This window comes from Meleagris gallopavo, chromosome 6 (assembly GCF_905368555.1).
Source record: "Meleagris gallopavo chromosome 6, MGAL_WU_HG_1.1, whole genome shotgun sequence".
NCBI classification, from domain to species: Eukaryota; Metazoa; Chordata; class Aves; order Galliformes; family Phasianidae; genus Meleagris; species Meleagris gallopavo.
In genome coordinates, this window is record NC_139409.1 from 3214066 (window position 1) to 3358244 (window position 144179).

At 42.2% G+C, this 144179-nt stretch overlaps 4 protein-coding genes across 15 annotated transcripts; 2 read left to right on the plus strand and 2 right to left on the minus strand.

The window, feature by feature from the left end:
- Window positions 1–719: 719 nt before the first annotated feature.
- Window positions 720–26851, minus strand: SNAP47 (synaptosome associated protein 47). 6 transcript variants are annotated; one of them, XM_085226896.1, is made up of 6 exons: window positions 23812–26673; window positions 23536–23700; window positions 20558–21092; window positions 15779–16263; window positions 11775–11905; window positions 720–3306 (listed from the first exon to the last, which is right to left on the minus strand). In XM_085226896.1, exons 2-6 carry the CDS (start codon window positions 23600–23602, stop codon window positions 3160–3162), a joined length of 1365 nt encoding a protein of 454 aa, XP_085083022.1. In that variant the 5' UTR covers window positions 23603–23700; window positions 23812–26673; the 3' UTR covers window positions 720–3159. The 6 variants fall into 6 exon arrangements, with proteins under 6 accessions (XP_085083022.1, XP_010710583.1, XP_010710586.1 ...); XM_010712281.4 differs by having other exon boundaries at window positions 20558–21113; XM_010712284.4 differs by lacking the exons at window positions 23536–23700; window positions 23812–26673 and adding an exon at window positions 26752–26851 and having other exon boundaries at window positions 20558–21113.
- JMJD4 (jumonji domain containing 4) lies at window positions 26791–36137 on the plus strand. 2 transcript variants are annotated; one of them, XM_085226898.1, is made up of 7 exons: window positions 26791–26940; window positions 27458–27977; window positions 29157–29322; window positions 30365–30490; window positions 31435–31702; window positions 32394–32540; window positions 33542–36137. In XM_085226898.1, the coding sequence occupies exons 2-7, from the start codon at window positions 27719–27721 to the stop codon at window positions 33851–33853; spliced, it is 1278 nt and encodes a 425-aa protein (XP_085083024.1). In that variant the 5' UTR covers window positions 26791–26940; window positions 27458–27718; the 3' UTR covers window positions 33854–36137. The 2 variants fall into 2 exon arrangements, with proteins under 2 accessions (XP_085083024.1, XP_085083025.1); XM_085226899.1 differs by lacking the exon at window positions 26791–26940 and adding an exon at window positions 27065–27204.
- ALS2CL (ALS2 C-terminal like) lies at window positions 35997–78887 on the minus strand. 6 transcript variants are annotated; one of them, XM_085226893.1, is made up of 26 exons: window positions 78869–78887; window positions 62043–62151; window positions 60426–60618; window positions 58578–58643; window positions 57966–58131; window positions 57403–57531; window positions 56971–57090; window positions 55146–55222; window positions 54718–54784; window positions 53947–54143; window positions 50875–50940; window positions 50139–50237; window positions 48950–49108; window positions 48540–48651; window positions 47005–47082; window positions 45387–45514; window positions 44451–44624; window positions 44203–44296; window positions 43482–43639; window positions 41877–41945; window positions 40746–40919; window positions 40336–40378; window positions 39846–39907; window positions 38939–39088; window positions 37588–37684; window positions 35997–37295 (listed from the first exon to the last, which is right to left on the minus strand). In XM_085226893.1, exons 1-26 carry the CDS (start codon window positions 78884–78886, stop codon window positions 37224–37226), a joined length of 2877 nt encoding a protein of 958 aa, XP_085083019.1. In that variant the 5' UTR covers window position 78887; the 3' UTR covers window positions 35997–37223. The 6 variants fall into 6 exon arrangements, with proteins under 6 accessions (XP_085083019.1, XP_010710589.2, XP_031409688.2 ...); XM_010712287.4 differs by lacking the exon at window positions 78869–78887 and adding an exon at window positions 72199–72470; XM_031553828.2 differs by lacking the exon at window positions 78869–78887 and adding an exon at window positions 71380–71611.
- TMIE (transmembrane inner ear) lies at window positions 74661–118864 on the plus strand. Its single transcript, XM_031554014.2, has 5 exons — window positions 74661–74784; window positions 84368–84502; window positions 94558–94675; window positions 109548–109697; window positions 114253–118864. Exons 1-5 carry the CDS (start codon window positions 74683–74685, stop codon window positions 114582–114584), a joined length of 837 nt encoding a protein of 278 aa, XP_031409874.2. The 5' UTR covers window positions 74661–74682; the 3' UTR covers window positions 114585–118864.
- Window positions 118865–144179: the final 25315 nt, after the last annotated feature.

Below are 144179 nucleotides of genomic sequence, written 5' to 3' on the forward strand. Positions count from 1 at the left end.
CCACACATGTGAAAGACCTGATTTACCTTAAAAGTACGCTTAACTGTAAATAACAGTTGTGTCAGTGAGGAATTAAGGACAACAACACTGTTTTGTTTGATACCTGCTGCGTCTTCCCCCACTGACATTGTTTGGAAAATATCACTTGGGTCTCAGGCAGGACACTCAGGAGTTTTCTAAGCACTTCTGGCTGTAACAGAGACCAAATTATCATACATTAAGATTTGACCAGGGTAAAGTCTCTATACTTGCTTACCATGAGGCTGTACAAGCATGAAGCATCCAAGCAGCCCTCAATTCATTGTCTAAAAGCTGGAGCAGCTGCTCCACACCAGCCTCTAGGACAGTACCAAGTATCACATACCTTGTTCATCCTGTTCATCCAACTCTCTGTCCAGCTCATGATGTGGGTGATCACTGTGATGGGAGTCACCATCCCTGGAGGTGTTCCAGAACCTGGAGATGTGGCACTTGAGGACACAGGTCAGTGGGCACAGCGGGGGTAGGTTGGGTTTGGACTTGGTGATCTTAGTAATCTTCCACCCTCAATCATCCTACAATTCTATAATCATGTTGATAACATTCCATCAGTTTATATTTTGTCTATCTTAAAACATAGCCCTATGAGAAGTTTTAGGTTCTGTTCCATAGTAGGAAAAGGGGGAGGATGGAGCATTTTCCATCATAACTTCTTAGTCGAATAAATACAAGACAGAAGATACCAGTTCAATATATTTAATAAATTACAGAGTGAAACTCCTCCAGGCATTTGAAACTCTTCTAGGAGGTAAATGTACATTTCTAGAATGGGTCACTACTTACAAATCGTATTACAATTTTGTTTTAGCATGGACACAGACTAACACAAATCACAGATATGGTGTCAGATGCAACAGCTCATGATAAAAATTACATCAGTAAAAATATGGCACAAAGAATGCTAAGCTAAATGTTGTGTAATTGGCATTTGCTTTTGGCAGTCTTGATCTAAACTAATTCAGTGTACAGATCCATTCCCAGTCAGCACCAGGGTCAGTTAACGTACATTTTGTGCAAAGTGTATTTTTAAATTCATGACATAGTTATGTAAACATACTTTCACAGTAAAACAACAGTGAGTTAGGTATCAGAAACAAACAAGAAAGAGAATCCCAGACAATGTTTTTTTTCACACTACATAGTGTATGTACATATAATCACCATATTCAGCAAATAGGTAAAGTGCATGCCAGTAACAACTTTGACTGTAAATGAAGGACTTGCAGTGCAGAAGCACGACTTCCTCCAATACTAATAAGCTAATATGAAGCAATACAAAACAAGGTAGAGTAAGATCTTGAAAACAACATACTCTACGTGATCTACTGTGCATTTCTTTATAAAGTAGGCTGAGTTACTCTGAAACAGGAAATTTTCACATCAGCTATCAGTAGAATAAACAGTTCAAAGCTTCACTACTTAAAAATATTGCAGGTTGTATTTGAGAGCAATACAAGAAGATATTTTTAATACAAAAACACTTGGGGGAGAAAAAGAAGAGATTACAACAGGCTATTTTGAATGAAAATAGCTTGCCAACAGCAGGATTCAATGAAATGGGCAAAAAAAGCAATCCTGCCTTTCAAATACTCTGTCATAGGCTGCATTACCTAGAATCCCTCCAACACAGTATCCAGTAAGTTAGGAAAGCATCTCCACTGTCCTGTAGATTCAGTGGAGCTGACTGTAAACAAAATCTCCTAGACAACAATTGGCAATATTCCCTTTTATTTTAGAAATGCAGAAGTAAAAGAAGTCTTGAAATGTTTCATCACCAGTCAGTGCAAATAAATAATAATCAGAAGGCAGACAGATGCATAACAGCAAAATGATATGCAGGTGCCTGTGGTTCCAGCCATTGGCCTCTCAACCTATGAATGTGGAGCAGATGCACAAAAACCAGACGATGCTCCCCAGGATACATGAAGTTTCCATTCAGAGTCAGAGAAAAGTGCATGGGAGATTCCTGGAAACTGAAGGCAGAGATGCAAAGGTACAAATGCCTTCCACTAGCCTCCATCAGATATGGCAGCCCAAGCCCAACAAAGTAAGCAGGCACCACACTAAGTGAATGCTATGTTCACAATGTTCTGAGGACATTGAATCCATCAGACCACTATCAAAAATACAAAACCACTATGTGCAAGAGAACAATACACACAGCGAACTACAAGAGATGCACTGAATAAATCCATCCATGAAAAAATACCTTCCTTCATTCCAGAATCAATTCCTTCATTAATTCGGAGGTACAAAGGTGAAAAATAAAGCAAAAGGTGTAGGTGTTCATCAAGATCAGCGATCCCTCTTTGGAAAGAAGCAGCATATATTTAACTTTGACACTTACTGCTTGTAAGTAAGTAAAATATTCATCCAATGGGAAAGAAATGCTTCAGTAAGTCAATGTCTGTACCAATGCATGCGTATTAACTAAAATTCTTCCCTTGATTTCCCTGGACATGGCACAACAGCTGTGGCCACTAATCCTTAATTATTCTTATAAAATTTCTGAGCACATTAAAAATACGTTTGAAATTTATTAAAACTACTCGTTCAGTGAACACAAGGTTTTATCACCATCGTTTGCTCACCTCAGCATTAACTCACACACACAAAAAAAAAGCCTCAATGACTTGCGGTTGGACATCTGGCCCTCAGTTCAGCTATTAACTATTTGCAAGAAATAGAGAATTAATAGGTTGTAATCATCTAAAGTAGTCTCACGTGCAGTTCATTTCTCCCTCCTTTGTTGCAGTAAAAAAAAAAAAAAAAACAAAACAAACCTTTCAAAAGCAACAACATAAAAAGCAGCATAAAAGTTCATTCAGATGAAATCAAATCCCTTTGTATTTACAGATCTTCTGTAGTCAAGAATCCACTATCACTGTTTCACCCGTGATTAAAAGATTTGGCCTTTTTCATCCTAAAACAGCCAACCATCACCATCCAAGTCTGGAGACACATTCAGAACTCTCAGAAACTTGACATCAACCGCACCGCACTCCAGACAACATCGCAAGCAGCTCCCACACAAAGTGTCTATGCAGAAACAGTCTTTAAAAATACTATTCCCTGATCCCCTCTTCCTCGTGATGCCACCCCCATTGGTTCCTCTGGGTGCTACGTCAGTTTCTTTATTCTGCGGTTCTGCTTGTCGATATTCAGCGTTGCACGGTCAACGGAGGTAGTGATGGAATCCAGAGCTTCATCCTGTCTCTCCAGTTCTGCTTCTGTCTCCAAGGCAAGGCTCTTCAACTTCTTCAGTATCTATTGGAAGAAAAGACTGAGAGCTTTGAGCAAAAAACCATATGGTTCTTTGACAGTGTAACAGTCGCAAGGCAGTTACTTACTTCTTTGCTCTGGATGACCAAATAATTTGTAGTCATGCCCTGAAGTGCTCTGGACAAATTTCCCTTCTCTATTGATGTAGCCCTACCAGACTGGTCATGCACAGTCTGCCCTTGGAGAAGCTATGCTGTCTCAAATCACCTCACTGTCTTATGTGTGCCTTGACATGACTTTCAGGAGGATCTGTTTCACAAGGCACAGAGGTAAGGCTGACTGGTCTGCAGTTAATAGGACTTTCCTTCCTTCCTTCCCATTTTAAAATGGGAGCAATGCTTCCCTTTATCCAGACACCAGGAACTTTGCCTGATCACCATGACTTTTCCAATATGACAGAGTGTGGCTTGGCAATCATATCACCTAGTTCCCTTTGGACCCTGGGATGTATATTCAGATGAGAAAATGAGGAACAACTGTTGCACCTCCAACAACTCTTTTCCAGGCTCTAAACATTATACAGCCAACCAGCCAATTTATAATACACTTAGCAATTTACCAATTGTATGTGGGAATGTGAACAAACACCCTGAGCTACTCCATAATGACCAAGAAACTCTGTTGTCTGAAAAAGCTGATACTAGTCCAAAAAGGGCTGAAGCCTCTGAAGTGAAAGCAGAAAGCCAACCTGATGCATTCCTAAGGGGAGAAGACATCTGTAACAATGCCCTACACTGAACCTATTAGACCTGTTAAACTTCAGCTGTCATTGGTTCACACAACTGATTCCAATAGCAGAGTTACGAAGAGCAGCAATGCATTGGAAGAGGCTGCTCAGGAAAGCAGCAAAGTCAGCATCTCTGGTGGTGATCAAGAAATGTGTAGATGTGGCACTGAGCAAGGTGGTTTAGTGGGCATGGTGGTGATGGGCTGAGGCTGGACTTGGTGATCTTAGAAGTCTTTTCCAACCTCAGTGATTTTATGATCTTCATTTCTTGCTCTGTAACACAGGCTCCTTTCAGCAGCACTCTTAAGGCATGAGTTACAGCATGACCTTTTATTCCCACTTCTGGCTACTCCCTTAATAAACCTGGTGGTATGAACTTAAAGCACTTGCCTGATGGGCAAGACCCAGCTGCCTTCCCTCGACTCTGTAAGGAAGATTTGAAAAGCAGACCTATGCCATGTTAGATCAATTGGAAATGCAACCTCTCAAATCCTTCAGATTATAAAGGAGCTGTCTCTGCTATCACTACTGGTCTACATGATCTGCCTCCTTAGGCATCCACAGCCAGCTCCACGTTGCCTCATTAATATGAGCAATTGAATAATAATCCCCAAGAAAAAAAACTCTCAGCTCTAACAGCCCACATCATCAACTGTAGTGGTACATAAGCAGCTACACAATGTCACTGAAGATACTAAAACTATAGGCTGTGTAGTTCACAATAGATCTGTGGCTTCTGGTAAAACAAGAAAAGGAATTAGACTCTATACACTAGTTTAACTATTATTTTACTGATTTCATAACTGGCAAACCCAGTTCTTGTTTTTCATAGAACCACAGAGCAGCTTTTCTTTTAGAGAAAGCATCAGCCCTCAGAAAACTGCTATGAAATGTCAGCAGCCCCTCTTTCCACAGATGGGGCTGAATTCCATAGCAATCCCCCTGTTTGAAGCTAGGTAAGTTACTGGTTTGAGAAAAGCAGCGAGGAATATTATATCTAACTGGAATGGCAGGGGAATTTTATGCAGTCAGAATTCTTTGACTAAGGCTGGATGTCAGCCACAATAGTGGGATTTATCTCATAAAATATCTCTCAGCTCTTTCCATAAATCACAAGCAGCTAGAAATACAGCTGCGTGAATAACTGGCTTTGCAATTTGGCTGCCAAAGCAAAAATACAAAGCAAATCATGGATCAAGCCTAATCTACCTTTTTCTGTTCTAACCAAAACTACAAGTGAAGAAAACTCTGCTTCGATCCCAAATGAAACGCTTCAGGTTCCTACCACTGTAAGAGTAAAGCAAGCCTGAATTCCCCAGACTGGAGATAGTAGATGTGTGTAGGATATGCACCAAAAAGAAAAACGACATGATCAATTCTATCCTGTGTGTGATCCAGGAAATGGGGCTGGGATGTGGTCTTGCCCCTCCTAAGGAATTAACTACCTGGATTTGTGAAGTTAGAATGTGTTTCCACCTCAGTCCCTGCTTTGAAATTCTAATACTTATGCATAAAGTGGACAGTGTCACAGAATAAATCCTACCAAGCAACACTGACTGCAGTCTTGCATTCATGTCACAGTATAATTACGAATGGATGAGACCTCTAAAGGCCCTCTGGTCCACTTCTCCTGGTTTAGAGCAGGGCCAGCCTCCACATTCATCTAACAAAGCGCCTACCAGATTTCAGACTCCACACCAACAAATTTTCCAATCCTGGTGGTAATTTAGGAATGAGGTCTCTCCTCTCTTTCAACATGTCCCTGCACACTGCAGCGTGGTAAGCTCAGCTTTCATGATTCATGTCCTCACCCAGCCCATCCTAGTTTGTGAGATCTGCTGAGGTGAGTGCAGAAGATCAGTGCTTCCTCCATGACACCTACTCAAAGGTGGGCACTGGCACAAAAGGATGCAGAAAAGGAATAGGGACACTCCCCTTCCCACCTCTCCAAGAAGCATACAATTTATAAGTCATATCTCTGCAAAAAAAAAAAAAAAAAAGGTCCAGGTTCGCCATGAAAAACATTTTTATTTTTAGTTCTAAACCCGATTGCTTTTGATAGGCTTCGCATTCATTAGAGCATACTTCACATTTAAAATACAGAAAAAGACACAATTGTTGAGAACAGGAAAGCTTTTAAAATACGAAAGCAGTAAAATGAAAATTCAGTCAGCTACAGTGCTCTGCTCAGTCCACCTGCCAATTATACTCTGCTTTGAAACACAGCAGGCCATGACTGTGCATTATACTTGCACGAAAAAAATAAAAGGCAAGCAGCTCACTTTCATCTGCTCGTTCTCTTTGCCTTAAACAGTCTGGCAATTAATCTCTTAACCCTTTTGTCCAGCACAGCTTCGACTGTTCAAGATGAGCATTGCTACTCCAAGCAAAGGGATCTGAAAGTATTAAGATGCATTTTCCACACAGCCCACAGAGCTTGATGGCAAAAGTTACTAGAATCTGATATCTGGCCAAAACTGGTCGCTAGTTTTGCAAAGTGAAATGATGGCAAGATGTCTAGCAACCACTGCTTCAGTTCTGTCAGCTGCTCACAGCAGCAGTGCCTTCTGTACCACTACATATCTTGGGCCATGAACCAACCACAAAGTGGATGGGCAGGTACGATCCCACCAAAGATGCATTTTAAAGGCATATTTCATCAGGCACTGGTAAATCTTGCAATGAGGCAGCCTCAAATTTGTGTCACCATATTACAATCTGGAAAGTCTGACTTGTTCTCTGGCTCTGCCACACGTTTTCTGTGCACTTCAGGTGAGTTACTGAGTATTCCCATGTGCAAAATTGCCACTGTGAAAACAGCAATGCAAATATATCCCAAAAACTCAATGCAGTATGCTAAGTCGTTGAAAGATCTGCCTATGCACTGCTTGTCTTAACAGACTGTTAATTAATAAAGTTATAAAACAGAAATACACCCTGTCAAGGTTCAGAAATACACCCTGTGTCAAGTGTTCAACCATAGCAGACTTATGCCTTGCTTTATGAACAGGTGCCCACCTGAGCTATGCAACCCTGAATTCTCATTAAACTTGTGGGAACCTGGGCAATGCAACTGAGATTGTGATTTAGCTTATCTGCTCAAGGAGTTCAACTACTGCCCATTTCTCCCTTTCTGCTGAACAAAGGGCTGAAATGATCAGCTAGGCTGCAAACAATTTCCATGCAGACAGAGCTGGAATGACAGCAGAGGACTCCAAGCCCTCAGGATCTTCCTCAGTACTTAATCCTATTACCACTTTGTCACATCACCTGATGCCTAAACCCAAAGCATCAACCACACAAAGACTGCATGCCAAAGGTGTTACCACGGAGACCTGACCTCAGTTTAGGTCTCCAGATGTCATCCTAACAGTTATCTAAGGCTCGTGAAATATGATTTAGCACTTCAATACGCTGAGCATCCAGTGGTAAAAATAAGATACAAAAAGTGTCAGAGTGCAGAAAGTATTTCCAATTGAGTCTGAACTCTCTGAAATCCTCAATTAACCCATTTCACTTTCCCTGTGCAAGTCAGATGAGGGCTGAATGTGAAAGCAGAGTACAGAAAACCAGACATGGCTCTTGGATGCAGGCTCCCAGGCCAAATTCACCTGTTAGGAAGCAATTGTCACACTATTCTGAAGTGTGGTGTAAAAAGAGGTTTTGATGATCATAACTTGTAATGTTTTGACACAATGCTTCACCTCTGTGCTGAATATAATGGAAGAAAGCTGAAAAGTGGGATTGCACTTAAGATAATCTAATCTGAAGTGTCATTATAAGCTCAGACCCACATTAGGAAGTGAGTGATGTACACTGAAATAAATAAGGGGCCTATGGATATCCTCTCCTACTGCACCTGGAAGGGAGCTGGGAGGCAGAAAGGAACAACAGCTTGCAATACCACTGCAGTATAATCCACTAAGAGATTTGTCAAAGCCTCATGTAACAAGAGTAACTTGCACAACAAAAAAAAAAAAAAAAAAAAAGGATTTACATTGCTGTCAGTGGCTATTAGAATAGCAAGAAAAGACCATTATTTTGTTTATGTTTATTACCTTATTCTTAGTGTCTGATTTCCCCATTCTTTCTTTCTGGACTGATATGGAAATCTGATTTTATCTGCTTTCTCTGTTACTTGGGAGTAGAGAATCACAGAATAGCCCGGATTGGAAAGGACCTCAAGGATCATGAATCTCCAACCCCCCCTGCCACAGGCAAGGCCACCAACCTCCCCATTTAATACTGGACCAGGTTGCCCAGGGCCCCCAGGTACAAAGCACTGAGGGTGGCACTGGTCTCATCTAGACAAAATATATATATATTCAAGCAGTTGTGACAAAGCCAGTTTCACTGGAATCACTATCACCTTTTATTTTGGTACCACAAAACATTTAAGTTACACACAAGCAAATGCATAGCAACTGTTACAACAACCTCAGCTCTTTCTCCAGATTGTGCTTTCATAAACAAAATCCAGGGCACGATCATGACACATGGCTGCTTAGATCAGCTGCCTGTTGCTTGCTCTTGGCCATGGAACGAGGCCATCTTATGAGCAAATTTGGAATTTAGCTCTTGGAGTGAACAGCTCCTCCACAAAACTCTTTTTCTCTGACCTAACGGTTGTGATTTCCTGAGATGATGGCATGATAGAAGGGTAACTAAACACACAAGAGTCTCTGAATGGAGCAAAAGATTGAAATAGAATAATCTAGGAAGTAAATGCTAAAGATATGCACTGGGATGTGATGTTTTTCCAGATGTTGTGGGATTAACTTCTTTAATAGTATCTGTCCTCATGGCATACACAATGTGCAGACACACTAAATATCAAGACAACAGTTCTTTGGCAGGAAGAGTTTAGGAAATTAGAAAACACTGGCTTGGCAAAACAAATCCAAAATCTACAGAACAGAACTACTCCCCCTCCTCTTAAGCTAATATTATTGCATCCCCTCCCACACCCATTGCCATTATGTCAGCCACAGCAAGGCGGTAGGCAGAGGCTCAGCCAGAGACCACAGGAACTGTGCAGGCTTCTTTCTTCATTCTCTATAGCACAGCTAAGGAACATAGCTCACATCACCACTCTGTATTATGTTAAAGACTGTGTTTTCAACACAAACGTCCTGGTGAGGTCTTTTTTTTACTCAGGCACCCAGTCACAACCGCAGACCATCCAGCGCTTCCAGCTCTAATGGGAGGAATTTAGCATCATTCAACAATTCCTTCTGCAAAATAACTGCTATTATCATGGCAACTACTTTTTCTTTTTTTTTTTTTTTGAAGGAGAGGAGAAAAGACTTATCAACAGTTAATCTGCTCATTGCAAATTTCTCTTCTCCAATTCAGCAAGTTCTACTTATTAATCACATAGTAAGTAATTAGGTGAACATAGCAGAGCTGTACTGGGCTTTGTGAGTTTGTTTTGGTTCTCGGGTGTTGGCCCTGTTTTGTGGGGGTTTTTTAATATTAAAAAAAATGCTTACATTACAGACAACCAAAGAATCTCCAATAAAGGAAACTGCTCAGAAAAAAACCCACTATGGTTAAACAAACGGACCTCCAACACACTTAATTCACCCATGAAGTGTGATGTGGCAAATGTCATAGACTTCAATGCTTGTTAATGCATTGCTTTCGTAACTGTTTCCACTATCTGCTCTCTAAATGTTTTGCTGCCGATAGACAAAGCAGGAGTTGAAGTGGTGCAAAGAGACTCCCTGAAAGCAGCTGCAACAATGTAAGACAAGTTCTTGCCGAGGGCTGAAATGACTTACGGACTTAAATGTCCTTCTGGGATGTAGTTACAATACCTTCCCCTCCCTAACAATGGGGGCTCAATAGGTAGAAGGCTCTGTGCAGCACTTACCATGATGCTGCCCTTGATCCTCAACCTCCACCACACCTCTGAAATCCACTTTTACTCATTTTTGATCACACTTTCCTTCTTTACGTTTACACCTCCTTCCTCTCTAAAGCTCACCACGGAGTTACTTGATTCTGTTTTAAGCTCCAGAGCACTGAGAAAAAAGCAGTGTATTGGAGAATTCCTGGCAACAGCTAGAAACACCAGTCTGTACTAGATAGGAGGCTTCATCCCCAGTTCACACAGCTTGCTGGAAGATGCTGAACTCCCCGTCATATATTTCCTCTGCTTCTCTATTCACAGCCAACTGCTTTGATAACATCAAGTACCGACCAAGGTTGTTTGCTGTTCAGCTGTCAAGAACTGGCTCTGGGGAAGCCATTCCTAGAGAGTCTTTTTTCTTGCAAGATACAGCAAAATGTGTGCCTTCAAAAGCATTACATGACCAATAATCCTTACTATAATAATATTCAGCTTTTTTGGGTCTGGCTGCAAATTAGAATTATAGTGCTGAAAAGCTGACATTTAAGAGAGGAACAACTAGCCCTTCTGAATACCTAATAGCTGCACAAAGTCCGTGTACAAATGATTAATGGATTGCTGATATTTGTACAACTCTGATTGAGTAATAGTCTCTCAAAACCCTCCAAAAGGTCAACGCAGCATCAGAAAATGCTTATTTTTTGATAAAGTGACAGATCACAGAAACGAGCTCTTGAAGAGCTGAGGAAAAGAGAGAGCAATTAGAACGTGACTAGTTCATTCTGATTCTGAAAAAGCCCAAATTAGATATTTCATTCAAAAGATCTTGATTATTTTGGTTAATTAAGCAAGTTTGGGTCTAAAAGGGTACATTTATGAGGCATTTTCTAGCAGGAAAAATGAACAGGAGTTTAATAGGCATTACTGAATGTATTTTAAAACTATTAATGAGTGGAATGATGATTAAAAAGGCCTGATTCTCAAGGAACAGGTGCTCAGCAATTACTGGGGAAAAAAAAAATCAGGCCAATTCATACGCTGTCAATTGGCATTCAGATCCCCTCCCCACCCACCCCTGCCCAAAGTTTACCCCAAATCATTAACTGGTTTAAAAATTCTCAGCTTGGTGCAGTATAAATAAATATCAGAATTCTCTCTCAGGCTTCAGTTAATCATCAAAGGGTTTTGTTTTAAATAACACTGGCCACTTAACAAGGCTTCTAGTCCACCACCCCACACACAAAATTTCTGCAAAGGTTAAACTCTCACCTACCCAATTATCTTTTGGTTACTCTTCATGATTATCTATGAATATATTGCAAGACGTTTTCATTTTTAGTTGCTTAATTCATTGCTGTGTGCTCACAACACTCATCTATTTCAGAAACATCCACAAAACTGAGCAGAGCACTTCTTGTCAGAACTACTACTCCTCACCAAAAGTAGTAAAATAGCAAAGGGAAAAACACACAAGCTAAAAAATGATCTGCTAATCTTCTCAATCTTCAGATAAAACAGGTTAAATTTAAAGATTTTCCTTGTGCTATTAACCCTCTCTTTGATATACTTCGCCAATAAGCTCCAGTTTGTCCAAAACAGCTAAGAACAAATAGAAAGTTGTCAGTGTATTTTAATCACAAACTTGATGGAGTTTTTATTTTTTTAAGTTTAGGGAGGTGAGTATTTTGTTAAGGACAATGACTACCACTTGACTCCACGGAATCTGCTTTAGCAGGAGTGTTGGACTAGATGAACTCCAGAGGTCCTTTTCCAATCCCTATGATTCTGTGACTATGTTTCTGATGAAGGGAGAAAATGCATGTTGCTAAGGATAAGGAGGGAGAAAACCAAGTCAGTTATCTTGACTTATACCTGTTTAAGCTCTTTTGCCTCCTCCTGAGAGATCTTCTCATGCTTCTGCAGTTGAACCTGGTCACTGTCGGTTCCCTCTCTGCCTCCCACTGGAGAGCTGGGCTGCACCACTCCTCCCAAGAGCCCTGTGGCTGAAAGAGAAATTCCCATGGTCAAAGACTGCCATCTCCTGTAATGACAGGGAACTCTAGTGCAGAATCAAACAGGCTGAACTCTGCTCTGTAGCAGTCTGCAAGAGGACAAGCTCATTCAGATACACCAGACCCATCCTTGTTTTTTGAGCCAAGTTCTCCAAGGAAAGATTCAAGCTGTATTTTGTACAATGCCTGAACAAGTAAGCATGCTGCTGAAAGACCATTCTTAAAGGCTGCACCTGAAGAATGAGTTCATTCTGAGCTGTGGGCATGCATATGAACAGACAGCAAGCAGCAGCAACGCAATTTCGATCAGATAAACTAAGAACCTCCACCCGTTGCTTCTTTTTAATCTTTTTAATTAAAGAATTTAAAAGTGATGGACTACAGACAGAGCCAAAGAGTGAAGCCAGTGAACCCCTGAAGCAGAAGGGCAACACTGACGCTAACAGCCACCCCCAGCTAGGCAGCATGAATGCAGTCCCTGGTGTAACATGCCACCTGTCCTTTATTTAAAGCATCAGCTCCTATTGCACTATCTGATACTGCCCAGTGGGGTAGCAGGGACGTGCTGCAAGGAAAGGTTGTTATTTTTGATGCAGATGGCTTCTAAACACCCAAGACACACATCTTGGCTCCTAGAGACGCTCCAAACATCTCCAAAGTTCTCCCACTTAAAGAGGGACTGAGAAGGAAGGAAGCTAATGCTACCACTGGCACCTGCAAGCAAACAGCCTGACCTGTGCAAGACAACGACAGCAAATCTTCAGGACATCAGGCCAGAAAGCATATCACAAGTCAGAGCTCCCTGCCAGGCCCAAGCTGGTGCCCAGCTGGCTGGCTGGCAGCATTCACTTAACTGCCCTGGGGTAGTGTTACTTCTCCATGAAAACAGAGACAAAAATCTAAATCAGAAGTACCAAACCTTAAATCCCTCTCAAGTAATTACTGCAAGCTCCTTCTTAATCCTTGGGCATACTCAGTTATCAGTCTGAGACTCACTGGACTCAGACACCGTCAAGGTTTAAGACAAGCAAATCATTCATTGTACTTATGTTACTCTGTGCAAATGCTCTTTGTACTTGGAAGGGCTAGGAACCAGGCACTGAAAAAACACTGCTTATGGTATATTATTGCCATGGGCTCCCTCAATAGGGAAAGTAGGGAGGGAATGACAGACCTTCCTATGGCAGCGAACAGCCAGACAAGATTCTGCATGGTTCTTATCAGCTGAGTGTCCCTGCATGCTAATTATTTCATTAAAAGCAAAAAATCTGTTCATTTCACTCCCATTAAGCTCTGAGGACAAGAATAGGAGGGGAACATGACAAAGGCAAACAGAAAGAACGGAACAGGGGAAGGAGATCTGACAATTCTCAGCAATTTCTAGTAACAAACAACAAAAAAAAAAAAAAAAAAGGGAAGGAGAGAATGAATAAAGAGCCAGAAATATTGAAATATTTAAAAAGCAGTAAAACAATTGTGTTTAGCTCTGTTACATCCAGTTGGCTTGCAGGACTTGCTGCCTCCACAGAGTAACTAGCAAAGTGCTGTAAACTACTAAGAACGAAAACACAGTCACTGTGGCTAAGCAGGGAAAAGGCAGCAGTTTTGAAAGAGATCTAAAGCTGTAAATGCCAGTCTCCAGCTATAGGATTAAGACAGCACTGCCCTAGACAAGCAAAGATTTCTTGTGTCTTTTAGTCTAGGGGGACTGTTATCAGCCATTAATGGTGAGGAAAGTACTGGAATTAATCTATCACAGAATTGCCTCTGTTACAAAACAATCCCTTCTGTGCTCCTTCCAGCATTTAAACACTCTTTGCAGCTTGGATCCAAAAACAAACATACACACAGTCAGGAAAGAAGTACAAAGCAGCTAGAAGTTGTTTCAGATAATCGAGTGGGTATAAGAATAGGAATTTGTGAAGTGCTTAATCAAGCCAAAACTTTTGGGGAAAAACAGTTTTGTTGCAGTTATTTATACAAATGTGCAACATGCACAGCTTTAAGGCAGGACTTGCATAAGCAGACAGGATCTAGAGAAGATGATGACAGTTGTGGAAATGTTCACATCCCTTAGCTGCACTGCCTGCAGCACAGAACACTACCAGCCACCTCTACTTCTCCTGTACACCTCTGAATCAACGTTTGCTGTACCTGAAATCACGCACACAGTTTATGCAGACTCAAAGACATAATACAGAATACTCCCCCCTGCTTTTAGCAGCAAATCAGATCAATAATAACCATCATCATCTGTACTTGCAGCATGTGAACAGCCATGGAAAATAAGCATTGGGTAAAGCACAGTCTGTGACTGCCATCTAGTGACATCTTGCAGGCAGCAGCCATGACCAGGGAAGGAACAAACAAGGGTTTTTGGTGGAGCTGCACAAGTCAGGATTTCCATAACCTCCCGTTTTCTTTGCTGGCATTTCCAAATTAAACAGCCAGAATGCAGGTGGGGGTAGGAGAGCAATATCCTTGACTCACTGACTCAGATGCAAACAGAGCAAAGCAGTGGGGAAATTAAGCACAGTAGGGCTGTATAACCAATTATTTTATGTAACCAGGCTTAAGACCATCAGGAACTGAACACCAATTTGCTGGAATAACTCAGTGCTTAAGAAACCAGCAGGTTGTTTTTCCTCTAAGTTGTTGTGCCGACACTTCAGTGCCAGATGCCCAGAGACTTCCCTAAAAATTAACAAGCTTTTCCAAGCTATGGCCCTTGATGACTCGTCAACAAGAGAACATGATCCTCCCTGCTGAAATCCAGTTGTAGCTTTGTACTTAGAATTAGTTTTGCCTATTGTTTTAGTCTAGCATTTTTCTACTTTAATTTACTGAGAATAAATCCATCCACTGATTTGCTCTTTGGTCACTAACAATTAGGAGAAAAAAAGGATTTGGAAATGTTGACAGAAATAAATTCTTAACAGACAAAAATTAATCAGCTTTGCAAATGAATTCAGGTTTGGATAACAAGAAATGAACAGAAACACAACTCTTCCAGAATTTTAGAAGTAGCAATAGCTTAAGGTTTCCATTCTTACTGTTGTGAAGGAGTTGAAGCCTCTCCTGCATTTTTATTTTTTTTAAACAGTGATTTAAATTATGCCTTCACCTGATCTGAAACCTAAAATCTTCTAAATCCAAACAATGGAACTTCTTAAATAAATACATTTATTTTCACTTATTATGAAATAAAAATGCTGGCTTTTAAGTTAGTTGAAAACTCACTGGACTGGAAGTCTGTTGTAAACCTTTTATATTAAATGTTGCTTCCAGTTGCAAACTGCCAAAAGGAAAAATAGTAACAGCAGAGGACTCAGAAGCACACACTCAAAAGAGGAGAATAGGTTTCTAACAACCCTTCCCCAGAGTAGCACAATACTGAATTGGTGACCACAGGAAAAAAGAATGACACCAAAGTTAAAACACAGCCCAGTAGTTGAAACTCAAATTAAGTTAATCCTTTCACAAACCGTTGTGGAGTTGGTGAAAACACCAGCTGAGACTACAGTGTTAAAGACAGCTTGGCATATTCTAGTTGTCAGGCCCTCAAGAGACACCTCAGCTTCAGAATCTGGAGTTTTTGCTAGTGCAGTTGGGAGAAAGTAAATCCAACCATATTCAAATGTCCCCAGCACTTCTGTTAGCTCTAGCCTCACCCTTGCTCTCTTGGCAGAAGGGCCTGAAGTCAACTGGTAGTTAGTTATGTTTTGTTACCTTACGTTTTGTGGCCTCACCACTGGGCTGGGGGTAAAGAGGACTTGAATATTCCATTCAGAGTTTGAAAGCTACTTAGAAACACTAGATACTGGCAATAGCAATTATGGATGGCTTGTTTTGTCTGTCACATACCTGCTTGCCAAATGGAGGTGCCAAAATCTACCTGAGGAGACTTCCTGGCACCAACAAATCCTAGAGCATCTTCTAAAAACTGTATCTTCTTGCTAAACTGCATCTCTAAGACAGAGATTGCTTCTGGCATCTTTGCTGACAAGAGTCGGTAAGAGGTGTCAGGCTTCCCAATAAACCTCTGACGGACACTGATTTCATACGGCGTGTGAACTTTGATATCATCCACATCCTTTGATTCAAACCGGTGAATGACCTGAGAATTGCAGTCACTGATTTCCAGGCCAGAAGCGAAGAGCGTGAGTTTTCCTGGCTTCACATTTGAGTCTGTTCTGTGGGTGATAATAACTGGAATTCTAATTATGATTCCTTCCTGGTTCTTCAAATCGGAAACTGTGGCAGTTTCCTTTGGCTTCGTTTCCAATGGTGCTTTCCAGAGCTTGCTGCTAAATGGCCACCAAGAAGGAGATTCGAGTTCTGTCAACAACCTAGCGAAGAGAAGAGACTGTTAGAAGGGAAAAGCCAGTAGGAAGGCTGTGCTACCCACCAGCTGAAAGCAAATTACTGCATCTACGAACAACTCTTCATATTGATTCCAGCCCTCCACTATTTTGCTTCTCAATCCTATTCACATCTTACCACAATCCATCTTTTTTCAACAACAGCCTTCCTTTATTTGCCAACACGTTGGAAAGCGATCCCAGAATCTCACCATTCAGAAGTGACAAATCCAACTTCCAACTGGGTTTATTCAGGCCAATTTACAACCATTTGTTCTTCAGCTAACACTGCCTTTCAGCTCAATATTTCCACACTTGGTCATCATTGCTGCTGCCTTTTACTACTCCCTTCTACCTCCCTCCCATAGGCTGATGCCACCTTTCGCTTTGCCCCCCAGTCCCAAATTCCCACTGCCAGCTCAAACACGAGTACAAAGTTCTGAGCACAGGCTCAACAAATGCAGACAAGAAAGGCATTATGTGCATTCTATTTACACCCAGAGGGAAGAATTTGTGAATACTGGATATGATCCCTCTGTTACATTTTCTGTCAGCTTGGCCCATTATCCTTTCACGTGATACTGTCCCAAAAAAGATCAGTATCACAGATCTCATCAGGTCTATGCCTCCTAGGCATCCTTTCCACAGGAGAGAAAGAAAAGGAGGTGGGGAGGAATGAATGAAAAGGGGGTTTTGATTTGATTTCGTTCCGTTCCACTGCTCTAACAACCCTGCCAATGACCAGGCAGGTGCTACAGTAGATACCCCTATGAAGCCAAACTAACTACAATTTAACAAAACATTGTCCTTACTAAAGAAGACTATTTACTGTCATAAATCCTAGAGACACAAGCCTTATTGGAATGAAATATAAAGTATTTGTGCTTCACTGCTGTTTTGGAAAGTCAGCTTTATTTAATTCACACAGAAGGTATGCCTGATGAAATACATATCACAATGATGCCCTCGAGATATTGTTTATAACGATTCAATTTCCATGAGAGAATCAGAATGCCTCTACAGAAGACTTTGCAATTTTAAGATCCTGTTTAATTTGACTTAAATACAGTTCAATCTGAAAGTGGAAACTAACTGAACCCCTTGTTTACTAGCCAAAGTTACGCACCAGCTCCTAAACAGACCTACTTAAAGAAATCCATCTGCAAGAAAAAGCAGAAAAGAAAGCACCCTGGGTGTAAACCACATAGACAGAGGCAGAATGAATTGCTTTAACAGTATACTCCCAGCTAAAGCATGGACATCATATTTATGTTGACAGCATGCAAGATGAGCAATGGGTCTGGGAGCTCTCTGCTGCCCTCTGAAAATGCTGTGACACTCCTTAAGGGGAAAAAAAGACACATTGAAAGAGACGTAACAAAGTTCTGCACTAACACAATTTGAAATGGCACAGTGTCACAGATTTAGGGCTGAATTCTGAAAGTATGAGGTTCAACTTAAGTTCAGCATGAAGAAAGAGTGAAAAAACCCTTTAAGCACTGCTAGCTCACAGCATCTTCCAAATTAAAAGCCATGCACTGACTTAGGTGTCGTAACTAAACAGAAACTGACCTGATCTCACTCCTACAGAGCACAGTGCATTTTCTGGCCTCTTGGTTAATGAAAGAGTTACAACAAGGTATTCCAGGTCAATGACAGCTTATGCCTGCGTCCAAACCTATGAGAAGTCATTAAATTCCTACTGCAGTATAAGCTTCCCTCATCACATTTACGGTGAGAAAAGAGCACGTGTGTTTACTTACTGAGAACAGCTGCAATGTGACAAATCTAAACCTCTATTTACACTGTGGTAACTTACTCTTGATAGGTTTTAGCTTTAATTTTTATCCCTTTATCCCCTCGTTCTCCCCTCCCTCCTTTCCCAAGGGACCAACTTCCTGGCTGTGCAATGTCTGATTTACAGTCAAGATTTCTCTTGTGCAGCCTTGACAAAGGTTCCAGCCAACTTCTCTGGCCTTCCATGGAGGAGTCACCCCCCTGTATCAACAAACCAGGACATCAGTCTTTATATACACATGAAAGTTTGCAACCAGAGTACCTTGTCCTCTCATAGCAATACATTTATAAGGAATCAGTTTATTTTTGGTCTGTGAACATCTGCTAGCACGTCAGACTCTGTTCTGCTTATCTGCACACAGTTCCACTGAAAGCAGCTGTATATACCCACACAAGAACAGAATTAATAACCCCAAAAAAGCCCACACATAAAGGCACAAAGTTAATCAAAGTTTTAAACATATGAAAACAGAAAAAGGAGCCTGGCTTGTTTTATCAAAGACAACCCCACCATATTGGTGTTGCTATTAAAAACTTTAACTAATACACGTTGAAATCTGCTCCCTCTTAATACCTGTCTGCACAAAATCTTTTACATGTGTACAATGGCCCTGAATTATCTCATCCTTATAGTTATTTCTCAGTAAGCCTCTAAAGTCTGCAAGAGTTAGAGAGATAAGATACATCTGCATATTTAATTATGTTAATAGTCTGAATTAGCCAACATGCAACAATCAAGTGAACTTTGAACATAGCCATTTTCTACATTGTTTAGGAAGATGAAGAAAGATGTCATCTGTTTACTAGAAGACCCTCGGTCAGGAGTGGGAGGGAGAATGGATTTATTGAATCAAGCTACACAATGTATTCTAAAACAAGTGTTAGAATTCCCTAAAAAGCATGTGAAAGGGAAAACAGACTGGCTTATGACTCCCAACTTTGTGTTAGTCTGTGAGGAAATTGGTTCAAACCCACACAGATCAGATAAAATAAAGCATCACCTAACGTTTGGTCAATGTCTTCCTTTATTTTTCCATTTTTAAAATCAAAGCATTTAGCTCTTCAGATTCAGCAGGACAAGCAATACCTCCCAGCACATCTTAACCCAAAACAAAACCTTCTTCCAAAAACAATGAGCAGCTGTTTATTTTCCTACTCTTTGTTTATTGCTACAAAACTTTAAAATCTATTGCTGAAGCTTTCCGTTGTCTTGGCTTTTCATTAAAGGACACGAGGAGTATCACCAAAATCAATGTGAAATCAACACTTTCCTTGAGACATATCTTTCTAAAAACAAATGCTTCTTCCAAGAACAACCAGTTTGAACTTTTAGTGGGTTTGTTTCTTTATGCAGGTGTCAGAGCTTCCACAAAGACACTCATAGCTACAGATCTTCAAACATGACAATACTACTAATCTTCTTGTCTATTTTAGACTGCTATTGAGTCCAGCTTACACACAAAATAGAGTAACTCGCTTTAAATGGCAATCATTAAATAAAGAAGCTGAAACACTCTGTGACACCAACCACTCACTGTTCATGAGTTCTGCTACAGCCAAAGACACACAACATCTCACCACAGCTCCGCTCTGTTGCCTAAGTTCAATGCTTAAGACTCTGTTTTCAAAAACAATTAGTCACCGAGTGCCTGAGATTACCACAAATATTCCATCATTGCATTCCATCTACAGCCATTTCCCTGACAGCATCTGCACCACACAGTCCTCACTGCTGCCCCTAACAGCAAATACAAAGCCCTCAACTACACACTTTGCATACAAGAGCAGCTTCAAGAGTTGACTTGAAGTTGAATTCACAGAAAAACGAATGCAGTCTAGCTAAACCAAAGATTATTTTGAGGCTGTCACCTGATAACTCTAGGAAACTATTTCCAAGAAGGAAGATCTGCCATATTCATCATTTCCTTTGGAGAAAAAACAAAACAAACCACCAGAAAAGCCAAACCTCGGTTGTGTTCGCTATGTAACAGCAACATAGGCTACTCCATGACTTAGGAAAGAAACTTCTAATATTTTACACTTATCTATATTCTAGGACACCTGATAAAATCATTAATTAGAGTGTGTCACTCAGCAGGGGTATTAATTTGTATCTTTCCTGTAACTAGTTTTCAATTTTCTCATAACAAGACTTGTTTGAGATCTCTCAAAGATGAACATTTCTGCCAATCACAAATAAAACTCAGAAGGGCTTGAAAAGTCATTTGAAAGACAGAGAACACATATGGAAATAATTTATCCAGGGAGAGAAGAAATGTTAGACAGGAGGAAAGACAGAAATACAGAAGCAACATCAAGATGTTGCTCAACATCTCAACAAGAACTAAATCGACGAGAGATCATCACAGGCTTAAACTTTTACTGCAAATCATCACTTTGGTTTCCTCCAGACTTCTGTAGCTCTCTTTTACGGCATACAATCCCACAACCACTACTTGGCTCAGAAGATGCTACAGTACCATACCTGTCTGCTACATCCATATCCCCTTCGATCTTGTTGAGTCCTCTCATGATGTTATCAAACTGCTCGCCCTGGTAATGCAGCACTTTCGCTGTATCCTCCAGCCTTTTCTGCGACCCAGTCAATAACCCAGTCAGTTCTTTTCCTTTTGTTGTCTGCAAGGCTGCTGCTTCTGCTCCTGTGCCTTCACTTGACAGCAACCGCTCCCTCCAAAAGTGCTCAAGGATGTTGAACACAGCATTTCTGCTGGGCTGCAAAGAACTGAACCAGTGCTTGGTGTTCTTCTCCAAAATGGTAAGAGAGCTGAAAATTAAATTTGATGATTCCTTCTTGATCTCACTGATACTAGAAAGATGGAAGTTGACCAAAACCTCCCCAGTCTTGTCAGCTGTAAATTTGATGGCAACAGGGGTCAATGAGAGTCTGCCAGAGACCCATTGCTTGTTGGTGTCCAAGTAGTAAGAACAAGGCCAGCTGTGGATACGGATGTCTTCGTTCATCAGCTCGCTGTTCAGATCCTCTTCCACAGCAGCAACACCTTCAAAGCCAGAAAAAGAAACTAGAATGAAAGTGAAAAAAAAAAAATTAGGCGAGAATCCTTAACAACATATAAAACCTAACATTACAAACACTCAAATAATGAATCCTATCCACAGCTGGTTTCCAGTACGTTCACTATATCCTTCTGAGTACTTACACAACACAGATTTGGAAACTGCTGCAGATGGTTTACAAAATTTGGAAACCATTCCTAACTATTTTCCTCTAAAAAACAAACAAACACACACCTCACCCTTTCTGAACAGGGCTGCCAGTAATATCATCTGCTCCATAACAGCACTGCCTCCCCTTCTAAGAATGTTCTCATAACGTTTCAGCATGTGATTTACAGCAGTATCAACTTCAAATGAGCACTGCATTAACTCACTGGATATTGCTCTAAGGGCAGGTGTTTTCTAATTAGATTACTCCACATTCATGCACCCATGTTCATAATTTTGCATGGTGGAGAACCTACCAATAACAGGAACCACGAAGTTTTCATCAACTTTGAGTCTTTCACATATCCCTTTTTCCTGGGAAGCTATCATGTAAGAAGTCTTCCATTCCCCACCTCATCACCATATAAAGAAAATCCAGAAAGCATCAACAAGGCCATCAACACAAACCCATGACAGTGACATGAAATAGCTGGTCCTTCTCCTCCTACTCTGAGCTATCAATGCTTAGCTGACATATTCCCAGAACAAATTATAAATACACTCAGATAGAAAAGATGCCATAGAGGTATGGGAAGAGGTGCTGCTGGCCTGGCACGTGGAGCAATTCAATAGGTATGATAGCAGAGCAAGCAGCAGAACAGGCAAAGGCTTAAAAGAGCCAAGGGAACTGATTACTCAGCTGAACTGACAACACCAGGGCAATGGCAATTTCATTACACCTCTGACAGCCCACGTTTTCCTGAGAGCCTGTGATGCTACCTGATGATGCAAAGTTAATCCCATAAGGCTTGCTCATTAGTATCTCAAATCCAAGCAAAGACAGAGCTGTCATGTGCTTTAAGGCCTGACCTGATCAAAGCAGAACAATCTCAAGTTTGGAATTGTAAATTAAATGAAATATATCTGGATGCGCACCTCTTCCCAAATTCCCAAAGATATTTCTTGTACCCAAAGAGTCAGATTGTTTCTTGCAACATCTCCTTCACAGTGCTAGCTTCCATTGTATTAAAGACCAGTTATGTTCCATGACTTAATTCCTTATGAACAACCATTATGTAATGGTGATTTAATCACTTGCTTATTCATTCTTACTCTTCTCAAAGTCTTGAATGTATTGTAGCATAATTTACAGATATACTACATTGTATAGCATTATCACAAGGTACTCAGTTACTTGGATGACACAATAAATGAAAAGTGAGAGCTCTACAAAACCCCCTGCCAGACTGATACTGTAATTTCTATAAGTATAATTGACAACTACACCAGTATGCGTGCAAGAGAATAAAAGTTACATTACTATTAAAATCACTGACACTTGAAACTAAATCACATTACAGCTTTGTTAAACAGGAACTACAAATTACAAACAGAGCTTTAACTGCCTGAATCTGTCTGGATTTGACACTGACTTTGGTTTCTGCAATTCAGTAAAACATTTTCAGAGGTATCTTCCCCCTCATTAATATCACATATTCAAAGATCTGAAATTGTCACCCACTCAGCACATTTGTAAGACAGCATACACACTTAAGCAGCATTCAGATTCTCTCAGAAGTACTGGTAACAGTAATATATAGCCAACAAAAAGTAAACCAAAATAAACATCTCGTATTTCATCCTCAAGCTTCTCACGCTCTAAACATATTGCAAAGTTAAATGAAATTCATTGAAACAAACAGCAGCCTCCCTATCCATCAAGCGTGTCACATTTAGGTCTTCACCACCACCTCTCCAATTTCAAGAGCATGAAGTTTGCTATTTATGCCTTTTTCTGAAAAATCCAACTACCAGCATGCTGCCTACAACAAGAAGCTCTTCCCCTCAGGTGCTGTTTTATAAAGAATAAATAAAAATAATAAAGAAATCAAGGCACTGAAAGATGATGTACATTGCAGAGGATCACAGGAGATAGCAGAAAGCAAAAAGGATGTTTCTTAGCCCTCCTTGCTGGGACAGGCACATCAGAAAAGTGGCAACTGGGAAACAACTCCTAGTCCCTGCTAACAGCAACAGCCGTCTTCACAAAGGCATACCTACAGCAAGGAGAAACATCTAACAAGCAAGCAGCTCTTTAAATTTGTGTAAAATCTCAGCATAGAGCCTGTTTTCACAGGCTGAGTCCTACATACAACCACCAACACTCAGTTAAAACATTCCTCTGAAGCCTGCTCATGATTAGTATAAATGTAAAAACAAACACAGTCTTGCAGCTGTGCCATTCAAGTACATTTCTAAACCATCTCTCAAGCTCCTTACCTTTATCTGTAGCTGCAGAAACCTCAGACAGTTTTTTGGGTACTGCTATGTTTACAAATCTGTCCATCTGTACATAAAATGTTTTCTTTTCCTCTTCAAAGCCCAAGAGAGCAGGTGAAATAAAGCTACGTGTATCCAACAAAGAAGGTGTGCTTACCCCTGGATCTAAGAGTAAAAAAAGTCCTCTCAGACCAGAGAAAGAAACAAAGCTGTCACTTGACTGGTGTATATATATATTGTGTGTATGTGCCTTGGGTCATATGACTTTTGACTCACCTGAGAGCTCAGAGGCTTTGCTGACAGTCAGCTTCTTTTTGTGCCCGAGGCCAGAATTTCCACACAAAAGTCTATTTGCTAATTAAATCTATTGTTTCAGTACATTTTTCCCCAACATAATCATGCTTTAACTAGCAGTGGCTCTGCACAACTTAATCCCCTCCCTCCCTTCAGAGAAGAAGAAATTTAATCATAGGATAAATGAAAACCCACATGAGGAAAACCAAGGATTATTTCATTCAACAAGCAAAACAGATATCATGGTACACAACACTGCTGCTGCTTAAAAGCATTCAACAGCGAGCTATTAATTTAACACAAGATTTCATGGAGTTTAATTAAAACACCTGACAAATTTAAACAGCATCAAACAAAAACCAAGATGTGCACAACCATCTGAAGTCAGCTGGAAAAAAAGCATTATATATTTGCTTTTCCTCTGACATTCGTATATTGTATCTTACACATCTCTGATGGTACTAACCTGCAATTATAGCTCCTGAGCTGCTAGATATACTGTCATCCTAGTATTTTCATAACTGTGACCTCCTTGAGCTAATATTAAGGATATTTCTATTTGGCCATCTCATAAACCAACTCTTGATTGTATTTACAAGAGTTACACTCCTTAGAAAGCTCCATTTCTATGCAGTGGAAGAGGAGGAGCCAACTAAAATGAATTCACAATGAATTCTTTCATGCCTTATGAACAAACAGAAGTTTGCCTACACTTTCGTCCACCCAGCAGATAACCCAGGCAGTTTCTCCCATCAGCACATTACTCACATTCTACTCCATCTCTGACACAGCAGCCCTTCACAGAGTGCACTACCACACACAACAAGAACTAGGATCAGCAGCAATGAGATGGGGATTATTTCCAACACTGTCACCACAACACTGCCCAAATTCTTTAGTTAATACACGAGTGGTTGCTGATTCTATAAAAGGAAGGTGACTCACCTTCTCTTGCCAAGTGCTGTGAGCTCACTTAATGAAATGTAAGCATTACTAATTGCCACAGGTGTGAGGAGATGCTGCATACGCCCTGAGAAGATGCTGTCAGCTCACAAGCAAATCATCCCTTCACAATGTGCCTACCTCAGAGCCTCCAGAACTCAGTCACAGGTTCCTCTCATCTTGCTAATTAACTGCAAAACCCTTCTCCACACATCTCTAATGTATTGATGTTTACTTTTGGTCCTCCTTCATAACGATCTTATGGAGCTCTTCTACCTTTCATCGTTTACTTCCAAACGGTACCATCTCACACAATGACAAATTTTAACAGTTCTGTCAGCCCAGCTACTTTTATTTTAAGAACATTTATAAGGACTGTCAAGTAGTGAGTCCTTTTTAACTAAATGTTTAACGTGCTGCCCCCACCAAGTTTGTAACTTTGCCATTCCCCTAACGATGCTACAAGACACAATGTACTCTGAGGTGACCCACCCAGAAATACAACAGGTAAAGATTCACAGTAACTCTGTACTGTGAGATTCATCTTCCCTAGCTCCAAAAGACCGACAGATCCTTACTAAAGGATGGCTGAAGGCTGAGAGGCTACTCCATAAAATAACCTGAGTTGGAAGGGACCCTTAAAGATCACCAAGTCAAACTCCTGGCTCCACACAGCACCATTCAAAATCAGATTGCATGCCTAATATAAAGCAGCCCTCTTCAAGATCAAAACTCCACCAAATCCTCCTACATCTAATTAAATACAAGCTGCCTCACTTCCCACAGCAGCATCTGCACTACCCATATTAACACTCGTCAGCTTCCCCTTTGACCCTGACCCCTCCATTTCAAAACACAGATAGAACTCTGCTTCTCAAGTCCTGCTTCTTTTTCCTCCCAGGGTCACAAAATCATTAAGGCTAGGAAAGAACACTAAGATATCCATTAAATCACATCCCTCAGTGCCACATCTCCATGGTTCTTGAATGTCTTCTGAGACAGTGATTTCTGGGAAGCCTGTGCCAATGCATTACCACAACGTCTGCGAAGAAATTTCTCTAAATATCCAGCCTGACCCTTTCCTGGCACAACTCAAAGCCATTAACTGTAGCCCCATTGCTGTTAGTTGGGAAAAGAGGCTAATCCCAATCTTGCTCCATCCTTTCAGGCAGTTGTATAGAGAAATAAGCTCTCCCCTGAGCCTTCTCTTCTCCAGACTGAACAACCCCAGTTCCCACAGCCACTCCTCTTAAGATCTGTACTCCAGACCCTTCACAGCTTTGCTGCCCTACTCTGAACGTGCTCCTAGGCCTCAGTGTCATTCTTGTAGCAAGGAGCCAAAACTGCACAGTCCCCCACCCCACCTCAGCAGCAAGTCCTTCTTTCTCCCCACCTTTCCTCCCACAGCTCGCTCCCTTCTCCTACCCAACTGCCACCTCCACGGCTCACTATTCTCTTCCTTACCCCAAGCTAGACCTCTCCACACCCATAAAAATATACTTCCCTCCCTTCCTCGTCCCTTTTCCCCACTATGAAAAACAGTCTTCCCTCTCCTTACCCCAAACATAACACAGACACCTGCTGACACAAAAACAACACAGCAGACAGGGGTAGGTACAGTACGATCTTAAAGGTCCCCTCATACCCAAGGCCTCCTTTGACTCAGCGAGCAGATGACACCCCTTTCTTTTTCTTTCTTTTTACATAGACCCAGGAGAAGATAAAAATCGCTTTTTGCCCAACAACTTCACACCAGGCTCCACTACAGCTCTCATCTCTCCGCAAGCTACAGCTCTATGGCAAACCCCCTCACTTCCCCTCGGACAGAAACACCTCCTCCATAATTTCTACACCTACGTAAGCAGGTCAGACCCCCCCACACACACTCCTCCATCTTTACCCACTCCAAACCCTAGCTAAACACCCCTCACCTCCCCACCTCCTGCATCCGTCCGCAGCCCCAGCCCGGCCCGCACTCACCTCAGAGCAGCGCAGCCCGCAGCGACGTTCTACGCATGCGCCCGCCGCCCGCTTCTATTGGCTGAGCCGAGCGCCGCTGCGCACCCCTTCTCCCGCTCCCCCCCGACCCCTCCCCCCCTGCGCGGAGGTTCCGGGAGCGGCTGAGAAAAACCGTTCCTCCCTTCGCCTCTCGTCCCGTGTGGGCCGGGGGTGAGTATCAGCCTCTCGATATCCACTTCGCTCTCTCCTCTCCCATCTGTCGCGTGGACGAGCCGTGAGCCCAACGGGGGACGAATTGTGCGTCGTCCTATGGCGTCCGGGTGCTGCTTGGGGGGGGGGGAACGCAAAATGGCGGCGCCTTCTGACCAACGGCGCCGTGCTGCCTTCAGAGCCCGCTGTCTTCTCAAGCCTTTTTCCGCGTTGTGGGCTCACTCCTCTGTGCTCATCCACTTTCTTCTTTTTTATTAAACCTCTGTAGGTCGTTTGTGTGTATGTGTGTTTGTTTTAATCGATGTTTTGTCGTATTTTATCTCTAGGATCTCCCCCCCCCCACACACACACACCCCAACCCCCATGAAAGCTCTGAGGAGGGTAAGCGCTCCCAGAGCTGTTTCCTCTCCTCACGAAGCAGCCCCAGCACAGTTATTTCCTCTGTATATGTGTGTGTGTTTCCAGCGCTTCATCAGGAAGAGATTTCCCACTGACATTGGTATTTCTGCTGTTTTAGGTGACAGGGAAACAGCAGCATCTCCACAGCGTGATACGTGGCTTTGTTACATTAAAAGTTAAAAAGCATGGAAGAGCCTGTTTATTCCAGCATGGTGGAACCTATTTGTCCCAGCATAGTGCACAAATTCCTTCTTTGCCTCTGAACGTTTCTATTGTCACATTACCTGACATAGGCTGAGAGAATCAAGGCATGTTTTAAAGCAAAGTTTTTCTATGCTGGCATCTGATCCGAGCTGCCTTGGAGGACCATCCTGCCTGCATGGACAGGGCAACATTTGCCTGTTCCACCGCCTTTTTTCGTGACTACAGCAGTTCGGCTCAGGGCACGTTCTCCACAGGACACGTTGACTTCATTGATAAAATCGAATCATTCACTTATTCGGACTTCTTTCGGGATTATTTGATTCCCAACCAGCCCTGTGTTTTCTCAGAAAAGTTCACTGATGGCTGGAGCAGCAGGAGGAATTGGGTAACTTGGGGTGGGAAACCTGATTTTGATCATCTGCTGCAGGAGTTTGGTAAGTCATGGCATTTTTAACACCTCATTGAAATGAAGGTAAATGGAATGAAGTTAAATAGAAACAAAATTTGTTTTGTTCATTTAAAAATTGAACCATTGGTGCATGGGAACTGCTGAATCACGGCCTGAACCTCTGATTGATCACCTGAGGCGAGCAATGAGTCAGCCCTGGAAGCACAGGTGAAGGCAATTCACCAGTGCTGCTGGAAGGGGTAGAGCCTGGCTCCACCTCTCCTAGAGCCATTTAAGAGCTGACTACCAGTGGGAAAGGATTGCCAGAAAGAGGTCCTTTCTTTGGAGTTTTGTAGTGAGTCTAGGATAAGGGTAAGCGCTCTATCTATTCTCTTTTTGGTATGATAACTTGCTTAGTTAGACTGTCTTGTTTATTTCATAGTTATAACATTTGTATATTCATTGATTGTACAATGGGGCAAAACAAAATGATTCTATGAACTTTGTTTCAAAGTTAATGCGTCCCATTTCTATACTTCCTGTTTCACTCAGATTCTAACCTTGAATTTACATCCTTAATGAGATAAAAAGTTTTATTAATTTATAGAGTCCTAGAGTCATTTAAGTTGGAAGGTATCTTTAAGGGCCATCTGGTCCAACTGCCCTGCAATAAACAAGGATGCATACAGGTTGATCTGGGTGCTTATAGCCGTGTCAGTAACTACACCAATACGTATACCCACCTGACTTAACTGCAGGAACAGTCCAACATGTACTGAATAGACAAAAGAAGCATTATCCATTTACAGTGAAAAACCTCAGAACAAGTCATTAGTCTGTAAGTTACTGATATATTTAACATGTATCAATTCTAAATAATGCAGTTGATTAAAAAGAAACTGAAGATTACATGAAGGCAGTAAATGTCTTGTGATCTGAATCATGTTTGCCTAGAGTCATGGTGTCAGGAGTGACTCCAGTGCAAGCAATTGTTGCTTTATGTATTTGGGCTGTACTTAGCATGATAGTGTCCAGGCCATAGAGGTGAAGAAGGTTTAAGGAGTTCAGTCTCAGCACCACAAAATCATTAAGAAAGACCTGTAAGATCATCTAATTCAAACTGTTCATCAACCACCAGTATTGCCCATTAAACCATGTCCCAAATCAGTTATTCTGTTCATCGGTATTTCTGTTCCTGCTTGAGTTCAAAGAGTTTGTATTTCAGGAGAGGCTATAGTACCTGTGGCCAACTGTGATGTCAAGGAGTACAATTCTAATCCAAAAGAGCAGCTCCCCTTCAAGGAGTACATAAGTTACTGGAAAGAGTACATTAAAAATGGCTACCGTTCATCTCGAGGGTGCCTTTATCTAAAGGACTGGCACCTGAGCAGGTAAGAGAGCACTGTGAAAACCCCTGCATGCCATGCACAACAGTGAGCTGCTGTGGAGCCTTAACACTTGTCTTTTCACTGCTCAAGTGTTCAAATGCTGACAGTGCTGTTTGTTAGCACCTGGCCACTGAAATGTCAGTCCTGTATTGCACTGTTCTCGGGTACTGTATACAGTGAGAGTCTTAAAGAGATCACTGTTTCCTGGAGAAGCTAACATTCTTGAGCACTTGCCTTTCTATTTGTCTTTTAAATGAGCGTAAGCCCTGCAGGAACCATGTGCCTGTACGTTTTTCTTTTGTTTACTACTTCTTAAAAAGAAGGATATAATCCTTTAGTATCCATTTTCTTTTCTGCTAACCTTCCCAGTCATTAAATCTCTTCAGCTTGTGCAGGCTTTCCTTTTACCCCAGCCTGCTGCTTGTGAGATGCTTGCATTGTCCATGCCTGGCTAGGACTTTTATAACTTTTCACCTAAAACTTCCTCCTTAAATGTGTCCTGCTTCTAATCCAACTTCTTTGTTTTCAATTCTCGTTTTCACTTTTGAATGTCCTGTGACTTCTAATAGAAGAAATTGTGTCCACCTCCCCTTTTCTGTTCACTTAACACAGGCTCTAGAGCTGTGGCTTGCTTCAGAAAATCTGCACATGTGGCGTTGGTGGGAAAAGGGCAGCATGTACTGTGAGGCCAGGCACTTGTTAAAATCCTACAGCCTGCCTAGCTCTCATATCCTCCATCTGTCATCTGGTTTGACAACCAATCTTGCAGCCATCTCATCTAAAGAGAATGTGTTTGTTAGGGTCTGTTTATGCCATAATTAGGATTCTCTTAAGTAGCTAACCTTCACAGCTTTCCTCGGAGGCAGAAAACTACACATTTTTAAATGGAGCTTGGAGTTGTAAATGAAATAAGGGAGAAGGAAACAAAGTATTAATGGCCTGTGAGAAACCTAATAGGTCTCTGCTTCTAGATTTTGGGAATTTAGGTAGAAAGAACAGTGCTGCAGTTCTTTAAGCCCTATGTCCAATATGTTATCTTTTTAAGAGCTTTCCCAGAGCAAGATGTTTATACAACTCCTGTGTATTTCTCATCCGACTGGCTGAATGAATATTGGGATGCTATAGCTGTGGATGATTACCGATTTGTTTACATGGGACCTAAAGGTTCATGGTAAGACAGCTTGGTTTCTGTCATCTTTACTTTTTTTTTTTAAAGATTAATATTACAGAGTATTATCACACTGTATTTAAGGATATAATTTTGCTGCAGAAAAATCATAGAATGGACTGGGTTGAAAAGGACCACAATGCTCATCCATTTCCAACCCCCTGCTATGTGCAGGGTCACCAACCATCAGACCAGGCTGCCCAGAGCCACATCCAGCCTGGCCTTGAATGCCTCCAGGGATGGGGCATCCACAACCTCCTTGGGCAACCTGTTCCAGTGCCTCACCACCCTCTGTGTGAAAAACTTTCTCTTCATATCTAACCTAAATATCTCCTGTCTCAGTTTAAAACCATTCCCCCTTGAGGAAAATGCAGCCATACTGCACAGTGCTGTACCTGAACCCAGCAGTCTTGTTTCTCAAGCAGATGATTAGTTTCTGGATGTGATCTGTCTTTATTTGGTCAGCTCCGGTGCTTTTTGTACTGCAGAAAGCCTGAATACAATTTCCACAGAATCTGTAAAATTATCAGTTGCCTTAAGAAATGTTCTAGAGGAGAAAAGCCCTGGGGAATCATCAGGCTCTTGTGATTTGCAGAGCCAGCAGAAGCCTTGGAGGGACGCTAATGAGTTGGTCAGGTATTTTGCAGGTTAAAGATTAAGTTGAGCTTTGGTGGTACTTCCAATATTCCCAGCAGTTCACATCACAGGATCTGCTGTTGTTGGAAAAACTTATATGACAGATTAAAAATTAACTGATGGAGAACTACAGAGGATATAAAACACTGCAGTACTGTACTATGTCAATACAGTGGTCTCTTAAAACAGTTAAGATTAAATAAAGAAGACAGTTTGAGATCAGTTTTCTGCAGTAAAGGTTGACTTTTGTGTGTTCTTGCAGACATGCATTTAGGCACTGTCTTTACTTAAACTTCTAATTTGTCCCACAGGACTCCATTCCATGCTGATGTCTTCCGTTCCTATAGCTGGTCAGCTAATATATGTGGGAGAAAGAAATGGCTGCTCTACCCCCCAGGGCAAGAGGATTACCTGAAAGACTGTCATGGCAACTTGCCCTTCGATGTGACTGCACCTGGTCTTCAGGACAGGAATGTTTACCCTCGCTACAACCAAAGCCAACCCCCTGTGGAAATTGTGCAGGAAGCAGGGGAGATAGTTTTCATCCCCAGTGGATGGCATCATCAAGTTTACAACCTGGTAAAAATAACCAGTACTAGCATTTTCATAACACAGACAAATAATCAGGCTTGAATCAGAACAAACTTTAATTATCACAGCATTTTGTGGATGCTAGAAGTCTGGGCTACCAAAATTTTTTGGAGAGATTCATAGAAGAAAAGTCTCTCAGTGACTAATCAAGATAATGGCTAATAGCAGCCTTGAACTCAGAATCTCTGTCATTGACTGCTGGAAAATAGGGAAGTATAGAAATGGAAGATGCTGTCTGCACTCTGTTTTCTTATGCACTTCCTATTAGGTGCTATTAGTCATTGAGAAATAGGATACTATTAATATAAATCTTGGTTTCTAATTGTAAACTGCAGATGACTGTTGGAAAATACTAACACATTTGTCTTCATGATTATAAACCGAAAATAACAACCTTGTTCCCTACCTCCCCCACACCACCAACCCCTACATCTTTGCCTCTATGAAAGGCTTGCTCAGACAGAAGAGCTAGAGACATTTTCCAATTCAAAGATTGAAACAGTTTTTTTTCAGGGACACTTGAAAGCAACAGCCTTTCAGCACAGTGGTGGTATTGGTGCCAAAGAAACCTTTCCCTTGTTGAGGGACATGATTTTATGTTTTGCAGCAGTGATGTTACAGCTGTTCTCTCACATTTTCTCTATGTAGAGATTAATAATTCTTTAAACTGTTCCCACAGGAGGATACCATTTCTATTAACCACAACTGGGTGAATGGCTGCAACGTAGCTATAATGTGGTGCTTCCTGCAGGATGAATTAGCAGCTGTCCAGAGAGAAATCAATGAATGGAAGGACCCTATGGATGACTGGCACCTACAATGTCAGGTATAACGATATATTGCTGACTGCCTGACTCTTCATTAGATGGTCAGGTATTTTAGGGGTACATTGTGACACCTTATTAGAGCTCTGAGACACACAATCTTTAACCTCACACCTGGAATGAGGATATGATTCCTAAGCAAACAGGAACTGGTGATAACTTCACTTCTTGGGAAACAAAGTCTTACTTCAGTATGATAGGGAAAGGCTTATGTCAGTGCATATTTGTTATGTCAAGGACATTAGGATGTTGTCTGAAAACTAATGCTTCAGCAGCTCTTCTTCAACTATTATAGAATCATAGAATGGCCTGGGTTGGAAAGGACCATAATGATCGTTTAGTTTCAACCCCCCTAATATGTGCAGGATCACCAACCAGCAGACCAGGCTGCCCAGAACCACAGTCAGCCTGGCAAGGTTAACCTGTCAAGGTTAGCATTGATGTGATCAATCAGTGTAGTAGTTACTGTCCCCTTTTAAAAATATAGGTGCGTCTCCATTTAAAGAACAGAAAGTAGGAGACTCTCACACAGGAGAACTGGTTTCAATATCATTCACGATGGAGCGGCAAATCCAAAACCAGAAAAATTAAGGTGAAAGTGTCAGCCAGCTTCTGTGTCTCCAAAAATGATGCTTTCAGGAAGCATAATTAATGAGCAGTGTCATGTCTGGTATGTTCCCAACTTCTTAAGTGTGAAACAGATATAAAGTTTATTTCTAGAGGCTGTTACTGCTGCTAGATTGATACCTTCCAAAAATAGTTTGTAGAAACACAGCCATTTAGTAGCTCATAGAAACAGTGTGTTGTCTTGGGGTCTAGTGAAGTTTCAAGTCAGGTAAGGAATCTGAGTGCCATCAAGGAACTGCAACAGTTCCTATTAAACATGGTTACTTGTAATTAGTAGTTAGTAGCTTGATTAAAATCAATCCCTGTAATTCTTACTGTGCGTGGAAAAAGTTGGTTCCATTACAGTACTGTTTTTTTTTTTTTTTTTTTCCCCTAGTTGATCATGAAGTCTTGCACTGGTATAGACTACAAGGAATTCTACAATTTCCTCAAAGTTATTGCAGAGAACAGGATTTCCATCTTGGAAAATGGCCTTGATGATGAAGCTTCAGCGAAGAACACTCCAAAAGCTGCCATTTCCACCTTGGGTATGCTTCATGCAGTGTTTGATTTAAAGAGGACTGTGAAGGTGTTAACATCTTTGAGTGCTAATGAAGATTTCAAGCAACTAGACCTGACATCACTTTCTCCACCTCCAGAGGCATTGCTCCACCACTTGAAAGCAGCAATAGACACAGCACTCCTCTAACTTCCTACCTATTCTCTTGTTTGTGAAATGAACCTTTTGTAAATTGGGTGTTTGTAGAAGAATGACTCCTTCCTGTTTTAATAGCTGTTGCAATTCAAGTACAAAGAGCCTTCCTATAGAGTGGGGAGAGAGTATATTCCTAAGATGACTGAATAGTTTTTAAATTTATAGCATTTGAATATCTGGAATAATTAGGAAAAAAAACTCTTAGGTAACGGGGGGGGAAAAAAAAAAAAACATTGTAGTCTGATAAATGAAGGCCTGCTGATGAGTATGAATTCAGGGAAAGAGGAACGGATATTCTCTGTGGAATGAGCTTACAGCTGGCAGAGCTAAACACTGGGATTGCAGTGGTCTGCAGCATACTGCTTCTGCTCAAAGCGCTGTATGCAGATAGCTAGCCTGCACTGCAGGCTCCAGCTGAATTACTGCAGATCACAGCTAAATCACTTTAAGACCTGTCCTGTTTGCAGGTGTAGCTTAGATGTTTTATTGCTTCCCCTGAAGCCTAGGCTGTCTCAACTCAACTGTAGCTTGGATATGGAAAAGCTGACCACTGGTTTCTTACACAGTGGTATCTCTAAAGCTAAAAGTCTCAGGTATGCTTGGCTTTCACATTGCTTCAGGGCCTGCAGGACTAAATTTAACATACAAGGAAGATGAAGTCCTGCTAGCAACTCTAACATTAATAATTTAACAATGTGAACCACACAAGCTTGAAAGAGGCTTGAATGTACTCCCTCATTTCTACACACTATTTCAAGGCACAATATTTTTATCAAGCAGAGAGACTTGATGAATCAGGGAAGCTAGCAAGTAACCTTGTACTATCTCTTTAAAAAGCCATGCTTTTAACAACAAATAACACTACTGCATGGTTACAGAGCACAATTTGCTAGCTGAATGCTACCCTTGCGCTAAAGAGCATTTCTAGTGAAGTATTCCTCTTGCTTTTACTGGTTGGCAAGAAAGCCTAGAAGCACAAATGGCTGCATACTGTTACCTTTCGTTGCTCCTTTAGGGCTCACTTGAATTATTGATCAAGAACTTCCTGAATTTTTAAAGAGAGTTGGTTGTAAGAGCAACAAATAAATTTAGTAGGAGTCTTCAATAGGCTGAAAAATCTCCTTATTTTCTAGATAATCCTGTGGAGTTTGTACATGCATGCATTTTGCATGTCCTATTTTGTAGTAAGAAGCTGTTCAGCATTTTGAGTAGGAAATGGTACTTGAAAATAAAATCAATATCCAAAGCATGGAAAAATGCAGTATAGAGAAAAAAGACTTTGTTTTAATACAGTTGTGACTACATGTCTGTGATTCAGCCTTCTGGCACAGTGTTTATTTGGACTGAGAAATAGCCAGTTTTAGGCAACTGAAATGAAAAAGTTCACAGCTGTCACTTCTGTGTGTTTACATTCTCAAAGACAGGGAGCTGGAGCTTCTCCTCCATATAAGAATGAGATCTCAAAGATAAGAAGCAGTATTTTAAAGCTGATGATCAGTGTACTGGTAGGAAAGCATGGTTTTGGTCTCGTGTTCCCCAGTCTCACTGCATGCTGTGTAACTGGTACTGGCACCAACCACTTTAAATTCACTGCAACTTTATAAAGGTTTTGTTTAGCTGAAAGTTACTTTTCACTTTGTGTCAATGCAAGTCAAGCTTTTACACTGAAACCACCATCTCAACATATCAGAAGCTAGGACAACATGATAGGGTAGCTAAGAGGTGTTCAAATAAAGGAAGGTGAGTCACTGCCACTCACTCTCCCTTTCTTTTCCCTTGCACTGTCTCTGCACCATAGCATCTTGAGACCTGAAGACGTGGTGACAGCTCTCCTTTCTAATGCCTGCTAAGGCTTAGCGAGCTCAGTGTGAGACAGTGAGGAAAAAGAGTTTAATTGTAGCCAATTAGCCTAAAGTTTAAGCTACGTTCTCCATACTGATTCTGCAGGGAAAAGGTGCACAAGGGTTTATTGGTTCAGTCTCTCTTACTAATTTGCAGTTCAAATTCTTCCATCCCTATGAGTAATGAAGGCAGTAAGAGAGCCATAGATCTCCTAATGTTAAAGAAGTAAATAAAGGACATTCTCATAAGAATCTGAAGACAGCAATGAGGCTGAAATAAGAAGTATGCAAGCCTGGAATCTCTCAAAAATGAAACAGTTTTATTTAAATACAGTTACTGTAAAACATACATTATGATACTCTTACACCAATATATTAACTGTTGTAACCAGTGTACTATTTATTAAAGCATAATACTTATGACAAACAGGAATAAACAGTCTGTAGAGTTTTGATTTGTTTTCCTGAAGTCACAGACCTGGACAATTTAAAAGTCAAACGGTAAAAAAAGCACGTTAAAATCTAGTTCAAAAGAGCTTTAGCTCTAACATACAATTCACACATTAGTACTTTCATCTGAGAGTAACAGCATATCAGAAATCCCTTTACCTTTTTTAAAGGCAGAATAAAAACTAGCCCCATTCTAATCTGATTGTGCCCCAATGGTGTCAGTGGCTGTTCTGTCAGCACAAAGCTGTGCATCTAGGAAAACCAATGCTTTTGCAGCTCTGTCAGTGCAGGAGGCCAAATGTTTTTGTGTGTTCTCTCACCGATATTTGAGATCTCTTACCTCTTAGGCACACACAAGCCCCTGCAGAATTAGAAAGCAGCACCAGCATTTTCAAGGTGCAAGTGTGATATCCCTGAGATTTAATAAGAGTCTGCAAAGTATAAATTTAAATTTAGGATTATCTTCAAACAGAGAAGTTAGTCAGTAGCAGCATTATGGTGCAATGGAGAGGTACAGAATTTGGCAAAGGGAAGAAGAGGAAAGATCTTCCTCTTAGGGATGCAAGAGCCACTTCACTCCAGGAACACGTTGTTTAGGAGTACAGAGATAGGTAGTCTCTCTTATCCATCCCACATTTCTACCATCCAGGAGTCTCATAATGATGACTATGCAGGCTTTATTTAGTAGAAAGTGGTCAAATGATCTCCTTTTATGTCTGTTTACCAGTACAAAACAAGCACAGCAACTGAGAAAACAGCTAAAAGGAATTTCAAGGGAAAGAGGTGTATTGCTGTTTTCAGGAAAGTGAAATCAACAAGGGCAAAAGAAACCTCCTCCACTTTCCAACACAAGCTGAGGTTGCATAGAAGGCTTTCAGCTCACAGCACTTGCATGTCTGTGCTTGATAATTGTACACAGTCTAATAGAAAACCTAGCAAGAACCCCTCATCTGAAAAATAACCGTCCTTTCTTTTTTAAAGGCAGCTGGAGCAGCAGTGATTTGATTGCTTCTTCATCCAACAGTGTTTGGTCAAAACGTGGCAGGGAGGAGCATCCCTGCTGGTTCTGGGGCTCAGGAGGTGTGAACCATATGGCAGTTCTCTCTTTGGTGGAGTCTCATCTTCTGTATGTGTTCATAGCATGACTGGGCAAGGAAGAGAGCAACCCATTAAAGAAAAGTTTTGGAGCTCTGGAGCCAAGTTTTTGTCTCTTGCACAGAGTGAAGCTACAGTGCCCCCCAAGGCAAGATAAAAGATTAAGTCTGCATATTATAAATTAATGATAAAAGTACTCTCTTGACTAGAAGGAAAAATAACCTATGCTAGGCATTTAAGCAGCCCTCTAAAATGAGAGTAGAGAGCATCAGCGTTTCTACTATTCAAGAAGGGCTTCCTATAGCAACTTGTAACTATTGCTGTTAAAACTCATTTTCTTACCTCCAATGCTGTTAATAGAAAGTCGTACAATCCTCCTTGATTGGTGGGGTCCATCAAGTCTCTGATCAGATGGATTTCAGCTCCCAGGTGCTGTATTCTGAAAAGAAAAGAAACACCACAACTAGAGCAAATCTCTGGGCACCAGAAGTGTCTGAAATCTGATTATGGAGAGGGAGAGACAGATCTGGAAGTCCATTGCTCATTCCCTGTGCAGCACCTTGATCTTCCAAAAGCTAAGTCCCTGAAATATCCTGGCATAACAGGATCTAAGCAAAGATGCCCAGTCATTAGAAAAATGTCAAGTCCTCCATTTTGTGCACTCAGTCTCTTACTCTCCTCCGTCATCTACAATCAAGAAAGCTGCCTAGCATACAAACCTGGATCATCCTATGGAACTGTAGCAAGAGAGAAAAAAAGCTTCTGGGTTTCAAGATTCAGCTCCAAGTTTAAACATTTCACCCTTTTTTTGGACAACAAGAACATCCAAGTCAGTCAAGGGCTTGGACTCAGACTTGCCAGAATAAAAAAAGTGCAGTTTCATTCTACTGGATGTAAGCAGGTTCCTGCTGTTCCAGTAAAAGCAGCACAGACGCAGCCTCTTTGGCAGAAATGTTATATTTACAGTCATTCCTACATGAGAAAAACCTAATTACTAGATGGTCAGTATTCAAAACCTTCCTAGTCTCCAAACTGAACCACAGTGCCACACTGAGAACAGAAAAGTGAAAATATTTCTCATTGGTTTATGAGGACAGGGAGTAGTAAAACCTTATCTGTTCACCCTCAAAATATAACACCAGCTAACCCATCAGCTTTTCTACAGCTCTTTCAAACCCCTTGAAAAAGAAATTAATAGGACTAACATCTGCAGGAAGGGCAGCAAGGTAAGCAGAGCACATTTCTTGCACATTTGCACTGCAATGGAGGTGATCAGACTTTCTCCTTCTGAAGATCTGTTCTTCCCTCACATCTCTCTCTCAACCCAGTGTGCAGATAATTCCTGTGACGGCCTCAACAGTTGGCCTTCAAAGACTTCATACTCCTATTTTTTGTATAATAACCTTGGATGCCAGTCAAGACTGCATTTCTTATGACAGCCCTGAACCATTCTCTTGGATAAGATATGGACACCCAGGAAATCCCTAACCATCTTATATCATGACCAACACACTACTAGACCACAGCCGTCAGACTGTAGGAAAAAAGAACCCAAATGCATCTCAGCAGAATGCACATTAAAAGACAACCCCCAGTTTTTCATTAATGTTATTTTGCTTGGATGTAGAGAAGCCCTTTCTTGGATTGAGTTAATACACAGCCATGGGACTGAGAAGTGAAAAGCACCACTTACTTAGCTCGTGATACAACATACATCAGTAGGGGCAAGAGGTCATCCATAGGGAGCTTGTAGTCTTTCTCAACCACTCGGGACACAGTGCTCTCTATCTCCTCATATGTCTTCTGGAGGATCAGCAGCTTTTCCCGGGGATCCACTGTGGTGCTATCAGTGCAAAAACAGCTGTGTCAGAGATGTTTTCATACACAGGTCAAGAGATAAAGCAGTAGCACTTAACAACATAAAAAAAAAAAAGACACCAAGCAGTCCTTCACACTGCAACAAAGAATGCAACATCTCAAATGGCTGCACCAAGAAAAGAAATAGGCAAGGTGATACCAGGAGGCATCAACAGGGTCCAGGTGGACCTCGAGTCTTCCCAAGTCATGAGCACCCTAATGCCACCTTTCATTTTACCTGAGGAGTCACTCAAGTAAAACTTTAGGGTGTGGACTGAATCTCTTTGGGCAGGTCTATCAAGAAAACTGCTCTTGCAAGGGAATTATACAGGTAACACATTTATAAGGTTGCCCACATCATCCTGAAAGGTATATGCTGACCTTGCTGCTTTTCCCAGGGAAAGCCAAGTCATCATGGCTTTCATGGCCAGGCTCTACCACAGCTAGAATACACAAGGACATGAGACTTTCCATCTGATGTCACTCTCCACACTTTCCAGAACCATTTTATCTTCATTCCTATGTGTTGCTGCAGCACTATTCCCTACACTGGCCCTCAAGCCACTAAATCAAGCAGAGCTCCTTAAATCAATCTCTGCTTTTCTAACTATAACATCTTGGAACACCATACTGGCAAGATATCCCTCACATAGCACCATCCATGTGCCCAGAGCAAGAGGTTCTATCATGACCTGGAAAATTTCTATGGAAGAAAGAAAGAGAGTGAGAAGTTAGTGACTTACATCAACTTCTGCAAACACTCTGTGGCAGATAGGAAACACTTGTCTTTGATCAGGGACCGCCTCTGCAAAAGAGACAAAGAGTTGTGCCTCTGTCAGAGCATCTCTACAGAAGCCACTCCATGCCTCCTCAGTGCTGGACATATTTAGTGCCCAAAGAGGGCAAAATAAAGCTGTTTTATACAGTGTCACTGCTGAGAATTGGAACTGTAGACATTTAAGTGTGTTCCAACTCAGATGTGTTTGAAAAAGCCACTGAGCAGAACGCTACAAAGCAATCCTATGCAGAATGCATATTCCCACCCAGGACTATTGATTTGCAGTAGTTGTTAATCATAACTAAATCATCACACATCAGCTTGTTATGATTTCTGAGTGCAGGACAGGGCCTTTGTGCTTACTTAAGTGAAGCTCCATCATTGGCTGCCACCAACACGTAGCTCCACATCATCTCCCTAACATGCTGAATTTTGCTTTTAGGGCTACTTCTTACCTGGTTGGTTGTCAAGGTGAGGTCTTTAAGAGGCCAAAGGTGTCTGAAATAAGATTACAGAAATAAAAGGTTTAGAAGGAAGATGCCTATGTCTCAACTCCATTCTCAGTCAGTCTTCATTGTTAATATCTCCCCATTGAAAGCCTTACAGATGCAGTATGTTGAGTTCTCTATTCTCAACCAGATGGCTACAGAAAAAAATAATATCTCAGACTCATTGACCTGAACGGAGGGTTGATTTTACTTACAGATGGAAACCTAGGAAAGACTTCAGTGCCAAAGCTAACAATGGATCAAGAAACTAACACTCTATACATTCGTTCCTTTAGTGCCATCAGAGCTTACCCTGGCTGTTAGCTTCACAGCTGATATCTGTAGGATGCATCCTGAAGTAAAAAAAGGTCACTTACTTCTGTACATCCAGAAACTCTAGCAGCTTGATGTCAGGAAATAGACTTAGGTCCACAATCCCTTGACAGTAGAGGTCATCTTCCCTTTCATGATAGAGCATGTAGAGCATGAAAAGCTCAGGGTAGAAGCAGGGCAAGATCAATGGAAGGACCACACTGTATGCTTTCTGGTCGCTACAGCAGAGAAAAGAAAAGGTGAGTCCTATAGTGAAGTCTATAATCTTGATATGACTAAAAGCTTTGCAGCTACACAGGAGCCAACATACGAAACAACTCCTAAGACTGCAAAATCCACAAAGAGCACTTGTTATTTCTTAAGGAAGAAAGAATAAGTTTCATAGATAAAGCCTTTTTCCAGCTGCTTACCATTCCATCAACCCTTTGAATTCACCCATCCCACACAGGGATGTCTGCAGATTACAGTGAAAAGAAATCCAGACTAAGTTTGGATAGTTACAAAATACACACACACACACACACACACACACACACACCTCTACCCACCCCCAAAAACCCAACACTTCAGTGCCTCCCACATTACTCCTAGCTTCCTATTCCAAGAATGTTGTGTCTTCTGCCTTTTCTGCCACATTTCCTGCACCATGTAATTTCCAAACCTGACTTTTTCCCCATCTGATGTAAGTTATCTTGCAAAGCTGTGTTCCATACACCTCCAAATCCCCACACCTTTATTCTTCTTTGGATGTCAGGAGAAATTTTGGATGTCGGGGAAATTCTTTACAGAGAGAGTGGTGAGGTGCCGGAACAGCTGCCCAGAGAGGTTGTGGATGCCCCATCCCTGGAGGTGTTAAAGCCAGATTGGATGGGGCCCTGGGCAGCCTGATCTAGTATTAAACATGGAGGTTGGTGGCCCTGCATGTGGCAGGGGGGTTGGAGCTTCATGATCCTTGAGGTCCCTTCCAGCCCTGGCCATTCTGTGATTCTACAGAACACAATTAGGATAAGTTGCTCTCCTGCAAATCACTGAAAGCTCTGAGCACATAGAAAAAAGTGTGAGAAGTAGACCTGAGTCAAATGCACAGATGCAATCATATTAGCACTTACTGCATTTTAGAAGATACCTCATAGGTTCAAGCAGCCTAAGGTTAAACAATCCATGGTGACACATACCTTACTTCTCCATCCACACATTTCACAGGCAGTTGACCTTTCTGTTCCAGAGCCAGATGGAGCAAACCCCTATAACGTAAGCAGAACAAAGTTATATTTGTCTGAAGACGTAGTTTGTGCCTGTAGTCACTCTGTTTTCTTCTACATTGGAACCTCTGTTTAATAGAGCTTTACAGAATGATTTCTGGGAGCCATTCTCTATTAGCAGACTAAGTATCACAATTCAAAAGCATTCTCCATCACCAGCAGAAGTTGCCAGAAATGAACAAGTGCTTTAAAATATAACTTCTGTTCAAGGAACGTTTGGATTTTGTGTTGAGGGACATGGGTTAGTGAGTACTATTGGTGATAGGTGGATGGTTGGATTGGATGATCTTGAAGGTCTTTTCCAACCTTGGTGATTCTGTGATTCTGTGAAGACTAGGACAATCACTCCAGAAATCCTAAATAATCTTCATTGAGAACCATCTGTTTGTATTCCCAATTAAGAGAACGAGGTTTTGTGATCAGTCACATTATAAAGTTCTCTAATCCATCTATGAACATTAGAGTATAATCATATTCTACTCTGAAAAAGCAGTTTGGGCTTATCATAATACTTCAAAGCCAAAACTGCCTAATAAAAAAGGACTGGGGAGATATTGCCTGGTTTTGGCCCAGATGCATCACTGCAGAAACCTTAGCCAGATGCACAGCAGAGGAAGCTGGTTCTCTCTCCCATACTACACCTGAAATGTCTTGAGTTGTGAATGAAGCTTTCCAAGGTATGCATTGAGCTCAGAAACTCGTGGAGATTCACATCAACCACTGCTAAGGTCATCAGCCCTGCTGTACTGTTCACAAATGCAGTTTCCCTCTACTACTCCATTTCACAGCACTGACATATAGCAGATGAACTGAGTCAAATCTGACTAGTTCCCATCAGACTGCCCTAGGATAAGTAACTCTTGCTGGCAGCCTTCAAGTACTCAAGGCTACACTGATAACAAAAGAACTTTTATCCATTTTTTTAACGCAATATCTTATCCAAGTGTAGTTAGAAGCAGAGCTAAAAAAATATTCAAGCAACAAACCAGCCCCAGTCATACCTTTGATCCTGTCCTTATATACCCATGGGCACAAGCACATGACTGAACAACCTCCATTTGGAGTTAATACCCACACCAGCCAAACCTCAGTGACATGCTTACATTGCATGTTCTTAACTCCTGTTGAGTTGAGGTGTGTAAAGCTGAAATCATTTTTCACTCAAATATAGAGTATCACTGCTTGCATGCTTCTATACACTTTGCTACCCTTGTTACTTATCTTGTTCATATTTGTGCTTATCTAAATAATTATAATATAAGTGCTCATTAAGCAGCCATATCTCAGTGATATTTAGTCACATTAAAGCCATATCCCTTGGGTTTGTGTTCTGAGCAATGGATGTAATACACTTCCAAGGCCCATAAGAGCTTAGTTGATGCAAGGATCTCTTTATCCAATACTGTTTTGAAGCAAGTCTCCCAAAAAACGTGATGTGAAATAAAACCATCCTGACATAAAGGAATTATCCCTATGACGTACTTCATACACCCCCTGAAAATGTCTCAGACCACTTACTGGTAAAACTCCCATATTTTCTTTGCATAGTACTTGACTTCCTCTTGTGCCATAGTCAGCAAGTGTCTGTTGGCCCCAATCCCAGAGTAAGTTGCCTGAAAAGCTATTGTCAAGGCCTTCAGCAGCTTTCCCAGTGGATGTAGAGAAGATTTCAATGCCTGATGATAGAGAAAAATTAAGTTTTACAAGCCACCAGTAGAGGAGAAATACTGAAAAGCAACCCAGCTTTTCTTTGTCAGCAAAGGAGAACAAGCCTGGAAAGACAGATTATAATTTTGGTCTATTTTAACTGCTAAAAGCCCACTCTCCTTCCATTATCAGAAATAAATATGCTTAGCAGAACTCGCTGCTGTGATGACCTTTGCTGTGATACGCAAAAAAAGGCAAAGGCTTCAAGGTAAGCTTGGCTGAGTGAAAAACAACTAAAAGAATTCACAGAAGTATATCAATCATTTCCAGCAACTGGTTATTTCCTGACACTGTTTGAGAACCAAAAATAAAGCTTTGTCACCACTTCCCTGACCTGTACACCTGCATACAAAACTAATGTCCACGAAGCATGGAAGAAAACCCTCTTCTTCACAAACTTAGATATTCACACACATTTAAGACAAGACTCTTGATGTTGCTGACTGTATTGCTGCTGCTTTCTGTGAGCACATACAAGTTGCTAGGACTTCTGTCCGTATTTAGTGGACAGACAAATCTTTTTAAGCCTTACCTTCTCTAAATAGCTCTGTAGTGATCCTAGTTCATGGTGCTGGACAAGCTCTTCAAGAATATCTTCTGTCTTCCAGGAAACATCCTCAGACCCCCTGAAAATATGGGCAGGTGAGGAAGGAAAACCACGTAAGCCAAATCCCAATTGGTATTGCAGGTAGGACACCAAGGGGATTAATAGAACAAAAGGAATTGTTTTGTCTACACAAATGGATCCTCCGTTGCAATGATGGCATGCAGTACTCGTACCTTTGGCAGAAGAGGTACTCCTGAGATTTCCGGAGCTCCTTGCTTGTTTGTATGTGGAATCCTGTAAAAGACTCCTCCATTTCTTCTTTGCAACCCGAATGGATGAACTCCAGGAACTGGTCATAGATTCCCTTCCACCTCTTCTCTACCGGGAACTCCTTGAGGCCCAGCTGACTGCACAACATGACATGGCAGTAAGCTTTTTTGAGGAAGGGTGCAATCATTTCAGACTTCACTTTTTAAATACGGAAAGTCCTCCAGAATGAGATATCAATGCAAGAACTATGGGAGCAGAGAAGGCCACTAGCGCCTAATTGCTTATTCAGACAAAACAACTTCAGTCTGTTATCCTGGCAATAATTCAGGCTAAGAGAAAATAATTCATGGTGCATGGAACATTGGTAATTTGAAACGTTGTTGATTAATTCATCACAGGATTTCTGCTCCACTCAGGAGTATTCCTAAGGATAGAGAGACTTTGCCACCTCTTCCTTTTGCTACTTTCTTTGCTTTTCTTTCTCTAAAGTATCAAGTAGAAATATTCAGATAGGAGCCCAGAGAGTCAGAAAAGGAGCAGGAGATATATTTTAGCAACTTAGCTTTGTCTGTTGGTGCATGCATGTGCCAATGCATATGCAGAGAAATGTGTGCACGCATGAACAAATCACTTCCCAAACTCTCTCCAGACTGAGGATGGGAGTATCGATGGCCAATGGGAAGACAGGGGCCGAGCATCTGTTTTCTGCTTCCCATGTGACATTGAGATTAATGATAAGTTGTGCTCTCCTCTCCTCCTCCCTTCCCTGTATAAACACAAGATTTCACCCGCTTTTTCAGGCAAGGACTGCCTTCATCCCTGTAGGGAGTGATCGAGGGCTCTTTCAGGTGTTGTCAAAATACAAGCCACAACCCAAGAAATCAGCTGGTTTTGCTCACGCTTTGGTTATTCTCTCATCCAGCTGCTCGTTTGATGTATTCAGGATACCTTGCGTCTGAAGGCCTTGGCCCGATTTATTAGTAAAGGTTCCCTCCAGAATAAAGCCATTGGCAAATGACAGCTTTCCCTGCAAGAGAGAAATATGGGATTACTGTGCCAAGATCTCATTAGCAAGAGGAAACAAGCTGGACTAAGCCCTCATATTCTCTTTTCCACAGAGCCAGCTTCTGAAATGGTGACTAAGAGCAACTTCCAACACTGATGTGTACATTTTTAGCATTCAAAGCAGTAGTATCATTAAGGTAACAATCACTGGAGAAAACACATCCCCGATATTGAGTGACACATGAAGGACTATGGAGGGAGAAGACCACCACAATCACAGAGTCAGATTTTTCTATTATAGATTTTTCTATTATATTTGACAAGAAGAAGCCAGTATCTTTGAGTTATAAAATTTTCTGGCTTGAAAGACATGAACTGAAATTTCTCCTCTATTTTTCCACTGCTTGTTAAAACCACAAGCAAGTTTGGCCTCATAGATAGAGGGAAACATAAGATAGTCACCATAAAAGCTTTCAGAACGTTTGCTGCTACCAAGAAAAACCTTAAATTCTCTGGGGCCAAAATAGGAGAAGGCAGGCAGTAGCTTGATTGAAACTTAAAAGGATTTAATTAAACCAAATTCAAAGTCAAACAATATTGAAACAAATCTATCTTCCAAGGCAAACCTGAAATCCTTACTGCTAATAACAAGAGGTTTTCTATCTTCACGTAATGAGCAGATTTTTCTAAGCCAACCACTCAAACCAAACATTAATTTTGGAGGAAGCTGCATTTAAACACTACAATCAGTCTCTGCAAAATTCACCCCAACGCCTCTAGCTGAAGAAGATTACGACAAATGCTTCCTCCCTTGACAAGTCAGTAAATGATGGGGCTGATTTGCAGTTGTTACCATCACTCATCAGTTGTTAACGTCAGCTCAGTCTGATCTGACCACACACTTCCCGTCAGACTTGCCATACATTCCTGTAACAAGCTGGAGGACTCGTTTTCCCTGCAATAGGGCACTTAGTGAACACTTTGACTAGATATTTCGGTTAAAGATCGACTGAAAAAAAAAATGTTGAACGTGTGAACGCAGCGGCCAAATTGTAAAATCAAACTTCCAAGATCATTCAGCTGTGTTAACACCCTGGTTATGCTAGCAGAACACTGGTACTGTAATTCCATTTTGTTCTCCACACCATTTCCTGTGCTCCTGAACCACTATAAAGGTTAAAACATTTATTCTGAGAGTACAGCATTCTAACAGCAATTGTAAAATGCAGCTAGAAGTCTCCAAAAAACAGCAGTAACAACTGAAGAAAGCAAACACTCAAGTTAAAAACAATACAATGCCCAAATCCCCTGCCCCATGCTGCTTGAAATCTCCCTGCTGCAGCTTCCATTCTGAGAATGAGGGATAACAGAAGAAACAAAGCAAGATATAAGAAAAAACGACACAATAAACTGTTATTTCATCTCAGCCTTCCTATATAGTTGCTTGCTTTCTATGAAACTAATGGATTCCTCAGAGTTCATGCCCCCTCCCTCCAGAAAATATGTGCTCACCTTTCCAACAAATGTTAGGTCTTGTGTGAAGTTTCCTTCATAGACTGAGTCATCTTCCAAGAGCAGAATCCCAGAACCCTTCATTTAAAAGCAAAAGTAGTGAATTCATGGTGCTAATTTCACACTTGCTACAGTTAATCTAGAAATGGCCACTGGCTCAAACTCATTTATGGGCTGCAGATTCTGAGAACCTTTCTGAAAGCCCAAAAAGTCATATGCAACTTTAAAGAGAAAAGCAAGGAGGTGGTCTACAACAGCCCAGTAGGCATCACAGCGTGGAGGAGACATACTGATTAGCCAGATGGTTTTAAATGACTGTACTACTACAATTATTTTCCTAGAGCAAGGAACAAAAGGCAGTTTACTGATCCAGAGTGGTCACCAAGAATTGTGATATGGGTGAACTCATGGTCTTCCCAGTCCCATGACCTTCCAGTGACTCTAACCAGCTGTGTCATTCTTTGTAAGCACGTTAAGAGAAAAGAGGAAGGCGGCTGCCATGTAGGATTAGCTTTGTCCTATGCTGTGCAGTCAGCAGGGCATTAATAAGCTTCTCCTAAGCACTCATAAAATGACTCGGTCCATTGCCTCCCAGCTCCCACGGCTGCTTACAGTAGCATGCATTTCAGGGAAAGAACACAAAGATGCAGAACAGACACAGGATAACTTATGCCAAAGGGGTGAATACTTCTCGCTAGGGCTTGGCCCAAGGTTTGAGCACGGAGGTTTGTGTGTACCCAAACCAGTCAGAAAATGTGGTCGCTTTTAAAGCTGTAATACCTTTTCCACCGGAATGGTTTTCTTGATGGAAAGTGCCCTTTTTGGCAAAAACAAAAGGTTTCCAGGGGAAGCTTCTTGGCCCTACCAATTTTCCACTAGGAAAACTGAAGCGATTGCTCCCCACTCGAAAGCCTTGTGAAGTTAAAGCTGCCTTTGGCAGCTGGTAGTCCAAAAGACAGCTTTAGTTTGGTTCCCCACAGATGGAACTTGAACGGAAAGCCTTTCCAACGGTTTCCATGCTGGGAGGGAAGTTGTTTGCTTTTTTAAGCATGCTTTTTTCATGAGAAGAGATACTTTTATTTCCAAGCTCTCCCATGACAGTTCCTCACACCAACATCTAACTTTCAACAAACTGGAAAGACAACTTAACATAGGTATGCTCACGTTAGCAAGGTAAAGACTTAATAATCTCCAAGTATCATATTTACCAGCATGGCATTTGAAATGTGAGTTCAGTTCTATAATTGTGACCTGATGAACAGCTGAAAGGCTAAACTACAAGTGTTTTAGCATGAACAAAAGGTGACAGCCTCACTTTTTGTTCCTACCTGTACTTCATGAAGGTGATAAGAAACAGAAGGCTTTATCTAGGCTTTGTTCTTCAAAAACAGTATTGTAGTAAAATATCAACACTTAATTTTCCTGCCTTCTGTTTTCCCTCAGAAATTAACTACAAAGTGAAAGCTTAATCTAGTCTTTGATGGAGGGATTCCATGTCACATTACCTAGATAGTCCACTGAAGATGGATACTCACCACCATTTTGTCAGCATGAAATGTCCTCTGATAGCAGACACCTGACTGGGTGACTACAATGCCTTGTCCATGCCTGTGATCATCAAGCCATGTCCCTATGTATCTCTCCCCTCTGAAAAGCAAGAGAAACAAGATGAACTTTTCCCTTGATTCACCACATTTTAGTCAATTTGATGCACCACATACAGAGGCTAGGTTTACCCAATACAGTGCTCCATGAAGAACAAAAGCCAGACTTATTGCACAGTTCCAACTCAGATTCCCCAGCAGTTCAAGCTGTATAGCAGAGGCTGAACACATTCCCCCTTCATCCTCAATTCCCCCTGTCAGAACATGAGGCTTTCCTCATGCCAACAGTTGGGGAATACTGTCAGGCACTTAAAGCCAACTCTGAACCACGCTGCCTTTACCTGTCCTTGTCTTCCCAAACTCCATATCCATTCTTCTTGTCATTTTCCCACTGTCCCGTGTATTTAAATGGATGCTCAGCTGAGAAGTTCTCCAGTATACCAAACCCTTGACGCACATCATCTTTGAAGTAGCCTTTGTAGACCATATCATTCCCATACCTGCAGGGAGCAGAACAGACTAAGACAGTGCATATTTGATAGCCACTATAGGAGTAGGAAGACAAGAAAATGAGTAGATTAGGCTACTCTTCCAGCTAAACACTGCACATATTTGACCAGCAGCTCTGGAGCTTGCAGTGGTTCACCACTAGGAATGCGCATCACCCAATTCAATCACTCCACAGATAGCTTTCAGCATTATCTGAGGACATGCCACTTAGGCCTGCAATTGTCTTGGGAGAGGCTGCTCAGTCCTTGACCTCCTGCCAGCCAGGTTCCAGTGATTACTAATAAATCCAGGGTGGGAGTAGGTCAGACCAAGCAGGAAGCCAGAATTGCCTTCCCCTTCCTACTCCCACCAACCACCCCTTCTCCTGGGATCATCTTCAGAGAAAAAGAGCTTCTCAGAGCTCTAGCCATGCTGGACAATAGATTTTGTTCACTGCTACAGAAAACACTTAAGCTAAGCAGAGCTGTCATATTTAATGATCAATATGCTGTCATGTTTTACACTACACAGTAGCACTGCACCATTCAGTTGGTTTCAAGTTCCTTAGTGGCTTCTACATGTGCTATAAGCTGTGTTTTATTTGTAAATAAGGAATTTTATGTCCTCGTTTATGTCCTCTCTGTAAAGTTTGGTTGAGACAGCACAGTCAGATGAGAGAGAGCGAATGCTGTGCAGGGCTGATTGCACACCATGCACTCTACTCTGCAACAACAGGAGCAAACACCAATGACAATCTCACTTGTAGGACACAGAGGATGTTTTGTTGGGTAGTTACAATGGTATTGGCTTGTGAGGAAGATCTTACTATTCTAATATTCAGGAATCATAGGGCTGATGAAGAAGCCATGCTACCCATCTCCAAAGCAAAAGCAAACCAAGCCAAAACCAAAAGCTGCTGAGCTTTTGGTTTTATCCTGGGTTTTACACTGCAACTAGGCCTTCCATAGAGATGTGAAAACACTTCAGCCATTGTAAGTGGAGTCCCCTTTTCCCCAGAGTCCATCTTTGGCTTTTACTTACTCACAGATTCCATAGCCTCTCATCTTGCCCTCATACCAGTGGCACTTATAGCAATCGTACCGGTCTTCAGATCGGCGAGGGACGAGGCATATTCCAAACCTTCAGGGGAGATATGGCAGAGGTCAGCATGGCAACAAGTGACTCAGTTGTACAGGATCAAGTTTAAAAACTAAGAATCTGCTAACGAGATTTTACATGGCTGGAGCTAGTTTTACCTCTGACACTAAACTAATGAACTGTTTTCTTAACCTCAACTCAATAAATGTGAAGTTTTTATTTTCCTTTTTAAAATATCATCTATTCTGGCACTCTTTTGGAAATAAGATACCTTAAAAGTCCTACTTTCAGAAAATTTTAGGAGAATAATATTTGAATTTTGTAGTATGGTTACTTTCCTTTGAAAAAAAGGAATTTTAGAGAAGTTCTAAAAGATACTTAAAAATTACTTTCCAAGGTATTTTATATGAACTATTTCACTTAGATTTAGAGCTCAAAGCTGACATTCATCCAATCAGATGAAGATATCTCCATCATAACAGGTCCTCTGCACTCTCTCCTTTTCTTTTTGTAGTCACTGGCAATTCACTCACTAAGTTTTAACTCATTAAGTCTATTGCAGGTGTCCAAGAACAGACAAATAAACTGGGCTGTTAGAGTATGTTCCTGTATGTTCCTCGGCCAAGTAAGCAATCAAAGTAGTTGAGTTTTGTTTCTTTTTTTTTTTATTAAGGCTTACCCATGCTCCAAGCCCTCTTTGAAATCTCCAACATGGTTGCGACCATCACGCCATTTCAATGTCCCCCTGCATTATGAAGCAAGTGTTACAGAAGGTTTATCACCAGCATCATTCACAGTTGAACATAAATCATCAAGGCATAACCTAGAGATTGATAAATCAAAACATTTCCTCTGGGGACAGAAGGAGGGAAGTTCTTCATGCACCTTGGACTGTACTGAAAGGTTTTAATACTATAAGGTTTTCATGCCCTAGAATGAGCTGGAAGAATCTTCTTCCAAAATCCCTTATCTCAAAAGCATATTTTAGAGTTGCTGGGTCATTCATTTAGGACAATGTACGTGATCCTTTTGTAATTACAGTGTAGTATGTGATTAGGCCAGCTGAAGTTCCAGCATGGCACATCCCTGTAGGCAAGTCAATGACAGCATGGCCCAGAAATTCACTCTAACAGATGCTATGAAAACAAAAGAGACAAGCACTGGCCTAAAGGGATCATATCTTTTCATCTGTTTTGTGCTGGGGTTGTAGAAATAATTACATGAGATAACAATGCAACAATGAGACTAGAACAGTCAGTGCAATGCGTGCTCAAATTATTGTACAGATAATGAACGTCTGTGAATGAGTTTCCTCCAGCTCCCCGTCTCCCCCTCCACCCACACCCACTCACTGTTTTAAATCTTGCATCAGCCCAGACACAGCTGTCTGCCTACAACCAAAGACAATACAAAATGGTGCAGTACCAAAGCCATGACGCATTGTCTTGACTTTCATCAAGGATGTTGTTCTAAACACCTACACAAGACAGACTTTTTCGGGTATTAGCACACAGCAAAGTGGGCAGATCAATTTACATACATTTAAAATACATCTCCTTTTGCTTTGCTAGGAGCTCAAACCGAACAGAATGCTAACTCCAGCCACGGGGATGGCTCAAGCTATTCTCAGTGGGACTGTCTCCTTCCTCCACTTCAAGGCATCAGAAGTACTGGGACAGAATGGCAAAGAATGCATAAATTATTGCTGGAGAGCCCTGATTTGTACAACCACAGCCTTCTGCTTATGTGTTTTGCCATGCCAGTCTCTCCTTCAGAGGAAGATAAGCCATCAAGGCCAGCTTCGATCTCCTGTAACCCTGTATTAGCAGCAAGTCCCTCGGAGCAGCAATTTCAGCAGTGGGCAGAAAAGCCTAGCAACCAAGCAATTAGTCACTTCTGCCACAGGTTTCTTGGGATACTTTAGTTAAGTCACTCAATCTGAACAGAGATAATCCTTCTTCACAACGCTTCTCCAACCGTAAGACATTAAGAGACAAAGTGCAGGGAAAGTGCATCTCTGTACCTGCACACAGTGGTTTTCTAATCTCCATGGGTAATGCATGTGTTGGGTAAGGTGGAGGTTATGTAAAGGATTGCCTCAGGCTTAGCTCTACTCCAAACACCTATTTAGTGCTGATTTGAAGCAAGGCAGTAGCTGTTCCAGAAAAGCTTTGAGATCAAACTTTTGATTCCAGAAATTCTGATTATTTTCCAGCTCTTTTAAAACAAGTCATTACACTCTTATGGCTTCAACAGAAACAAACTGTGTAAATAAATAAATAAATCTGTGTTTAATTTGGGAAGTATACAACTTCCATAACAATCTGTTTTGGTATCTTCAGCTCTATCCTTCCTCAAAGGGATTTTAGTTGGGACCATTTAACCTTTCTTTCACAAACAGTTCCTTTTTGGCCAAGCTATTTCTTAAACTTGGGCTGGTGTAGTGAGCAGTTCACATGTTCTAATAGATTTTCATACCACAGGGAAAAATTTTTTTGCTTCCTTGCAAGCAACATTTTTATAATTGCCTTTTTTTTTTTTTTTTTTTTTTTTTTTCCTTTCTCTCTCCCCTTTGTCATGACGATAGGATTTTATGCCTTGGGCCTGAAATTATAGTAATAAACATTAGCTCAAGTCTAACTCCTAATTATAAGCACAATCCAGTGCAGTGCCTTCAATGTGATCATTACCACATTAGGGGCAGCCTCTACAATTTACTACATAAATCAGGGTAATTAGCAAGACATCTACTATACAGTAGATCAGATGGTAGGCCTCAAGCTTTAACCAAGCCCTGAAAGCAATTAGGCATGTCTCAACTGTCCTCTGAATTTGTCCTCGACACCAGATTTCTCTGTGGAAGCAAGTGATGCAGGAACCAGAGAAGCCAGCACACCCTGGGAGACCACCAGCCCATATTTTGTGTTCCTGGCAATCAGAATGGGATGGAATATTCCACCCATTCTGTGAAGTCCTCAGCAGAGGAGAGACACGGACCTGCTGAAGTATGTCCAGAGGAAGGCCACAAAAATGATGCAAGGGATGAAACATCTCCCTTATGGGAACAAGAATCATAGAATCATAAAGTCACGATGTTGGAAAGGACCTACAAGATCATCTAGTCCAACCGTCCCCCCATTACCATTGCTACCACAAAAGCTGAGAGAGCTGGGGCTATTCAGTCTGGAGAAGGCTCTGGCAGACCTGTTAGCAGCTTTTCAGTATCTAAAGGAGGGATATAAGAAAGAAGGGGACAGACTATTTCTCATTCTTGGAGACATTTAAGGTCAGGCTGGAACAGGCTCTAAGCAACCTGATGGAGCTGTAGATGGCCCTGCTGATAGCAGGGGAGTATGACTAGATGTTCTGTAATGATGATTGTCCCTTCCAATTCAAACAATTCTATGATTCCACGATCTATACATCCATCTGTGCATCCACTGGATCAGAGCATCAGTGTTGCATCATGACATCAGCCCAGAAGCTGACTGCATCCTGGGCCATATCAAAAGAAGAGTGACCAGCAGAGTGAGGGAGGTGACTGTCTTCCCCTACTTTGCCCTCGTGAGGCCCCATCTGGAGCACTCAAGGCCAGGTTGGATGGGGCCGTGGGCAGCTGGAGCTAGTGAGTCATTGGAACTAGATGATCCTTAAGGTCCCTTCTAACCTAAGCCATTCTATGATTAGGCCATCTTTGCATAGCCATACTTGCATGTTCTTGCCCAGGAAGGGGGCAAAAAGAGATTCTTACTTGCCATGAGGCTTTCCCCAGTGCCATTCACCCTCATAGGATGCGCTTTTGAACTTGCTCTCCAGCCTGAAGACGTAGGTGAAGAAGCGGTAGGATGAGGGCTCGGTGCCTTCTCCAGTTTTACCCCACAGGGGGAAATCTCGCTTCCCATTCAAAGCCTGTCGGATGGCTTGGTTCAGCTTCCACTGCCAAACAGCCTAGGAACAGAGGAAGAGGAGTGCTGAAGTGAAGAAAACAAAATGGCTCCCAACAGCAAGACATAGAGAAAATTCTGGTTTGGAAGAACCTCACAAACATCACCAAGTCCAGCTCCTGGCTACATGTGGTACCACCCAAAACCAAATCCTATGTCTGAGAGTGGTGTCCCAATGCTCCGTGAGCTCCAGCAGCTCGGGGTCGTGCCCACTGCCCTGGGGAATTGTGCCATGCAGAGGGAGCAGTCCCTTCCCTCACCCAGCAGTGCTTTAATTAATGAAGAAAAAAGAAAAAAAGGCCACAAAAATCACAGATAAAAGGTTTCAGCTACATTTAAGCAGCTGTAAGGTCCAATAATCTGTCTTCTGATTAAGAATTATGCTGCTTAATGGTATGGAATCACAGAGTGGTTTGGCTTGGAAGGGACCTCAAAGATCATCGGTATGTCAGCTTCCACTTGGTAGGCAATGTTCTGATCCCACTGCAGAGGAGACATCCTCTCTATGCAGTTTCCCTATTTCAGAACTTGGTACATTGTATCTTAGGTGGAACAAAAAGGCCCTGACCACTGCTAACCTTCATCTGTGGGTCTTTGGCAGTGAGAACAAACGTTTCTTCTGGGGTTATAATGCGGAGTCCATACCTGTGAAGCAAAAGACATTTTGAGGACTATGAAAAACTTCAGTCAAACAGAAGCTCATTTCTCTTCAGAAGCTAATGCTGTTTTTGCAGCCAATTCTTTTTTCTGAAGAGGTAATCAACTAGTAATGAGTAAACTCATCTTTGTTCTCTATAATTTTATTACTAATTTATTTCAATATATCAGCAAATACCAGCAGTCGAAGTCCAAGCTACTGCAATCCCATTTAAGAAGCACTGCAGTTGCCTGTAGCCCCAGAGGAACCCCACGAGGTGGAAAGAACCATCCTCTCAGTCCCCCAATCAAGTAATTAAGTTGAAAACTTTCCCCACACACATCTCCCAGAGGAGAATTTCCCACTTACGGTCCCAGAGCTGATTTCTCCCTGCAGGCTTCATCTACCCATACAAGCTTCAGATCAAAGCTCTGAAAGCTGTTTCCCTGGAACAAAAGGGAGAAGACATTATGTTGATATAAACATTACACTTCACCCTTGCCATGTCAATCCACTGAACAGCAGGGCAAGATTGGCAGCACAGTAAATACCCTCTTTTATAGTCCATGTATCTATCTGACATTACAGTGACAAACTTCAGAGACTGAAAAAAAAAATTATAGGAGAAGGAAGAAAGTTATTAGCGTATCACTTACAAGTGGTGGTCCACAAGGCCATGGCTACCATTAGCAGTAACAGACCCTCTGTTCCAAGGCACCTTCTTCGATGGTACTTATTTGTACAAGAGTTTCTTCCCTATTATATGACAGCATTCCCATCTCTGCCACACAGCCCTCTCTAGTTTCACTTATGATCTATGTAGTATGTAGATACCAGATGATACAGCCACAAACAGTCTATGATGACATTTGTGGAGTCGCTGTTTTAACTGGGAAAACACCAAGCTGAAGAAACAGCTGAAATATTAGGTGAAGACCATGTTTAATATTACATCTCCCTTCAATGTCTAAAGTCCAGGTGCTTACATTATTCAGCTGCATTCTGCAAGGATGTAGTTGAACAGGGTTGGGTATCGGCATCATAGAGTTGTCATGAATTAAATACTAATGTATCTACCAGATTGGGATATAAAAGAAGGTTCAGACTCCCAGCACCAGAGACATCATCTGCAGTCCCCAGCTAGCAGACCAAGACAACCAGTTCAATCCCAGTTCAGTTATGTCTCCACATGCCTCAGTAACAGTCATAGCAGCAGATGAGACATAGAGGGAGGGAACCGTTGACTGAAGAGAGATGTCTACAATGCAGATATCTCTGTGTTGGATGGTTACCCTCAGCTCTCATCCTGGTTAATGGCATTGAGGGCATGATTCAACTCATCCTAATTTTGGCATCTAAAACAGGTCAGATGAACCACACCCAGAGAACATGTGTTTCTCTCCCTTGACTACAAAGGGAGCCTGGGGAAGAATTTGCTCAGTCCCAAGAAATCTACAACATAAAGATGAATAAGGTATTTGCCATCTCATTTCCTCAGGTCTAGACCCTGACAACCAAGTTGTGTGGGTCTGCTCAGCATTATCACAGGGATTCATGAGTGAAGGAGCCCAAAAGACATACCAGATCACATGGAAGTTGTGTTTTGACACCTGAGGCATTGGCACATTACTAAAGAGTGAGCAGAGAGAGGTGCATATGGAGAGCCAAGCTAGATTACAGATACCATCAGTCAGAGCAAGCAAAGCTGGACTTAACAGCTTTGAACAAATACTATGTGTTCATCCAAGACACTCCCTGTCTGCTTCACACCCTGAGATAGCCCCAAGAACAACTACAGCTCCTACTCCCATGCCACTAGCAGAGTGGACCATGAAATATTGTATTTAGTCCTATGTGCAAGTGTTAACAGCGCAAGATTTTTGATTCATCAAGACCTCTCTGAATGAGCAAGAACAAAAATGAACAGATTCATACATAGGCGTGGGCTTGGGTTACCACCTGTGTTAGCTGGGTAGTACACATTAACTAGGGAAAAAGATACGCAAATCCTCTTCTATTCCTATTCTGCTAGGCTTTCTTTTTTTACTATCTAGCGCAAACCACAGGTGCATGGATCTGAGACTGTTTTGAGAACAGCAAGTTCTGCTGCAATTTCAGTATTTCAGGAATGTAAATTTCAGTATCATTCATCCGTGCTGTTCTTCCAATCTTCCTTCAAGGTTGGAAAATTCACCTGAATTAGTACAAGGACATCATCAAAAAGCAGGATGCGGTCTGATCGATTTGTACTGGCAGAGATGGGAAGATTTTTGCTATCTTCCAACAGCCTTCTTTCAGGAACACACAGCATGTCCTGCAAAACATCCACAAAAATCAAGGTTGTAGACCAAAAGCATCAGGAAACGATTTGCAAGAGGACATGCAAATCAAGCCAACAGCTTTTGCAGACGCCAGCTGATAGTAGGTAGAACAAGACACAGGGCTCAACTGCCACAGAGCTAGTGACCATACGGTTTCTTCAAGGCTTCCATGCTGTCCTGCTCCGCTGGCTTCCAAACAAAGCCTCAAACACATGATTTATATCAAATTTTCTCCATGGAAAAACACAAGTGTAAGAATGCTGAGGGAGAACCCCATCAAGTCACACTAGGCATCTGCAACTCACCGTGAATTTGTAGCCCAAGGATTTCCATAAGGTCTTGGTAAAACAAGCTTCATCCAGGACTTGGCTAATGAAGGACTTCAGCTTCACATATTCCTTGATAGCGCTATTAACAATGTCCTTTTCAGAGCTCTGATAAAGAAAGACAGGCTTGACTGATGCTTCAGGTGTGGGCAAAAAGGATATCTACTCTCTAGGCTATAGCTACAGAAAAAACCTCTGCAGCTCTGAATTCAAAGGATTAATGAAAGTTAATCCTCCAAACCCACTTGCAAGGAAAGCCTCCCAAATCCAACATTATCCCTGCCACTAGCAAACGTGTGAGATCTAAGGCCACTTAGCAGCTCTTCCCTATGATAAGCAGCTTGAACTACGCTGGAGGGCTCACTGCTCATCGCTTTGAGACCTTCAGGTGGACTCTGCCCCACCAGTGCTTGTTAACACCACTGGAAATCATCTTCCTCTCAGCCTCCTTTGGTTTCTCTTCCACCACCACAAAAGCCCCATGACCTCTACATGAATTTTTAACATAAGCCAGCAAAGTAACATCACATAAAGCTTCCCACCTCTTTGAGAACCTCATTCAGCTTGTTAAGGAGCAGTATGTACTGCTCGACGTGGTCGCGGATAGGTTTGTGAAGGACGGTGTACAAGGCCAATGACATGGAGGTCTCAGAGGTGAAGTCTGTGAGGAACTGTTTCAGCACTGTCTTATGGTGCTTCCAGGCTTCGCTGCATGGTGACATATTAAGAGAAAAGTTCATTAACTAACTGTTCTGCAAATTGTTGCTACCTCGTTTTCCAAACCTTATTTGCTCTGCCTCCGGCTCTGCTGTTCTTTGCAAATAGGAACTGCATGCACAGATGTACAGAACATGGCATAACTTTCATGATGGTTTGCACTCTCAGTGACTCAAATGAAGCAATTGTAAATCCTCTCATGCCCATCACTCATCCTTTCAGTTCCTATTTTCCATGAGACTCTGACAATGTCTGGAGCAAGCAGTGGAAATTCCCTGCCAGATTCCCACAGAATCCTTCCTCGGGTCCCTCTCCTTACGTGTATTCCCAAATTTACTGAATTCCACTGCCCAAAATCTTTGAGCTATGCATAGCTGCAGAGAGACACAGGGATATCTGCAGACTGTTCCTAAATAAGAGTTTTTGAGCCCACTGACCTTTTGCTCTTTGTGGCATGTTCGAAGCCATGGACTACGACATAGTTGGCAAAAGTGACAAAATACCTGTTAGCAAAGGAAAACACAGAGTTAGAGGTAAACATTAGCAATGAGGTTTAAGTGACAGAAAGAAGCTTGCCTGGAAATCCAATATCAGATCCACCTTTCCGAGGCAGATAGAGAGACACTGCTTTGTACCTCTCACACTGACTCACCCCCCTTTGTCCCCCTTGTCAGCTCCTTGGTGTAACTCCTTCACTGACTCTGCACTAGCATTGTTTTAGGAAGTTTAAGTCTTGGCTTTTAGCATCAGCAGAAGTGAAGTTGTGCAACAGCCCTAGAGAAGAAATCTACAAAGGCTAAGCTTGGGATATCAGCTTCAGATGTATGAGCTTTTTCTCCTTGAATTAAAAACACGTGATTTACTGATGGTAAATTTAAGTAGAAGTGTCCACGTCCATGTATTTCATCTCTCACTAGAGGGAGATCAAGCTGTACTTTTAATTAGCAAACACCAACTTTTCTTCCAGTAGTGATTTCAAACAAGTCAAGTATTCCGTCCAGATTTAATTATCATTTGTTAAATTTTCAGAATTGTTTATTTACTGCTGATTTTCAGGCCCTTAGGTAGAGCTTTCGCTTACTCCTATACCACTCCAAAAAGGAGAGACATCATAGGATTAAGGCTGTGCAGAGTGAGTCAGCAGAGCTGGGCAGGAATCAGCACCAAAAAACAGGTTTAATTGCAAAATGAGAGGAAAAGAAATCTTCAGATGAGTTCCTCCTTGGTGTCAGCTGAAATCTCAGCACAAGTTTTCATCTCCTACGTGCCTTTTTAAGACAGACCAATTTTAATTCACTGAATCCGTTTCCAAGTGAACTTACACTGCTTCAAATCCCATTCATATAAAGGCAAAGTTTATTGCACATAGCTTTCCAAAATGATGCTGTCCAAGTAAAAACAAATCAAAAAGTAGCCCTTCCTCCTCCCTCCATCCAAGTACAAAATATCCAAAACAAAACCAAGACTTGAAGAACCACTATCTTCTCTCACTATCTTAAGGAGGGAAGATTTAGGTTAGGTATCAGGAGGAAGTGGTGAGGTGCTGCAGCAGACTGCCCAGAGAGGCTGTGAATGCTCTGTCCCTGGAGGTGTTCAAGGCCAGGTTGGATGGGGCCCAGTGCAGCCTGGTCTATTATTAATTGTGGAGGTTGGCAGCCCTGTCTGTGGCAGGGGGATTGGATCTTGATGATTCTTGGGGTCCCTTCCAACCCAAGCCATTCTGTGATTTGATTCTGTCTCCTGTGCAGGTGCCAATCTGCCTAGATGGCACAGCCCATCAAGCAAGAGCTTGGCCATATCTGTGATGAATGAAAGACTGAAGATGTTCTGATCTTTACGTCACCTCTAGTGCCCATAACTCATTTTTCATGGTATGACATCAACATACAGGTTACACACATTCTAGTGATACTGGCAAACTTTTTGCATTGCAGATAAACAGAGAGCATTGATGATAATTGATGTAATTGATTATAGAAGCAACTATGAGACAGTACATTACTCATTGTGCTCTCACTGCTACATCCACCATTTTCTATCATACCCCTTGCTGATAGGAAATAAACATGGCAAAAAATGGCAATATGAACTCTGTCTGATGACATCTTCCCCTCCTCATCCCCATGAGATGGTATACACAGATACTGAATGCAATCCCTACTGTACCCTTATAACAGAACTCAAACAAATAGGACTGAAGATACTAAGTGCACCCCTTTTGTACCAGCCTACCATGGTTGGCAGAGTTGGTTGATGAATTTGGTACCTTATTCTTCTGTACTTACCGGATGTACAAGCTTAGGAACAGGTCTCCTTTCCAGACAATGTAAATATCCTGAATGCAGAACGACTCAGAAGTGCTGCATTTTTCCTTCACTATCCGGTAGTTCTCTTCTGTGAGGTTCCAGAGAGCTTGAAATTGATCGTTCAGGAGCAGAAAGAGCTTAAAGTTCTCCTTTCCTTTCTGGTCACTAGGCTCTTTGGGAGAGAAACAGGGAAGAAAAGACTATCAGAAAGCCTTGAATCCAGGAAATCTTGTGGAAGACACTGCCTTTATCTTGTACTCAGGTCAATTTATCAATGTAAAGCACATACAGTATTACAGGAAAGTAATTACAGGGAGGAAGGAGGTGATAATTATTTAGGGTTTGGTTTCTACGAGTAATTGCACGAAGTATCCATCCGAAGGCCTTCTCCATTCCATGCTCACGGGGAGTGTGGTCACAGCAGCCTGCAAGGCTCAGACTCAGCTCAGACTCAAGCACTAGAGGAAAATTTGGGGAGGTTTTGCTCCTGGACCAAAGGATTAATCCCAGTCTCCTTGGAGGTTAAACCCAGAAGGAAATACAGCATAAGATGGAAACAGGTTTCTGGCCTAATCCAGTCTCACCACTTTTGGCCAGGTGAGCTTGTGAATATTTATGAGGTTGTTACTTAAGTGCAGCTGCTCTGATTTACTGCCAGCTTAGAACGTGCACCCATCCACAAGTTCACCTTCAAAGCCAGGTGTGAAGATGGACCAAGAAAGGAGAGGCAGAACAAGCACAATTTAGGGGTCATACCTATGTGACAAGCAGTACTATGCTGGAAAGCAGTTTTGGAGATTGCATTACATCTGGATTACAATCGTAGGGATTGGAAGGGACTTCTGTTGAGCACCTAATCCAATCCTGCTAAAGCAGGTTCCCTAGAGTGCATGTTCAAGAAAGGGTCTAAGTGGGTTTTGAGTATCTTCAGAGAAGGAGATTTCATCACTCTCTGGGCAGCTAGTTACAGTGCTCTGTCACTCTCACAGTAAAGAAGTTATTTCTTGTGTTCATACGGAACTTCCTATATTCTAGTTTCTGCCCACTACTCCCTGTTCTGTCACTGATTATCACTGAAAAGAGCCTGATTCCATCCTCTTAACACCTACCCTTTAGATACTGATGAGCTTTTCTCCTTTTAGCCTTCTTTTCTCCAGACTAAACAGCCCCAGGACTCTCAGCCTTTCTTTATAAGAAATATATTCCAGATCCTCAGTCATCTTTGTGGTCCTCCATTGGGCTCCCTCCAGCAGTTCTGTCTGTCTTGAACTGTGGAGCCCAGAACTGAACACAGTACTGCAGACGTGGCCTCACTGGAGCGGAGTAGAAGGGGAGGAGAACCTCCTTTGACCTGTTGTCCACACTTTTAATCCACCCCACCTAAAAAACTTCTAAAACCGACATGAATCACTTGCATGAAAAGTTGTAGGCATCCTTAAGAACAGTCTTAAATAGAATAACTCTATTTGTCACTTACTCTATCAGATCAGCCCCCAGTGAGTTCTCAGTTGCTATGTTTTCAGGGCAGTTCCCTTCATGTACGTACCAGTTAATCAAAGCAAGAGCTAGAGACAAAGAATATCTTCTCTGACCTACCTGACTGCAGCAGAGGCTTGAAGATGAGAGCATCCATCCGTGCCAGGCATGCTGAAAAGTTTTCTTCCACTTGGAGCAAAGATGAGGTAGCTTCAGCTGCACACATGTCCTGGGTATGACACAGAAGGCACACATCAGCTCCCTGCATGACTATCCATCTACCCATGGCTGCAGTGCTCATCTCAAACATTCAGCCTTTCCCACTCCTGACAGCTGGCAGAGGTATTAACTGTCCTCAAAAGGCATTTCAAAGCAGTAGAACAGAAACCCAGTAGCTCAAGACGAGGTGATGTCATAGACCACTGAGGTTGCAGCCCACTCTCCTGCTGCCCCAGCTGGACATCATCTCACATAGATCATGATCTTCTCTATGTGCAGGGATGACCTCAAGCTTCTTGAAGCACGTTCATCCCACTTGGTGCCAGATCCTGTCTCTCAGAGAGAAATCCCCGTAGGACAAGGCACAAAAGATAAAGCAGAGCATCTCTCCCCATCTCTCACCAGTTTTCTACCCTTGTGCCACACTCTGCGCCTTTTGGCATTGTAAGCAATCGTATCGAGCTGCAGAGCCTTGCCAGCCATTGCAAAGTGTCCAGGCCTCTGAGGGAGCAGAGCTCTGGCGTTGCTCCTTCCTCAATAAGACCTGTTGTTAAATGTCACAACTCCTGTGTCACGCAAAGGACGGCTTCCCTAAAGTGGAAGTGGGCAGAACTTACAGAGACAAAATATGAAATTTAAAAAATAAATAAATAAAAACAACTACGTGAGCACACTCTGGTAGCTTCCTCCTTCCCAGCCTTGTGACCCAAAAGAAATCTATCAGAGGAAGTGAGTGTGAGTCGACTAATAGCATGTCATGAGGGACTAATGGGGGGAAAGCCGTGGTGATGAAAATAATATGGATGGAGACAGATGAAACACACTAGCTTTGAAGCTATTTACACTTAATGGGAAGAATTATCTTGAACACCTAACCACGGAATATAAAAAGATCCCCTCAGTCACTAGGTTAGGTGGGACTGTCTCATTTTTGAGACTCATTTGGAGGCTGGACTCATTGCTAACTAAGAGTTCGAGTACCCCAGACTTTCCAAAGCCTGCTTAGGAGCTCCATTTCTATGTCAATCTGGGACTTGGATTGAAATGGCATCACAGAATAAGGGACACTTTGCAGTTTGGATGGTTAACAGGTCTGGTTTCAAGTGGTTGCTCAGGTCCAAACACAACTAACTGCAAAGATGAATGACTATTTTCTCCTTAGTAACCACTACCTCTTAAATTACATTTTCTGAAAAAAATTGGAAACGTTAAAAAGATTCCATAATCTTATTAGATTGCAAGTGTTCATACATCAAGCTCTGCATGACCACAAGGCTATTTTTTGCAGTAACACTGCTGACTTGTCCCAGAGGAAAGCTCTATGCATGCAAACAGGTCAAAAGCCGGAATCCAGCCTCCTCCTGGCCACTCCCATAGAGAGCAACAGAGCCAGGAACAAAGCAAAACAACAGCCAGCCCTCACCCAAGAGCACCATGAGGACAAGGCAGACATATTTTCTTTCCCCACCCCTGTCTTGTAGGGACAAAGATAAAGTTGCTTCACATAAGTACTGGAGAGTATTTAAGCTTGAACACATTTTCAAGCTTGATTAATCAGAGGATAAAATCAGGCTAATTATGTGAAAGCATTTCATTTCCAAATGCTTCAACAGAACAGCAGCAAGCAGTCAGTGGGGTAGCATTAGAATCCTTGAACAAGTCTGCTAGGACCGGGGCATTTTCCCCATCTGGTCTTTCTTCTGGCCTTAAGTTGCACTAGGGAAGATTCAAGTTGGACATAAGGAAAACTTTCCAAAATAGTGGTGATGCAGTGGCACAGGCTGCCCAGGGAGGTGGTGGGGTCACCATCCCTGGAGGTGTTCAGAACCGTGGAGATGTGGTACTGGGGGATGTGGTCAGTGGGCATGGTGGGATAGGTTGAGGTTGGACTCGCAGATCTTAGAGGTCTTTTCCAACTGTAATGATTCTGGGATTCTTTAGAATGGGTTTTATTCTGGGAGAACAAAAAGATAAGTGATAGATGCCAGGCTCAGAAAGTCTTTCCCAAACCGTCTTCATATCAAAATAACCAGAGAAACCACCCAACCACACACAGTGGAAAACAAAAGACTTGACAAAAGGGTGTGGATACACACAGCTTCACTCAATGGGAACGTGATGAACCATAAGCAGTTGACAGGAGGCTAAGGGGCACACATGCAACATCACAGCTCCACTCTAAGGCTAATTTAGTTATTTTTTCCAATGGAAGAACTGGAGGGATCCTCCCAGATGTCCAAAGGGGGACTTACTGGTCTGCAGCATTGCCTCTTTCAACCATGAGCTGGTCTCACACTCTTGCCCATCTGCAATCCCATTTCATTAAGGATCTATCACCTGCCACATCTTGAGCTGGGATAATTCCAGCCCAAACATAGTAGTTTGGGATCGCTTGCTGAATGAATAAGCAGCACCAATCAGCTTTCAAAACAGCTTTTCTGCAACCACAGAAAGACCTAAATTGCCACATCACATCACCCACTAAGGTAAACATGAGTTCCAGCCATCATTTCCATATTTTCCCTATCAGATCTGTACATTTATTCTAACCCAGTCAGGCAAAAGGGACTGGAAATTCCTCACCTGATGACAAAACCTATGTTGACTCAAGCACAGGGCACAAAAGAACCATGACTGTCCGGTCACATAGCGCATGTGCTTACATGGAAAGTGAACAACTGCAATGCTGCTGGGTGATGAGAGCACTCAGCAGAAATCTGGGACTGTCACATCCTCCTCCATTCGTGGGCTCAGCTCTCACACGACTCTGTGGTTTTGTAATTCTGTGTTACAGGAAAGGCCAGGCAAGCGTGAGCAGAACTACTATGAAGCCCATTCAGAAGGCTTCTGTCTGCTCTTCTTGCATGGCTCTGCTGCTGCTGGGGGAAAAAGACCTTCAAGGATGGTGCATTCCTTGGGCAGAACTGCAAGATGTACACATCCAAGGAAGGGTCCAAGCACAACAGTTGCTGATAGAAAGAAGGAAAGAAAAAAAAAAAAAACCAACAACATCTATAGGAATTGCTAGATCTCTATAACCCATGGTGTTCTTGGACTGTCTGCTGAGCAATGCAGCAGGGGAAGAACAAAGGGTGATGGAACAGATAATACCAACATAAGCAGTTTCCTGACCATCTAACGGATGGAGCAGCCACTGGGTCACTGGGAGGAGCATTCGTCCTAGACAGGATTTGTCCAAAAACTACTAAATGCATATTACAACAGGAACACACATCTCTCAAGAAACCACAATGGGTAGTTACACCCAGCTGGAGGAAATTGCAAGAAGAGTGGGTGGAACAAAAATAAAAAGTTATTTTGGTGAACTGTTGAGCTCCATGTTCGGTTTTCTGAAGAATCTCTTTCTGTTTTGAAGTCTGTAGCTCCAAGGCAACTGTTCCACCATGAAATGCCTGGAAAGCCCCATACATGTCAGATGGGGCATAAAATTTCTCCTGGAAACACATTCAGTCAGAAAACTCAAACACTTTTCAAAATTAAGAAAATTTGAATCTTCACACAGGAACTATTCATTTTCCACCTTCCTTTTGTGAATCCCCTTTTTGTATTGAAGATTATCAGTCAATAAAAATAAAGATTTCTCAAGAAGAAATAGCATGGCACAAACAATAGGTTTATGCTCAGAGGATTTTAATACTGAACTGCCTGGAATGGGAAAGCCATGACCACGTATGTAGTCTCTCCCCTTCTTAAGCTGTTCTCTTTCTCTGCATAAGCCTTCCTAAAGGATATTGAGATGAAGGCTTTCCAGTCTCCTCCCCATCCTTGCAACAGAGAGCATGAACACTTAATCCTGGACAGACAAACGTCTCTCCACTTGGCAGCAGTATGCAGCTTGGAGCGTAAAGCTCTCTTGTCCTTTCAGGTTACAACTCTAAGGGATGCACATTATAGAGCAAAATAACTCACCTCTGCGCTAAATCTGCCAGTAGCAAGCTCCTTTCTCAAAAATTAGTGGACAAACTTATCAAAAGTTTGTCACACTGAGTTTATATGGACCAACACTTCACATCACATCACAGTGGTGTTTTGAGACAAATACAGGGACCTTAAAACTGGAATGATCATAGACCTAAATGTTTCCTCGCCTCCATCAACTCAATAACTGTATTGTTATGATTAGCATAGCCAAATTTATATTTTATTTTTTGTGGAGAGAGCTGGGGAAGAGATAATGGGTTAGCATTAAGGGTTCATTTTCAGGGGTTGGAGTAAAGGAGATACTTGTTTTGAGCTTGGACCCTGGACTCTAGCTTCTTTACAAGGTTAGTTTTTAACCTAGATCTTTTTCCCAGCTTGATTTAAAGTACCACCACATGAATGTGCTCACAAGCACTATGGGATCTCCTCTTTCATTATCAGAGACAGCTCAGAGTCCATGAACTCACAAGCTCGTTAGGCTGTGGGGACAAACTCTGGTGACCTGTGCTGAGACACTGCTCCTCTTTTAATCCCTATCTTGGCTGCTTTTCTCTAAGGACCAAGCTTCCCATGCAGCTAATTGCATTTCCAACTGCCATCTCCCTCACGTGTCATGCTCCAGCTGAGTCTGCATTCAGGACAGCACAAAGACCATTCTGTCGTGCAGAAAAACAGCTCTGAGCTTTGTTTAACCAACACCAACAGTGGAGTGAATGCTGCTGTTCAGAGTTTCTCTTGTCAAGCCCCACTATGAATTAGCATCCAACTTACTGGAGCCACCTCATAGCCATAAGAAACACACAATGTGCGAGTTAAGAGAGAATTGGGAATTAGTGAGGTAAAAAAGACTATAAAAGTAGAGAGAGAGCAACAGAGGTGGTAGTTATTAGGATTAGGCTTTAGCATGGAATACAGGGAACGTGTAGATGCCAGCAGAAGTTTGTCTGTGAAAGAACTCAGGGGTCTCACTTCAATGTTTTCTTAAGCTGAGGAAATTGTTGAGCAGCGCAGCAATAAAAGCAGGTAGGCACAGCTCACAACATCATTTAAAAACCACAAGAGAATAACGCACCCCACCAAGACTCCCACCCTCAACATGAGACCCTTGGGCTCTTGGTCCAGGCTCCCATGCAGCAAACATCTGGAGCACAGCAGAGCTAGCTCTGCCCTCAAGCAATGGGGCCAGCTCTGGACAACCAGTAGGATGTCTCACATTGCTCACCTTGCCTAATTAAACCCTGGAACTCACTGCCATGAGAATTTGTTGCTATGGGTGTATTATACATGACATTCGAAAGTAGCTGGGTGAGTAGCTAGGAAAAAATCAATTAAAAGCTAACAAAAACAAAGGCATCAGCTCCAGCTCAGGAACTCCCTGGGGAGGCAAGTGCATATGGAAGAACTGTTAGTACAACTCTTTCTAGTTTTCCATGCTGTCCTTCTCCAAGCATGTTCTGCTTTATCAGAGATGAGGTAGCCTGGATTAATGCTGCTGATTTTATGCATTAGTCATCAAATCATTTGCTGGTCACCTCCATGGCAGAACCTCAGGCAACAAGGAGAATAATATAAAGTAGTAAAAACACAGACCATGTTAAAATCTCATTAGATTTTGGTTATAGTGGATATCCAGGAGCTTAAAAAGAGTCAAACATGCATTGAACATTCTCGCATAAAATTGTGTAATTGACTGTTTTCTGCCCAAGAACAACTTTTGTTTTCCCTGTGCAAGCTCTCATCTCAGTCCATCTTCAAAAAAAGGAAGCTATGAGTGGGGGAGGAGAAAATGTTTCTTTTTCAATTTTTTTTTTTTCCCCCAAAAATAGGGAATGCAAAAGCTCTGCATAAACATCAAATGACCCAAGTCTACTGATTTTTTCCCTTCTCCAAACCCAGACTGGGAGGAGCCCATAGCCTTTCCTTAGGAAGCTCGCTCTTGAGCCCAATAAAAACAATCACAAACCTTCAACTGACTTCAAAAGGACAAAACCCATCTGCCCTCACTGGTTGTGTACAGACTGAACTACCCACCTCAGATTCCCTTTGTAACCGACAAAGATTTGAGTCACATGAGAAGCACAACTTAATTCAGACTGAGATAAGTGGACCTTTGGGCATACCTGGTCTCTTTTCTCTAGCAACAGAATTAAACACCTGCAATGTGTCATTTTACTCGTTAAAAGCTAACGCTAGAGATCCCTCTCACGACAATTAGGGACATCATTCAACCTTTGCAAATAACAAGACAAGTATCCTAAGTATGATAAGGCTTGCAGGTGAGATGATGTTTATTTAGTGCTTTAATCTCTCTTGGTCCTATGACTCCCATTATTATCACTTGCAAGCAGTGCATGCAAGTGGAAGCAGAACTACTCTGACCCTGTAGTTGATATGCAACACAAAATGACTTGGTGTTATTCAATCAAACTCCACGTCAAATGTGAAGTAACTGCAGGTTGTTTGGAGGCATGTAAGGAAATTAAATCATGAGAAGAGACAACTCAATTTTCCATTGGAGTGAGACTATTATGGGAAAGCCAGAAGTCTACAGTTAGGTACTATGTTAGTGTCATGTCTTTGATAGCAACTTTGGAACTGGAGCTCCACATTCTTGGTCCTATACTCTCAATATGCTTACTTTGCTTTTCCAAAGCAAATGGGCCTCAAAAAGCAGAAGGAATGATGGAGGTACTCCACATCTTGGTTTTAGAGTACACATTATCATCCACATCAAAGCAGTACTGAGTCAGGTCCAGAGTATCAGAGCCTGAATCACAGCCTGGAAAACAACCCAGAGGCACAGAGTGTCCATCACCTGGGACAATGGAAGAGCCAATGGCACAAGTGCTTAATGATGCGATGGAGCTCAGTGTACAGCAGCACCATCATCCTGCTCCATGCTTTTCACTCAAGACCTCCAGAACTTGAGCAGGAGCAGAGGGGTTTTCATTTCCTCTGTGCTTAAAGACAGAGGACCATCATAAAGTTGCCACAGCAGATGATTAACCTCATGGCTTCACCAAATATCGATGAGTGAACCTACAGACCCATCCACGAGCTGATGTCTTCTGACTCCCTACATGATGCTCCTTCCATCTCACAGACATTTTCTTACTCTAGGTTTATAAAGCCCAAAAGCTAACGAGGTGCCAAAATGAAACACTTGCTTTCAACACCTCACTAATCTGCCCTGCTAAGTGATACAAAAAAAGCCTGAGGACATAAAACCTTTAGAGTGGCATCCCCAGTGTCTGCCAGAAATAAGAGCAGACTTAGAGTCTATACACAGGAAGAAGAATGAGTCTTGCCTGGATTACTGTCATCCCTGCACTCTCCCCTAGTGCTCAAGGCATTAGCAAAGACTTAGTGCTGTAGGAAGCTCCCAGGGTTTAATAAGAGCCTTCGGGTGCTCTTGGAGGGCAAATTACAATGTGAAGGCAGGACAGACCTGCCAGCAGTCACAATGCTTCCTAACCTCTGATCATCATTCCAAGATGCCACGGCTCACTGAGGTGCATTCAGTGCCAAAACCCAGGTCTTTTGATGACCTGAAGAGCTGGCCAGAAGCCCTGGCAAAACTATTTCACAAGAAAATTCCTGTTCGTTGAGCCCCAAATACTTTGTATGAGTCTCTTACATTTGAAGAGGAATGTAAACAGTTCCCTACCAGTCTGGCACTAAGAGCAACAAACACAGCTTGGCCTCTTTCTGAGGTCCACTCCCAGTGTGATCCCCCAACAACCGGCTGTTGCACTGGGAATTCTAAAGGATGCAAACCCTACCTGGTCCTAGAATCTGCCTCTAATATGCTTCTACTGTTTGCCTCCAGAACACACTGCCAAACTGAAAGCAGGGTCTTGACACACAGTTCTGCCTGTTTTCCTTGCAAGTCCTCAGAAATCTTATATTACAGCTTGTTGGGAATTGAAGTAATTGCAGTAGCAATAATGAAAAGTACCTCATTTGGGGAGCAGCTGCTCAAGGAAGCTTCCTGGCCATAGGAAATTTCCACAAAGTTGCACAGGTTTGGTTCAGATCCAAATTAAACAACATCAAAGTTTAAAAATGACAAACCCACCCTCCTGTGCACTGAAGCTCCTCCTCTTCTGCCTTTGAACATCTTGTTTGGTATTTAATAACAATTAAAAAAAGAAAAAGAAAGAAAAACAAAGCACAGAACTCTTCAGAGTGTTGCTGCTCTCCTGGGCCTCTGACCCAGACTTTTCTATCAACACCTAAGCTATCTCCAAGTTTTTGACTGCTTCCCTCCCTTGCAGAAATTGGAGAGCTTAACAGCCTCCCTCTTCATGACTAATTAGTTGGGTATTGGTTTCTTTACTCTGCTGGGTGAGCTGTGCAAGCCCAGCATGAAGGCATGGTTTGCAGCCTTATTTCATCAGGTTTATGTTGCTTGCTTGCCTGGCACGAGTGGAGAATTCCTCTCCACATTCAGGAAGAAGCCCCAGCACAGAGCATCGGACAGGGATGAAAGTGCTCTGAAGCATCACCTGATGGAAAATGAAAGGTGAGAGCAAGCAGAGGGTTCTACGGCTCTGGATCACATTAGGAATTAAATAACTTAAATATGATGTGCCTTCTTTATGCAGGGCAGTATGTCTAGATGAAACAAAGGGCTTCATGCGAGTGCATTTGGCACTCCAGGAAAATGCACTCCATGCCTGTGGTCACCTGCACAGGTACAATTCCTACCCATAGAAAACATTCCCCAACTTTACGCTGCTTCAGGACTTTTATCCATAAGACACCACCGTAAGGCAGATCTCATTGATCTCACACCCTTCCTGCACCACATAGCTACACATAACCCTCAAGGTTAACGAGATCACAACCAACCAACCAGCCAGCACTGGTCGCAAAACCCCGAAATAACCCAACGTACCTTGCACAAGGCGGCCAATTAAAATTCCCCTGTGCTCAGTGCTATGGCAGCAGCCGCTCCGAGCTCCCAGCTCTGAAATACCCACAGCCGCCGCTCTCCCCTCCCACCGCTCCCTCCCACATCCAGCAAAACACAGATCTGGGCCTGTTCATTAAACGAGACACCCACAGGGCCCAGGGAGAGTTACGAAACCTGCATAAAATGAGGTTTCTACAGCAATTGATTGTTACTTGCTTGCTTTTTTTTTTTTTTTTTTTTTTTAAAGGCTCTATGAGCATGTGCACGTATTGGGAAAAAAATACAAACAGGAAACTGAAATGGAAATCAACAGAATATGCTTCTCCCCCCTCCCCAGTGTGCAGTGACAGTGATCAGCTTTAATCCCTTTTTACCTACGTTGCATTTCCATAGCTGTTTGCCAAGCTCCTGTACTTCCATCCCTGTTCTGCCGGTCTCTCTCCTCATGCAACTTCTGCATTTGCTGGAGGAGCTCACAGGAGACATTTCCCTGGGAAATGGGACATGGGGACATTTCCTGCTATTCAGAGCTGGCAGCTGGCAGTGCGCAGCAGACACTGCACGTGATGTGCACGGACTGTCCTCCCAGCTAGTGGAAATAGTGCCCTCCTTCTTCTATAAAATAAATTGAAAGAAAAAAAAAAAAATGCTGGAAGTGGAAGAAGAAATGGGGGAGGGAAGAATCGAGGGATGGTGGGGTAGAGAAAACTAGGGGGGGGGGGGGGGGGGGGGGGGGGGGGGAAGGAAAACTGGGATAAAAAAAAGAAAAAAAAGATAGGGAAAGAGGAAACAGAAGAAAAGGAAAGGAAAAAGAAAAGGGAAAAAAAAGGGAAGGGAGGGAGGAAAGGAAAAAGAAATAGAAAAAAGAAAAACAAAACAAAACAAACAAAAAACAACAACCAGTCTCTGACTCCATCAGAAGGATCCAGAGTACTCCCAGCCACATATCAGAGCTCCAACTGCATCCCATGTCCTGAACATAAAGCCCTGCTTCTTTTTCCCAATCAATCTGCAATTAGCAAACTCCCACAAGCGCTTTGTCAACGCGGCCGCCTCCACCACACGCTCACTCTCCCCATCAGGAAAAAACAAATATGCTGCACGACAAAGCCCTCACACCCTCCCCATCTGCTTCAGAGCACAAACAAAGCTCCATTATTTCCCAGCACTCCAACATGTTCCAACTCAGCCACTTGCCTCTTCCCTGGCTTTACGACCTCCAGGACTCTTCCAAGCTACTGGAACTCGCAGTAGGCAGAGGGATGAGGACAATCCAGCTTTGCGTAGCGAGGATGCATGGGAGGAAGAGGTGCCTCGATCACCTTTTGTTCAGAGAGGTTCTTCTGCTGCGTTGATTTCCTTCCTACTTTCCCAGCCTCACAGGATGTTTTTGGAGAGGGACGTGCACATAACTCACTGTCTGCCTCACACAATGGTTTGTAAGACACAGAGAGACAGAGCAGCAACCCCTATATACCCAATACTGGGAAGCCAAGGGAATGGAAAGGGTGAGCAAGCGATGAGGTCATTGCCAGCCTCCGACCTGCTCTGCAAGCTGAGAAGGCAAGGAGCTGGTGATCAAGGCTTCAGCATAACTACAGACCTTTCTCTTCCTACCCCAAATTGGGAATTAAATCAGATTTCCTACATCCAGAGGAAGCGCTAACCCACCAGGGACTGGATGGCAGGTGGACACCTTGCCACTTGAGACAGATCTTTGCAAAGGTGCTTGAATCCAGGAGGACCTTCCAGCCTCTTAACCTTGAATGAATGGAGATTTCTCCATGACAGTGCTTACGACAGTGCCTACCCTGCAGAATGGGTTTCACAGGCTGCAGTGCTAAGCATTTCCTTACCAGTGTTGGTTTGTGGATCTCCAGCAGAACTGCACATAAAGCCCAAGAGCTCTGCTCCCTTCAGGATCACCCCACTGAGTGCATTTGGACCTGGATATCAAGCTCAGCTTTGTGACTTGGCCAAGTGTTCCTTGAAATCCTGTTTTTCACCCTTTATGCCTTTCAACTCTAATCTAGTAAAGATGCAGTGAGAACCTGTGCTGACATATAGTGATGCAACCATTTGCTTTTGGATGCTTCTTTTTCTTTCACTTGCACTTCCTTATGCTCCTGCTCATTTCATGCCCTTCCTCTTCTCCATCTTATCCACAGGCCTGATAACCCTCAGGCCTTCAGGTTCCTTTGAGAGATCCTGGCTGTCTAATCTGCTTTCTTCATCCTCCTCAGAGCAGCTTTGCATCCCTGCTCCCTCTGTCCTCAGCACTGAGATAAGAGCTCCACTTTCCAGACCCAGATGTTTCCCACCATCAATTATCCCCACTGCATGGGCAACTCAACTGGGGGTACAGCAAATACTGGATTGCCACAGTTTTTACAGCAAGAATTGACTTTGTTTCACTATAAAAATCCCTAAATGACAGTGATTTGCTCCTATTTGAACAGCCACTGAGATGTCCTAGAATGAGAACTGCTGACTGCCCTGCAGCCACAATCAGGGCCTTCAGCACATCCCCCAGAGGTGCTCAAGGTCAGGTTGGATGGGACCCTGGGCAGTCTGATCTGGTGAGGGGCAACCCAAAAAAACTTTTTTTTTTAAAGGGAAAAATACAGAAATTACAAGGTAACTAGATAGACTTTCAACAGCAAAAGCCAAACCAAACCAAAATCAGGGACACATTGAAAGCCAGAGTCTTTGAATGAAAAAAGTCTTCACCTGGAGCTTTGTGAAGACTCTTCTGCTTACAATTTTTATTAAGTGAAAACAATGTTTTCCTCTGAAGTCCTTAGAAATCTTCTCTATCAGGTCTAGGTCTCCCTCATTATCCAACCAGATTGTTACTGAAATCATCTCTGGCTATCTGCAGCCACAGATCTCAAAGATGGACTGACATAATTTCCACATGGGAGCTTAGGGGATACCACTAGCATTCCTCTGTCCACAGCCAGCAACAACATGCACTCCAGGCTTTGCATTTTGCTCTTCTGCTCAACTACAGTTTTACAGCTTTGCTTCCTACACTTGCAAGTGCCCCTCTGGGGAACACGTTTTAAAGAGATGTAAAATTATCAATACAAATAGCTAATAAGGAATCAGAAAAGAGACAGTTGCAGTGTAATGGTATACCAACAAACATGCTTTCTCTAAGAGGTCCAGGTCTAGTCTTAATTGGATGGAACAGCAAGATGGCATTCAGCCATCTATGTCAATTAAAAGCCTTTGCTCATCAAGAAAATACAAAAACTGGCTCTGATCAAGAAAACTATGAGAAGTTCGCCTTGTTCCTTGTGCTTTGAGTTTTTAGCCACGGAAACAAAGTCATCCACCAAATCTCACCAACTACCGAGAAAATCTTTTCTTCAAATCCAGCTACCCTGAAACAAGTGGCATTTTCCACCAAGGAGGGGTTTTTTGTTCCTGTTTTTCATTGCTTTGGCCTATTTATAGCCTATGTTCTTCTATTGAAATTGGGCACATTTTTGAGTTCTGGGGCTAATGGCACTGTATATGCTGAGTCAGTGCTGCTGGCTGGCACATCTTTCTGTCACCAAGGCAATACCACCCCATGTTACAAGAACCAATCATTCTGGAAATAGCTGCCTTGTGACTCACTCAGTTACAAGAACATCCTTGAGGATGCCAGCTCCGATAGAAGGTTACTGAAGAATGCCCCAGAGCAGCAACACAGTCTGCAGCCTTCGATTCTCACAGTGCTACTCAGAAAAACCTCAACTCCTGCTGAAGCTGAACAGCAGAGGCTGTTGGAAGGTATGAAAAAACATTTTTTTCCCCCCAAAAAAGTTCTACTAGCATAAATGTAGGTATCAAAAGGTTTACTTTTCTCTCCAAAAAGCTGTTAAATAAAAAAAAATAAAAATAAAAATCAACAGCTTTACTCACTTCTCAGTGCATCTTAAGAGTTTCAGACGCGCATCAGCATCAAGCAAAAAGAGGGCTGAGTTGGAGATGAGGAGGAAATAGAAATCAAAGATAGTACCAACCTCATGTTCCCAGCTAGCACCAACCTCTGCCTAGCTTCAGGCTTGGATCAGGGCTGTCTGAGGCTACAGCAGGGATGAGAGCAATTGTAGTTGCCAGTACCTCATTGGGTCTTCTTACTCTAATGCAGTGGTGGATTTCTGATCTAACCACATTCTCTTTAATTCCTTTGTGTGTGTACCATTGGGAAACTGTGCATGGAAACAGTAGCTAAATGTATGCAATTATTCATATCTCATGCAAAAGAACTTTTGCAACCTTCGTGATTATCAAATTTGTCCTGGTTGTTTTCACTGAGGGAACACTTAGTTGTTTTTTTTAAAGGGTGAGGTAGGCATACAGTGCAGGTGTGCTTAGAAAACATCCAGAAAACTAGGATTGACAGTGAGCACAGATATGTTTTCTATCAGCCATTCACTAGTAAATGAGTATAGAAACCAATCACTTCTAGAAATTCTCAACTCACATCAGCATGCACAGTAACAAATTCAAGTAACATACATTGCAAACAATCGTGTATACTTCTGTACTCTCTGCCAGAGATGGAGCTGATGACAAGACAAGATCAGGGATAGACTGCAAAAAGAGTGGCCAGAAGCAGGACCAGCAAAGAACAAGCATAAGAGAAGGCATGGAAATGTTAATTAAAAAAAAAAAAAAAAAATCACAATCACATTGAGATTATTTCCTTACCATACTCATTTCCTTCCATAGAAAAGCTCTATGAAGATTTAAGAGGCTACAATATCTTCCTACAACCACCAGTTTCAGTGTCTCCTAGACAGAGCTTAGATTCAGACCAAATATCATGGTATTGATCCTACAATGACTCTCTGCTTGAAGACTCAAGAGAGTTGATCCCTACAAACATGCACAACCTACTCATTTCAGTTTTGCTTAAGCAGCTATTTCCCCAGTTGTTTACATGACTTTTGGCAAGTCTGTCCCACCTAGTTCTCATCACTGGCACAGCATAAGTTCCAACATCAGTAAGGACTCACAACCAACGACTAGTAGAAGTGTGGTCATCCTAAAAGCATGGACAAGGCCCTGGACAGAAAGCTGCTTTGGTTAAGTGAAACCCATCACCAATCTGGATCTCTTCACAATAAGTAAAAGCTACTAATTGGCAAAAAACAAACAGGAGCACACTGGCCATCAGCATAATGGACTAAACGTTGGTCATGATCCAAGGACCAAAAAGTACCCAGGAATGACATGTGTTAGTCACCTTGTGCCTGTTAGTCAAGCTGTACCAGTTCTTTAGCCTGTTGAACAAACACCACCTGCAACAAGGTGGTGCTGAAACTGTTCATCATCAGCTGGACCAATCCTCAACCTGTTCCACACAGCACTGTAGATGAGCCTACAAAGACAGAACAACCAGATGGCCATGGGGGTGGTAGCAACCATGTCTAGGTGTAGCTCCCTCCGTGTGGCTATGGTACTTACCTCTGCTCTCAGGGCAGAGGGGGCCAATTCAGGTGTCAGTCTGTCTTGCAGTAAATGCCCTCAAATAAACAAACAAACAAAAAAAAAAAGCCTTCAAGGTGCTACATGGCTCTCAGGACCTTGGAGGGCCCAGATAATTTGCAGTCACTTTGAGAAGTCAAGGGGCACTTCTCCAATTGTACTAAGCCACTCATCATGTCCAAAGACAAGCTCAAGTGCACATGTAACATCATGTGGTATGATGTCCCATTGCCAGCCAACCAGTTTAGGAGGGGCATAAGAACTCTATTTGGATGATTTTTATTTTTATTTTATTAAAAAAACAAACAACAACAACAACAACAACAAAAACAAAAACAAACACCCAGAAACAGTAAAGTCTTCTTTAAATAAACCCATAATGCCCACTACAGGAATGAAATGTGACTCGTGATTCAAAACTATTTATTGCCCTGTAGTAGTTCGTCCAACTATGGCCTCTTGCTAAAGAAGAAAACAAACATTGGCCTCTGGCAGCCAGTCCCAATTACATAAGAGCTGCTGTATGTGCAGAAAGCACGAAAACAGACAAAAAGAGACCCAGAAAGCACCTGGATGTCACCTTTCAGTTTGGAATTTTATCTATGCAAAGTCATTTGAAACTGTGAGACTTCCAGTCATTAGTGAGCTGAATGGATAAGTTTCCAGAAAACCATACAATACTAAACAAACAAACAAAAAAAAAAAACAAACAAACCCCACATTGCTCTTTCGTTGTAGAAGAACAATAGCAACACTTCAGACTCTTAAAATAACATGCAATTTGTCTGAGTCAGGTCAGAGAAATGGTACTGGTGAGATAAGCAGGTACTCATTGCTTGTGTCCTTTTGGGCTGGAGAACTGCCCAGCTGGGGAATGGTGCAGGGGTATCCCATGTTTAGCTATAGAGAACAGTGACTTCTACCTGTGCCCTTCCAAGCAATCTGAGCAAGGTGTCACAACACTGGCTTCAATACTGGGACCTTCCTCCCACTCTCTGGCATGTTCTGCCTCATGTATTCAGTTGGTGGATCAGAGGAATCAGATAGCCAGAGGCATCTGGCACGTGAAGACATGAAAGAGGAGCAAAGATGCATAGGTACACAGATACAGCAGCCTTGCAGAAGGAGAGTGCAGAAAACCTAATTGATTTCTGCTCTTTCTCAATGCATGGGATGTTTCTGACTTGAGGCCAGGACCAGTCCCCCGCTTATCACCCAGCTGGCTTTTATCAGTCACACCTGATAACAACACCTTTTCATCTGGGAGGCTGGGAAGGGCTTTCACTCCCAGCGTGGGAGCAGATGACAAGGGGCAAGCCATGAAGAAGCAAATCAGAAATCCCATCCCTCCCAGTTCTCCAAACCCTTGTTGGGACAGCAGTGTAGGTCAGCACATCAGCAAACCACTTCTGCTGTAAAAGCAATGAGTCACTACGAAACTGTCCTAAAAGGTCCAGCAGACCAGGAGGTGTCCTTCCCACTATGCCACAACAATTGTGTAGCTTTCTTCTTACCACAGCACCACGTAGGCCTGGTTTGACCTCTCCCTTCACACAGGGACAGCCGCGTCCTGCCCCACTGGGCTGGATGCCACCTACAACCACAAGGCACGCCACCGACATGAATCCAGCAGCACAGAGATGTGGTGCTGGAGGAACAAAGGCAGCTTGTCTGACAGCATTGAGGTGAATGGCACCATGACACCTTGCTCCTGTGGTACACACCCTGTAGACTTCGTGAATGTTTGCCTCTGTTCAGTGAGGAAACAGGCAGCACAGAGGTAGAGATGGAAGGATTTTGCTGAATTCAGTCTCCTCAGATTGTCCTGTATATATTAAACTTGGATGCATCTACAAAATAAGTGCATCCCAGCCCTGTGAAATACCACTAAATAACACTAAATGCTAGAGAGACACTGTCGCTCACTGAACATAACCCTGCTTCAAAGCTGCAGCTGCCTGACCTTCAGCACAGCACAGAGAATAATCCTTTGCAATACGACCACATTGTCCCATGAGACCACCCCAACAGCATCTCCCACCCAAACATTACCTGAGCATAAAGCTCCTTTCATCGGTTCATTTGAGTTGTGATGAGGGTCCCTTAAAGGCCACCTAGTCCAAATTCTCCTGCAATAAACAGGGACACCCACAGCTCCATCAGGTGCTCAGAGCCCCATCCAGCCCAACCTTGACTGTCTCCAGGGATGGGGCATCCACCACCGTTCTGGGCAATCTGTGCCAGTGCTACACTGTTCTTACCATAATTTTTTTCTTTCTTTCTTTCTTTCTTTTTTTTTTTTTTTTTTTTTTTCTTATAGCCAATCTAAACCTCCCTCTTTTCATTTGAAACCACTTCCCCTAATCCTATTCCCTCTTACCATGGGCTGAGCTGTCATCTGGGGACACGCAGCCATAGGTGTGGAAAGCAGAACAAGCGATGAAAAGCACCCATTCTAGCTGTTCAGCTGCTTTATTTACTCATTTTAAAAGGAAGGGAAAAAAAAAAAAAAAAAAGTGGAGGGGAAAAAAAAAAAAAAAGAAAAGAAAAAAAAAAAAAAAAAAGGAAGTAATGTTTCTCTCCCTAAGTGCACTGCAAAACATTCTTGGTAGACATGGAAACCCCTGGCAGGCTGCCAGCCCTTGGCAGGTCTCCGCAATTAACATTTCAGCAAGCAACTCAACCCTCAAATGGCTTTTAGGGAATTTAAAGAGAAACGGCAGCCACAGATGGGCAATGGGATTTGCTGCTCCCCATTGTAGGCACTGGGGTTGTTCATTGGTTTCCCTATGGGGAAGCTCGTCACCCTCCTGTGTTACTCAGAGCAGGCAAGCTGTGATGGAGCAGGGTGGAAATGATTGCAGCCTCTGCACTTCTGCAAAAGAGATTTCCTAGCCACAGCCTTCAGGGATAGAGAGTAACCTTCAAACACACACAGGGAAGCTGCAAGTATGAAGGGGAATGCATTTGACCATGCACTGGGGATTAAACTGCAGCAGAAGGTATATAAGAAGCTCTGTTCCTCCCCTGCCCTAGGGCTGCATTCTCTTTGCTTGTGTTGGAGAGCAATGAGGAACTGGGAGCATGGGCTGCTCTGCCTGGAAGTCTGAGAGCACAGAGAGTAAGAAAGCGTGTGGGCTTTGGACCTCACTGCTCTGGGAAGAGAGAGAGAACAGAGAAAGCCTGGGAGTAATGCACAAGAGCATAGAGTCTTTGGGGGGTGGGTGGGCAGGGGTGATCCCATACTTAGGCAGGAGAGGAGAACCAGTTCCTCAGACTTCCATCAACAGTGCCTGCAAACAATTTTATGATGTGAGTGAGCATGAATACCACAAGCCAGATGCCCAATGCAAATGTATTTGCATTAGAAACCTCTTGTTAAGAATCCCTACTTCCATGGTAAATCAAAGCTAGAAAGAAGCAAGAAGTCTCACTGCCTTGCTTTCTACTTACAAGCACAGGGCATTTTCTTGGGATACCTGACCTTGAATCTCCCATGGCTCTTTGTCCATAAGCCCAAAAGCAGGCAGGCAGTGAAGAAGCCCCAGGATAAAGAAGATGATGAAGCAGGAGCCACATCTCCATCCACTTGCAGTGGCTTGACTGCAACACAGAGTAAAATTGCATGGTTCAGGGCTGCTACATTCTCCAAAGCAACACTATGGTGCAGCAACACCAGCATCCTGATAATTAACAAGGTGGCATGTCTAACAAGATCCATACTTCTCAAAAGGATGCAAGAGACACAGGTGATAAGTAGGAAGCTGTGGTTTCCCTAAAGACCGGTGGTCATCTACTAACCAGTGAGTACATGAAAGCATGTGCAATCTGGACTATTACAAACCTTATCTGATGAGCTGTCATTGCTGGTAGGGTTGTATGTTGGAAAAGACGACCATTTCCCCTCTTTGCAAAGCCCACTTCCTCACTATTGGTAGTTTTGCAACACTTCTTCTACCTGCAAAGCATCCTTGAGATGCCAGATGGCCTATGTAAAAGAGAACATTTGCATGGGAGTTTCCTTGTCATGAATAATAATTATTAAAAAATAATAATAAAAAAAAAAGTAAAAAAAAAAAAGAAAAAGAGAGGAACTCTCAGAGAGATAGTAGGTCAACATTTAAAATCCCAACAGGAGATTCTGCTCTGACCTGCTGAGGGTGTTTCCAAGTTGTCTCAAAGGAAGAGGCTGAAACAAAGAAGCTGAAAGGTCTGGAGATTGCAAAAAAAGAAAAAAAAAGTGCTTTTTTTTCTTGTTGTTTTTCTGAAAACTAAAGGGGGCATTCAACTTCAGTGACCCATATATTGAATAATAAGTAAAAACACTAACAAATTTGTTTGTGCTATTTTTGCATAGCTCTTGGTACAAAGGATTCCCAGCAGCGATTTGATGTCACAGCAGTAGGGAATTCACAGTCTAACCTGCTCTGTGCATTACAAAAAAAAAAAAAAACACCTCCCTGCTAAAGCAGGTTTCCTACAGCAGGTCACACATGAAAGCATCCAGGAAGGTTTTGAATATCTCCAGTGAAGGAGACTCCACCACCTCTCTGGGCAGCCTGTTCCAGGGCTCTGACACCCTCACAGTAAATAAGTTCTTCCTCATGTTGATGTGGAAGTTCCTGTGTTCTAGTTTGCACCCATTGCCCCTTGTTCTGTCACTGGACACTGCTGAAAAGAGCCTGGCTTCATCCTCCTGGCCCATGTCCTTTGGATATTTATAAACATTGATCAGATCCCCCCACACAGCCTTCTCTTCTCCATTATGAACAGTTCAGGGCTCTCAGCCTTTCCCCATCAGGAGATGCTCCAGGCCCCCCGCCATCTCCACAGCCCTCTGCTGGACTCTCTCCAGTATTTCTCTGTCTGCCTGGAACTGGGGAGCCCAGAACTGGACCCAGTGTTCCAGATATGCCTTCCCAGGACACACTAGAAGGGAAGGAGAACCTTCCTCACCCTGCTGACCATGCTTATTGCAATGCATCCCAGGGTTCCATTGGCCTTTTTGGCCACAGGGCACACTGCTGGCCCATGGTCAGCCTGTTGACCCAGTCCTCCTCTGCAGAGCTCCCTTCCAGTAGCTCAGCTCCCAACCTGTACTGATGCATGTGGTTAATCCTTTCCAAGGTGTAAGACAGAATGAGATATAATAGCTTTAAATTGTGCCAGAGGAGGTTCAGGTTAGGAAAAACTTCCTCTCAGAAGGAGTGACTATGGCCTGGCACAGGCTGTCCAGTAAAGCAGTGGAGTCACTGTCCCTAGACCAAGGAACAAGAACCATGGAGATAAGACACTGAGAGACATGGACAGTGGGAATGGTGGGGTTGGGCTGACATTTGGACTACAGGTCTTTTCCAGCCTCAATGTTTCTATGACTCCACACTTGTCTTTGTTGAACCTCATGAGGTTCTTCTCTGCCCAACTCTTAGCCTGCTGAGATCAAGCAAGAATTACCCTCATATCATCCTTCCTACTTCCACAGGGAGGATAGCTGGTAAGATTTTATCCAACATCACATTTTTTAAATGAATTACACAAAAATTCAGCATCTCCCTGACCTTTATCCCTTGGCCAGTTTCAGCTGAATTAAAACACCAGAAACAAGCCTTTAGAAGTCCAGTGGAGGAAAGGTAAAGCAGTGAAATGTCGAATGGTTAACAACAATAACAAACATTGAAATCAGCTCAGTGAACCACTGTTTGGGATCTCGGAGCCCCAGATGGGATTTTCATAGGATCAGGGAGGACCAAGCTGTACAACTTCTGACAGATGCGTAATTTTCTGCCTCAGTGCTGCCACCATCTGTTGCTGACGAGGCCAATAATGCAGCATCCTGCCTCCCCTTTCAACCACGCCCCTATTCTTCCATTTTCAAAGAATGCAATTTTCCATCATCTCATGGGTGGGAACACAGCAGTGAGCATTCACTATAAAAGTGTGCAAATGCAACAGAGAACCAAACCGCTGCTCTTCCTCCAATGTGATGGGCACACCACCATCTTTCCACTCTCCTCCAGTCTTCACAATTTAATCGATAATGCCTTAAAGCTCACCTACCTATTTGAGCTTATCAAATATTAATTGTCTATTTAGCTATTTCTCCTGAAATTGTGCTCAATTCAAATAGGGCTACAATACAGTAGCAGAAGTGACTACAGCCTCCCAGATCTTATTACTTGTTTTCTTACCAAAAACCCCCTGCCTTCTCCCAGCAAAGAATACTACAGCAAATTAATTTGGGTATAGGAGAATACAGTTAACTCAGTTGACTCCAAAAATTTTGGAATTTTTGTTATTCCAAAATAAAGTAGGATGGGACTGATACAAGGCCTTGAGTGGCTGTATCATCTGGAGTATTGCACCTTCCAACCCAAGCCATTCTGTGATTCTATGATCATATTTCAAAAGCAAACAAGCTCAGGACCTTTGATTTCTTTCTTTTGGCAGTTTTATCCTTCCCACAGCAAAGGAAACTGGAGAGTTATTTTTAAACAGTTTTGTGTTTCCTGGTGGCTTTCTGGTAACTGCACTTCAAAGTACCTTTGATAATCCATCTCCTAAAACTATGGAGAAAAAAAAGTATTCCTAGTTTAGCACTCAATTGTTCCACTGAAACAAGAAAATTACAGCTGGAAAGTTCATAAAACTCATGGAATCATTAAGGACAGAAAAAACCTCTAAGATCATCAAGGCAAACAATCAGCCCCATTCCCACCATGCCCAGTCATAGAATCATAAAGGCTGGAAAAGACCTCCACCAAGAACATGAAGTCCATCCATTGACCCATCACCATCATACTGAACCATGTATCTCTAAATGAAGATGCTCAGTGCATTCATCTGGTCTCGATCTGTTAAGATTTCTTTAGCAGAGCATTTTAACCTGTTTCATCCAATCACTCCCCTCCTCCTCTTCTGTCTGTGGCCAAAGGCAAAAGGACAGCGCAGCTGAGAGTCCTACACTCCCTCAAATCTGTGCTTTCCTTTTCCATCTCATCCAGAAAAAATTCCTTAAGCCTTTCAGCTTTAGCTCCTATTGCCAAACATGCATAGAATCATGGAATGGTTTGGGTCGGAAGAGACCTTTAAAATTATCCAGTTCCAACCTGGTGTAGGCAGAGATACCTCCCTCTAGACCATGTTGCTCACAGCCCCATCCAGCTTGGCCTTGAATGCTTCCTGGGAGGGGGCTTCCGAGCCTCAGTGGGCAACATGTTCAGTGTCTCACTGTCCTCACAGTAAATAATTTCTTCCTAATAATCTAGCCTAAATTTCTTCCTGATATCTAGTCTATGCTCTTCCCAGCTGCCATTCACTCCCTCCAGACTTAAAGATCAGATGAAGCTGCAAAGTGCAGCAACACGTCCCTCCAAGGTCCTCCAGGGATGAAAGATGCTTTTAAAATCCAGAGACAGCAAATGCTCATCTCTAGTAATACTGGACTCTGCTTGCATAGGGTTGCTATGATGCTGGTGATGCATCAGCTTGGCTTACAGCCCTATTTCATTAGGGGAAGAGACTTCTCTCGGGGAAGAAAACAAGAGCAGGAGAGCTGGAATCAGTCAGGCAGCTGTAAAGAAGGAAAAAAAGCCACAGTTTCATGGAGTGGACTGCTTTCCTTGCAAGGAGCAGGAGGAGCTCCAAGTGCTACTTCACTCCCTGCATCCCTCTCTACAAAGCCCAGCTGGAGAAGCAGCAGAGCACTCTGTAAGCGACACCAATCTAATTAATTAATGACTTTCAGTGTCGGCTCTGTGGCTGCTGGGCTAGCAGGAAGCAGTAACCAAGGGCTGGGACAGCATGCAACGCATCTGGTAAATGCTGCATGCTGCTGACAGCCAGCTCGGTTATTCATCATCTCTCCTGCTTTGGGCTACAGCACAGAACAAGTCAGAGATTATTCCGGGCAGAGAAGATGGTGTGGGATCCACCCTTGCAGCATCATCTCTTCTGGATGAGGTCTTCCTCCCTCTTCTTGTCGTGCTCCAGAGCTGCCGTGGCACAGTTAATTGAGGTAAGGAGCAACCTGCTTTGTGGATTAGGGGCTTGGGGGTGGCCAGGAATCCTGTTTTTTTCCATGCAAGGGTGAAAATCGGGGAATTTAAGGTGGCTCCGAGGAGATAGAGGCTCCTTCAGGCAGTGCTTATTGCTTTCCTCAGGCCCAGCACTCTAAAGGAGCTGCTTTTAAAGCGCCTGCAGCTGGCGATCATAGAATCATGGAATCATTAAGAATGGAAAAGATCTCAATGGTCATCTAATCCAACCCCAAACCATCCCACTATGCTGACTGTGTCCCTCAGTGCCACATCTTCACAGTTCTTAAACAGCTCCAGAGTCAGTAACTTCACCACTTCCCTGGGCAGGGCATGATGATCAATCACAGGTGGCACTCAGTGCTCTTTTAATCCCCAAAGGTGGATTGAGACAGCATGAAAACTCACAGTACAGCTCTTCCAGCCCCATGTTGCCTGTCCAACAAGTTCTGTCAGTTCTGTCCAACAAGTGCCCCACGTCAGGCACTCAGGGAAGAAGGACCAGATTTGACCCAGGTGATCCTGTCCATGGAGGCACCTGTCCAGGTTAAGTGGTCGTGCCACATGTTTGTCCCTGTACCTTCCCTCATTTCCTCTAGTTCAACCAAAACGTTAGCATTGGAGGTGATTCTTTTCACCCACAGCTCATTCAGCCATCCAGCAAGTCTAGGAATAAACAAGAGGGCAGAGCAGATTGCTTCTGAAAGTACCAGCAGTTAGGTTATAGATGCTGTCAGAGTGCAAAAGAGCCCTCAAAATTACAGCTGCCAAAAATTTTGGAAATGTCTTCAACTTCTTGATCGCTTTTCCTAACTAAAAGGCTGAGCCATGTTAGGGGAAGGTCTGAGGTCAGAGCCCCAGTGCTCTGGTGCTGAAGAGCATTACCAGCATGTTCTTACAGCAAAGCTCACTTTGCTCACATTCCTGATTTTGGTTATGCTGTTCAAACGGCCATGCTGACGCAGCCATGTCTGCATTAAGAGTTCTAATGGGCTAGAAGAAGAAAGTATAGTTTCATCATGATAGATCTTAGCATTCCTACCTTTCTGCCTCTCACCCGGCCTCACATCAAGCTTAGTCCAATCTCTTCAGCCTTCAGCCTGCACATTTTAACAGTTTACCACCAATGCATTAGAAGCAACAAAAGCTGTGCTGAGTTCATACCCCCACCCCATCTTCTCCTTCATCTCCGTCTCAATCTAAAGTTACTAAATACAGTATTTTCAAATGGCTCTACCAAACTCATCCTATCTGACCATGGTATAATACCCCCAGCAAGCCAAACCAGAACCTGAATGCTCGTTTGGAAAATGCACACACACTGCTGTAGGCATTTTCCCAATCTGTTCACCTACAGCAGCTCTCAAGGTGACAAGCCAGGCAGAACTTTCTCTTACGGTGCACATTTGATAAAGTCTGCTTCGCTGAAGCCGAGTCACTGTGCAAACCCAGCTTCCACCCCACCAAAAAGATATATATATATATTTTTAAAACCTTTCTTGCCATTTCCAGCACCCAGACAACCACCTGAATAAGCAGCCTGATGCTTTATGTTTGAAGATAGCTATTTCACAGACACACACTTTCCAGGATTTGTCTTCATGCCAAAGCAGAGCAAGGATAAATGTCAAAATTAGGCAGATGGTTATAAAACAGGTCTGACTTTTTGATCTGTTTTACTTATACCAGACTCTTGGAAACATGTTCATTATATCATGTTGGAGAGAGCAAATCTCATCTGGAAACTCAAGCTGTTCCATAGGTTAATTACCAGATAGCTAAAAAATGCGATTAGATGAACAGCCAGATTCTGTATTTCATAGAATCATAGAACCATTTGAGTTAGAAGGGACCCTTAAAAGCCACCTAGTCCAATCCCTGCAGCAAACAGGGACATGTACAGCTCAATCAGACTTAAGGCAGATGAATTACAGGCAGCTCTAAAGCTCTGCAAAGAATTTTTTTTTTTTTTTTTTTTACTTCAAATAATTACACTATGTAATTATTGTGAATAATTCAATTTGTGCTAAGCCAGCCTGTTCGAGCAAACAGAGAGAAGGTCAAAGAGAGAGGACATCAGAGCATATCAGTGAGCCCAAAAGAAAAGTAAGCAAACCCACAATATGGTGGAGTGAAGAAACAAGATGCTCTTGGTTAGTGATGTCCAAGTGTTTCTAAATGTGCATAACTGTGTGCATATTCCACTGAGAGAGAGAGAGAGAGAGAGAGGAGGCAATGAGAGCCTCTGATTATTGAATCTAATTGCATTTACAAAAAGCTTTTTCTCTGTCATTGATATCTACGTATATCCAAGGCAAAAGTTAAGATCTGCAAACTGCTTTTGGACCAGGTACATTTGAAATTAGCTCAATGGGCTGTCCTGGACCTGCCCATTCGGTGCCCTAGGAGCATCCCCATAAGGTGCCTTGCTGAGACCAATGCTTCAGCCAGAGCTGGGGGCTCTTCTCCAAGAACATCTTGTCCAACTTCAGCTGTAGCTGTACAGATTGGTGAAGACAAACACCCATGTAGCTTTATCTAGATGACTCTCATACCCCACACGTATTGTGAAATCCATTCACAAGCTTACAAGTTATTAGGTGCTAGATAAGTCTCTGGGTTTGTCTGGAGCTTCTGAAACAAGAGGGAAAACTCCATCTCTAGGAAGTCATGTAAAAAAGTCTCCTGAAGCTTCATCAAACTAGAATCATGGAATCACAGAATCATATAACCATTAAGGTTGGAAAAGACCACTAAGATCACGGCAACCCCACCTATGGCAGTGGGGTTGGAAGTAGATGATCTTTAAGGTCCCCTCCAACCTAAGCCATTCTATGATCATCTAGTCCAACCCCAAACCAACCCCCACCATGCCCACTGACCACATCCTTCAGTCCCACATCTCCACATTTCTTGAACACCTCTAGATGACCCCACCACTTCTCTGGACAGCCTGTGCCAGTGCATTACCACTCTTTCTCAGAAGAAATTTGTTGCCCATTCTCTTTATTAATATAGCAAGAATAATGATGATGTTTCTGGTTTCCATACATTCTAGCTTGGACCCCATGCAAAAGATGTAGCACAGATTCAATAGTAGGGCAAAGATATTTATTAATAGCTTCAGTTTAGATTGTACGTAGCCATGTATTGTTGGACTCAAGGGACAGTATCCCTCATTTGTAGCCTACAAGTGAATGTGATAGATGGGACTGTATGCAATACCTAAAAAATGCTCAGAGGTGTGATTATAGTCGAAATAAAGATAGGTAAAATTACAGAGTGGATTCCTGAGGTTGATTTCCCAAATGAATGCATAGCTTTAATTCAAAAGCTTACACAGAAGAACAAGTAAGAAAAATAATAGTACAGGAAGGCATGCACAGGAGGCACAGATGATGATTTAAGAGCACTAGCTTTAAGAAATGCATCTTTAAAGAAGATACAAGTATTTCAGGCCAGCTGAAATAAAAATATTATAGAAAATTACAAAGTTATTTCCAGAAAATTCTTTGTCATAGCCACCGTAGAGAATAGAGGCTCTGAGAGAGGGATGGAGGCCACATAGGGTGCAAAGTTACTGAGCCTTCCCAGATCTCAAAAACATGTGTACTTCAGGAAGAAACAGACGTGCTCTCAGACCTAGTTACTTGCAGAGGTAGGGCACATATGAATCAATGCATGGTCTCTGCTAACAATAATCCTAAATGCTACAGCGATGCTAAAGAGATTGTCCTGTGATTGCTGCCATTCTCGAATGAAAAGAAGCATCTAGCTTCAATCTTAAATTCACAGGATTGTGAATTGGTCCAGGTATGAAAAAAAATAAATAAATAAAGTTCCAGAAAGGAATGAGAGAGGCTGGAGGGCTGAGACCACGAGAGAGGTCCTTCAGCCAGCCCAAGAGCTGCAAGCAAGCCTCATGAACAGAGCAACAGCAAACCTACGCTGTGATCTAATGGCAAAAACCAGATTTATCAGCTATCACTGTCAAATCATCAGTCAATCTTTTTTATCCCCAACCCTAAATACACCAACATATTAAACAAGTAGAGCTCCTGTCTCTGTCACGGAGTTAACTAGATCAATTTACGCCGGTGACAGGGGGCGGTAGGCTGAGACCATGACAGTCTCCAGCAGCTATCTCCTTCCCACAGGGACTGATACCTTTGCTGGCTCCTTACCCTGCCCCAGCTCCAATCACCACTGACAGTTTCTCTGCTTGAAATGAATCAGAAACGAAGCAAACTGGAAAATTTTCTTAGAAGAATCAGTGTCAAACTGTTCTGACCTAAATGTGCAACATGCCTGGAAATGATTTAGTGCTCTGGGGGTTCATAGATGTTTTACAGCCCCAAGAGCCCAATGTCAGCTCAGCTCCTGCTTCTCATGGAGAGGTTTCTGCCTCCTCCCCGCCTATGCTGGGCACTTGGAGGAGCTGTAAAAGAATGCTTGCACACAATGCAGAGGTCCTCTCTTCTAAGACACAAAGGGATCATAGAATGGCTTGGGTTGGAAGGGATCTCAAGGATCACCAAGCTCCACCACAGGCAGGGCCACCAACCTCCAGATTTCATACCAGCCCAGGCTGCCCAGGGCCCCATCCAACCTGGCCTTGAACACCTCCAGGGATGGAAGGGGCATCCACAGCCTCTCTGGGCAGCTGTTCCAGCACCTCACCCCTCTCATAGTAAAGAAATTCCCCCTGATATCTAACCTATATCTTCCCTTCTTCAACTTAAAACCATTTCCCATTGCCTTGCTATTATCTACCCTTTCAAAGAGTTGGATCAGGTGTCACCTCCTGGCCTCCATGAAACTTGGGGCCATGGTATCCAGCAGGGTTTGGAACAGACCATAATCTATGATTCTATGATCTTATGCCTTCAGAGGTTGGGAATCTCTGAAAAAAAAAAAAAAAAGAACTGGAAGTCAAGGGTGGCATTTACCTGATCCAAATTGGGCATCTTGGAATTCGACACTGAAATTTCAGCTAGTGACTATAAACTCTGTCAGTAAAAATAAATGTTCATTTATTCATCAGATCTAGATAAGTTGCCTCGATGAGGTGAATAATTCCGTGTAAATGCTGACTTCTCTTAGCCATAAAGTAACTCATGAACAGTCAGCTTAAACTTAATAATTTGTACTGCACATAAGTAAAGGCAGAGGCATTTACTTCAGAGAGAGTGACCTAGACTGAAGGTTAAGACAGAAATATACATAGCTAATGGCATCTATTGGGAGACCTCACTGTGGCCTTCCAGTACTTCGAGGAAAGCTTACAAGCAGGAGAGGGGACAACTTTTCAAAAGGGCAGATAGCAACAGGAGAAGGGTGAATGGCTTTAAATCAAAAGAGTAGAAATTTAAGTTAGAAGTTAGGAAGAAATTCTTTACTCAAAAGATGGTGAGATGTGGCACTGCTGCCCAGAGAGGTTGTGGCTTCCCCATCCCTGGAGGTGCTCAAGGGCAGGTTGGTTGGGGCCCTGAGCAGCATGACCTGGTAGTGGCAACCTGCCCATGGCAGGAGGTTGGAACTGGATGATCTTTAAGGTCCCTTCCAACCCAAGCTTTTCTATGATTCTGTGATCAACAAGTGACTTGAGTGCCTCAGTTTCTACGGGAGATGTAGTCAGTGCAGTCAGTTATTCTACTGTCCTGCCAAGAAGGCCCAAAGCAGCAGTCTATCTTTGGGCTTAATATTCATAATTGGTGCTGGGTAGGAGGTGATTTCACTTTTCTCACTATGGCACTCTGATCTTATTTTAGGCTTTGTGCTGTATGCTGCCTGTTTTCGTCTGTGCTCTTTGGAGCAGCAGATCTTCCATAAGGATTACATAGGATATTTACTAAGGTTTTCATCACCTTCTTTACATTTAATCTTATGCTACTCCACTAATCCATAAGATACTTTTTGCTATAACACAATTATGCACTCTTTCAACAAGAGCATACAGGGAGCTTTATAACCTTTCATTTACTCCTTCCTGCTCGATTCTTTTTCCTCCTGCATTCCCAACATTTTCCATATTCCTGGAGACAGTGCCCAGCTACCTATGTGGCAGGAACACTGCAGTGAGGCTAACCTCCAACATTTACATAATCTTTTTAATATATATTTGCTCATCTACTTGCCCACCAAACCCGTCCTTGTTCCATTATTACTTGAGTATTGCTAATGTTGCTTTTCCCTGCATCTTCTATGTTCCTAACACCCTCCTGCAGCTAATGACAAAGCTTAATATCTCTTGCAGAAATTTTCTCAGCTGACTCCAGTCTTCTGGAGTCTGTAATGCATGGCAGCTGTCTTGCACAGATAAAGCAAATCTGTTTTTCATCATTCTAACTATAATGTCTTCATCCACCTGTACATCTTACACCTCTGGACCACACTTGTGACCAAGGGCACAAGTTCATTCTTTACAGAGCTCTGAGTACCATTTCTGTGAGGTTTTGGTTGGTTGGCTTTCCCCCTTGGAGCTTTGCCTTGCTCCACAATTTCATCTCTCCTTTGTTTCAACTCCTTACATCTTTTCCTTTTGCCTCTGATCCAATCGCTCTTTTATCTTGGCATTTATTGCCAAGCACATACCAGTAATTCCAAATCTTAACACTTATTGTCAAGTACAAGTCAACAGCTCCACTTTCCTACAGCTACTAAAAATTACTTTCATTAAGGTGTTTTTTTCCTCCTGCTCACTGTTTTGCAATCTCCAAAAGCTAAGAAGTTTAAGAGTGGGCCAGCACTCCATCTTTTCATCCACTTACAAGTTTGGAAAGCTTTTCAATCAAGAGGTGTAGCAATGCAGACTCAGCCTTCTGTCACTGAGTTCCATTGCATGCACACAGCTACAAATAAGCAACAATTTATTAAGCTGCAGTAGCTTGATCACTGTGCTTCAGTAATTTCATTGCATATTTCAGCCCTCAATGCACATTCTTAGAATGTGATTAAAGAATTTGATTAAACATCTGCATGAATGGTCAGGACTCAGCAGTAGTCTTGCCTTATGCTCCTTCCCCTTGAACTTTTGGCTAAAATATTCAACATACTTTGCTACTTCATGTGTTGGTTTACATCAAGAACTTTTGTGAAACCAAGGAAAGTAGCAGAGATCTTCAACTTTGCTTTCTCTTCTTCCCTGCAAAGCAAGTTCAGTCTCGTTTAAAGATACACTTTTCCTATTCCACAAATATCTCCACAATAGGCCATAAATTGGTGGTAAATGTTTCAGCCACAAGTCTTCCTGCTACGGATGGTAAGACTATGCATCTTTGTGTACTTACATCTCTATCTCACCTACAAAAAGTCATGCACCTGTTTACTCATCCAGCAGTTTGTTCTTCCTGCGTTACTGAAACCGAAGAGCCTTTAATTATCAAAATATTGCCTACTCTGTGTTCCACCTCTGACGTTTTCTGCATATATGGTGCAGCAGTTAAAGGAGGATGTCCCCACGTGCCACATCTCCCTGGTCTCAAACACCTCCAGGGATGATGACTCCACCACCTCCCTGGGCAGCCTGTGCCAGTGCATTACCACTATTTGAGAATACATTTTTTCTAATATCAACCCTGAACCTCCCTTGGAACAACTTCAGCCCACAGTTTCCTCTGCCCAACAGCTTCCCTCTCTACGTCTGTCTCCCTTTCTCAGCTGCCCATCAGAAACAAGTCTGGCAGACCCATCCTTTGGAGAGCTATGATTCCTGAGAGGGCAAAGTCACACTGAGTGCTTCACATAAAACAAACTTTGATTCAGGTTATGGTTACCCAAAGAGCATCCTAAAGGGTTTGCCATAACTCTGAAGAATTCCTATAGTTGAAAATAGATGTCTTTCAGCAGTGACTGTCACAGATTCTTACCTTTTGAATCAGATATCCCTACAAGACCACACCACTCTGGTCAGATATTCTTTCTCCCTTCATTTAGCTGCAGCAATTCTAGGTTTTGAGCATTAAATGCTCCATGTTCAGCCCCAGCACTAAAGAAAGGCCATACAGTGCTGAGTAACTAAGGCACCTTGGAAAAAAAAAAAAAAGGCTCATGCAGCAGTTCTACCACCACTAATGAGCTCTGAATAGGATCCCCTGGGAGTCAAAGCACTCCAGACTCAACAGGAAGCATCCTTCATTAGGAATAATCTAAATTATGATTTGTATTGCACAAATAGGCAAGTAATTTGAGAGCAGCTCCAGCTCTCTAATATCCATTACAGCTGTGTTTTAACAGTGCTTTCATGGGCTGAGAAGGGAAGGCACTGCAAGGAGCCAGACATGCATTTTTTTAAGCCTGGCCTTGAATGCCTCCAGGGATGGGGCATCCATAACCTTTCTGGGCAACCTGTTCCAGTGCATCACCACCTTCTGAGTGAAAAATTTCCTCCTAATATCTAACCTAAATCTCCTTGCCTTAGTTTAAAACCATTCCCCCTTGTCCTATCACTATCAACCCATGTAAACAGTCTTTCCCCCTCCTGTTTATATGCTCCCTGCAAATACTGATAGACTTCAAAGAGGTCTCCCCAGAGCCTTCTCTTCTTCAAAGAGAACACTTCATAGTACAGACATTCAGAATACAGACACCAACTCACACTGAGGTATAAGCTTGGAGAAACTCCATGGTAAAAAAACTGGAGATAAAATAAATTCAGGTCCTTTCTTGCAGCCCTGCTGCCCCTTGGACAAATAATATGCCCCATAGCAGCTACAGCAGGTAGATCTGTTCCTGCAGTCAGTGGGAATTTCACGAGCAGAGAAAAAGTGACTGGTCTGGGGTCAAGAAGGGAATGCCCACAAAGAAGGATACAGACCCTATAACTTCCAGTGCCAGAACTCCAGCCTGAGACAAGCAGATTCCACTTCTGCAGGCAGTTCTTACCAGAATATTGCAGGATGGGAAGAAAATTAAAAGAAGCAACCAAACTCAAAGGTCAGCATTGAGCTCTATGACATCTGTCCTGATGTGGCAGTAGTTCTGAAGTGTTTCTCCAGGGCTCAGGAGCAAGATACTCTCCAGGCTTTGAGAGCATCTCACACCTCGAGGTCTCTGGCTGCTGGGGCCAAGTGAGAAAGAACACAAGGGCTGAGCTACAACCCATGGGAGCTACTTTAACCTTTAAGTTCTTGGCCCTTGCCTGTGCCTGGCCATCTCTATGGCATCTCATTTGCTCCATCTCTAAAAGTTCATCTGGTTTCTCAGTTCTCTACTCAACCCAGCTGCTTGTCCCAAAACCCCAAACCTGTCCCACAGCCTTTGTTCATAGGTGGTGGGATGGGGGTCTTGCTGTTGAAAAGCCTGCCTTGGTGTTTATGTTGCACTCCCTATCTTGGGGGGAACAGCCAGCTCCTTTTATGCCTTGACATTTAGCTCTTTTGCTGTTTCCTTTTTCATCTAGATGATCTTCATTTAGATATAAAGAAAAAAATCTTTACAGTGAGGGTGGTGAGGCACTGGAACAGGTTGCCCAGAGATGTGGTTGATGCCCCATCCTTGGAGACTTTCCAGGTGAGACTGGATAAGGCCCTGGGAAACCTGATTTAGCTGTGGTATCCCTGTTCACTGTAGGGCAGTTGGACTAAATGGCCTTCGGAGGTCTTTTAAGGTCCTTTTAACTTGAAGGATTCTATGATTCCATGATCTAGCCATAGAGAGCAGATGGCACTACAGTGCAATCCACAGAAAAATGTCATTCTTGGCAATTAAGCCTTTAAAAAAAAAAAAAAATCCTCCTAAACCCAGGAGAAAAAAGGTTTAGAAAAAGGTGAAATCTGGCAAAGAAAACCTTTTTGCCATTATTTCTAATCATTAAAAATGGCAACACTTTAGACATACTTCAAAACAGCAAATGCTTTAGAAAATGATCTCTATCAAAGTTCCCATTCCCTGAAAACTTCCAAACTGTTGTAAGGCCATAAGACCAAGGCTCACTCCAGTGTTCCTGCTCTCTTTCCCATTCTAGCTGTTCTACTGTGATCCTTGCAAATCCTAAACCACGGTTTTTTTTTTTTTCTTCCCCATCTTTCTTTCCCAGGCCACCACAGAACCACCAAAAAAGAAACCGGATCCTGTCACTTCGGAGACGGTGGTGATCTGGGGGCTGCGCCTCTGGCAGGTGATTGGTATCTTTGCCATCTTTGTCCTGGCAGTCAGTAAGTTGTAATTCTCTGCCTTGCACCAACCATAGCTCTACCTCCAGTAGGATCTGTGCCTGACCAAATCCAAGAAGGACTACAGACCCAATGACCACAGAGGCCTCAGGCTGAGGCTCTTTGCTGCCTTCAGTGGCATCACTGGGTTTTATTATTGAGTAGAAGAGAGGGGCAGATGGAGTCTTTGCAGGAACCACAGATTGGCCACAATAGCTCCATCCTATAATGCATAGATCCCAGCTGGTGGCATCCCAGAGCAGAATAGAGACTATGGGATTGCTCCATAGGTGAGACTGTGTCAGCTGCAGTACCACACTCAGGCTCAGATGCATCTCACAGCCATAGACTTCCCTGTCACGTTACTTGGCAAAACTCCTGCCACACAACCCATACAGGCCATATATAGAATCACAGAATATCCCAACTTGGAAGAGACCTATAAGGATCACTGAGTCCAACTCTTGGAGCACAACAGATCTGTCATTAGGGTACCTAGCTGTTATTCTTGGTGCCAAGACTCCTCACTTGATTTTAGCGAGGCTTTTGAGACTCAAAAAAGTCCTTTGGGGATCCAGTCATCAAGATGCCGCTGGCTCACATCCAGTGACTGCAATGGGATCAAGAACTCTTTTAGCACACTTTGAGGATCTGTTTGGCTACAGCCGATTCTCTACTCAGAGTCTTCATCCAGCTTCATTCTCTCACAATTCACCTTCTGGGAACATTATTTAAGCTAGGTTCACCGTGCACTGCAAACTACCATCATAAGCTTGCTTAAGAGAATATCACTTTGGACAAGGCTATAACCATCAAAGTTCAAAGGATGGATCTTCTGCTCTCTTCTTGAGCTAAGAAAATCACACGAAAATGGATCAATTGAATATAAGTCACACTTGATAGACCCATTTCTGTTTCCCATCTTCCTATTACTCTCTAGGCATTTGTGAAGCATTTAACTAATTCTTTTAGTCAGGGAAGGACATGGTCCTGGGCAACCTGCGCTAAGTAGCCCTTGAACAAGGATTTGGACTAGATGTCCTCCAGAGATCTCTTCCAAGCTCAACTATGTCATGAAACGAAGTTACACTGCCTCATCTGTAATTCCCTTGGATCTGCTTTTAGGTCTGGATGAGCAGATCTTCAGAGCCTGTCCCTCATCCCTGAAGGTAAATCCCATCAGCTCAAATATTGCCTCAAATCCTTACCCAATCCAGAGATGACATCACCTCCACAGCCACATGGGCTTAGGCACACCTAGATCTTCTGTTGTTGTCACAGCCTCCTCTTTGGCTGCTGTAGGTAGTCTGTTGCAGTCCTTTCCCAACAGCCTTCCTATTATATTCCCATAAGGCTTAAACCAGAGACAATTTTAAAGCAACTAGAAGCATTTTCCTCTCTTTTGTTTTCCCTATCAGGGCAAGCACTACACCCTGCACCCAGAATCTACAGGATAAGTACTCCCACAGGCTACCTGTTTTCAATCAATGCTGCTTATCCTAATTCATCACATGCCACAACACCCTTGGCAAACAAGCTCAAAAACCTCTACAGAGGAGAGTAAACATAGCCAAGTATTTAATCCTGGTGACTCCATACAACCAGGTGAAAAACACATCCAAATTAACAGCAGGAAACTAAGAACACAAGTATATTTGTGGATGGGTTTATTTTAGGTTGTTTTCTTTGGTTTAGGCACGTCACATTGTAAGGAAATTTACACTCTTAGGTTTGATTACTTTGTTGTTTGTTAGAAAATTGGCTTATATATACCAGTTTACTTGCACCACTCACAGTAAAAAAAAAAAAAAAAAAAAGGCAACTAAGTTTTCACTCATTACTTAAAATCCTCTGTAAGAAGAAGCAAACATCCACTATCCCAGACTGCTATGGATGCACATCACTAGAGAAGTGGGAAAGTATTTCCAAGGAAATTTCCATGGTTTAGGCTTGCTGAGTCTCATAGCAACGAAAAGATTAAGTAGGTGACAACACAGAAGTGATCCAGTTCATGGTACCACATCTCTAGCTCAAGATTTTTGTTTGAGGAATCCACTTCCCCCAATGGTCAGAGTAGATTGAATAAAGCTGTGCCAGCTTAAGCTATGCATTCTGCCAACCTTATGAGGACAGCAATCATTAGGTGAAGAAAACAACTATTAACGTCTGTCATCCAAATCAAAACAGGGCAGGTTCAAATTTAACCACGCTAAATTAACTGAATCCCACAGTCAATTCTCACCCATTTCTCGCATCTTGCTCCAGCAACATGTCCCTCTTGCTTTGCTTCATGATCCCCAAAGCAGTGGTGATTCCCCAGCTTTACCGGTAAAGTTGCAGCTCTCAAGAGCAGGCACAGGTTTTTGTATGAGTGAGCTTCAGTGCTTCCTCAGTATCACACTGTAGAACTAGAGAATAAACCTCTTTTCCAGTGGAAGGAGAGCTGGAGAAGAGCTTTTCCTGGTCCCAGAAGCACCTTCCCAGGCAGAGTAGGAGAGCTCAGTGATCTCATAGCACTAAGAACAATATAGAATCCATCCCAGAGCTTTTCAGGGCCTGGGCATGATCCCATTGGTTTACAGTCTTACCTCATTATCAGTGCTTTAGGGGATTAAGGGTGTGCCTACTTTATCATTTGAGATGTGTCTGAAGTTAATGTCCATACCAACCCCAATCTGAGTGGTCATGGGGCACTCAGACTGGATTCCTTTTGGTTAAAGTGGAAAAAGAACACTCCAGAAAGATACAATCCCTGACAAATATCACACTAAGGTTACCCACATCCTTAGGAGCGGAGCAGATCTTCTCCACAGCAGCAACCCTGAAGCCCACCAGGTGAGTATGGGAGTACTCCATGTTCTCCCACCCCACAAGCCTGCTGCTGCTGATTAACACAAGGGCTTACACATGACCCAATTGCTACTTCCAACTCTTGCTCTTAGTAACTTCCACAAGATGGCATCATCACATAAGAAAAGGCAGAAAAATAGCCAAACCCAAAACCTTTTACATTTCCTTATGTAATGAAAGGAAAAGGCACATTCCTATATACTTAACACACACATCACCGAAAAGAGCAAGCTCACTGAGATCTTCTAAGTCATAGTACGATTTTTTGAGTGTTGTGAGCCATTTATCTCTGTTGCTTAAGACCAGAAGAGCCAAAGTATTTGCATACTTGTTAGCAAGAGGCTTTCCTGCCTCTCCCGTCAGCAAGCTTGCTCAGATGCTGCAAGAAACCACCTTCCAGCTCCTCCTGTCAGCCTCTCCATCTTATTCCTTTTCTTCTGTCCTGTGGTAGGGTATGAGTCACGAGAGAAAAACAACTTGCAAACAAAAAGTATGAGACTACAGCAGCCCACAGCAGAAAGTGTGAATTTGTGGCAGAGGCAGAACAACATCCAGGCGATGCTGCAGGTATAACTCTCAAGGATAGAATCACTGAATCATTAAGGTTGGGAAAAATCACTAAGATCATCCAACCATCAGCCTATCACCACCATGCCCACTAAAATTATGGATGCGTTCTTCAATCATTGCATAATTCTTATTTGTTTACTAAAATATCAGGAATGCTTCTTTTTTTTTTTTTTTTTATTCTGCAACATGTGAAGGCACATGAAAGCTTATTTTTAGAGTAAGCAAACACTACAGAAAAATCTGGAAGGAAGAAAAAGTTAACAGTTAATAGGCAGAGCAGTCAACTCACTGCTGTTCTCTGCCCTCAAGATTTATGTGCAATCAGCTCTTGGTTAAAGGAAACCTTCTTCTTTGGATACTTTAATCAGGAAGAGCAAGACCATTATGTTCAGAAGTCTCCTGAGGGTGTGCCCTGAAATTCTTATTCAGGGCTGCCTCATCACACCCAGCACAACTGAGTGCTGGTTGATAAGAATGGAGACTACTGTCAAACCAGGGCATCTAGCAAAGACAGCAGTGGCACCTGGTCTGCTTCTCAAAGGGGCTTTGATAAGACAACAGTGCACAACTGAGTTGGGATTCACGGCCAGGAGGACTTGATTTACTCAGGAGTATTGTCATCTAGCTGCTGTGTCACAAAATTTCTTTGTGAAAGGTATAAATAGGGAATTGAGGCCCAATGCTATCTCTCTGATACAATGGGATTGAGTCAGAATCTCCTGCATAGTCTGTTTCATCCATGAAGATCAATGGCTGAGCAGCACCAGGATTATCTTTTGCCAAACAGGATGCTGTGATGGAGTAGATGGCCCTTATCTATCCCTAGGAGAGCCATCAGCCTGCTCAGTGTGTTCTCCACTGGCTCACCCTTTCCTTCTAGAGGGCACAGTAACAACCATAAACCACAAGCCTGTAGACTGTTTATTTCACTTAGGTGTTAAGCCCTCAGATCAGCTGATCACCATGTTTATGTATGTTATTTATGTACCAGTCCCAGGTGTGTTGCCACCAGCCCTCCAGAGAGGACATGGGCTGCTCCTACAGAGTCCATCTTCATCTGTACCATAGTATTTGAGGTATCACAGGCAGGGAGAGGATCTTTTATCATTCCTTTTTGACTCTTTGCTCCGCTGAATGACAAAACTAAAGGAGAAGGTGGGATGGTCTGAGGGACTTTGGCAGGAGATTTCCATATGGGGTGGGGTAGCAGCAGGGCTGTCAGTTCAACCCACTGCCACCTTCGAGATTTGTGGAATCATGGTCTTGAGCCTTGCACTCAGCTGCAGCATTCTAGATTCATGCCTTGTGCTCAGCTCAAGACCAAGCTGGTTTTGGATTGCACTTATTCATCATGCCAAGGAGCTGCTGAGCTAAGGTGGCACTGCATATTAGACAACTTTGTGCCCATGAGTAGGAAGATCTTAATTAATTGATATTATTCAGTGCTGCTGGTTCAGTAGCACCAGAACAGCTCTGGTGCCATGGAAACAGGTTTAATTACTACACATACAATGGTTTAGGTTGGAAGGAAGCTCAACAATCAGCCTGCCATGTGGTAAGAACATCCCAGTTAAAATCCACAGCAGGTCTACTGTTACTAGGAAATAAGTCTTACCTGGGCTCAGAGTGACAAAACAGTGGGCTAAACCAGAAGCTGATTGCAGAAGTTGGAGGTTCAGTTCCCATATGTTTTCCCCCATCTTTGTGACCTACCAGAGGTGCTACCTATCCCATTCTTAGCCATGCCAATCAAACGTTAACAGATAACCCTAACCATGAGTCAGTCCTCCTCTAACACGTAGACTTAAAGAAGCTGGTCTACCATCAGGGGCATTGATGGGAGTACAAAATGCAAAGCTCTTCTTACCTGGACATCTTTGCCCTGAACCTGCCAATGGTCCAAGAGGAATATAAAATAGTGTAAGAACACAAGGCAGGCTCACATTGAACGAACACGTCCCCAGTAATGAAGTATTATTTAACAAGCATTAAAAAGCTGTTAAACATCTTGAATGCAATTAACAGAACACAGTTTAATTTGAAGCTTTAGAGGCTTTATTTACCAGCTTGCCCTGGCTGTTGAAGAACAAATGCCAGGCAGAAGATTTACACCATTAAATAACTATTACTTTTTGGATAGCAAAACTGTCCAGATATTTCCATTAGTGTGCAAAATTTCCAGAAAAGCATAGACAATTTAGTACAGCTCAGGAATGCTTCGGATGGTGCTTTTTTAGCCGTTTATCTACCAATGCTGCATCTCTAATAGCTCAGAATATGAGAAACACTCATTGAGGTGCTGTGGTAGAGGTGGATGCAGAGACAGTACTGTCCCTGCCACAGAAAATTACTTGGGGTAAGAAGTGGCTCTTACATGGGACAACAATTTGACATCCTTATTACCCTCAGCCCAAGCTGTCTCATGGAAAACTTGGGTGTGAAACATTTCCTTCTGTTTTAGAGCTGTAGTGCATGTGTGCCTACAAAGTGGCCCAGGTCCCAAACTTTACGATGCTGTAGCATGTGTAGCTAAAGCCAGACACAAAAAGGGAGTGCTTAAGAGGAATTCAGTCTCTTACAAAGGCCATTTTTTACATACTCCAATGACTAACAACTAGATATTCTGTCTTGATGATAAATCACAGAATCACAGAATTGTAGGGGTTGCAAGGGATCTCCAGAGATTGAGTCCTGTACTGTTCTTGTTTTATGCAATAACGTTAATTTAATCTTCTGTTATTGTCCACATTGATATGTACTTGTGTACTAATAGTCACAGATTGGGACTGAAAGAGGCTGTACTGCTGCAATGCACAGTGCACAAGGTGAGATCTGCATGGGCCAAGTATCACTTGTGTGTGCTTTATGGAGCTGAAAGTCAAAGGTTGATTTGCTTCTTCCTGGGCAAACTCCATTTACCACTTGATTAGCCCTTCAAATCCTGATGTAGTATTACCATTGTTATTTCAACAGACCGTCACAATTCTAATTCCCATTTGCTCTTCAGGTGCAGTTTCATGGCCAAAGCCCCCACTGGGCATTTTCTCTACCCAGTGACAAGGCAAAAGCCAGTATCTCATGAAAAAAAAAATCACACTAGCACCAGCTTTAAGATTAATAAAGATTTTGTACATTCCCAGAATGAGGCAAATAACAGCCCACCCGTTCTCAGCAGGTATAACTGAATAGAGATGACAGCTGTACGTTTCTTGCAATTAATCTGTGTGTCCATAGGACTGCATGAAGTTGGATATTAGGAAAAAAATTCTGCTCCAAAAGAGTGGTAATGCATCGGCACAGGTAGCCCAGAGTGGTGGAGAGGTTACTCTCCTTGGAGGTGTTTGCAAACAGTAGAAATGTGGCACTGAGGGATGTGGTCAGTGGGCATGGTGGGAGTTGAATTTGGTGATCTTAGAGGTCTTTTCCACTCTTAATGATTCTACAGGGCCTGGAAGTAGACAAATCTGCAAGCAGAGATTAGATACCAATCTCTTTTTTATCTGTCCAAGTCACAAGATCAGATGTTAGTATTGGGATCCCAGGTTTTGTTGCTACCTCTAGTTTGGCAGAAAAGACAAGCCCTGCTGATTGACTATGTTTTGAATAAATGCTTGAAAAGAGGTATTTTGCCTTAATAGACAAAAGAATCATCCTTAGACCTTGCCTCACATAGCTGCAGTGTTGGCTTCTCCTTGAATGGTGGCAGTGGGGAGGGTTCAGTCCCATGTCTCACTCCTGCAGTGGTAAATCCCAACTCTGCTCCAGGTCTTCAAGATGGGGTGGTTGGGAAATTGTTGGAGAAAGATCAACCTTACCCTCGGGAACTATTGTGTAAAGGACCTCAAAAAAAATACAGAAACTATAAGCAATCAGCAGCTTTATCTAATTAGGGCTTGTGTTAATTAACAACTCAGATTGCCAACTAAAATATCTAATGGGAATTTAACTGCTAGGATTGATCTCATCTATCAAGAGATACTTTCAGAGTAGGGATCCAGAGCAACCAGATCATAGAATAGGTGTTTCAGATGAAGAGATTGTGAGATGGCCTTTATCCCCATCTGCTCTGGGTACCCTGCTTGGATCTACAGGGATGTTCCATGGAGTTCCTGGTGATGAGTAGCTTGCATCCACCCCCCACATTCCTTTGACAGAGCAAAATTTTGCAAGGAAACACTCATTCTGATGAAGTGTCCAACCCTAACCCATATTTTTCATTCATGACCTCAAAATAAATACAAATCAGCTGCTGTTAAAGCTGTCATCCTTGCCAATCTATCTCAGAAAAAGAAGTGGAAGGAGCTATGCAGGGAGTAATGAATTAATACAGACAAAAGTCCATGAATGGCAAGGAATATATATATATATATATATATATCTTATCTACAGAATAAATAGGCTCCAGTGATTGTGTTAGTAAAATTTGTAATAATTATTACAAGAGCAGTGCAATAAGTTCAGGGTGATACTGCAGTAAAGAGTTACCTGAATGCACGAACAGTAGTCAGCAAGAGGCAGGAAGATGTTTGCATCTCTGACTGCTGCCCTGGGAAGGTCCATGCAACTCTGGAATGCTGAAAAAAACAAGAGTGAGCAAGAAAGAAAAAAAGCCAAACCTCTCACCTGGAGAAGAATCTTCTAACAAGAGCTTCTCTAAGCACTGAGCTTGGCTGGTCAGGAAGATCAAGAGGCCACGTGCAACACTGAAGGACTTCAGAAGGAATAAAGGCATTAAAAAACTATTTTAGTCTCCTGGATAAAGCAAGAGCAGAGTCCAGAAATTAAACCAAGGTCAATTCAAATAAGAATTAGTGAAATAAAAGTGGCAGAAAAAGTGACTAAGTGTTGCCACACTCTCCAACTTTAACAGCACTCCCCAGAGGAAAGTAGGATTCAGTCCAACATGCATTATTGCACTCAGGCAGTAATTAAACATAATAACTTGCAACATACAGAGAGGTCAGCTGATGTGATCCATTGGTGCAGACAGGCCCTCAATTCCAGACACCAGGAAAACATCACGTGCAGACTTGCAGTTAAACCTGATGGCTGAGCAAACGTTGGAGCAGCCCCAGCCCCTCTCAGCAGTGCTGTCAGCATCTCTTCAGGGCGTTTTGCAGAGCTGGATATGATTTTCTTGGAGTTACATCGATACAACTATTGAGTCTGAAGTCTAGATCTCCTCGTTCATTGACTCCTAGCTTTGCTAACTGATTAATTCATACGTTAATTGGAGTACAAGGGTTTCCTTGAAAGAACTGCCATAGGGTAGAATATAGGGCTGTAGTGATCTGGAGACAACATAGAATGGCCTGAGTAGAAAAGGACCACAATGCTCATCTAATTTCAACCCCCTGCTATGTGCAGGGTCACCAACCACCAGACCAGGCTGCCCAGAGCCACATCCAGCCTGGCCTTGAATGCCTCCAGGGATGGGGCATCTATCATCCTAGCTCCAAACTGGACTTGAACAGCTTTACCATCCCCTCTTCCCTTAAAACATCATCTCAATCAATAGTGAGCAGCTCTCTGGCATTCTCAAAAGCATTTAAATAGGAGTGCCACAGTTAGCTTGCCATTCAATACATCTGCATTAATTGCTTGCATTATTAACAATGGAGGGGCTGCCTCATTAACTCAAAGTAGCACAGGCTACTTTGCTAAACGTTAATTAAATGCCTCAGTGGCAGACTATATCTTTTCAGCTTCAAAGGGAACAAACCTACTGTGTATTGCAGCCAATTTCCATCCAATTTATAAGATTGTTTCGATCTCAGTCGTAGGTCTGCTAAGATAGCAGACCAGAGTGTCTCTGGAGAAGATATTTATTTTTTCCTAATTCCTAAGAGAATTGAGTTGGTTTTATTTTTATTATTACTTTTTTTCTTTTTTTAAGTTTACTTCTCAGCTAAATTAGAAGTGTTGCTGTTGATGTGCTAAATTCCATGAAGAAAGGAAAGAAACCATGAATAAAGGAACTTGGCCACGTGGATATTTGCTTTAAGCCAGAATTGCTCCCTTCAGACCTTTGTGTATAGCTCTCTTAGCTCTCCTCAGTTAAGAAACGAAACATTTCAATTCAAGCCAATGGGAGCGAATACGCAGTCATTATTTTACCAGGGGCACCTAATTGTTTATGGTGCAAATTAAGTATTCAGCATTCGCTCGGTGCTTGTTTTCAGGTGATCTCAGTTGTTTGAAGCCACTTCGCAGCTCGTCCAGCCTGAATAGATAAGGACATTAGGAAGACATTGACCTCGTCAATGGAAATACTTAATGGAAATATGACAAAAAATCGAGAAAGGGTCAAGTCTCAGAGTTCCTCGTTATTAGGAGCTGCACTCAATGCTCCTTATGAGTCCCGTCTAGCTTGAGATAGTCTATTATTTCCCCAATCGTAGTTTTTTAGTATTTGCTGAAGAAAGAAAATATATCAATAACAACGTTTCCTTTGCCATCGCAGCTCACAAAAGGTTGACTTTAAAATATCCGTTTCATAAAGGACCACAAAATACACATTTCCTTCTTGAAAAGCTGCATTTTGCATGACCAAGCTGACAAAAGCAATGAAACGTGGTTTGATGGATTGTCAGCTTGAATCATCACAGTGGTAAGAAAACACAGCGTGCAGGATCAGAACAGACTTCCTAATTCAGAGCATCGTTGTTTCAATGACAGGTGGCTGAAGTCAGGTAACTGAAAAGGAGGAAAACAAAAACAAAAGATGGGAAAATAATTTTTAGAAGATGAAAAGCAAAGCAATCCAGAGCTTGTCACTAGAAAAGAGAAAGCTCGTGTTTTAAATTTGCACTGAATGGAGGATGGTGTTTATCACAGGACCATTTATTTTTTAATAAAGAGACCCATAGAGACTCAGAGAGAGACCCCATAAAGAGATCCATAGAGACCCTGCATCTGCACTGGTCTTCTGCTGTTTTATCTATACTCATTCCTCTTTCTTCTGCATCCATACTCACCTTCTCTTCCTTCTTCCCTGTATCCTCACTGCTCTTTCTTCTGCATCTGCAACAGAGAGGATTGAAAATGACCCCACTATGTTTTGTAGCACAGGTTGTCTCTTCTTAATGAGAGTGGATAGTGATAGGACAAGGGGGAATGGTTTTAAACTAAGAAAGAGGAGGCTTAGGTTAGGTATTAGGAGGAAGTTTTTCACACAGAGGGTGGTGAGGCACAGGTTGCCCAAGGAGGTTGTGGATGCCCCATCCCTGCAGGCATTCAAGGCCAGGCTGGATGTGGCTCTGGGCAGCCTGGTCTGCTGGTTGGTGACCCTGCATATAGCAGGGGGTTGGAACTGGATGAGCATTGTGGTTCTTTTCAACCCAGGCCATTCTATGATTCTTTTGCCTTGTGTAGTTTGACAATGGAGAAACCATGAATGTCGTCACTGCTTCAAGCTTTATACTGGATATCCAGTACTTTCCCTGTACCTTTATACTGGATATCCTTCTGGACCTAAAATATCTCAGGCAGATTGCTTTGAGCTCATTAAAGCATCAGACAGACGTTAAGACAGTAATTGACTTAGGGTGCATTTCTGAAGGCTTCTCAGCCTTCTTGAAATGTTGAAATGAATACTGAAATCCTTGAAAAGAAAAGGACAGCATGAAAGAATGAGGCTTCATATTGTTTTGTTCATATTGTTTGATAGCAGCATCATTAAAGCATAGGATTAACATGCATTCAAGGCTTCAAGTCAGTATTCTGCTTGGCAGAAGAACAGCATAACAACATATTCTCAATCACGTCCAACCTTAATTAGTCCCCCAGTTGCCTCATCTTATGGACTCAGATTAAAAAGTGATCATTATTTCTGATTGGGTTATCACTATTCAACTGAGTTGCAATTAAGATTTCTGCACCCATTCTTATCTCAAAGAAAATCTTTAAACTACTTTCATTGCATACCTTACCCTAGTGCAGGTTTTACATGTTTTATATGGTAATTCATCTACCCTGAGAGCAAGGGCCCATCAGTTAATGGGCTCAGCTGATGCCATGACATGTACTGAGCTTTTGTAAGAGGATTACTTTGATGTTCTCTTGGAAGAGAGTGCAATCCAATTCTTGATGTTATCTTATGGGAATGGATATTTTTAAACAGCAATCCTCATTATAAAGAATCCTCATGTGATAGTAAGGTGGCTCCAAACTTCTGATATGGGTTGAGAATTTCACTCTTTCATTCCAAAGGATGAGATTCACCTCTTCTGAAGGGATAATTTGTATGCCTCAGTGTAAATCTCTGTTTACACTGTCTGGCCTCTGGCTCTTGCTTCAGGCGATCACAGCTCTCAGAGGTAGATGGTCAACACCAAGCTCTGTTTGTATTTAACAGGAGAAATGCAGATGCACAGGATGATTTATCAGATCTATCTTAAATATATTTCTTAATACAAGATCAATCATCCTGTAAAGATATTTCTTTGTCTCCAAGGCAGTTTAAAGCAACTGAGACCCCAATCTTCACCTTTATCTTTGGGATGTATCAACCAGGGCAGGTGAACTCCACAGCCTCCTGTCCAACCTGAATGGAAAAGCAAAGAAATCCAACAGGCAATAATTTCCCATTAGTGATGAAATGATCATTCATAGAATCATAGAACCATTAAGGTTGGAAAAGACCTTTAGGATCACAAAGTCCAATCCATCAGACTTGTGCTCCAGACCCCTCACAGCTCCTCTGCCCTTCTCTGGACACACTCGAGGGCCTCACTGTCTTCTTGTAGTCAGGGGCTCAACACCAAACACAGCACTGAAGTACAGCCTCACCAGTGCCAGAACAGAGGGATGATCACCTGCTCCTGGTGGCTGTGCTATTGCGGACACAAGCCAGGATGCTGCTGGCCTTCTTGGCCACCTGGGCACACTGCTGGCTCAGCTGTCAGCCAACACCCTCAGAGTATTCCTGGCATCAGTCTCAGTGTCCTAAGGCTCTGTACCAAAATTTTATGCACTTGTCTATTGTTGTAAAAGATAATGACATTCAGTTCATCACTTATTCCTCTGCATGTCCTCGAGCCTCACACTGAACTTAACTTGCAAGGGAGGTGAAGAGAAGAAATAGCATTCTGTTTTTTCCCAAAACCCTCTTGCTCCAGTGGATGGTTATGATTTCATGCTCCAAGACAACAAAAATCTCTAATACCTCAGTACAGCACTTTGTCAGAAAGTTAAACAGAGAGTCCAGCTCATGATTGCCATGGAGAATCAACCACTTTTGTCCTTAGTAATTTAGAAGAAGTGGATCTTTGAGGGATACAACAACCCCTACTCCTCCCCACAGGGATAAGCCAACTGCTGGGATAGCAGCAGGCTTCTTGACTTTCAAGGGCATTGACCCATCTTTCCGTGCTTTACTTGAAAGTGACAATCTCTGCATTTATCAGTCCCCAGGAAATGTAGTGCTAGTTTTCTTGAGTTCTAGGAGAGGATTTCCCAGCTCAGCTGAAATCCAGAATGCTTTTAGGAAAACAATGGATCCCCATTTAAAAGCCTGTAGAGAAAAAGCTCGATCCCACTCCTCTCAATAAATTGCTTCCTTGCTTTCTGTCACTGTTCAAATGGATGCTTATGCCTGGCTTGTCTTTGCCCCACTGCTGGGGGTGTTTTTTTGTCTGCCAGCATGAGGAGGGCCCATTGTTTGCAGTGTGGTTTAGCTCTCCAGCCAGATGCATGGGGAAATAGCCCTGAAAATCAGTGCAGACCCATCCATATGCCTTCCCCATGTGCTCACATTACCCACTGCAAACTGCCGAAGTTGTGCCAGTAACATCTTATGGATGCCTTGCTATCCTGTGAGACATGCCAGCTCTCTTGCTCTCAGCTTGCTGCTGACCCTCGTGGAAGACAAGGGATAAAAGCATCTTGATTGCTTCCCCAGTTGCAGGTTATTGCAATGTCATGTTGTTCTTGGTAATTCACTGGAGCACCAGGCATCTCAGAATCACAGAATCACAGAATGGCCAGGGTTGGAAGGGACCTCAAGGATCTTGAAACTCCAACCCCCCTGCCACAGGCAGGGCCACCAACCTCCTCATTTAATACCAGACCAGGCTGCCCAGGGCCCATCCAATCTGGCCTTGAACACCTCCCTGGATGGGGCATCCACAGCCTCTCAGGGCAGCCTGTTCCAGCACCTCACCACTTTTTTCTGTAAAGAATTTCCCCCTGACATCCAACCTAAATCTTCCCTCCCTCTCACCCTGTTGTGATTTAGATGTTTAGATGGCCCTGAATGTGATTCCAGTACAGAGCCTGCACAGCAAACTGCTTAAAGGGAGTGATATTTTTGGCAGCAAAAAGGGATAAGGGACTTGCTTCACTTTGCGTGGTAACTTCATACTGGTCTCAACTAAAGCACTAAGGATAGTGTCTTTCTTCTTTCCTTTTCTCTTCTATTATATGAAGACACTGTGCAGATTTTGTTCCTGGTTATCATGATCCTCTGCTTAGGAAAGGCTGAACTAGCACAGGGCAAACTTCTAGGATATAAACTGACACCAAAGAAATGATCTGCATGACGGTTGTGCAGACTCTGCACGAGGATTTTACTCCTGGTGAATGAGAAAATCTCAACTTGAAACCAAAAATAACCAGTTGTTTTTGGCTTTTCCTTGAATTAGTCCCAAAAGCCTGATCCTTTGCTCATGACAGAAATAGAAAGCCAGAACAGGTGACTAGACTGATGAAATATGTAAAAAGTTGGATGCCTGCTATTTTCTCATAGAGTTGATGCATCATGAGAGAACTCCAGTTAAGGTAAGAGGCAGAGCACGTAAAACTGACCATACAACATCTTTCTGCTCACAAGTTTCTGCCCCTAAGCAGAGTTTGCAAGGCATATACATAAGCTTAAGCATTCAGATAGCTTGAATGGGTAAACTTACATTGACTTTGACAAAGGTGCCCAGGAAAGAGTAACTCAAAGGTTCATGTCGCCTATGAGGTCTTGTGCTTCTTTACATGGAGCAAAGCTACGGGACAAATAATTGCATGGTTACTAGTTTCAAAGCCTCATCACCTTTTTCCCTGAAGTTCTGTTTTGTTGTTTTCAGAGGTTATACATGGAATCAATTATTTGATCAAGCTAATGAAGTCCTAGTCTAGGCAACAAAGCTATTTCATTTTAATGAATTGCCTGAAACATGGTTAGATTTGCAGATGGAAATTCTGAAGTAATGTACAGATTTGAGAATTAATGAAAAATATATCTTCCTAGATATATTCTTTCTTTTATCTTTACCATAATTCAGCTGAAGAGTATGAGTTCTATATTTTCAGAGAACCAAATTGCTTCAAACTGTGTGACTCTGTTCCTCAGATGGATACTTCCACTGACGTAAATGGCTCCAGGTTCTCACTTAAAGAAACCAGTGCTAAGCAGAGATCTGCTCATCTAAGATGAATGCTCTTGCTTGTCTTTCTCCTTTCCTAGTTATTACCCTGTGCTGTATCTTCAAGTGCCGGATTCCCCGGACAAAGAAAGAGATTGAGGCACGATATGCTCAACGACAAGCAGCCAAGACATATGCAGACAAACTGGAGACTGTGCCACCACTCAATGAGCTGACAGAGATCCCTGGAGGTAATTTGCATGCCCTCAGCTACACATAAGACCTGTCTCTTCTTTTGGGGTTGTTTTCCATATGCATGAATGGAAAGGGTTAGGTCATCCCTACATATAAGTCAGTGTGGCTTCTTGAGCATAACCATGAAGATATTGCCATGATTTGGTAAGTCCCTTCTGTTCACATGCACTGTTCTAAACCTGCAGCATATGTGGCAGCAGATACAATCATTCAGATGAAGGGGACAGTTTCTCCAATAGTGTAAGTCAGGGTTAATCTTTTGCACTTTGTATTTAAAAATTCCAAAGAATCCGTTCCGTTTTAAGGACAATTTCTGGGTTGGAGGTATGTGTCAGTAGGAAGAAAAAACTAAAACTTCACACTGCCCAGAAATTGTTTGCCCTATTTGGATGGCCAAGAGTATTTCTGTCACTGGTCTCTGCTTCTCTCACTCTCCTTTCCTGATTCTGTACCCTAGGCTCTACTGAAACTCTCCCAACTCTCTCTGGTCATGTCCAGTCCAGACCTCTCAGCTCCCTGCCTGTGCTGAAAGAAGAAGATGAAATGGCCCTACAAGGAAATTAGGGGACTGCCTTCCTGTCTGTCTGTCTGTCTATGGCTTCTCTTTTCCATGGCTTCCTATGAGATGCACCATGTCTTGGACTCTCTGCTTCTCAGTTGCCTTTCTGCATTTCACCTCTGTTTTCACAGTAACTTTTAATGAAAATCTTTATTTTTTCGTTCTGTTTGCTGTGTCTCTGCAAGCATTGTGGTCTGTAGTTGTGTAGAAACCTGTAGTTTCTTTAGCTCACAACATTATGTTTCAATTCCTGAAAATGATGGAAGAAGTAGAAAACATTATTGTGTGAATTTAGTCCTACACCAGCAAAATACAGAAATGTGCTTAATAGTAAGCACTTACACATACCTCAGTGTTTCCAAAGTGTTTAGTCTATGCCAACACCATAAACTGAAGATGGCCAGACTGCTGTCTTGAACTGATCACAGTTGGCATAAATATACCCTTGCCTATGCTGTTAAATTAAAGTACTTCAAAATCAAAGGCCATCCCAAGGTCTACTTAACACTCACATATATATATATATATATAAAAGAAATCACACATGGAATTACTTAATATTATATCCTTTGACTTTCTGGCCAAAATACCAAATTCTGATTCTATAAGAGTCCTAAAATTCCACAGAATATGAAGGTTAATGCATATAGACAGCTGAAAGCCAAACTCATTCATCTGCTCCATCTTCTTTCTGCCTAGCTGTTAATTCTAGAAAACCTATAAATTCAGAGTTAAAATATCCCAAAGAGACAGAGAGGGCTTTTGGGCAGCAGAGTGACAATTTCACTGCATACTTTTGGATCTCCTATGAGCAGCCCTCTCAACACAACACATCAATGTGTGGTGTATATTTAGTTGGACCATAGTAAACTATTGCATCATGAATAAATCACCATAAGAAAGCAATTTATTAGAAGTTACCTGCACCATACAGCCTTTATCCCATGAAATGTATGAGTAGTTGACCACACTTTGACTTTGTGAGAATCTCAGAGCTATGGTCTGTCCTGGCAGGGTAGGAATCAAGTGGATAACGTGTTGGTGAGAGGCTGCTGAAGTCCGGTTATGTCTCCTGAATACATGTGTTTTGAACCTCTTGGTCCTCTGTGGGCAGATACAAATATGCCCTGAAGGAGTTGGGACTGAGGAGGGCTCCATCCATCCACAATTATGTTATGCACATCTGTGGAGAAGTCTTCATCAATTTGAGACGTTATTCATTCAGAGAGCGGTGAAGAACTGGAATAGGTTGCACAGAGAAGTTGTGGATGCCCCTTTGGAGGCATTCAAGTCCAGTTTGGATGGGGCCCTGGGCAGCCTGATCTGGTGGGTGGCATCCAGCCCATGGCAAGGATTGGAACTGGATGATCTTTAAGTTCTCTTCCAGCCCAAACCATTCTATGACTCACAGTGAAAACAAAAAGGATTTGATTCCTTTCACAGTAAAGGAGATGCTGAAGTGAAGTAGGTAAATTGTGTCTTAAAAATGCCTGTATGCTTTCAGTCTTGGAGACCCAAATGGACTGACTCATCTTTGATGCTGAAATGGTAGACACAAAAGCCATGTGTGATCAAACCCACTAGTCTGGCCTCCTTCTGAGATCACTGTGAATCGTGACCTCAGAAGGTTTTCATTTTGTGATTTAGGCATTACAATGCAACATATGCAAACCTTCAGGTTTCATCTCTGTGCTACTATTATTCTTATTCCTCTCTGTCAGAGTGCTATGGACTCCCGTGTTGCTCCATTGGCATTTGGCAGCCCACCTTGATTTATCTGGTCATGAAATATAACGTATGTGTTCACTGACTATATATATACTTTCACTGTGACAGCTCCCAGTAGACCCAGTCGAGGCCAAAGAGACAACCTGAATGATTTTAATTACTGAATGGCCGTTAAATGCTGTAAAGCTTTCTGTAATTGTCAAATGCTATTAATCATGAATACATTACAATGCTTAAATACTCTCATTTCTTGGCATCATTTGACTCTGTGATGGATTCTTATAGCTGCCAAATTTCTCTCCATGCACTTTCCTGAGTGTTGTACGTGGCAAGCCCTTTATATGGACATAAGAGAAAACAGACTTTAGGTTTCAGTGTATAAAATGTTAGAAACAGTTTATTTTGCCCTGTCTCACAGTCTGTGGGAGGAGTACAAGCAGAACTGAGCCCTTGCTGTGAATTGAGATGCACAATCTGGGTCCATGGCTTGGGAAATCTTCAAGTTTTCTGGTTCAGAGCAGCTAAGCTGACTTCTTGGGAGTTTATCTAGTTCCTAACACATTTCTCCAGGAAGCAGGCAGTGTTGATTTTGTTGGCTTTGGTTGGTTGGTTGGTCAGTTTTGTGGTTTTCTTGTATGTTTGTTTGTTTATTGTTGTTTTCTCATTTTTTCATATGAGATGTCTGGATTTCCTCCTTGGTTGTAAGAAAAAGTCTGCACTGTTTCACTTCCATCTGTATGTACAAATGAATTACCAGTTTCCAAGGTCAAAAGATAACATTTTATATCAGTGTGCCATCAGAAAGAATACTTTTGGTTAACGTTATAAATGCAGGTTTTATTCCTCCTTATTTTACACTGCCGTCATCTAGAAATGACTCTACAGATATCCATAGCAGGGAGGTCTGGGGCTGCTTGGCTCCACGTAGGGATTGAGACATCTCACCAAAGGTTCACTCTTTACCAAATTACCTCCTGATCCAGTTCACTGCCACTTTTCCTTGGCATCTTATCCTAACTGTCAGCTGAAGAAAGCTGACCAGGCTGACCAATAATCCTCCTGCTCATGGCCAGGTCATTCTGACATCTTGGCTAAGCTGGATAATTGTGTTAACTTGGTTGTTTATTTACACACCTGAGTCCTACAATGAGGCTTTTCAGGAAAAGAGATAATGGGAAACTTAACGCATTTTTGCCTGTTTCTTTTTTCAAAACTGTATACCTTGCTGCTCATGTGCAAAGGAAAAACTAATCTGTGTTTGAGTGTTGTATTGCAGCTTGAAAGGAGAATTCAGTGCATCAAGTTCTGAGCTCAGCAATACTTTTGAGAAAATTAAACACTTCTATTAGAAGTAAAAAGAAATAAATCTATATTCTTTGACAGGATAATTTGTCTGCAGACCCAGTGTTACATATGGGTCGTCTTCTGTGGGTACTGAATCCAAGGTATTCCTAAGTAAAGACATTCCGTAAGTAAAGGTATTATCAGCATCCTACAACTACGATGGATTAAAACACACCAAAACAGAGCTAGCTCTGTATAAGAGCTAATTGTTATGTGCCCATGGCATGTTTTTACCATTGATTACAGTGGTGCAGTTAGGAAACCAGTCCCATGGTGCCAAATCTGGACAGGACATAAGAAGATCCTACTTTGTAACCATGTGCTGAGCCTCTCATCTTCTGCTTGACTGTCTCTGAGAGCAGAGAACCCCAGCAGAATGCTCACTGCCCACCCAATGCAGAAATCCGACCAACAAAGCAAAGCAAAAATACAATCAAACAAGCAAAACAAAATGAAACAAAATAATGATAATAAAGCAAAAAGCCAAAAGCCAAACCCAAACCAATCAAAGAAACAAAAAGAAATGAAAAACAGGCCAGAGTTGTACTTAATTGCATCAGAGAGGTTTCTGTTCCTTTGCCCGGAAGGAGACTGCTCTGCATTGAATGCCTCTATTGGGAAATGCTTATGAGCTGTTCTTCTGAAGTGCAGGGACCAGATCTGACCAATTATTTCTTCCAACAAAGCCACAACTCTGGTCTTCAAATTATCGGTTCTTCTTTACCCCATTAGTCTATCTTCTCAAAACAAAGGCATGAAAAGCTACTAGCCAGTGAGGAAAATTATTATAGGGACAAAGCGACAGTGTTTTTCTTTTGTCCAGGATTTGTCAGTGGGGTGCAAAAGTTTTATACTCTTTGCATCTGTTGTCACTCCAATTTAACTGCCTTTTTATTTTCTTTTTCCATCCTCATATACAGCTCAGGTAGCAGAAGAAAAAAAGGAAGAAGTTCCTACTGTCTCTGGAAAAGTGGACAAGGCTCAGGGTAAGAAAGATGCATCCAAGAAGAAGGATGGTGAGAAAGACGGATCCAAGAAAGAAGGGAAGGATGCCAAGAAAAAAGATGGAGAAAAAGGAGAAAAAGGAGAAAAAGGAGAAAAGGGAGAAAAGGGAGAAAAAGGCAGTAATGAAAAGAAACAAGGTGGTGGAAAGAAAGGTGAAAAAGAAGGTGAAGAAGCAAAATCAGGGGGAAGCTCCAAAGCTAATGGCAAAGCTGGTGGGAATGCCAAAGCTCCAGCAAAGAAGAAGTGACCCTGCTGAAAGACTGCTGGCAGTATTTCGGGCAGGGCAATGCTGTATTTTTGTGGATGGAGCACTGGGAGCAGATAACATCTGCTGTTCCAGGTACTCAGGGTGTTGAGTGCCAGTAGATGTACAGATTGATTATATTTTGAAGACCAAGTCACTATTTTTTTGTTCTCCAAAGGAAAAATCTGACAATTTGGCTGGACAGTGGCCTGCAAAAATATGTATTGTGTGTACTACATGATAATAACTGAGACTAAACTACAGCCTGCACGGAGAACCTGGTGTGTGGATAAGCATGGAAACAGACAGAGATGTGCATTCCTTCAACTAATAGGAGGAGATTGGCAGTTTGTTTAAATTTGTTCTTCATGAAGACTTAGAGGCTTTTGATGAACATAACTAACACTCACTACATGGAGTTTGTACATTTTAGGCATTAATTAAATTCTCAATGCTAAAACCCAAAGAATGGAGTTTTCTAAGTCATAGCTCATGTGGTTCCTGAAAGTTGACTTGGACACATGGGAGAAAGCTTTTCTTCCTCCTTCTCTGATGCCTCTTTCTCTGAACTGCTGAAGAAAGTACTTCCTTAGACACAAAACTGCCTATTTCCCAGAAGATGCATCCACCTTTTTCTCTTTCCTGATGAAAGGCACATCAATCAAGCTGCAGGAAGATGGGCAAAGAATAAAAAGGCATCAGTAATGTGTGATTAGGAGCTGCCCTCATTTTGCCATCTCTTCCAAGGAGGCTGCAGATGTCGATAGCCCTCTGAGATAAAGGAGATGTGAAAGCCCAGCACGTTGCAGCAGAACTCAGGATCTCCAGGGTGTACTCATATCTTCTCTCTTCCTGAGCAGATTTGAACCCAGGGATTTTGCTGCACTTCCACGTTTCTCTCACCTCCCGGAGAATTTTCTGGAGTTCTTATAACAGCACTGGATTTTCTCCTTGTGTGTTTTGTAAATTTCTCAACAATTTATGCTTCAAGATGGACAGCCATGATAGCATGGAGTATTCAGGCTCACAAATACAAAACATTCACTCTAATGAGAGTTTGCAAGCTATTCTGATGACAGGGGCACCGTCTGTGAGTATACAGACCAGTGTAATTTTGTCTGCACTGTAGGGCAAGAAGAGAGCCATCTCTATGATCCCGGTGGATCCCTTCCAACTTGGGATATTCTATGATTCTATGATCTCCAGTAGGTTGTAAGTCTCAAGCCCCAGTGAGTTAGATTTATGTGAATCCATCTATTTTCTATCCGTTCTGTGGTTTCAACACACAGAGAACTGATCTACCCCTGCAAAGACATTTCTCATTTGTTCCATCTTGCCTTTCTCTTTTTTCCTTGTCAACCCATCCCATTCTGAATGCAAAACAAAGGCTATTATTTCCTACAGTATTAATGAGGTTATCAGCTCATGAAAGGCCTCAAAACCAGTACAGCTAGTGAAGGGATTGTGTAGGATTTATAGAATCATAGAACATCTGGAGTTGGATGGGGCCCATAAGGATCATCGAGTCCAACTCGTAGGGTTGAGTAACAAGGATGGGAAAGACATTCACAAGCACATAAATATTTGGTAGTAGAGTGAATGGTGACAATCCACTGGCTCCAGGGATAATCTGGCATTCTATACAGAAAGCAGTTCTGACCCTATGTGTTTGGAGCCCTAAATCTCCATCCACTGTCATGTAACCCATGATGAGTAAAAATAGAATCATAGAATTATAGAATCACTAAGGTTGGAAAAGACCAATAAGATGAAGTCCAATCCCAACCCACTCCCACCAGGCCCACTGACCACATCTCCACTGTTCTGGGACATCTCCAGGGATGGTAACTCCACCTCCTCCCTGGGCAGCTGCTCTTTAGGAGAAGATATTATTCCTAATATTCCATCTGAAATTTCCCCTTGTGCAACTTAAAGCCATTACCTCTTGTCCTGTCATTACTGTGTAGAAAGGGCTTGCCCTCACTTCGCTACATCCTCCTTTCAGGTCACTGTAGGCAATGATAAGGTCTCCCCTGAGCTTCCTCTTCTCCAAACTGAACAATCCCAGTTCCCTCAGCTGTTCCCCATAAATCTTGTATTCCAAACCTTTCACAAGTAAAAAGCCAAGCACAAGTGGCAGAACAGCTTCCTCCTTTCCGTTGCACAGGCTTATGGCACAGGACAATGACCAAGTTGTAGATAGGGTCAGGAAAAAGGACTTTTATCTACCACTGGAGAAAATGGGAATATAAGGGTCATACAGACAGCTGGGGAGGAAACACTTAGGGAGAATAATTTAAAAAAGAAATACCTACTTTCAGGCAGTTCTCATTGCCTGAGGGCACAGGGGTCAGTCCCTAGGAACTGCACAACTGAACTTACTGCACCTGAGCTTACTGTGTATTTTGGGCTCTGAGTGGATGCCTGTATCTTACAGACTCCAGTCCACAGGTACAAGCCTCTGTAGAATGAGATCCAGCTGTGATCAAAGCAAGAAGGCCCACTTCCCTGTCCTGCAGCTCTGAGAAGGATCAGCTCAGGATCACCTGGTTGTGTACATCACTTTGTCTCCTGTTTGTCACTTACAGTGTGTGGGTAGAATGAAGAGAATGCATTACAGTGAGTTGCAGACATTCAGGAAAACATTTCACCTAACAAAACTTGTCGTAATACATGAAGAAACCGTGGAAGGAACTAAATGTATAGGTATGGCCCAAAAAATGATATGTGTTTTCTCCAAGCTTGTATTAAAATGTCCAGCATATTACTGAGATGAGTATTCCTGAGATGAGTATTATACATCAGAGTGAGTGTAAAAAACATTGCTGGAATGGAGCACATTGACCAGAGTGAGATGAGAACTACTTTTCACACCACCAGATGGAGAAGTTGCACTGGAAAAAATTTCATTCACAGCTTCTGAAGCTTTGCAAAGTGATTCATTAATGACAAAATTGGAGACACACTAATTTCTCTGGAAACATAAGTGTGACAACAAATCCAAAAGCAGGATTTAAGACTCGAGGCTCAGGCACCCAGGTATTAATGATCACATCTCTGCTTTCATTATGTGGTGTGTGCCTGACATGGGAGGAAAGAAGAATCAGAGATACTTCTGTTAGGATGACTTGCAGGATCTCCTGCTCTCCACTAGAGGGGACTTTGTTCTTTCTCTATAATATCTGAGACAACTTTAAAAGCAGTTTGTGCTGGATGGATTTTGTCTTATTTGTGGTGTTAAACTGAGCCTGGCTTTTGTTACCACTCTTTTTTGATCTTAAGAAGACTTTCACAACATCGTTTTTTCTTCCTGAGCCATCTTCTTTTTCCAGTATTATTCTTCCTTTTGTCTGTGGATGTGACAGTTTGCTTAAAATCCCACTGATGATATAAAAGTTATCAGGAAAGCTATTATTGCCTTCAGGGGATGAACGTTGAGCTGGACTGTCCACGGAAGGCTACAGTAAAGATCATGAGTCTGGATGAGGAATTCAACAGGAGGGGGCTGGGAAGCTGGAGTTCTGAATTCCATCCTGGTTAATTTTGGAGAAAAAAAAAAAAAAAGCCAATGGATAAACTGCAGGCATTATTATTATTGTTGTTGTTTTTTTCTCTCAATTTCCATCACTGTTTTCGCTTTTGATGTTACCAATGAAAAGCAGTGTGAAAAATGAGCATAGATTTCTGCTGTTTTGCCAGGGGACTGTACAACCACAGTACACCTATTGCTAGCCAGTTGCATGATACCCTTTCAACACATAGCTTTCTTTGGAGGATGGAACCCCCTGGAGTTATTAAAGCAGCCCCAGAGACTCTCAAAGAAAAATAATATTCTTTTTGCTCTCTTTTTGTGTACTTTCCTACACAATGTGACTCTGAACCAACTCTGATTGGTTTCATAAAGCAGGTTTAAGTATTAGCAGTGTCTTGGTTCTGCCTTCTCTGTGCCCATCTCCCTTTTGAGATGGATCAAGGAAGAAATCTGGATCACCAATGCCATCCCAATCACTTCATTAGACCCATGGAGAACAAATGAGTGCCAGGGAAGCCTGGCACTGGAGATTCCTTCTTCCACCAGGTGATGTGGATTCCCAAATCTGACACAAAGCTCTTTCTCCTTCCAGTGGCCAAAATGAATAAACGATTGAACAAATGGATCAACCCCCAAATACTTCCAGGACTGAAGATGGAACATTTCACCTGTAGGTCATGGTTGATCTTTATCTCACGGGGATGATTGGCCTTTTTCTTTTTTTTTTTTTTTGGTAGGCTTAAAGGAAAAAAAAAAAAAAGTCATTTTCAGAAATAAAGAGTTTCCAAAAGCTCTTCTTTCCATATTTTCATTTCCTTTTATTTTGGAGGGTCAGAAATTTGGGCACTTTGAGCATGTACCTGCAAACTCAGTAAAGAAGCACCCTCTTGAAGCATAACTCCCTACCCACTAAGGCATCATACAAAAACAAGGAGAACACGAGCTCTCTACTAATTCTAATTTCACATGGCACCTTGTTTCTCACTCCTCTCATTTCTATACAAAAAGCCAAAACATTTTTATGGTCCTAATCTTTTCTGACTGAAGAAAATACATCTTCTTTTGCTGATGTACTGAGCCTCTCATGCAATCTGAGAAGGGTCAAGCAGGGTAACTGGAGCACAAAGGACAGTCTACTTAATGTCATAAGCAAAATCTGGGATAAGACTTGACCACTGATCTTGTGAAACAAGGTTTTGTGCATATTTCATTCTTAAGACTCTCCAGGGACTTGATCTATCATAATAGTGGTAAAGGTCCCTGAACTTTGCTGTCTTCTCTTACCAGAAAACTGCATATGAAAACAAAATTATTAGCAGGGTGCTCATGGGATACAATAGAATTGTTCCTATTTAAGCCATAATAGAAATGCACGTTCACTTTCAAAATCTACTGTTGAGAAACTGAAGAGGTGATACACTGCACGGGAGGAAGTAATTTTGCTTTAAAGATAGGGGAAAATGGGGAAAAAAAAAAAGAGATTTTTGTAATTTAATTTAATTTTTGTAATTTTTGTAATTTAACTTTCTTTAGATGGGCTTAAGTCTGTGATTTTTTAGAAGAGACAGTCTTCTTTTACAAGGAAACCAGAGGAGTCCTCCAGAGAAGCAGCACTGTGTGCTTGACCTGTTCTTTTTGCCTTTCCTGTGTGGTTCTGTGTTGCCATTCAGAACAAGTGGTACCAGGAACCTTTGACTAACCTGACACTGGAACGATGCTGGATTTTGGTGGCTTTGCACAGACAACCTATTTTATGACCCTCTGTAACACATTCCTATGTTCTCCTGTAACACTTCCTACATTCTGTAACATATTCTACTTGTTGCCCGGGGTCTTAAAGGGTAGATAATAGCAGGACAAGGGGGAACGGTTTTAAGGTGAAGGAGGGAAGATTTAAGTTGGATATCAGAGGAAAGTTCTGTACTATGAGAGCGGTGAGATGCTGGAACTGCTGCCCAGAGAGGTTGTGGATGCCCCGTCCATCCCTGGAGGTGTTCAAGACCAGGTTGGATGGGGCCCTGGGCAGCCTGGGCTGGTATGAAATGGGGAGGTTGGTGGCCCTGCCTGTGGTGGGGGGAGTTTGAGATTGGTGACCCTCAAGGTCCGTTCCAACCCAAGCCATTCTATGAAAAAATATTTCTACCTCTTAAAGACCTTGCCATCCCCTTGCATGCAAAATCCTACCTATGGCTGATTCAACTCTGAATTATCTGTCCCTCAGCATAAGGAGGGGTGGATTTGAAGCAGACCTTCTGAAAGCAGAAAGCTATCTCTGCTTTGCAGTAAGGGTCTACCCTTTGCCATTTGTCCCTGCTACAGAATGAAGTGCTGTTTTCCCTCCATCACAGCCTCAATCTTCTTGGTTCCAAGCACATCTCTTTCCTTGCTCAAAGATAGAAAGAAGCTGGTGGGGGGCTTTTTCCATAGGCAGTGCATTCAGAATACCCGTTTAATGAGTTTATTTTACAGGCCTTCAAATATTCCCTGGCTCCATGCTATCACGCAGTGGTATATCTTGCTGATGCCAGTGCTTCCATATGGGGATTATGATTTTTTAAAATTCATTTTAAACATCCCTGGAGACTTTATTAAGATTTCCTGTAAGACGACAGGGAGTCTAATACAGAGGGAAAGAAACAGGAACTTCGATTTTCACCAGAACAGGGGCTTGATTTTATAAATGAAACACACTCCTCTATCCCCCACCCTGTCCCCATTCCATTTCCCCTTCTCCAGCTCATAAAACAGACCCTGGGATCAATGCCCCATGTGTATAGAAATAGAGACTAATCATTTAATTTCTATGGCTTTCTGTCCAACATGTGGCTGAGCCGGGAGAGGGACAGAACCACTGTGTAGGGCACAAGTCCTGTCCTGGTTGGAAGAGAGTCAAGAGCAAGTGGTTGGGATAGCAGATAGATGGACAAGGAAGGAGGGATGCTCACTGAGGGTCACTTGTGCTGGACATTGCTGGTTGTTACTGGAAGAGCTTAACACATATTTCCCCTTTTTGTTTTCTGACTTAGAGGCCACGCCACTGGGTGGTGGCATGTAGTTGAGAGGACGGGTACCAGGGAGATGCTGTCTGTAGCACTGTTGCTGGAAAAGCTCTCTCCTGGGAGATACAGACCATCAGCCAACAGCAAAAACATTATGTGGAGTATTAGGTCCTTCTGACATCCTATCCCCTGAACAGGACCTATTGCATGATGGATAAGCAAGCTTCAGGCTGTCCTCTGAACTCAAAGGGAAAGGAGAAGAAGGAATAGGGGTTCGAGGCAGCAGGACACAGTAGGGACAGAGGCACACTGACTTCTTTGCTGGAACGGTATTTATAAGCCCATGTTGGTTTTTTAAGAGCTGGCTGTGAGGAAAAGACCTGGATGTGGAGGCTGTGAATGCAGAATACCAAAGGAAGATGCGGAACGTAACAGTAGAGACTGCAGAAAAGGTCTCTTCCTAGAAGGTTTTCGGGAACCAACCAAAGGCCAGAACTTGCTTTAGGTATAAGCAACATTCTGGATTCCTACAGTTTGGGGACCCTGAAGGATGTGAACCATCTGAACCTAATAGCAAATCAGCAGCTTGAGGTGGCTGTGCACTTGAATACACTGGAAGGGAGATGTCCAAAGTGGATATAGCATGCAGAGTGTCATGGGACTGGGACTGATTTCATGGCAAGGAGCACGAGACTGAGCCTGGTTTGTTGAGGTGGTGTGAGAGACAGATTTCAGGGACTCATTTTTGATCAAGTCCAAGTACAAATTGAGCAAGGAAGGGAAATATACAGGCTTCTGGATTTGGTTAAATAGTTATAATCGTCTTTGATTTACACTTTTACAGATGAGGGTATCCATCTCAAAGCATTGTTTTGGGATCATCCAGTTATCTTAACATCTCCTTCCTGACACGTGTATAGAATGGAGAAGGAGTGCCCAGCGTGACAGAGCGGTGATGCATTAGAGTAAAGCCAAACCTCCCACAGAGCTGAACAGCGACAGGAAAATAACTGAAAAATCACAGCTAGAGATGGCAGAGCTGCAGCTTCATCTTCAAAAGAAACAGTGTGGACTAGGCCAGACAGATGGAAAAGGGCAAAGAAGTCAAGTGATCCAAGGGAGAAGATAGTCAGCAGCTTGACATATACATGGAACAAAAATTTGCAGGAAAAGCCCAGACATATGGTAATTATAGATACATGGATGTACACATCCAGCAGATTGACTCTCATAGGCCAACTATATGGCCATAATAAAACTAATCACGGTTGAATTTAGGACAGACACTTGCTAAGTCTGGCACAAACCCAATCTTTGCTGAAGTTACCTGTGTTCGTGTGAGCCATCACCCATTCTTTGACCCAGCAGGTATCTGCCTCTCCAGGATGTAATCTGAATTCTACTGAAGTCTACTCGCATCCAAATTGTGCAGTTGGAAGGATTGCTGGCTTGTGATAATGCCTGAATAATACCCAGAATTTTTTTTGGAAAATATAAGCTAACCTACGCCAAAACCATTCTAGAGATTGAGCTAAAAAATTAACAGTACAGGTGGGATTAGAACAACATTTGGCTCATCTCAGGGTCCTGTTGAGTTCCTGGGATAAGCACAGCAAGTGCTAACATTTCTAGCAACTTCTGATGGAAGCTGTGGATGATGGCAGGCTCCACTTACACAGTGTTGTCCCTTTATTTGTGACTTCATGAAGTATGGTGTTCCCTGACTCATTGCAGAGAAAAGCATTTTGCTTTTTGTACAGTGCCCACACCATTTCCTATAGAGTGATGTAACAATAGTCCTGCAGTTGCCTCAGACTTTCTCAGGTGCCTCATCACCTATCAGAGAGTTGCCCACACAGTAAACATCATGGGGCCAAGCATAAATCAATGGCCTTAGTTTTCCCTCCTGCTTTTCCTTTCTTCAGAAAAACGTCCTGGGCTCAGTTCTCAAATTTCACTTCAGTAGTGAGCTGCCTTACATCCAGAGTCCTGTGACAACCACACAGTAGGTGACTACTGATGTCTGGAAGGCTGATTCTCACAGGCCAGTGCCGCGGATAGCGTCCTAATCAGATTGTTCTCAAGCGGGGAAGCACGACAGTACTCAATATGAGTGATCAAGCTTCACTTTATTGTTGCACACACAGAGTTTATATATGATTCTACTACACATGTGTTCACCTACTATTGAAGCACAAGGTGGGCGTCTAGGTGGGCTGCCTAGCTTCAACCAATGCTCAGCCAGCATTCACATCTGCCACTGAGCTCATCCGCTTATCAGCACCCCACACATCCACAGAGCATAGCTGCGGATGTGGGCGTGCTGTTTAAGGCCTGCTGTTTACAGCTGCCCAAGGATGTTGTGTCTCCTATCTTAACTCCTAATGCTTTCTCATGAGAATGCACCCTGTGCTGCCACACTAGTTATGCTTGTACACAGCCTCATGTCCGCCCTGCTCTCGCAGCCATTCCCCAACAGGCCAGTGATGGCGTTCTGAGAAAGCTGTGTTACAGAGTCACCAAATTAAACAGAATCTGAAGATAAAGAACGGTACTCAATTTTGTTCAAAATTTCCATCCATTTTTGTCTAAATGGTTGAGGGGAAAAAAAAAAAACAAAAACAAAACAAGAAACAAGAAAGAAATGAACCTAGATATGTATCTTCTCAACAGCAGTATATGTTGCTTTTTGAGGGCTGATAGAAGTTATTTCAGTGAAACAACTTCTTTTGTGCCTGATTAGAAAGAAACTTATAAAGGGACCCTGAGACATCATGTCCTCTGGTGGGAAATAGAGATTCACAAATTTCCTTGATTGCTGCAGAACAGCCAGGTATTAAGCTTTTCTATTAGAAAAACTGCTTACCTAAGGCATTTCTGGAGCAGTTCTGTGTTGAAAGGCCTTGTCTGCACTTTCAAAATATTATTAGCTTTGTTATAAAGAAAAATAAACCTGCTGAAGCTCTTCTTGCCTTGATACGAAAGAGAGAAAGATGCTGGAGGAGGTGGAGCTTGAATAAATTACTATGCTCCCAACACTTGCACACTGATTACAGCAGAGGTTTTAGGAGCAGCCCCCAAGTAGCAAAGACAGATAACTGTAGGGCATACAGAGAAGATGGGGAAAGGTGGTCAATATTTTGGATCAACAGCATTCAGGAGCATGGTGCAGTGTGCGGGGAAGGCCTGAAGGAAAACAATTCTTGGACCTCAATCCTCTTTGGCAAACTTGTAAAGTCCAACCAAGCACAAGAACTGGCAAGAATAAAGGACGTGTAAGTTGTGTAAGCACATGAACTGCTCTCATTTGGGATTTTAGCCATATAATAAATCATAGATTTGCAGTAGGATTTAGTCATATTGATTTAGATGTCTAATAACTTATGCATAGCATTTGAAAGGCATAGAAAGATAATGAAAGCTTGAAAATTGTTTAATTCGTACAACCAAATTCCTTGTAGGAGGGGACCTAAGGACCTTTTAAAAACTAGACATGGATAAGAAACCAGTGGAAATGAGACCTCCAAAACACTGTTCTAGCAAAACAACCATATCATATCTGATCCAATAGTAAGAGTTTAATTCTTTCAGCAACTTCATAGCTAGTCTGCCAAATCAGATTGTCTTACCAGCCAAAAAAAATCTCAGAAGGCTGCAAAATCAGACAAATTCCACAAACTGAATATTTTATCCTGTTACATACCAGAGAGAGATAAACAGAACGAAGAGTCCATTTTATTCTACTTGCTGAGCACATAAGCAACATTTTGATCTGAAGATTTTAAGAGAAATACTTAAGCAACACAGAAAACTAACAGCTAAGAGATACTAAAGAAGGTTTGGAGAAAATCAAATCCCCATTTTATTTGGTCTTTCACTTCCAAGCACTGTTTCAACAGTCAAAAGTTTCTGAATAGCAGAGAAATGGCTGAACGCAACTCTCTTGTTGTACAGGAGTGGAAAATACGAAACGTGGTGGGCAAGGGCTTAATGAATGCTGAAACATAGCAAACATTGTGATTATCTTGTGAGTTTGGTGTGTCTTGTACTATGTTTGGAGACATTGGTGAAGGTTAAAGAGATTCATGTAGTGATGTGAAATTAATGGCTTACAAAAGAAACTAAAACAAAGTTTTTATTGTTGAGAAGGCCAAGGAAAAGCTTGGAAAGAATTTTCAAAAACTTTAAAGGCGACTAAATTGATCAAATGAATACTATGCTTTCCAGCTCAGCTATGGACAAAACAAGGAAAACTGAACTTAGCTAGGGATATTTAGGATAGATAGTAGAACAGACTCTAAATGGCAAGAGTAATGGGGAATTGAATCATCCTTCATTTTAAAATTTTAAAACCATTTTAGATGCAATTCATGGTTGGTTTAGGTGAAACTGATTCAGTACTGACGTGAGAACATGGAACTAGATGACTGCTTGAGTAGGAAGGTGGTGGTTTTGGACACAGTGGGTGTACCAGGTTGCCAGATCAGACTGGAATTCATGGACTGACTGGAGGCCAGTTTAGACAATGGGGACATCCTTATTTCCTGGGGCTTCCTATTTTTGGAGCTCCTTTCTCCATATTTTCAGGCCTCGTCCTTCCAAAATAAACATTAATTCTAATGGGAAAAGGAAATGGATAAAAGTTTACTTGATCCTACCCAGTCTTTTTTTTATATGGAGACAAGTAACAATGTCTCCTTTATGCAGCTGATCTGCCCTTCCAAGATTGAAGTGCATATTGAAATACCTGAAGTAAAGTTAGAAAAAAAGGCAGTGCAGCAGTTGGAGTTTTAACTCAAATTTTGGGCTGAAGACCTTACTCTGTCACATGCTTCACACTGAGCTTCAATAATTAATTTCTTCTCTCTGTGCTCTGACCACCTCCTCTGTAGGAGGGAAAGAAGAACAAGGCACTTGTTACAAGGCACTGAAAGGAATAATATAGTATAACTCAGGGATGCAGACTTGTTCACAAGCAGAGCAGAGAAAACCTCCAAAATCTGTTTAAGACTAAAAGGGTGGTAACACTGATTCTGGCAGCCAGAAATTTGTTTACATAGCAATTTCAGACAGCTTACAGGCCATTTTGAGAGCTGGGTAAAATTCACAGTGTAGACAAGACCTCATTGTCCTTTCTTTCCTAAAAATAACTCACATTCTCCCGCTTCCCAGAATTTAGTTTGACTTCATAGCCATAAATATTGAATTTTTGCTGAATCATTTCCCAACACTCTTCATCACGACCCGTTAAAGGCCGGTTTCGGATGTCTTGTGTTGCCAAAGTTAAGAAGTCAAATACCATGAGTCAGAACCAATTGCTCCCACTAGCCAGTCCTGTAACCAACAGGCACTTTCAGAGATATGTGTGTATCTATATAACCTATGTTCCTTTTACATCCTCTTTGTTTTGGACCCCCCTGACAAAGATAAAACTCTTCCTTATCTGGACCAGCCCTTCCAAGATGTCCTCTGAGGAGACTGGAGGGATCTTCAGTTCTTTGAAATGTCCTCCAGGCAGGTTCTTTCAGAATCACCGTTCCCTGATGATAAAAAACTTCTTCCTTATATCCAGCCTAAATCTACCCTGTCCCACTTTGAAACTGCCACCCCTTGTCCTGCTACTTCAGGCAATAATAAAAAGTCTTTCTCTGTCTTCCTTATAAGCCATTTTACATATTAAAGGCCACAACAGTATCTTCCCTGAACTTTCTCTTCTTCAGGCTAAAGGGGGACGTGAAAGGTTTCAAAGCAGGTTTTTGGCATGGTCATATATGCAGCAAATATGCTCTGGAAGTTGCTCATGTAAAGTCTTGAAGAGCACAATTAGCACTGAATTACATCCTTTGTTCTATAAGCTAGGTTAGAAAATAACCCTTATTGTATAGAAACATTTGAAACTTCTACAAAACTAAACAAACACATCCTCTCTCCTTCCAAAATAGCAATACCAAGGTTTTGTATCCATCTGCAGTACTGAGTTAATGAATATCAAAGAACTTCCCCCAGAGCACAAATTCTGACATCCATACTTTTATTCTTGGCCAATGCCAATTAGCATTTTTTTTCCAGAAAATGCTCAGTCCTGTTTTAAGGTTTGTATAAGCCATGGACTGCTCCTAACACAGAGTGGCCTCTGGGCCACTGGAAAGACTCTGCCCTGTTTTACTAATGGATTTATACATCGCAGAGTTGGGTTCATACCAAGGAGAACATGGAAATCTCCTGGTTTGGCTCCAACTTCCTCTTTGTTTTATAAATGTAGGTATGACCCATGGAAACACTGGAACACTTCAGAGGGGTGGGCCAGATCCAGTATTCATAGGTTTAGTATAATTTAGTGGTTCCCATTCTCTCTTTGTCAACTTATAGTCAAAGTTTTACTTTATAGCTGTCAAATTTCTGCTGCTCCAAATGAATCACTGACATTAGACACACATACAGCACTGTGATAAGTGTTCTACAAACACCAGTGACATCATAGATGTCAGACACTACATTTGTTATCGTGGAAATGAGTATTCTGAAGCCAACTACATACCAGAGAAGGAGAGACTTTTGCATAACCTTGAAGTTGGGCAAAATACAAGATACAAAGGCAAATACAAAGTGACAATACTCTAGAGTTCAAAAGGCATGGAATAAATCTCTCAAAATCTTTTAGGGTGACACTACTTATTAATAGAGTGCTGATGGCAGTTGCCAGTTGAATAGGGAAAACTTAGAAGATACCCTTTGCACATATGCTCAGTGAAATTCTCTGATTCAATAACAAAATGTTGACATAAAAAAATAAAGAAATACAGTGTCACTTGATAGAGGCTCCAAGTAGAGATTGGTATCAAAGTGATTTAAAGCTGTGGCCCATCTTCAGTGGTGTACATTTAATTTTCCTATCCATTTTTCACTCTTTACTCTCCCGCCTGTTCAGAAGTAGAGGTGGGTGGTATTGTTTTTTTTTTTCCTTTTGGTTGTTGCAGTTCTTTTCAGAGTCTTTTCTTTTTCCTCCTCTTTTTCTTATCAGCAGGATTTCATAAAAGGCATTTGACATTTCTTATGTGTTAAAATGTACACAGGTTTGTCAGATGAGGGATTTCAGACCGAGGCACGCTGTAGAGAGAGGGAATCAAAGGGAAGCAGGAGAGAACAGAGAAGAGGATCAGGAAAGTGCAGCTGTGACATGAGGCACCTCTCAGTCTTCCATCTGATCTGATACTTACTTTCCAACCTAATGGGGATGCCTGGCACACTGTCTGAGATGCTGTTCAAATGGCATGAAGTGCCCAAGTGCAGTCAAATGAAGAGATCTTGGTGTCAGTTTTTAAAGCTTCAGCTCATACTGAAATACCATTAAAGAGGTAATTCAAAGGCTGTTTCTGATTAGATCTAGGTTTCTGGAGACTCAAATACTGAAATTCATGATGTAAAATTCATTCCTACTCAGAAACATGAGGATATAGTTGTCCTCCTCCAAAAAATGGAACACATTTGCTGAGCTTCTTTGGACTAGTCTGCCCAATTCACCTTCCTAGGAAAAAAATACGTGCACAGAAAAAAGAAAAAAGGCAATTATCTCCTTAAATTCTTTCAAAAGAGCTCAAGGATCAACCAGAATTATAAACGTGGAAAAGTATTTGAACAGAAACAAGAAAAAGGTCAATAAAACTTTTGTCAGGAGAATACCATGTATGTCTCTTCTGTCAGAATGGCAAGAGTTGCCTCCCTGTGGTGCTGTTAGATCCAAGTCAGTAAATGTCTGATGTGAAGAATGGTTTGAGGGTTGGTCTGTTCATTTACTGAAACAGATGATCTGCATCAGCATGGGTAAAACTGCATTTAGCTAGGGGAAAGGAATGGCAATTAGACATAAGCTGTGTGAAGCCTGGGAGCAGGAGAGAGGAGGTGGGAAAGGAAATAGCTACATGATGATAAAGGTGCTCTGTGGAGCAGGAGATAAGGCCTCTTTAAGATGCAAATAATGCTTTTTAAGAAGAATTTCAGTTTGCTTGAGGATAAACTTAAATTGTGCCTGGATTTAAATCAAGATGATAGATATCTCTGAAGAATTGTTAGTAAGGATGCTACTATGGAAACTAATGGTCAAATATCCCAGAAATTCCCAACAAGCCTGCCAGCTCTCAGCCTTCCTAGCTCTTTGCAATAGGAGTCCCAGCTATATACAAATGCTTTGTTCTGAGTGAATCTGGCTCTTGTAATTAATTCACTTCTGAGAGCCAAAGAAAATCGCTGATGCGATGTCCAGGGTTTCCCAGCTTCTTCAGCCTGGGGCTGGGTAAACTGAGGCACAAGAATAGGAGTTCTATGAATAAGTATAGACTTATCATACTTGCCAGTATCTATATCTGGACAAACTGTCCAACTGTGAGATAAAGAGGTTCACACTACTTTGGGTGATGAACCAGCTGAATGATAGGGCTCAAAGCATCGTAGTGAATCTGGCTGGTGGCTGGTTACTAGAAGTGCTCCCCAGGGCTCAATTCTAGAGCCAGTTCTGTTCAGCATTATCCATGATTGGGATGCAGAACTTAAAAGCAACTTTGTAAGTTTGCTGATGATATTGAACTGGGAAGTGCTGTTGACTCAAGGGACAGGAGGCCTTGTAGAGGGATCTAGATAGATTGGCGTATTGGACATTCATTAGCAGCATGAAGTTCTGCAGTGGTATCAGTTCTTCACCTGGAGTGAAGCAATGCCAAAGGTAAAGCCTGGGATATGCTCTGCTGAAGGGCAGCTCAGCAGAAAGGGATTTGGGGTGCTGGCTGACAGCAGGCTCAGCATGAGCCAGTAGTTTGCCCTGGCAGCCAGGAGAAAGAGCTCAAAGAAGGAATTAATGGGCCTATAAACCCATTAATCAAAGGGTGAGCCTTTGAAGACTGATGTAGACTGGATCTTTCAAAAAAAGATGAAAAACCAACAATCCTAAATCAACAAACCAAACACACACACAAAAAAACAATCAAACAATAGCAAAGCAAGCTGCCTTCTCATCTCAGTGAAACACCAGGCTTTTATATCCAATCTTTAGATAGTAAGTGGTTCAGCTGTGTTCTTTAATGTCACCATTCTCTTGCAACCTTAGAAAATGAGAATAGCCATTAATATCATCAATCTCTGAGCAGATGCATTTCTACATCCTTTATTGCATATCCAGCAGCCTTTCACAGTTCAGGATAAACAACAACAAACTTTCACTTGAGTGTCTAGCTATTCATCAGAAAATCAGCTAGATAAAAAACGGTAAGTCTGAAATTCTCTCCCCCTGTCTGGTTTCACTCAGTGTCTTCCAGATTGCATCCATTTGGTTTATAAAATTAAAGATGTGCTCCCCTCTCCTCTAATTACCAGGGACACAAATTCAGTTTGGGATGAAAACCTTTTGTGTGTGCCTCTTAAGTCCTCCCCAAAAGTTCTGCCACTGGAATACGGCCAACCATTTTGTTGATGATGCATGAGCTGGAACCAAACCGAGATGATTTTTCCATTAACGGTTTTGGCTCTGCAGAACCAACAGGAGTAAAATATTAGTTTTGCTTGCTAAAGAATCCACCATGACTCAAAGACACAATAAAACAGATCTTTGGGGAAAGAGGCTTATGTTCCTAGAGAATCACTTTCCTAACTACAACCATACTAGTTCACAAGGCTGTGTACAAAAGTCTTATGGCTCTTATTACAGGCAGTCAAGAATCCAAAGGTTCCAACCTCCAAAAAGACTTTAAAAACTTGGAGCAAGCAACTGAGCTTGCTGAACTTCTGTCAATAGGTTTCTTTTTTTCTAATCTGTGTAAAATGTTTTTGACTACAATGCAGATATAAAAAAGTGAAACCAATTTGGTTTGGGATGTTATTGGAGTTTTGCTTGACTCCATTCGGAGAGTGACAGAATGGGCAGAAGACTTTCTCTTCACTTGTAAATAAAATATATTCTGGGTACGTGTTAGGCAGTGTGGGTAAAGGTATATTCTAAAGAGGACCTAGATGAGGTTGGACATTAAGATCCTTTCAGGAGAGTCAGGCAGGGGGAATACTTTAGTTACTATCCATCATTTCATACCAAATGGCTGCTATCCTGAACAGTGCTCAATACAGAGGCTATTGCTGCCTTCTTATTCATCATTCAGTGCATTTCTACATAGATTTAAAAAGAATTAAAAGGTTAGAGTAAGACTAAGGTTCTCCATGAAGGCATACATTAAGGAGGCCATTCATATTTCAAGGGTCCTCTCTGCTGCTTTCACAGTCAGAGGATGGAAATAAGTATTTCAGAGGCTGCAGCAGTGCTGCAGGCTTGGAAGAGGAGCTGCAGGTGAGACCTACTGAAATATCAGGCTGCTTCTGTTTTTCACTCGTGCAAACTGCAGTTCATGCTCCAATGAAGAGGACTGTAGGGCATGGAGACCTGAAGTGGAAAAGCTGTCCAGATGTATGTCAAGAAATTATGAGACATCACTTCTTTTGTGGTAAAGAATGGTCCCCTTTGTGCCAATCCAACCTCTTCATTCTTAATTTAAAAAAGGCTAAGTGCAGCTGATCAAAATTATGCTTTGCAAACCACTGAAAAAGCTTTAAGCATCCGGCAGTGTTTTGGACAAAGAACAGAGATGACACTTATTCAGTGAATTTAGCAGAGCTAATCCAAACAATTTGCTTTTATCTTTTTGTGTGTGTCTGTGAGCATGCTTTAGCCTTCGGGCCTACTCCAGACTCATTAATCACGCAGTAAATTAGTGTAGCAAGTAAGAATTTGTACTGTAGGAACATCTAGGAGCCTCCAACAGGACCTGGACCCCACTATGCTGTGCTGCATAAACATTTACTAACAACTGGCTTCTGCCCATAATGCCTACAGATCTAAATAGGATGGCACAAATAATAAATGGGCAGACAGAAAACATCTTTACTTCCAAGTGCTGGTCTGTAGAGGTTGGTTCTCTGTTACTAGCATCACAAAGGGCAGAGAAATGCCACATCTACTCCACTTTGATGGCCTTTGGATTGTGTTGGAAGTGCCCAAACACAGTGAATTTAAGCTATGTTTTGTGTGGCATGAACATCCAAGATGTTCAGCCCCAGCAGAATTCCAGTTTTTCCCAGGAGTGAAGGATGCCCTTCTGAAAAGCTGTGGCTGGAGACATGAGGCAGTCATGAGGGTTTACAAGGTGTATGTATGGCAAAGCTGGTCAAGAATTGACTCCCATTTGGGTTTCACATGATATAAGCATGCCCCATGCAACATTTTGGTATGATCTACCAGCTGGGTTGGGTTTGAGAGTATCTGAGTGGTATAACTCTATCAGAGAGTGACGTTTTCAAACGTACTGGGCTCTCTGCAAATCCCATCACTTGAAAGCCTGAAAAAGGTTAGCTGTAAATGTGCTTGCAATAACAACATAGGAAATAACACTGCACAGAATCTGGTGGCTGGAAATATGCCTGAATTTTATCCCCAGATTTTTCTTTAAGGTCTATGTGTATTGACAAAATAGGTTTGCAGTGGAATGAGAAATAAGCTTTTATTGAAGCAGCCTATATAAAGTCATTGGATATTTAGGGCAGGTCATGTCTCTCTGAATTTCCTTCAAATGCCACAGAGAAAAAAAGAGTAAAATCAGCAGTATGACTCTCTGTCTTTGGTGATTCAGGCATTGTGATCTAAAATTCCTAAGTCTTATATAGCTAAGTAATTTTACATAAACCCAATCTATTGCTTAGCAGTTACAGAGATTTTTTATGACTTCTGTATTTAGGACGTGAGGACAAGGACAAAAAGTCTGTTAGTTTTAGGGCTTAGATTAAATAAGAACCTGATTAGATTTATTCCTAACCTGAGTTTCTAATGTCGTTGGAGTTAAACAGGAAAATATAGTTATGGATCCTGAGGGTCATGTCTTGAACTTTAGCTGGTGTGCCTGTACTGGCGTGTTAGCCTTGCTGTCCTGCTCAAAGCTTGTTGTACCTTCAGTGGCTCTTATATGGAGCAAGTCAACCAAACTCAGATTTAAAGAGTGATAATGTCATAGATAAATCTACAAACTGTGTGGGCTGAACTGGCTCACTGCCTTGGAACACTGAGAATTTAAGGTTGAGAAGTTACTGAGAGTCATACTGAAATATCAAGAGACCCAGACAAGACAAGGCTAGGGTGCATGATTCCATAGCTAACCTATACAGTGTTCTCTCTCTCTCGTGAAGCAGCTTCTGATATTTACTGTTAGAGATACAACACCAAAATCATCTAGTGTGTAAATTTAATGCAGCCTGGATCTATATCCTCAACCTGCTTTACGTAGGGAATGTGAGCTAGCAGCCATTGCATGGAAGGAACAGAGTAGCTCCAGAGGAAATTGGGATAAAGAGTATGTGAATTTATTTTTGGTAGTGATGGTGGCCCAAATGCAGGTATTCAGTTGAGAATCTCCTCTTCATTCAGTCTCTCTTAGGCTCCAATTCCCATTTTTACAGCCACAGCTGAGCTGGAAAGCTGTGAGTACCTCTTTGGTTTGTGCTTGTAGATCTGTCTCCATTATCATTATCAGGCCTTAGCTTTACTATACACATTTTAATTAGTAAATTCCTTCATCTTCAATATATTTTCTTCAGTACCAAATGATCCCATGGCCGCCTGCACTTCAACAGCTTCATTGTCTTGTAATAGGAAGTTCACTTTCCTTACTTTCATGACCTGTATTATGCAGTAGTACATCTTTTGGAGATATGAACACCATCAGCACTGTTAACATTAGATGGTGAGCTGGTAAATGCTTCAATGAAATTTATCTTGAGTTTCTTTTCCCTTATTTAACACAGTGCACTGCACTGGGAAAGGGATTTATTTGCTTATTTACTAAGAGACTGAGGCACAGAGGTCAATCTTGGAATTTGGGTTGAGTTCTCTGCAGATTGGATCATTGCTCGAGTAAGTAATAAATATTAGGAATGACCATAAAAACATTGAGTCAAAGAGAAGAAGACAAAAAAGTCTTTGCTACCATAGCAAAATGGTGCACCCACATCTTTCCTCTCCATCCAGGAAAAGACACTTTGAGATCTGAAAAGGATCAAAGGATGACAATCAAATATTCCCTGTTATTCAGTTTGTTAAATCATGGAATTCATGAAAGGTGATGAGGTGAAAGAAAGCAAATAAGAGCCTCTACCCATTAAACAGAGCACCTGGTAAAATTGTGGAGGAACACGCATCAAAAACAAATGAGAAGAACACACATTAAAAACAAATGAGAGGAAGTCTTTTTCTGCCAAGCTCATATCCTGTAACACATTGTTGCGGGAAGCTGTGGAGTCCAAATATATAGATAGGCTTGTAAAATGAAGGCAAACCCATCGAGCATCCGCTTCAGAGGATTATTAAATTCAAGGGTCTGGATTCAACTTACAGCTCAGGAAGCTGCTGAGCTATGTAGAGTCAGATCCTGAGAGGTTATTCTTGATACAGGATCACTCCCCTACATTCCCTGTTTCTCCCACTCTTTCCCTGTGCATTACCCTTTAGGATGGGTTAGACAGAATTTTGGGTGGCTGAGCAGAACCTCTAACAGGAGATGTACAAACAGACGTACCATCACGACCAACAGCTCTGTTGTTGCTATCTTCTTGGCCCCAGCAGTAAAGTACCTATTTGTCTGTGAGATAAAAGATGATAGATCCAACCACTAGGGTCTGAACATGTTCAAATCTTGCTGCCTCGTTGCCTCCTATTTTTCCTTCAGTGGTCACGATTCCATCTCCATTTGAATCATAACAAATTGCATGACAATAAAATATCTAAGGCAAAATACCAGGACTCTCTGAATGTGCAGGCATCTTCTTAGGAGTGAATGCACAAAGCTGCTGAGTTACTTCAGGATTTTAACTCACATCTCACAATGACAATGAACTCATCTGTGCACTGAACACCATGAAATTTCCCACATCTTATCTGTGATATTAAGATTGAAAGAATAAATCCCTGAAAAATGTCCTAATTAACTGCCTTAAATTTACTCAGTCTTGAGTGCTTTACTTTAAATTAAAATTGAGATGAAAAAGACTGGTTATACTTTTTAGTTTGATTTAGATTGTGCTATTCTATGCAACATCTTGTCATGTATTTTTAATGTTTTGCACAAATCCTTTTCAAAGCACTTAAACAGTCGCTCTTCAATTACATCCCTAGGAGACAGCTCACTTCACAGTGTTACTAAACAGATCATGAGAAGTCTGAAACTACTGAGTGGTTGAGTCACTCATTTTGGAAGTCTATCCCCTACTCTACAGCCTTCCACACTGTATAGAAACCCATCAGATAGTAAATTCTCTGGTAAGAACTTAGAAGAACTGATGTTCTTATGAGGAACTCATGTTCTTATGAGGAATTTTGTGTTGGAATAGGACACCTTGAATTTCACAGAATCATAGAATATCTCAAGTTGGAAGAGATCCACCAGGATCTTTGAATCCAACTCCTGGCTCCGTGCAGGAGCACCCAAAAATCAGACCATGTGTCCAAGAGCATTTCTTGAACAAAATCTATGGATATCCTGATCTGGGATTATTCATTCTTCTGAGGCTTCAGGTTTGATTTTGGAAAATGGAAAATATACACTGGGAACTGACATGAAGTAAGACAGCACAATGTTGTTTTAACAGTGAGTTACTTCATGTCACCTCTGATACTCAGCTGTTCCTTGTTCAGTACAAAAGAACACCAGTATCTACAGGTTTTTAAAAGGCAGTGTAGCTGACTGCAGTTTTACCCTTGGAGGCACCGAATGAATGGGTTCTGGTAGCTGTTAAACCCTGGGGAGATCATTCTTTCAACTGAAGCATCAAGTTAAAGCTTTTAAATGGGAAATTTTTTAGGTATCTTAACTGAACTATCCGCCTCTTTTTCTGAATACACCTCTTTGCTTCCCAGAATAATCCTTTGCTAACAAGAGGGTAGGAATACCTGTGAAAAACAGCCACCCAGTGACTCCTTGGACTCAATTTGGTTTGGGATCAGGAAAGAGGAAAGTGAATAAAGAACTAAGGTACAAATCTGAGACCTAGAATAATCCTGGCATCTCATGATCAGGAAGGAGCTGGAGCTTTTGATGAAGAACACAGTCCCCAGAAGCACGTAGGCATTTATGTATACACAAACTTTTCCTTTTAATGGCAAACTTCTGCTCACCTCATGTTCTGCTCTGTGTATGCTCCCAAACTCTGCAGTCATGGCTGAACAGACATAGCTAAATAACTATTTCCCATCAAGATCCAAAAACTAGAAGTCATGGAGGTCAGATTAAAACAGACAAGAGAAGATCTACTGCACTCTAGTTCTTTAATAGCTTCCAAGTTAAAGCACTTTCCAGCATGGGAAAATCTTGAAATATGGGCTTATTTAAGTCCACTTCATTTCTTAAATACCAGGAGAGAAACTGTTCTGTTCAAGGGCAGTCTTTGTCATCCCTGTCAAACTGTCTTCTACAACAAGCAATAGGTCAAGGATGAGAAGAAACTAGAAAGCATTCCTATCTCAGCAAAGAATCCCGGATGGGTGATCCCTGCTGGGATATCATCCGAGTTATTTGAGTTGATGTCTGCCTGGTGCAAAACATAGGCATAGTTCAAGGTCAGTTTGTCCTTTTATCTTTTGTAAGTCATTAAGTGAACATCCCCTGAAAAACCTACTCCACTACCCATTATCCGTAATTATCGGTGTGAGCACTCCCATAGTGCCAATAAGATCAGATCTAGAGTGCAATTTACAAATTGCCATACAAATTGCTTAGGAGTTACTTAGAGGGGCATCCTTGCTTTTGTGAATATGCTGGGGACACTTCAATTAACACAGACCATGAGGTGCTTGAAATGCATTTCATAAGATAGCCATTAGCTTTCAGTTCTAATGCCAAGTGGATTCATTTTAAAATGTGTTTAAATCATAAAACACAAGAGATGTCTAGGTTGGCCAACACAAGGAAAAATAAGTACACCTTTTTTTTTTTTTTTTTAATCAGCATGAAGAATTCAGACACTATTCCAATTTAAAGCACAAGAAGGTGATATGTTAGCAGACTTCATCTCCTGAAAGTGGGCAAAAGAAAATGCTAGGTGAGATCAGTCTGTATAGAGAGGAAATGACTGTGGTGGAGACTTGGGGTGATGTGACAGCATTCTCAGCCTCACAGACACCTGTGTTTCCCAACTGCATAGACAGCTTTATTCAGTTGCCTGCACATCATCAGCTTTTGGGCCAGAGACCAGCAATAAAAAGGGATTCTCTAGGGCAATTCAAGTGGCATTGCTTTCTGTCATTTGAGCAGTCAAATCTTTTATCAGATTTTTGCTGTCTCTAATGGCAGATCAATTACTCAAATAACATTTAATCATATCAAATTCTGCAGGTATCTTTCCACCCTTAATTTATATGGGGTATAATAATCACATATTCACATAATCACATTTGAGCTGAGTGTAAGTTTCTAAGGACTCCCCAGAGACAAGAAGTCTTCCAAAGCTGCCAAGTAGAAACCTCCAGCTGAAAAGAAGTTACACCTTAAAATGAATAAATTACTTGAATTCAGGGACAAATAAGAAATAATAAAAATAAATAAGTAAATAAAAGGTAACTGGTCACTTAAAATTCTGAGGAACTTGTCTCCTGGATGCAAAATAGAAAACATTGTATTTTCCTCCAATCATTGAATCATAGAATCACAGAATGGCTTGGGTCAGAAGGGACCCCAAGGATCATCAAGCTCTAACCCCCCTGCCACAGGCAGGGCCACCAACCACTAGATCTGGTACTATACCAAACCTCTGTCTGTTACATTGTAAGTACGTTTAGGGCTTGATCACAATTTATGCTAATGAGGTCTTATAGGCTAGAGGGTAAAAAATAAAATCTGGGAGGGCTGGAGAAAAAATCAAACATAGTCCTTTGGGATACAAAGATGGAATGTTTCTCTCACTGAGAAGAATCACCTTTTGCTCATTTAAAGAATGTTCTCATGGCCCAGGCTAATATTGCAAGTAAAACTGGAGCAGATATTAGAATAAACTTCCTAGTCATTAAGGCAGAGGAGCCCTGGGATTGAGGAGCGATGTGGCATCAAAGCAAATAAGTGAACATCCATCATGATTTACTTGATTGTGTCTGGAGGCAACAACTCCTATGCTTTTAGGGTTGCATATCCTTCGATCCCATAATCCCACCTCCTGCTGTTTTTCCGTGTTGGTCATGCTTTCAGTATGTTTTGCTGCTGCTCCATCTCTTTGGAATCCCCCTGGGGGTCATACCCAGTTCAGCAGAGTTGTAGGACCCTGGTTAAGGTCTTGTGGATGTTGATTTTTGCCTACAGTGTGCAACACTGTAGGCAACCCTGGGCAGCCTGGTCTAGTGTTAAATGGGGAGGTTGGTGGCCCTGCCTGTGGCAGGGAAGTTGGAGATTCACCATCTTTGAGTTCCCTTCCAACCTGGGCCATTCTGTGATTGCTTAGGACAGTTCAAATGTCAAACCTCATAGCAAAACTTGCAGCTGGCACAAAGCTCTTTTTCTGACACATCTTGGACTTTTCCCTTGTTTCAATGAGTGATGATGGGAAACGGCACATGATGTTAGATATGTAAAGTTGGGCAGGTAGCAGTATAGACTCAGTGGCTGGGCATGAAGTGTGAATAAGAAGCAGAACTCAGCGTTATAGCTGTAATTGCCATCATTACAAAAACAGCAATTTATAGGGTGGGAGGGAAGAAAAAAAAAAGAAACATGCATCTGCTTATTAAGAGTTATAGATGTGTAAACAAATGGTGCACTGGGGTATTCCTTTATTAAATCATTTATTCTTTTATTAAATCTCTACTATAAATTGCCAGATGCATTGATAAATCACAAGCAGGTTTACACTGATATTTTGCAGTTTTTCTTGTATTTTTCTTTTTACACGTGGACTGTGGAGGTTTAATTGTTGTTTGAGAAGAAAATCAAAACCGCAGACTCATGAAAATTAATGGCCACAAATATGAGCTAAAGCAGGCTGGGAATCATCTCAGCTGTAGATATCGGATCTCAGCCAGCAATTTCATGCAGTGAATGATAGATGGGGGGAATTGCTTGCTGGGACTGGCTCTCTCTAGCAAAAATGATGCAAGGAAAGAAGAATTTGCTGATGGCACGATTTGGAAAGAATGGTGAAATAATGTCCTAAAGTGCAGAATGATGTAAAAAAGAAAGAAAAGGAAGAAAAAAAATCCATCTCTTCTGGAGCACCACCTTCTTTGTACCAACTAGACATAAGCAGCAATTTTTGATTTTAGAAATGTTCCTTTGTTCTTTGCTTCAGATCTTTATTTTTAAATAAATTAACACGCAATGGGGATTATTAAATTGAGACTCCTCTTGATTGTTTTGTGGTTCTTCAATCTCAGCTATTTGCAGTTCAGGACTCTGCTGCAGCTTTATGGGGCTATCGAGGATTTGTGGGGAGGTGGTTTGGCGAATGCTTTCTGTCCTGGTTATTCCTGATGTTGTCCACATTCTCTTAATTTGAATAGTTTGCACTTAACTGCAAAATTTACAGACTATTTCTCCCCAGCAAAAATAAAAGAAGTTGCAACAGATCAGAATCCCCCCCCTTGCATTCAGCATTACTCCTTAAAGCCATTTTATGCACCATGCACAGCAGAGAGGGATATCAATCACACATGGCCATCAGCAGGCTGGACATTCCTCCTTCCACCCAGTGAGGGCTTCCCCATGACACACCTCCATGGGGACAAATCCCTCCACCAGAGGAGTACACGGATGTTGCTTCTCCTCCACTGCTGACCTATTAAGCAACAGAGCAAATAGCTGTGCAACCTTCCTCTCAAATACACTTCTGGAAGGCTGATTCTCAAGAGACATACCTGATTGCAGGAGTGTTATGTCTTGTTGAATTGAAATGCTTGGCACCTGATGAGGATGTATCTGTCTCCAGAAGTGTGAATGGAGGTAAACAACAATTATTCTCTTCTAATTTGGGCAACCAGTGATTTGCAGCTCATGTGATCGGTTGGACTCGATGATTTTTAAGGTCTTTTCCCACCTGATTCTATTATTCCATGATGGATCCAGCGTACCAAACCAGTATATGCACCAATATATAATAAACCAATAATAATAATTACTTCCACACAAGAGCCCCATACAAAACAGAACAAAGGTATCTTAATTGCTGGACACAAGGCTTGGCCAAACAGAGCAGGAGGATGAAACAAAGAGGAAAAAACTGATACTAACCTTGCTTGTTATGCAACGGCATGCTTTTGTCTAACGTTAAGCATCTTGTTGTACAGAGATGAATCAAAGTAGGGCAACAACCTCAATCCCTGAGAAGAAGATGTAGGTGGTTGGGTTGACTCATGTCCACCATGTTAGATCACAGGGGAGACATGCTAAGGTCTGGCCTGCAGCTGACTTTAAACCATGGATTTATTTACATGTTGCAGTGGGCATGGACTCGATGATCTTAGAGGTCTGTTCCAACTTTTATGGTTCTATGATTCCAATATCTTTTCCTTCAGGTTTTGTGTTTCGCCAGCTGATCCAATCCTCTCCCATTGAGCCAGGAGGTCTGGAATTGATAACCTCACTCTGATTCACATCAGCTTTCACATTTTCTGTTGTTCTTGTTGCCATTGGAGACTTTTAAATGTTTTAAAACATCTTATTTCAGGTGTTGCACTATGTAAGGAGTAGAAAATTTCTTGCTTGGCTTCCTGTTATGGTCACTCAGAGTATTTTGATGATCTATTTATTTTTCTGGCTTGAAGATGATTAAGAATAATCTGCAATCACAATGATAAAAGCTGTGCTCAGTGAATTCTGGAGGGAAGAAAAAAGAACACAGAATTGACTAGCTGTATACAAATGATTAATGCTACAACGAGATAGCAAGGCCAATCCTGCATCATAATTATAAAGGAAACATTTGCAGTTTTCCCACAAAGAGAATGGAATGTTTAATTTTGCTAGCAACAGGCATGGGCTGTCATTGTATTTATCACAAGAAAACAGACCTTTTGAAAGCTCACTGAAATTAAGAGAAAAATTTCCCCCTGAATTAAATGGAATTTTCATCAGGCACAAACCATACATTAATTAGCAAATGTGCTTTGAAAATAAATAAATAAAAATTGAATACAGAGTCTCTTCAAAGCAAGAACTCAAGTTGCTAATGGCTGGCACAGATAACATTGCCTGCAGGATTCCCAGTAACCAGTTCTAGGGTTGCACAGAACATCATGGGCTTGAAGAAGCAGCTTCAGAAACAAGAAAAGCTGGAAGGGACCTTAGAGGTCATCCAATCTATTTCTCCCCATTCATCTATAATTATACCAGCAGTATTCCCAGCAGCTGTTTTTCTGACACAGTCACAAACTGCCAAAGCTTCTCCACCATCTCTGCTCAGAGCTCCAAGCAAAGAATCAGGATTTTCCAATACTTCTCCAAACAACAGAACTAAGCAATGCTGATTTCCATAATTGCCTCAGAAGTCTGAAATAATCCACAATAGCTCTAAAAAGACAGACAATCCAGACAGACAAACAGTCTGCTAGTCAGATTTCATTGTATCTGTAGTGAGTAGGACAGTGTCATAAAGAAATTATTAAAACTGTGAGCACCGTGTGGAATGGGTGTCCTTGATAGCACTCTATGAAACCATGAACTGCAAAACCAAATCAGCATTGAAATCTGATCAAGGTATCATGATTCAGCCTCCTTTCTTGTATTGAGGATGACATCCATCACTGCCTGTGGGGTCAGCAGGGAAAACTGCTTCTCTAAGGACATGGCCTCTAGGGAGGGAAAAACTCATAGATCCCTAAGTAATATAATATAAACAGGAGCGGGAATGGCTGTTTGTGAAGGTGGATGGTGATAGGACAAGGGGGAATGGTTTTAAACTGAGACAGGGGAGGTTTAGGTTAGATATTAGGAGGAAGTTTTTCACCCAGAGGGTGGTGAGGCACTGGAACAGGTTGCCCCAGGAGGTTGTGGATGCCCCATCCCTGCAGGCATTCAAGGCCAGGCTGGATGTGGCTCTGGGCAGCCTGGTCTGCTGGTTGGTGATCCTGCACGTAGTAGGGGGTTTGGAACCAGGTGGTCTTTTAGGTCCTTTTCAACCCAGGCCATTCTATGATTCTATGATCCTATGATTCTGTGATTCTATGATACTATGATTCCATGACTGTATAATTCTATGATCTGGGGACGTGAACTGAGAAATGAAAAAGGAATATTTGAAGACTGGATAAATGTCTTCAAAGGACCTTTGAGATGCATTCAGTTGAGGACTAATTCGAGTTGAATAAAAATAAGATTTTCATTCTGCAGCACCACAAATGAAGTAGAAGCAGAACACCCTTAATTAAGGCAGAGACCTTAATCTTCAGCAGCCAGCTGTGTGCTGTGACAAATGGTGCTGGGAATGGTAAGAGAGAAGCTGCTTCTCTTACAGAAGTCTGCATGGCCTTCACCAAGCTGGAGGTACTCGTGTCCTGCTACTGCACTTCAACACTGACTGGATGTGGATAAATCAAGGCCAGGCTGGATGAGGCTCTGAGCAGCCTGGTCTGGTGGAGGAGTCGTTGCTTATAGTAGGGGTTGGAAAAGGATGAGATGTAAGTCCCTTCCAACACAAATAATTCTGTAATTGTATGATTCTATGAACACTCCAGTTTTCAAAGTGAAGGAAACGTTCATGGTGAAGCCTTGTTGCTTTCTCCATAGGCCACTTTTTACAAATAGTTATCAGTCATCTATTTTCTGGCAGCACTGTGCTATAGACTTGAGAATAGCAGGAATCACTTGTAAGAAGTAAACAGCAAGACACATTTAATCTTTTCTTGACAAAAGCAATCTTTTAGATACAGCTTGCTTGTTCTGCATGGTGCTCCAGAACTTGCTATCTCCAAGCTTTGGAGAGTCATTAATCATTTCGACAAGTAGATGAGCCTTTTAGTACTGCTTTTGCTTGCAGTTCTCATGAACAATAAAGTGGCATTAGACAGACTTGTTATGCTCATCAGACCACAGAGAGAGGAGCGGTTGTTTGGCCCCTTGGGATTTAGGGTGGTGCATGAAAAATCATTCCCCTTGATTGAAAATGACAGGACGGATAGAAAAAGGAACGAAAAAAAAAACCACCAACAAACCAAAAAGCTAGCTGAGCCTCTTGGTTCAGCCTTGGGGAAGAAAAGCAGCTTCCCCACATCTGTGAATCTTGTGGCATTGCAGCTTTCCTTACGGTCCTTGGATTTGAGCAATGAGGGGGAAAGTCTCCAATTTTTTTCCATTGAAAAGAATAATTGACAGTGTCTCCTGATGATAAGAGAAGCCTCTGAAGGCTTCAACAGCAGAAAGAAATCAAATTGTTTAGCAGGACCTTAGCATTTTTTGGAAAGCAAGGCAGGAGGGGACCAGGGGGTAGGGAGAGGTTCATGGGTGGCAATACTGCAAAAATGTATCAAGAAAACACAATTCACAGCTACTCGTCATGCCACTTCCTCACGCCTTCTTGTAGATAATCCCTCTGGTGCAGCTAGTAAATGGATTGCTGCAGAACACAGTTTCTTCAGTCAGTGCTAGCAATACTGGAGCATCATGTCAGCATGGTATACTGGTAACACATAGGGTCTCAGCAGAGGTGTGAGTTGGTGGCAGAGCACCTGAGTTGACAACACTTCCAGGGCTGCAGGCCACAAGTACAAATTACAATGCTTTCTTCAGAGTAATACCATCTCTAGAAAAAGTCCTTCATTAAACTTAATACTCACTAAATTTTTAATTTACCTCCCTTTCCTTCTTGGTCTTCAGTGGTCTTTATCATCCAAGTCAAGGTGAGCCAGCTCCTCAACATGTCCTATTTTATGCAAGAAGCTGAAGATCAATAAAAATCTTAATTCATCTGCGCAGTCAAGATTTGGCCAGGCATCTTCAGAAACTAACTTTGATGCTCAGTCTGTTCCTCATTTCCAACTCCAGCCAGCTGGCTAGGCCTCCCAAGGAGTGGGATAGCAGA

Excerpts from the sequence above, each read along its gene's own strand:
- SNAP47 (XM_010712281.4), bottom strand. The coding sequence starts at position 23,602 with ATGGACAGATTTGTAAACATAGCAGTACCCAAAAAACTGTCTGAGGTT. Across the intron at positions 16,264-20,557 it reads GATATGGATGTAGCAGACAG|GTTGTTGACAGAACTCGAAT; the intron begins GTATGGTACTGT and ends TCTCTTCGCTAG. Across the intron at positions 11,906-15,778 it reads CACCTCCATTTGGCAAGCAG|CCACAGGGCTCTTGGGAGGA; the intron begins GTATGTGACAGA and ends TTTCTCTTTCAG.
- JMJD4 (XM_085226898.1), top strand. The coding sequence starts at position 27,719 with ATGGACAGGGCAACATTTGCCTGTTCCACCGCCTTTTTTCGTGACTAC. Across the intron at positions 27,978-29,156 it reads TCATCTGCTGCAGGAGTTTG|GAGAGGCTATAGTACCTGTG; the intron begins GTAAGTCATGGC and ends TTTGTATTTCAG. Across the intron at positions 29,323-30,364 it reads AAGGACTGGCACCTGAGCAG|AGCTTTCCCAGAGCAAGATG; the intron begins GTAAGAGAGCAC and ends TATCTTTTTAAG.
- ALS2CL (XM_031553828.2), bottom strand. The coding sequence starts at position 71,487 with ATGTCTCCTGTGAGCTCCTCCAGCAAATGCAGAAGTTGCATGAGGAGA. Across the intron at positions 47,083-48,539 it reads TTCATGCTGACAAAATGGTG|GGTTCTGGGATTCTGCTCTT; the intron begins GTGAGTATCCAT and ends TTTTAAATGAAG. Across the intron at positions 45,515-47,004 it reads ACCTAACATTTGTTGGAAAG|GGAAAGCTGTCATTTGCCAA; the intron begins GTGAGCACATAT and ends TCTCTCTTGCAG.
- TMIE (XM_031554014.2), top strand. The coding sequence starts at position 74,683 with ATGCCCCAGAGCAGCAACACAGTCTGCAGCCTTCGATTCTCACAGTGC. Across the intron at positions 74,785-84,367 it reads ACAGCAGAGGCTGTTGGAAG|CACAGAACAAGTCAGAGATT; the intron begins GTATGAAAAAAC and ends TTTGGGCTACAG. Across the intron at positions 109,698-114,252 it reads GCTGACAGAGATCCCTGGAG|CTCAGGTAGCAGAAGAAAAA; the intron begins GTAATTTGCATG and ends CCTCATATACAG.